Consider the following 144,179-nt stretch of genomic DNA (forward strand, 5'->3'; position numbering starts at 1 on the left):
TAATCACCTAGTTACATTGTGTCATTTGATAGCACACAAAGTGTTACTCCGGTATTCGGGAGTTGCATAATCTCATAGTCAGAGGAATATGTATAAGTCATGAAGAAAGCGATAGCAATAAAACTTAATGATCATTATGCGTAATGGATGGGTCTTGTCCATCACATCATTCTCTAATGATGTGATCCCGTTCATCAAATGACAACGCATGTCTATGGTTAGGAAACTTAACCATCTTTGATTAACGAGCTAGTCAAGTAGAGGCATACTAGGGAAACTCTGTTTTGTCTATGTATTCACACATGTACTAAGTTTCCGGTTAATACAATTCTAGCCTGAATAATAAACATTTATCATGATATAAGGAAATATAAATAACAACTTTATTATTGCCTCTAGGGCATATTTCCTTCAGAAGGGGGTGGAGGGGTATATATAGCCTCCACATAAAATCCAATCGTTACACACATTTGACCCATCTCAGTGAGACCGAATAGCTAAACTTGGCGGGACCAGTTATTTCAAAACATGAACGTTAGGAATCTCAGTGGGACCGACTGGAACAACTCGGTGGGACCGATGTGCAAGGCATAGGGCAAACCTCATCTCAGTGGTGTCGATCGCATCAACTCGGTGAGACCAAAGTGAAGCAATAGGGCAATAGAGAATTGGTCAAGCCATCTCGGCCAGGCCATCCAAAGGGTCGGTCAACCCACTTCAATGTCGCGCAGTAGACGGATTTGGTTTCTTGGGATGCGGCATCCGCACTGAAGCGGCGACACTCGAGAGGTCGCATCCGTCAGCGCCGCCCTACCTTGTCATCGTATCCCTCAGCTTGGTGTTGGATTCCATGGTTGTGACATCATACGTAAGCGCGTTCGAGCCATCAATAATGCTTCTATTGAGCTCTGAAGCCTGCACATGTAAGCATTATGTTAAAGGCCAAGTGTTCACCCAACCGCTCATAGCTCAAAACAAATGCGAACACCACTTACCACTCTGTTCATCAGGGGTGCATACTCCTTGAAATCACCTTCGAGATCTCTGAGTCGACCACGATAAGCTTCATCATCGGAGTCATTCTCCTCCAATTCGGCAATATTGTCTTCCATCCACTTCGGCCTCAGGCGTATACGGTACTTCACACCATCATCATACCACTTCATGTGGTCTTCACGGTAGGCGCCCCATGCTACCTCTTGAGCACTGTGTTGGTTTTCCCTTGAAGAGGAAAGGGTGATGCAGCAAAGTAGCGTAAGTATTTCCCTCAGTTTTTGAGAACCAAGGTATCAATCCAGTAGGAGGCCACGCACGAGTCCCTCGCACCTACACAAACAAATAAATCCTCGCAACCAACGCGATAAGGGGTTGTCAATCCCTACACGGTCACTTACGAGAGTGAGATCTGATAGATATGATAAGATAATATTTTTGGTATTTTTTATGATAAAGATGCAAAGTAAAATAAAAGGCAATAAGAATAACTAAGTGTTGGAAGATTAATATGATAGAAAATAGACCCGGGGGCCATAGGTTTAACTAGTGGCTTCTCTCAAGAGCATAAGTATTTACGGTGGGTGAACAAATTACTGTTGAGCAATTGATAGAATTGAGCATAGTTATGAGAATATCTAGGTATGATCATGTATATAGGCATCACATCCGAGACAAGTAGACCGACTCCTGCCTGCATCTACTACTATTACTCCACACATCGACCGCTATCTAGCATGCATCTAGAGTATTAAGTTCAAGAGAACAAAGTAACGCTTTAAGCAAGATGACATGATGTAGAGGGATAAACTCATGCAATATGATATAAACCCCATCTTGTTATCCTCGATGGCAACAATACAATACGTGCCTTGCTGCCCCTACTGTCACTAGGAAAGGACACCGCAAGATTGAACCCAAATCTAAGCACTTCTCCCATTGCAAGAAAGATCAATCTAGTAGGCCAAACCAAACTGATAATTCAAAGAGACTTGCAAGATAACCAATCATACATAAAAGAATTCAGAGAAGATTCAAATATTGTTCACAGATAAACTTGATCATAAACCCACAATTCATCGCTCTCAACAAACACACCGCAAAAGAAGATTACATCGAATAGATCTCCACAAGAGAGGGGGGAACTTTGTATTGAGATCCAAAAAGAGAGAAGAAGCCATCTAGCTAATAACTATGGACCTGAAGGTCTGAAGTAAACTACTCACACTTCATCGGAGGGGCTATGGTGTTGATGTAGAAGCCCTCCGTTATCGATGCCCCCTCCGGCGGAGCTCCGGAAAAGGCCTCAAGATGGGATCTCGTGGATACAGAAAGTTACGGCGGTGGAATTAGGGTTTTGGCTCTGTATCTGGTAGTTTGGGGGTACATAGGTATATATAGGAGGAAGGAGTACGGCAATGGAGCAACAGGGGGCCCACGAGGGTGGAGGGTGCGCCTAGGGGGGTAGGCGCGCCCCCTACCTCGTGGCCTCCTGGTTGATGTCTTGACGTAGGGTCCAAGTCCTCTGGATCACATTCATTCCGAAAATCACGTTCCCGAAGGTTTCATTCCGTTTGGACTCCGTTTGATATTCCTTTTTTCTACGAAACTCTGAAATAGGCAAAAAAAAACAGCAATTCTGGGTTGGGCCTCCGGTTAATAGGTTAGTCCCAAAAATAATATAAAAGTGTATAATAAAGCCCAATAATGTCCAAAACAGAATATAATATAGCATGGAACAATCAAAAATTATAGATACGTTGGAGACGTATCAAGCATCCCCAAGCTTAATTCCTACTCGTCCTCGAGTAGGTAAATGATAAAAGCAGAATTTTTGATGTGGAATGCTACTTGGCATAATTTCAATGTAATTCTTCTTAATTGTGGTATGAATATTCAGATCCGAAAAATTCAAGATAAAAGTTCAATATTGACATAAAAATAATAATACTTCAAGCATACTATCTAAGAAATTATGTCCTCTCAAAATAACATGGCCAAAGAAAGTTCATCCCTACAAAATCATATAGTTTAGTCATGCTCCATTTTCGTCACACAAGAATGCTCTCATCATGCACAACCCCGATGACAAGCCAAGCAATTGTTTCATACTTTAGTAATCTCAAACTTTTTCAATCTTCACGCAATACATGAGCGTGAGCCATGGATATAGCACTATGGGTGGAATAGAATAGAATGATGGGGGTTATGTGGAGAGGACAAAAAAGGGAGAAAGTCTCACATCAACGAGGCTAATCAATGAGCTATGGAGATGCCCATCAATTGATGTTAATGCAAGGAGTAGGGATTGCCATGCAACGGATGCACTAGAGCTATAAATATATGAAAGCTCAACAAAAGAAACTAAGTGGGTGTGCATCCAACTTGCTTGCTCATGAAGACCTAGGGCATTTGAGGAAGCCCATTGTTGGAATATACAAGCCAAGTTCTATAATGAAAAGTTCCCACTAGTATATGAAAGTGACAAAACAAAAGACTCTCTATCATGAAGATTATGGTGCTACTTTGAAGCACAAGTGTGGTAAAAAGGATAGTAACATTGTCCCTTCTCTCTTTTTCTCTCATTTTTTGGGGGAATTCTCTTTTTTATGGCCTTTCTCTTTTTTTCCTCACTTGGGACAATGCTCTAGAAAATGATGATCATCACACTTCTATTTATTTACAACTCAATGATTACAACTTGATACTGGAACAAAGTATGACTCTATATGAATGCCTCCGGCGGTGTACCAAGAGTGGCATGTATGAAAGGATTATGAATGGTGGCTTTGCAACAAATACTATGTCAACTACATGATCATGCAAGCAATATGACAATGATGAACGTGTCATGATAAATGGAACGGTAGAAAGTTGCATGGAAATATATCTCGGAATGGCTATGGGAATGCCATAATAGGTAGGTATGGTGGCTGTTTTGAGGAAGATATAAGGAGGTTTATGTGTGAAAGAGTGTATCATATCACGGGGTTTGGATGCACCGGCGAAGTTTGCACCAACTCTGAATGTGCGAAAGGGCAATGCACGGTACCGAAGAGGCTAGCAATGATGGAAAGGTGAGAGTGCGTATAATCCATGGACTCAACATTAGTCATAAAGAACTCACATACTTATTGCAAAAATCTACAAGTCATCAAAAACCAAGCACTACGCGCATGCTCCTAGGGGGATAGATTGGTAGGAAAAGACCATCGCTCGTCCCCGACCGCCACTCATAAGGAGGACAATCAAAGAACACCTGATGTTTCAAATTTGTTACATAACTTTTACCATACGTGCATGCTACGAGACTTGCAAACTTCAACACAAGTATTTTTAAAATTCACAACTACTCAACTAGCACAACTTTGATATCACTACCTCCATGTCTCAAAACAATCATCAAGCATCAAACTTCTCTTAGTATTCAACACACTCATAAGAAAGTTTTTACTAGTCTTGAATACCTAGTATATTAGGATTATTTAAGTAAATTACCATGCTATTTAAGACTCCAAAAATAATCTAAGTGAATCATGAGAGAATAATAGTTTCTATAAAACAAAACCACCACCGTGCTCTAAAAGATATAAGTGAAGTACTAGAGCAAAAACTATATAACTCCAAAGATATAAGTGAAGCACATAGAGTATTCTAATAATTTCCGAATCATGTGTATCTCTATAAAAAGGTGTGTACAGCAAGGATGATTGTGGTAAACTGAAAAGCAAAGACTCAAATTATACAAGATGCTCCAAGCAAAACACATATCATGTGGAGAATAAAAATATAGCTCCAAGTAAAGTTACCGGTGGAAGTAGACGAAAGAGGGGATGCCTTCCGGGGCATCCACAAGATTAGGATTTTAGGTGTCCTTAGATTATCTTGGGGTGCCATGGGCATCCCCAAGCTTAGGCTCTTGCCACTCCTTGTTCCATAATCCATCAAATCTTTCACCCAAAACTTGAAAACTTCACAACACAAAACTTAACAGAAAATCTCGTGAGCTCCGTTAGCAAAAGAAAAGAAAACACCACTTCAAGGTACTGTAATGAACTCATTATTTATTTATATTTGTGTTAAACCTACTTTATTCCAACTTCTCTATGGTTTATAAACTATTTCACTAGCCATAGATTCATCAAAATAAGCGAACAACACACGAAAAACAGAATCTGTCAAAAACAGAACAGTCTGTAGTAATATGTAACTAACGCAAGATATGGAGCCCCAAAAATTCTAAAATAAATTTCTGGACAGTAGGAATTTATATATTAATCATCTGCAAAAAGAATTAACTAAATATCACTTTCCAAATAAAAATGGCAGCAATTCTCGTGAGCGCTAAAGTTTCTGTTTTTTACAGCAAGATTAAAAAGACTTTCCCCAAGTCTTCCCAACGGTTCTACTTGGCACAAACACTAATTAAACACAAAAACCACAACCAAAATAGAGGCTAGATAAATTATTTTATTACTAAACAGGTTCAAAAGGCAAGGAATAAAAATAAAATTTGGTTGCCTCCCAACAAGCGCTATCGTTTAACGCCCCTAGCTAGGCATAAAAAGCAAGGATAGATCTAGGTATTGCCATCTTTGGTAGGCAATCCATAAGTGGTTCTAATAATAGATTCATAAGGTAATTTAATTTTCTTTCTAGGGAAGTGTTCCATGGCTTTCCTTAACGGAAATTGGAATCTAATATTCCCTTCCTTCATATCAATAATTGCACCAATCATTCTAAGGAAAGGTCTACCAAGAATAATAGGACATGAAGGATTGCAATCTATGTCAAGAACAATAAAATCTACGGGCACATAATTCCTATTTGCAACAATAAGAACATCATTAATTATTCCCATAGGTTTCTTAATAGTGGAATCCGCAAGGTGCAAGTTAAAAGAGCAATCATCAAAATCACGGAAACCTAGCAAATCACACAAAGTCTTTGGAATCGTCGAAACACTAGCACCCAAATCACACAAAGCATAGCATTCATGATCTTTAATTTTAATTTTAATAGTAGGTTCCCACTCATCATAAAGTTTTCTAGAGATAGAAACTTCCAACTCAAGTTTTTCTTCATAAGATTGCATCAAAGCATCAACGATATGTTTAGTAAAAGCTTTATTTTGACTATAAGCATGAGGAGAATTTAGCATGGATTGCAACAAGGAAATACAATCTATCAAAGAGCAATTATCATAATTAAATTCCTTGAAATCCAAAATAGTGGGTTCATTAATATTTAAAGTTTTGACTTCTTCAATCCCACTTTTACCAATTTTTGCATTAAGATCTAAAAACTCTGAATTTTTGGAACGCCTTATAGTTAAAGGTGGTTCATATTCAGTCCCATAATTATCAAGATTCATATTGCAAAACAAAGATTTAATAGGGGACACATCAATAACTTTTAGATCTTCATCTTTATTTTCATGGAAACTAGAAGAACACGCTTTTATAAAGCAATCTTTCTTAGCACGCATCCTAGCGGTTCTTTCTTTGCACTCATAAATGTAAATTCTCATGGCTTTGAGAGACTCATTGATATCATGCTTAGGTGGAATAGATCTAAGTTTCAAAGAATCAACATCAAGAGTAATTCTATCAACGTTCCTAGCCAACTCATCAATCTTAAGCAATTTTTCTTCAATCAAAGCATTGAAATTCTTTTGCGAAGTAATAAATTATTTAATATTATATTCAAAATAAGAGGGCATATTATTATAATTTCCACAAGAATTGTTGTAGGAATTACCATAATTATTAGAGGAATTACTAGGATACGGCCTAGGATTAAAGTTTCCTCTATATGCGTTGTTACCAAAATTATTCCTACCAACAAAATTCACATCCATAGATTAATTATTATTCTCAATCAAAGTAGACAAAGGCATATCATTAGGATCAGAAGAAACACTTTTATTAGCAAATAATTTCATAAGTTCATCCATCTTTCCACTCAAAACATTAATTTCTTCTATCGCATGCACTTTCTTATTAGTAGATCTTTCAGTGTGCCATTGAGAATAATTAACCATAATATTATCTAGAAGTTTAGTAGCTTCTCCTAAAGTGATTTCCATAAAAGTGCCTCCCACGGCCGAATCTAAAAGATTTCAAGAAGCAAAATTCAGTCCGGCATAAAAAATTTGTATAATCATCCACAAATTCAAACCATGCGTAGGGCAATTACGTATCATTAATTTCATCCTATCCCAAGCTTGTGCAACATGTTCATGATCAAGTTGCTTAAAATTCATAATATCATTTCTAAGAGAGATAATCTTAGCGGGAGGAAAATACTTAGAGATAAAAGCATCTTTGCACTTATTCCAAGAATCAATACTATTTTTAGGCAAATACGAAAACCAAGTTTTAGCATGATCTCTAAGCGAAAAAGGAAATAGCTTCAATTTAACAATATCAATATCCACATCTTTCTTTTTTTGCATATCACACAAATCAACGAAGCTATGTAGATGGGTAGCAGCATCTTCACTAGGAAGGCCGGTGAATTGATCTTTCATGACAAGATTCAACAAAGCGGCATTGATTTCACAAGATTCAGTATCGGTAGGAGGAGCAATCGGAGTGCTAAGGAAATCATTATTGTTGGTATTGGTGAAGTCACACAATTTAGTATCATCTTGAGCCATCGTGACAGGCAAGCAATCCAACACACGAGCAAACAACAGACAGGCAAAAAGAGGCAAATAGAGAAAGAGAGGGAGGATGGAGAGAGAGAGGGCGAATAAAACGACAAGGGTGAAGTGGGGGAGAGGAAAACGAGAGGCAAATGGCAAATAATGTAATGCAGGAGATAAGGGTTTGTGATGGGTACTTCGTGTGTTGACTTTTGCGTAGACCTCCCCGGCAACAGCGCCAGAAATCCTTCTTGCTACCTCTTGAGCACTGCGTTGGTTTTCCCTTGAAGAGGAAAGGGTGATGCAGCAAGGTAGCGTAAGTATTTCCCTCAGTTTTTGAGAACCAAGGTATCAATCCAGTAGGAGGCCACGCACTAGTCCCTCGCACCTACACAAACAAATAAATCCTCGCAACCAACGCGATAAGGGGTTGTCAATCCCTACACGGTCACTTACGAGAGTGAGATCTGATAGATATGATAAGATAATATTTTCGGTATTTTTTATGATAAAGATGCAAAGTAAAATAAAAGGCAATAAAAATAACTAAGTGTTGGAAGATTAATATGATAGAAAATAGACCCGGGGCCATAGGTTTCACTAGTGGCTTCTCTCAAGAGCATAAGTATTTACGGTGGGTGAACAAATTACTGTTGAGCAATTGATAGAATTGAGCATAGTTATGAGAATATCTAGGTATGATCATGTATATAGGCATCACGTCTGAGACAAGTAGACCGACTCCTGCCTGCATCTACTACTATTACTCCACACATCGACCGCTATCCAGCATGCATCTAGAATATTAAGTTCAAGAGAACAGAGTAACGCTTTAAGCAAGATGACATGATGTAGAGGGATAAAATCATGCAATATGGTATAAACCCCATCTTGTTATCCTCGATGGCAACAATACAATATGTGCCTTGCTGCCCCTACTGTCACTAGGAAAGGACACCGCAAGATTGAACCCAAAGCTAAGCACTTCTCCCATTGCAAGAAAGATCAATCTAGTAGGCCAAACCAAATTGGTAATTCAAAGAGACTTGCAAAGATAACCAATCATACATAAAAGAATTCAGAGAAGATTCAAATATTGTTCATAGATAAACTTGATCATAAACCCACAATTCATCGGTCTCAACAAACACACCGCAAAAGAAGATTACATCGAATAGATCTCCACAAGAGAGGGGGAGAAATTTGTATTGAGATCCAAAAAGAGAAAAGAAGTCATCTAGCTAATAACTATGGACCCGAAGGTCTGAAGTAAACTACTCACACTTCATCGGAGGGGCTATGGTGTTGATGTAGAAGCCCTCCGTGATCGATTGTAACATCTCAAAATTCTAAATTTTGGAATGTTATATTAATTAAATAAATTTCATTGGTTGTCTGATTGATTGACTGAAAATGAGTGGAATTTGAAACAAAAAAATTGAATGAGAGGGAATAAAAGGACTTACCCAAATTTTTCTATTTGAAACCCTATTTGATTTTTAGTTTGAATCTTGAAAAAATTCTCTGATAAAAAATAATATGAGAGGAGGAAAATGACACTCCAAAAGATCAGAGACAATGTTGGGATTGAGATTCAAGTTTGAAAAAAAAATGCAAATTATTTGAAACTCAGATTCTATTTTGGAGTTATTTCAAAAACAAATGGTTTTTTGTATTTTATTTGGCCGTCAAAATATGTTCATGTTTTAGGAAATTTTATTCTAAAACTTTTGGTATATAAAATGCCTATATAGAATATTTTATTTTTCTTCTTTTTATTAGTTTTCCTCACTGTTTAAAACTAATAATAAACGTTTTTTAATCCGCCCGGCCAGGCCAGCGAGGCCCAGCCACAGGACGGCCCAGCCTAGCGCTCGCGCTATGGCTAGCGCACGCGCGCACATACGCTCGAGGGGAACTCCTAGGAGCGCCGCCGCCACCTCTCTCTCACGTGCGTCCCTCTCTCCCTTTCCCTGGCGCTGGACCCCACCCGTCATCTTCTCCCGTCGCATGAAATCCCAGCTCGGGCACGGTTGCCATGCCGCACGCGCAAACAACGGAAACCCTATCTATGGCTTGCCCCCTGCCTCAAGAACATGTCCTATAAATACCCAGCCACCTCCTCGTCCCACGCCCCCAAAACCCCACGCCGAAACCACTTCTACCTCATGTGATCTTCGTTTGGATCTCGCCAGAGCCAAGGCGGTTCACCGTAGATCCCGACGTCGGTGAGCAACCCCAAACCACCAAATCTTGTCCAACATATTTCTCTCGTCTTTGCGCATCTCCTTGACATCGTTTCCTCATCCAGGGAGCACCGAAGCGCTCACCGTGGACCTCGCCCGACATTGCCGGAGCACTGAGTTCATGTCGACGCTCCGCTCATGTCCGTCATCCCCGACCTTCACCTTCAGCTAAAAATCGGACCCCCTCGGAGTCCTCCACCCGCTGGACATCGCCGTCTCCGCCGCTGGTCACCGGAGTCGTCGCCCCCGACGACATCCACTTCCCTGCCTACACGAGCTCCTCTCTGTAAGCAACGAGCGCCTCCCTCCATTTTTTTTGAAACGTTAAGTGCAAATAATATTAGATCGGTTTAGTAGATCGGTTTTTCTTGTAGATCGGCTCCTCGGTTTAGATCGAACCGGCTCCCCGGTCTTCTGTTAAATAAACGCACGTGTACGTATTGTTAAGTTTCGCCCGAGCATTTGGTAGCTACAGATCGCACCCCCGTAAGCCCATTAGCGCCCGTTTGTTTTTTCTGTATTTTCGTTTCTGTTTTTAAAACAGAAAAGTTTCAGTTTCGTAAATTCTATACCTCTTAGGTTATTTAGAGTTTTTGATCGATTCTTTTTGCTCTAGTCTGCAAATTTCCTCTAGTTTCTGTATAAAATAATTTCGGCCATGTTTGTAGTTTTAAAAATTGTGTTATTTAAGTTTTAGTCAGATTAGTATTTCTGCTATAAAGTGAGCTAGGATTAAAAAATTTAGTGTTTCTTTTTTTACTGCATTTTTTTGACCTTGCATAGCGGTAGGATTAAATTGGGCATTTATAGATTTTTTATAAAATTAGTTTATCACAAAAACAAGCATGTTTTAGTTTAATTCATTTTGTTTCTATTTTCTGTTGTTTTTATTACTTTAAATATTGTTTCCACCTCTGTTTTATTTTATTTCTGATTATTTTCTATAGTTATAGAGGGTGAACTTTTATTTACAGAATAATATAATGTTTATTTCTTTTTCTTGTTTTGTTTTAATCATAACTAGAGTTTAAAAAAACAGTTTTTAGGTGTTTCTTTTTGCTAGTAAAAGTTTATGAAAAATACCTTCTGTTATTTTAATAAACACTATATTTCCTTTCCGTTAATTTACTTTAGTGTTTTAATTGCTATTAAGTTTTACTTAGGGCAAAACTATATTAGTTGTTTGTAGTAAAGTCTTAGACTTTCCCTAGTAGTTTTCTATGTAGTTTTATTCGAGGGTTCTTTGGAATTTGTTTGAGTTTTATTATTGAGTTTCCTTGTTGTTTTGATTGTTATTTTGAGTGGTAGAATGATTGCTTATGTGAATGCCATATTTATTATTATAGATTTCATCGGAGAGTTGCGTATAGTCTTATCAAGTTTCTGAGAGCGTTATTATTCTTCATCAACTTACCAGGCAAGTTCACTTTGACCATGTTACCCTACATAGTCCCTCCAGTAGTGTTATTGGATCTTGTAGTTGAGTAGAATGCATGAGGTAGGAACCCATCTCCCTGTTACCAAGCCCGGGACGTTATTTATTTTAGTGCTACGCTATAGTAGACGGGGTTGGTATGAGTGCTCGAGAGTGGTGTGAGAATGGAGGAATCTACGTCAATGACGACAAATTCATGATGGCATCGGCAAGGACTGCATCTTCATGACCTCAAGATTTCCAGACCCGAGACAAGAATTCAATACACACTACTGGGTGAAGGACGGTTGATGGGCACCCTGGAGAAACCAGTGGATGGCCGGGATGCATGGAGAAGCGCCATGACATCTTGAAGAAAGCTTCACCTAGACTCAAAGAGACAGAAGAATACTTCATGCCCGGAAGCTTACCTATGCAACCGCAAGTCACTATGGGCTCTGGCTTGGTTGACCCTAGTGGTGACTCTGGCTGGGACGGTGCTAGCAGATGTAGAACTACGATAGGATTGGATGAGCACCGGACAGTGGTCAGGGAACTCTTTGGAAAACCATGTTTCGGTCGTCTTGTTCTCAAACACCCTGAAGTGCGAGAACGTAAAAAGAAGGATCGAATCTTGCGGGTAAAGTGTACAAACCTCTACAGAGGGTTAAAACCTAATAGATTAGATGTGTCCCCGGTTACGGACAATTTGAGCCTCTGGACTTGGATCTATCTCGGAACTCTCAACACCGGACTGATAACTTAATTGTGGGCAAGTTATGATGATTTGGGCTATGAGACATCGGTTGACGGAACCATGTCATGATAGAAAACTCCGTAGTACAGACTCCGGTTAATTCCTTTGATGTAGGGAAAATAAAATCAGCTTTTATGCAAACAAAACTCATATACAAAGCCACAAAGCCATATTGCATATAGTATAGTTTATCATTTGTTTTCTCTTATTGTGATCTTGCTGGTACATTCAATGTACTGACCTACACGGCTGCAACGTATCATGTTGCAGATATTTCTTCAACGAGTAAGAGTTACGATACAGGGTTACGGTCTACACTCAACTTGCCTATGGCGTTGATGGGACTCCACACCCGATTGTTTGTTTCCCTGAGACTTATGAGGTATATATCAGTTTTACGTTATTTATACATGTGATTGCACATTGATATATACATTGATGTACTGTGTGTGCCAGCATACTGATCCAGGGATGGCACAGATACACAGAGGCTTGACCGTCTGATGTCGGGTCGCTACAGATATGGTATCAGAGCACATGTTGACTATAGGACGTGACCCTAGAAACTGGAAAGCCCCTAGGACAGGAAATCTATAAAACTTTATTTTCAAATGAATCCATTACTTCTCATCTTTTTTGATTTTATCAAATATCCTCTCCTACCTCAGATAGTTAGAATATACCCTTTTCCCTTTTGACCACACAGAGGATTAACTGAAGCCGCTCCAAGAAGGACCAGATATCGGACAATCGATGACCATTTCAGAGTAAAGAGCATTTCACCATGCATTAGAAGAGTTGACACTACATCAGTTGAAGACTCCGAAGACTTGAAGAATCTGAAGAATTATTTGACCCTTAGAAGACCAAACCCCTGTTATATACTTACGTTAGATACGGCGATTTGTGAGTTGTCAATTGTTTGATGTTTTTCTGACAGCCACAAAAGAAAAGCCGTTTCTTCAAAACTATTGTTTGTATTGCGTGTATCTCCCTCCACTCTTCTCTCGTATCTCATCCCAAAACCTTTGGATCCAATAGATGGTGAATGAAGAAGGACTAGTATTCTCTGGACCGATGACTCAACGGGAGGTAGAACTATGGATTCAGAATATGGAGGAACACTTCAGGAACAACTTGATTGGAAGCAAGTATGAGGTTCAATACGCTCTTCGGTACTTTACAAAAAGTGTTGCAACCTGGTGGAAAATGCATCAAGCCATACAAGGATGCAGCGGAGCAAGAACTTGGGAGGAATTCAAGAAGACTCTATTAAGATCCCGTCTCATCCGAAAGCACTGGGATAACCCGATGAAGAAACCTTGTGCCTGCAAGATTTGCGGAGAAATAGGACACACCAATGAAGAACACAAGGATGGATGCCCTCACTGTGAAGGAAATCACCCAGCTGAAGAATGCCCAACTGGGAAGGTTACTTGTTTCCTGTGTGAAGGAACTACGCACTACCCTTCTCAATGTCAGATTTATCCCAAGGTACAAGAACTTACCAAGCAGCGGAAGGAAGCCATGAAATAATCCCTCAGGGAAAGTTTATAAGAGCCCGTGATGAAGGAAAGTGTTGAAGACCCTGATGGAGAAAGCCTCAACAGATTTTACTCCAATGCCTGTTATTCATGTGGAGAAGAAGGACATTTTTCATAGTATTGCACCAAGGAAAGAAAAGAGTATCTGGGATACTTCCCGACAGAAGCAGTGGAGTTTGATCCACATGGAATAGAACGTTTGATCAGAACGAAGAAAACCAGGAAGAGAAAACAAAGACACCCTCAGAACAACCCAATTTTTGCAAACAGGGACAAGAGTCATATTACCTGTTTTGAATGTAAGGACGTCGGGCATTATGCCAATAATTGTCTTGAAAGGAAGCAAGGAACTCCAGGAGCAGGCACCATCACCAAGAAGCCTAGAGACATGCCGGAAGTTATTTGTTTTCGTTGCAAGGAAGCATGACATTTTGCTAGGGATTGTTCAAATCATGAGAAAGCTGGAGCTGAGTAGTGGAGATGTTGATATCAGTAATAAGGGTAGTATGGAAAACACTTTTTCATGAGAATGCGGGGTTGAGTTATGTAATAGATTACTCAGAAATTGTAATAATTCATGACTCAATAAAGTTGATATGTCATACGATGAAAGGCTTTAAGGAGTTGTTATGTTTTATCTTGGAAATTAATATTCTGGGTGAACATGGAAGAAAATGAGTTGTGATGCATAAACTGGATGTTGGAAATTGAGTTTGAAGTTTTGTTTGGATGATATGAATGTGTACCCAAGGAGATATGTACCTTATTCTGAGCACCAGTTTTGTTTTACAACTGCAGATGACGACCCTTTATGAGTCTTTCCTTAACGGCCCGGAGACGATCATGACCCTGACAAGTGATCATGATTACCCGAAGATCCTGAAGGACATGAAGAAGCATATTCACCTTGAAGGAGATGCTGTCTACAAAGGCTACCCCTTCATGCAAAAGGGAGTGGAACTTTGGTATGTGGAGGTACACCTCCATCGTATGAAAGGAGTTTGCCCAAAGATGATGGGGCAGTACTATTTCATCTCACGTGTACCACAAGAAATTTTCTTCGACATTGTTCGTGAAGCAGCCATGGAAGCCATACGCCAGATCGGAGAAATACTTGAAGCAAGACTCCGTTATACTCAGGAATACCTAAGAGAAGTGCATGCAGAGATGATGGAGATGAAGCTCAAGGCCACCATGATGAAACAGAAGATTGAATATTTCAAGGAGCATGTCGCATAATTCCAGTGGGACTGAAGGATCCTCAAGGAGGAAAAATGAATAAAGTGGGAAGTAATGCTTGACCATACCAAACCATGTGGATGGCGGCATTTGTAATGAAGTACCTTTTTGGAATTTGGATTTATGAAAAATGGTTAAGGATGTAATAAAAGATTTGGTATGAAAATAATATGATTTATGGATGAACTAGTGCATTTCATTTTAAGTGTGGTAGTACTTCGTAAAGCCACAGGATCAATGAAGAAAGAAAGGTGTTGTTCATGACGGTCCATAGAAAGGAGCCAGACGAAATAAGTTGGAGTTTGATTATGATGGTTACCCCAAGAGTATGACAAAATGAACTATTATTGGATTTAAAGGAGGTGTAATGTTGGAATATGGAACAACTGTAACTCCACGGATGAGTTAACACTATGCAAGTGCTGAAGTGGACCCATAACCCACAGGCCCAGGATTTGACCAAGGCACAAACACAATCTTGTTGAAGGAAGAATTCTGGAAGAATCTGTGATTTGATCAGCAGACGTTACATAGGATGTTACGTAAACCCTGAGATTGTGAAGAATGATAGATGTTTTGTTCAGCTTACAGAAGCAATGGATTTACCCGAACCCAGTTCGAGGACAAGAGAAATTTCTGCAAAGCTTGTGAGGATGCCCGAGTGTTAGAAATACGAGATTCGCTAAACCTTATACAGGGTAATGATCTGGGTGCGGAATGGATTGATCAGCATACCGACTTACTCTTATCATTCACTCTTGATATTTGGAATGGTAACTCTGAGAGACTTACCCATAGTAACGTGACGACGCTCGTTGAAGCCTTGCTTAAGCCTTAAAATGGTATGATGATAAACCCATGTACATGGCAGCTATTGCCAATCGTAGATTATACGGTGAGAATGAAGCCAAGGCCCTTTTTCTGCAGAAACCACTAATGGTAGACCACCATGAGTATTTCGATAGTTGTCTAGAATGGACGCAGACCTATCAGCTAAGAAGATCCGGTCTCGGACGAACCTCATCTTTGACGAAGCGATCCAAGATTTTGAGGAAAACGCTATGCCTATGACAGAAGAGCATTAGTGAAGGAGCTATTGTAAGATATGTGAAGAGATATATATCGTCGGCACTCTAGAGGAAGTACCTGAGTTTATTGGAACCCTAACCTTGCTTTTAAGCATGGTAGCACCCCTGATCTTTCCGACCAAAATATTTGCTAGAAGACCCCCAGCCCCTAACCTTTTCTTGCTAGCCTCTTCGAATCTCGAGGACGAGATTCATTTTAAGTGTGGTAGGTTTGTAACATCCCAAAATTCTAAATTTTGGAATGTTATATTAATTAAATAAATTGTATTCGTTGTTTGATTGATTGACTGAAAATGATTGGAATTTGAAACAAAAAAAATCGAATGAGAGGGAATAAAAGGACTTTCCCAAATTTTTCTATTTGAATCCCTATTTGATTTTTAGTTTGAATCTTGTAAAAATTCTCTGATAAAAAATGATATGAGAGGAGGAAAATGACACTCCAAAAGATCAGAGACAATGTTGGGATTGAGATTCAAATTTGAAAAAAAAATCAAATTATTTGAAACTCAGATTCTATTTTGGAGTTATTTCAAAAACAAATGTTTTTTTGTATTTTATTTGGCCATCAAAATATGTTCATGTTTTAGGAAATTTTATTCTAAAACTTTTGGTATATAAAATGCCTATATAGAATATTTTGTTTTTCTTCTTTTTATTAGTTTTCCTCACTATTTAAAAATAATAATAATCATTTTTTAATCCGCCCGGCTAGGCCAGCGAGGCCCAGCCACAGGACGGCCCAGCCTAGCGCTAGCGCTATGGCTAGCGCACGCGCGCACGTACGCTCGAGGGGAACTCCCAGGAGCGCCGCCACCACCTCTCTCACGTGCGTCCCTCTCTCCCTTTCCCTGGCGTTGGACCCCACCCGTCATCTTCTCCCATCGCACGAAATCCCAGCTCGGGCACGGTTGCCATGCCGCACGCGCAAACGACGGAAACCCTATCTACGGCTTGCCCCCTGCCTCAAGAACATGTCCTATAAATACCCAGCCACCTCCTCATCCCACGCCCCCAAAACCCAACGCCGAAACCACTTCTACCTCACATGATCTTCGTTTGGATCTCGCCGGAGCCGAGACGGTTCACCGTAGTCCCGGCGTCGGTGAGCAACCCCGAACCACCAAATCTTGTCCAACATATTTCTCTCGTCTATGCGCATCTCCTTGACATCGTTTCCTCGTCCAGGGAGCACCGGAGCCTCGCCGTTGACCTCGCCTGACATTGCCGGAGCACTGAGTTCATCTCGACGCTCCGCTCATGTCCGTCATCCCCGACCTTCACCTTCAACTAAAAATCGGACCCCCTCGGAGTTCTCCACCCGCTCGACATCGCCGTCTCCGCCGCCGGTCACCAGAGCCGTCGCCCCCGGCGACATCCACTTCCCTGCCTACACGAGCTCCTCTCTGTAAGCAACGAGCGCCTCCCTCCATTTTTTTGAAACGTTAAGTGCAAATAATATTAGATCAGTTTAGTAGATCGGTTTTTCTTGTAGATCGGTTCCTCGGTTTAGATCGAACCGGCTCCCCTGTCTTCCGTTAAATAAACGCACGTGTACGTATTGTTAAGTTTCGCCCGAGCATTTGGTAGCTACAGATCGCACCCCCGTAGGCCCATTAGCGCCCATTTGTTTTTTTCTGTATTTTCGTTTCTGTTTTTATAATAGAAAAGTTTCAGTTTCGTAAATTCCATACCTCTTAGGTTATTTAGAGTTTTTGATTGATCCTTTTTGCTCTAGTCTGCAAATTTCCTCTAGTTTATGCATAAAATAATTTCGGCCATGTTTGTAGTTTTAAAAATTGTGTTATTTAAGTCTTAGTCAGATTAGTATTTCTGCTATAAAGTGAGCTAGGATTAAAATTTTAGTGTTTCTTTTTTTACTGCTTTGTTTTGACCTTGCCTAGCAGTAGGATTAAATTGGGCATTTATAGATTTTTATAAAATTAGTTTATCACAAAAACAAGCATGTTTTAGTTTAATTCATTTTTTTGCTGTTTTTTGTTGTTTGTATTACTTTAAATATTGTTTCCACCTCGGTTTTATTTTGTTTCTGATTATTTTCTGTAGTTATAGAGGGTGAACTTTTATTTATAGAAAAATATAATGTTTATTTCTTTTTCTTGTTTTGTTTTAATCATAACTAGAGTTTAAAAAATAGTTTTTAGGTCTTTCTTTTTGCTAGTAAAAGTTTATGAAAAATACCTTCTGTTATTTTCATAAACACTATATTTACTTTCCGTTAATTTACTTTAGTGTTTTAATTGCTATTAAGTTTTACTTAGGGCAAAACAATATTAGTTGTTTGTAGTAAAGTCTTAGACTTTCCCTAGTGGTTTTCTATGTAGTTTTATTCGAGGGTTCTTTGGAATTTGTTTGAGTTTTATTATTGAGTTTCCTTATTGTTTTGATTGTTATTTTGAGTGGTAGAATGATTTCTTATGTTGTTGGGGAACGTAGTAATTTCAAAATTTTCCTACGCACACGCAAGATCATGGTGATGCATACCAACGAGAGGGGAGAGTGTTGTCTACGTACCCTCGTAGACCGGAAGCAGCTGCATTAGCACAACGTGGTTGATGTAGTCGTACGTCTTCACGGCCCGACCGATCAAGCACCGAAACTACGGCACTTCTGAGTTCTAGCACACGTTCAACTCGATGACGATCCCCGGGCTCCGATCCAGCAAAGTGTCGGGGAAGAGTTCCGTCAGCACGATGGCATGGTGACGATCTTGATGTTCTACCGTCGCAAGGCTTCGCCTAAGCACCGCTACAATATTATCGAGGATTATGGTGGAGGGGGGCACCGCACACGGCTAAGAGAACGATCACGAAGATCAACTTGTGTGTCTAGAGGTGCCCCCCTACTCCCGTATATAAAGGAGCAAGGGGGAGGCCGGCCGGCCCTTGGGGCGCGCCAAGGAGGCGGGAGTCCTACTCCTACTAGGAAGAGAGAAGGAAAGAGAGGGAGAGGGAGAGGGAAAGAGGGGCCGCGCCCCCCTCCCCTAGTCCAATTCGGACTCCTCATGGGAGGGGGCACGCCACCTCCTGGGCTGCTTCCCTCTCTCTCCCCTCAGGCCCACTAAGGCCCAATACTTCCCCGGGGGGTTCTGGTAACCCTTCCGGCACTCCGGTTTTCTCTCAAATCACCCGAAACACTTCCGGTGTCCGAATATAGCCGTCCAATATATCAATCTTTATGTCTCGACCATTTCGAGACTCCTCGTCATGTCCGTGATCATATCCGGGACTCCGAACAACCTTCGGTACATCAAAATATATAAACTCATAACTAAACTGTCATCGTAAAGTTAAGCGTGCGGACCCTACGGGTTCGAGAACAATGTAGACATGACCGAGACACGTCTCTGGTCAATAACCAATAGCGGAACCTGGATGCTCATATTGGCTCCTACATATTCTACGAAGATCTTTATCGGTCAGACCGCATAACAACATACGTTGTTCCCTTTGTCATCGGTATGTTACTTGCCCGAGATTCGATCGTCGGTATCTCAATACCTAGTTCAATCTCGTTATCGGCAAGTCTCTTTACTCGTTCCGTAATACATCATCTCGCAACTAACTCATTAGTTGCATTGCTTGCAAGGCTTAAGTGATGTGCATTACCGAGAGGGCCCAGAGATACCTCTCCGACAATCGGAGTGACAAATCCTAATCTCGAAATACGCCAACCCAACATGTACCTTTGGAGACACCTGTAGAGCACCTTTATAATCACCCAGTTACGTTGTTCCGTTTGGTAGCACACAAAGTGTTCCTCCGGCAAACGGGAGTTGCATAATCTCATAGTCACAGGAACATGTATAAGTCATGAAGAAAGCAATAGCAACATACTAAACGATCGGGTGCTAAGCTAATGGAATGGGTCATGTCAATCACATCATTCTCCTAATGATGTGATCCCATTTAATCAAATGAAAACACATGTCTATGGTTAGGAAACATAACCATCTTCGATTAACGAGTTAGTCAAGTAGAGGCATACTAGTGACGTTTAGTTTGTCTATGTATTCACACAAGTATTATGTTTCTGGTTAATACAATTCTAGCATGAATAATAAACATTTATCATGATATAAGGAAATAAATAATAACTTTACTATTGCCTCTAGGGTATATTTCCTTCAGTCTCCCACTTGCACTAGAGTCAATAATCTAGATTACACAGTAATGATTCTAACACCCATGGAGCCTTGGTGCTGATCATGTTTTGCTCGTGGAAGAGGCTTAGTCAACGGGTCTGCTACATTCAGATCCGTATGTATCTTGCAAATCTCTATGTCTCCCACCTGGACTAGATCCCGGATGGAATTGAAGCGTCTCTTGATGTGCTTGGTTCTCTTGTGAAATCTGGATTCCTTTGCCAAGGCAATTGCACCAGTATTGTAACAAAACTAGATCGGATATGAACTCCTTCATCCGGACTCCTTCGTTTGGTGCTTCCAAAGCAGTTATGTACTCCGCTTCACATGTAGATCCCGCCACGACGCTTTGTTTAGAACTGCACCAACTGACAGCTCCACCGTTTAATGTAAATACGTATCCGGTCTGCGATTTAGAATCGTCCGGATCAGTGTCAAAGCTTGCATCAACTTAACCATTTACGATGAGCTCTTTGTCACCTCCATATACGAGAAACATATCCTTAGTATTTTTCAGGTATTTCAGGATGTTCTTGACCGCTGTCCAGTGATCCACTCCTGGATTACTTTGGTACCTCCCTGCTAGACTTATAGTAAGACACACATCGGGTCTGGTACACAGCATTGCATACATGATAGAGCCTATGGCTGAAGCATAGGGAACATCTTTCATTTTCTCTCTATCTTCTGCAGTGGTCGGGCATTGAGTCTTACTCAACTTCACACCTTGTAACATAGGCAAGAATCCTTTCTTTGCTTGATCCATTTTGAACTTCTTCAAAACTTTGTCAAGGTATGTGCTTTGTGAAAGTCCAGTTAAGCGTCTTTATCTATCTCTATAGATCTTAATGCCCAATATGTAAGCAGCTTCACCGAGGTCTTTCATTGAAAAACTCTTATTCAAGTATCCCTTTATGCTATCCAGAAATTATATATCATTTCCGATTAGTAATATGTCATCCACATATAATATCAGAAATGCTATAGAGCTCCCACTCACTTTCTTGTAAATACAGGCTTCTCCAAAAGTCTGTACAAAACCAAATGCTTTGATCACACTATCAAAGCGTTTACTCCAACTCCGAGAGGCTTGCACCAGTCCATAAATGGATCGCTGGAGCTTGCACACTTTGTTAGTTCCCTTTGGATCGATAAAACCTTCCAGCTACATCATATACAACTCTTCTTCCAAAAATCCATTCAGGAATGCAGTTTTGACATCCATTTGCCAAATTTCATAATCATAAAATGCGGCAATTGCTAACATGATTCGGACAGACTTAAGCATCGCTACGGGTGAGAAGGTCTCATCGTAGTCAACCCCTTGAACTTGTCGAAAACCTTTTGCGACAAGTCGAGCTTTGTAGACAGTAACATTACCGTCGGTGTCAGTCTTCTTCTTGAAGATCCATTTATTCTAAATTGCTTGCCAATCATTGGGCAAGTCAACCAAAGTCCACACTTTGTTCTCATACATGGATCCCATCTCAGATTTCATGGCTTCAAGCCATTTTGCGAATCTGGGCTCACCATCGCTTCTTCATAGTTCGCAGGTTCATCATGATCTAGTAGCATGACTTCCAGAACAGGATTACCATACCACTCTGGTGCGTATCTTACTCTGGTTGATCTACGAGGTTCAGTAGTAACTTGTTTTGAAGTTTCATGATCATCATCATTAACTTCCTCACTAATTGGTGCAGGTGTCACAGAAACCGGTTTATGTGATGTACTACTTTCCAATAAGGGAGCGGGTACAGTTACCTCATCAAGTTCTACTTTCCTCCCACTCACTTCTTTCGAGAGAAACTCTTTCTCTAGAAAGGATCCATTCTTAGCAACAAATGTCTTGCCTTCGGATCTGTGATAGAAGGTGTACCCAACTGTCTCCTTTGGGTATCCTATGAAGACACATTTCTCCGATCTGGGTTCAAGCTTATCAGGTTGAAGTTTTTTTTCACATAAGCATCGCAGCCCCAAACTTTTAGAAACGACAACTTTGGTTTCTTGCCAAACCACAGTTCATAAGGCGTCGTCTCAACGGATTTTGATGGTGCCCTATTTAACGTGAATGCAACCGTCTCTAAAGCATAACCCCAAAACAATAGCGCTAAATCTATAAGAGACATCATAGATCGTACCATATCAAGTAAAGTACGATTACGACGTTCGGACACACCATTACGTTGTGGTGTTCCGGGTGGCGTGAGTTGCAAAACTATTCCGCATTGTTTCAAATGTAGACCAAACTCATAACTCAAATATTATCCTCCATGATCAGATCGTAGAAACTTTATTTTCTTGTTACAATGATTCTCAACTTCACTCTGAAATTCTTTGAACTTTTCAAATGTTTCAGACTTATGTTTCATTAAGTAGATATACCCATATCTGCTTAAATCATCTGTGAAGGTGAGAAAATAACGATATCCACCACGAGCTTCAACATTCATTGGACCACATACATCTGTATGTATGATTTCCAACAAATCTGTTGCTCTCTCCATAGTACCGGAGAACGGCGTTTTAGTCATCTTGCCCATGAGGCACGATTCGCAAGTACCAAGTGATTCATAATCAAGTGGTTCCAAAAGTCCATCAGTATGGAGTTTCTTCATGCGCTTTACACTGATATGACCTAAACGGCAGTGCCACAAATAAGTCGCACTATCATTATTAACTCTACATCTTTTGGCTTCAACATTATGAATATGTGTATCACTACTATCGAGATTCATCAAAAATAGACCACTCTTCAAGGGTGCATGACCATAAAAGATATTACTCATATAAATAGAACAACCATTATTCTCTGATTTAAATGAATAACAGTCTCGCATCAAACAAGATCCAGATATAATGTTCATGCTTAACGCTGGCACCAAATAACAACTATTTAGGTTTAATACTAATCCCGATGGTAGATGTAGAGGTAGCGTGCCGACTGCGATCACATCAACTTTGGAACAATTTCCCACGCGCATCGTCACCTCGTCCTTCGCCAGTTTAATCCGTAGTCCCTGTTTCAAGTTGCAAATATTAGCAACAGAACCAGTATCAAATACCCAGGTGCTACTGCGAGCTCTAGTAAGGTACACATCAATAACATGTATATCACATATACCTTTGTTCACCTTGCCATCCTTCTTATCCGCCAAATACATGGGGCAGTTCCGCTTCCAGTGACCAGTCTGCTTGCAGCAGAAGCACTCAGTTTCAGGCTTAGGTCCAGACTTGGGTTTCTTCTCCTGAGCAGCAACTTGCTTGTTGTTCTTCTTGAAGTTCCCCTTCTTCTTCCCCTTGCCCTTTTTCTTGAAACTAGTGGTCTTGTTGACCATCAACACTTGATGCTCCTTCTTGATTTCTACCTCCGCAGCTTTTATCATTGCGAAGAGCTCGGGAATTGTTTTATCCATCCCTTGCATATTATAGTTCATCACGAAGCTCTTGTAGCTAGGTGGAAGTGATTGGAGAATTCTGTCAATGACGCAATCATCCAGAAGATTAACTCCCAGTTGAATCAAGTGATTATTATACCCAGACATTTTGAGTATATGCTCACTGACAGAATTGTTCTCCTCCATCTTGCAGCTATAGAACTTATTGGAGACTTCATATCTCTCAATCTGGGCATTTGCTTGAAATATTAACTTCAACTCCTGGAACATCTCATATGCTCCATGACGTTCAAAACGTCGTTGAAGTCCCGGTTCTAAGCCGTAAAGCATGGCACATTGAACTATCGAGTAGTCATCAGCTTTCCTCTGCCAGATGTTCTTAACGTTGTCAGTTGCATCAGCAGCAGGCCTGGCACCCAGCGGTGCTTCCAGGACGTAATTCCTCTGTACAGCAATGAGGATAATCCTCAAGTTACGGACCCAGTCCGTGTAATTGCTACCATCATCTTTCAACTTTGCTTTCTCAAGGAACACATTAAAATTCAACGGAACAACAGCACGGGCCATCTATCTACAATTAAACATAAACAAAAAAGATACTATCAGGTACTAAGTTCATGATAAATTTAAGTTCAATTAATCATATTACTTAAGAACTCCCACTTAGAAAAACATCCCTCTAATCTTCTAAGTGATCACGTGATCCAAATCAACTAAACCATAACCGATCATCACGTGAAATGGAGTAGTTTTCAATGGTGAACATCACTATGTTGATCATATCTACTATATGATTCACGCTCGACCTTTCGGTCTCAGTGTTCCGAGGCCATATCTGCATATGCTAGGCTCGTCCAGTTTAACCTGAGTATTCTGCGTGTGCAAAACTGGCTTGCACCCGTTGTAGATGGACGTAGAGCTTATCACACCCGATCATCACGTGGTGTCTGGGCACGACAAACTTTGGCAACGGTGCATACTCAGGGAGAACGCTTTTATCTTGAAATTTAGTGAGAGATCATCTTATAATGCTACCGTCAATCAAAGCAAGATAAGATGCATAAAAGATAAACATCACATGCAATCAATATAAGTGATATGATATGGCCATCATCATCTTGTGCTTGTGATCCCCATCTCCAAAGCATCGTCATGATCACCATCATCACCGGCGCGACACCTTGATCTCCATCCTAGCATCGTTGTCGTCTCGCCAATCTTATGCTTCTACGACTATCGCTACCGCTTAGTGATAAAGTAAAGCATTACAGGGCGATTGCATTGCATACAATAAAGTGACAACCATATGGCTCCTGCCAGTTGCCGATAACTCGGTTACAAAACATGATCATCTCATACAATAAAATTTAGCATCATGTCTTGACCATATCACATCACAACATGCCCTACAAAAACAAGTTAGACGTCCTCTACTTTGTTTGTTGCAAGTTTTACGTGGCTGCTACGGGCTTAAGCAAGAACCAATCTTACCTACGCATCAAAACCACAACGATAGTTTGTCAAGTTGGTGCTGTTTTAACCTTCGCAAGGACCGGGCGTAGCCACACTCAGTTCAACTAAAGTTGGAGAAACTGACACCCGCCAGCCACCTGTGTGCAAAGCACGTCGGTAGAACCAGTCTCGCGTAAGCGTACGCGTAATGTCGGTCCGGGCCGCTTCATCCAACAATACCGCCGAACCAAAGTATGACATGCTGGTAAGCAGTATGACTTATATCGCCCACAACTCACTTGTGTTCTACTCATGCATATAACATCAACACATAAAACCTAGGTGTCGGTGTCAAAACCGGCGGATCTCGGGTAGTGGGTCCCGAACTGTGCATCTAGGCCGGATGGTAACAGGAGGCAGGGAACACGATGTTTTACCCAGGTTCGGGCCCTCTTAATGGAGGTAAACCCTACATCCTGCTTGATTAATATTGATGATATGGGTAGTACAAGAGTAGATCTACCACGAGATCAAGGAGGCTAAACCCTAGAAGCTAGCCTATGGTATGATTGTTGTATATGGAGTTTATGTCCTACGGACTACAACCCTCCGGTTTATATAGACACCGGATAGGGTTAGGGTTACATAGAGTCAGTTATAATGATAGGAGATCTTGAATATCCGCATGCCAAGCTTGCCTTCCACGCCAAGGAAAGTCCCATCCGGACACGGGACGAAGTCTTCAATCTTGTATCTTCATAGTCCAGGAGTCCGGCTGAAGGTATAGTCCGGTTACCCGAACACCCCCTGATCCAGGACTCCCTCAGTAGCCCCTGAACCAGGCTTCAATGACGACGAGTCCGGCGCGCAAATTGTCTTCGGCATTGCAAGGCAGGTTCCTCCTCCAAGTCCTTCATAGAAGATTGTAAATACCAAGAGTAGTGTCCGGCTCTGCAAAATAAGCTTCCACATATTGCCATAGAGAGAATAATATTAACACAAATCAAATCTGCTGACGTATTCCGCAGTGCGTCATCACACTACAGCCAAGTCCTTTACTCGAATCGTTTTCACTTTTCCACCTCAGCGTGTTTTGCGAGGCAATTTCCTTGGCACGTCTTGTCAAAGCAGAGATCGTGTACCCCCCTTTTATGGGATTCTCATCAATACGGACGTGGGTAACCCAACCACGCCACTTATCACGGCGCTTGGGAGGCAAGCGAGTTTTACTAGGCAGGTGGGGACACACAACCGCATCCGCCCATATAAGGGGACAAGGATCCACCGTTTTACCTACGCCTTCTTCCTCCTTTGCCTATCCATCTCCTGCGCACCCGAGCTCCAGCGCCCAAACCCGCACTTCCCACCTCAACCTTCTCCAGCAATGTCCGGAGCGGGAGGCAAGTGGATGGTCTCCTCCGCCACGGAGGGCCAAGTCAAGAAGCTAAGGAAGGCCAGATACCTGTCCAAGGACATCGCGCACCGGCTTCCCGAAAAGGGGCAGCTTCTCCCCACCCCAAGGCCCCATGAGAGGGTAGTATTTCTCCCCCACTTCCTCCGCGGACTGGGTTTTCCACTCCACCCATTTGTCCGGGGGCTCATGTTCTACTACGGCCTGGATTTCCACGATCTGGCCCCGAACTTCATCCTCAACATCTCGGCGTTTATCATCGTGTGCGAGGCTTTTCTCTGCGTCCGCCCTCATTTCGGCCTCTGGCTCAAGACCTTCAACGTCAAGCCCAAGGTGGTGCACGGCAGCCAGGCGGAGTGCGGAGGCGCCATGGCGGGCAAGATGGCCAACGTCCTATGGTTCGAGGGCTCTTTCGTGGAGACCCTAAAGGGATGGCAATCCGGTTGGTTTTATATCACCGAGCCGCGCGATCCAAAATGGACCGCAGCCCCCGAGTTCCGATCCGGACCCCCCACGCGGCTTATGTCCTGGAAAGAGACGGGCCTGTCGTGGGGTGACGAAAAAGAGGTGACCAGATTGCAAACATGCATCCAGTCCCTGGTGAACAAGCCAGTCCGGCTTGTTAATGTAATCCAGCTTATGCTCGTCCGCCGGATCCTCCCGTGCCAACAACGGGATTTTAATCTGTGGGAGTTCGACCCGGCGCAGCATCAAACCCTCAGCAGGCTCTTCGACATGACGTACGAAGACGCCTGGAAGATGCTATTCAAGGGCGCCGAGGCTCCCGCATCCGCTTCCGAGGACCGCAGATACAGCTCGCAGCGTCACGCTAGCGAGGTAAGCCATCTACACCTTTTACAGGATGTTAAGCTTTTTTCATAGTTTGACTCTATGCGGGATCTAAACTCCCTTACCTTTGACAGGCTTGGCGGGCGATATCCGGACCGATTAACTGTCCGGCTCCGCTGCCCGAAGACCCAGCCCCAGCTCTACTAGTGAAGCTGCTGGTTCCGGCGCCTTATGTGGTGTCGGAGAAGAAGGCCAAGAAGAAGAAGACCACGGGGACTCGAAATTGTGCCCGCAACATGGTGGTGTCGGACTCGTCATCTGACGAGTCCGAGATGCCCTCCTCCCGCGAAAACGAGGAGGAAGAAGAAAACTCTCCCCCCCCCCAGCGGAGGGAGGAGAGAAGAGGAAGGCCGCCCCAATGGGGGAGGCCGAGGGGTCTAGGAAAAGGAAGACCCCTCCGCCGGACTACGCCCCCAACGCCGAAGAGGGCAAAGAGGAGTGGCCAAACAAGGCCAAGCGTCCGGCGAAATCATAAGTTCGGATATCAGAGTAACTCATGATGTTCCTTTGTTGCACAACTTTCCCTAATGTCGAATGTAATTATGCAGTCCACCCCGAGCCGAATTCGACGAATCGTCGGGCGGCTCCCTAGACTCATCGGACGTGAACTCAGTTCCGCCCACTGTCTCCCCCGCACTGCAGACGACGCCGAAGTGGCGTCGCGACAAGCTCCGGGGCAGGAGGAGGTGGTCCCGGAGGAGCCGCAAGGCAACCTCCCGGACTCCATGAGTGAAGGGGATAAGGCTCCCCAGGGCTCTAAGTCCGGCTTTGTGCCGGACACCGCGCCGGAATCAGTGGCGGACCGCGGTAGGCGAACTCCTTCCAAGAGGAGCAAGCCTTCTGAGCCGGCGGCCTCCGTCCAACCGGAGGTGCCGGACAATCTGCTGGAGGTGCTTGACGACGCCTCCATCGACGAGGGGCACCGTACTATTATGAGTACGGTGATCCAGAAGGTTCAGTCCGCCAAGAGCGGACTGACTGAAGCTTGCGCTAGCCTTCTAACAGGCTTCGAGGTAAGTAAAAATATTACCGCATAGACAGTAGCCCCTGATGCTCTGTTTGGCGTTCGGAAAGAAAAGCCGAATAGAGGATCTATTATATTTCGCAGGAGTCTAAAAAAAGAGTCAATATGCGTATGCAGGCTTCGCTGCTATCCACCGCCGCACTGACTGCGGAGGTGGGTGTCCTGAAGCAGGACCTCGAGCGGACCGAGCAAGAGCTCGGCCTTGCCAAGCGGTGGCTCAAGGAGGAAGAAGGTAAGAAATACCTTACAGAAAAAGTTCCTATAAAAAGGCTTGATTGCAAAAAAGAGTAACGGGATTGTACTGCTTATTGTAGGGGCCACGACTGAGGTGGCGACCCTTAAGCAGGCGCTGTCTGAGGCCGAAAAGAAAATGGCCGCGGAGCGCACCGAGCGAGACAGACTTTGGGCTTAGGTCGGCGAGGTGCAGCAAGAGCTTCAGGCTCTCATGAAAAAACATGAGAGTTTGGAGCTGGAGTCGAAGGCGCAAGCATCCGAGCTTGCAACGGCCCTAGAGGCTACCAAGTCTGCCAAGGCCGAAGCCCTAAAGGCCCTCCAAGAGTTGGAGGAGATGAGGAAGATAGCAGCGGGTAAGGCATTCTTTATGCAAAGCAGAAATATAAAAGTGAACTACCTGTTACTTACCCGAATCCGGAGCTCTCCAAGGGCATTCGCAGATCTTCCCCGCAGCGTATCCGACGCTGCCGCATTCTACCAAGCTGAAGAGGGTAGCTCAACGGAGAAGGTGTTCTGGTCTCGGTATTCTGAGGCCGGACACCCTGTGCCCTTGAGCAACCAGCTGAAACAGCTGGTCGAGCTCCACAAGGCGGCCGAGCAGGCCATGAAGGGCTTCATAGTTCGGCTGTGGCCCGGAGAGGCCCTGCCTGGGAGCTATTTCGGGCTGGTGCGGCGGCTGGTGGAGTCCTGTCCGAGGCTCGAGGTCATCAAGCGCTCCGTCTGCATCGAAGGTGCCCGTCGGGCCCTTGCCCGTGCAAAGGTGCACTGGGGTAAGCTGGACGGTGAGAAGCTTGTGAAGGACGGGCCGCCGCCGGGGAAGGAGCATTGCAAGCCCGAGAACTACTACAAGGATGTTCTTGCAGGTGCCCGCCTTGTGGCGGATGAATGTACCAAGGATGTGATTTTTGAATGAATGAACTCGTGTTTATCCTGTGCGCTGAAAACTTGTTCATATGCGCTAAGCAATGCTTATTGAATTTAAAATATTACTTTCTATGCGGCCGTTTATCAAAAATTGAGAGATGGCCAGTCGTCGGCTTCTGCCCCCATGCCACTAGTGCTGGGGTGTTCGGGATAAACCTGAGCGCTCTTTTTCCCATAGTTGGGTCCTTTGAGGGAGGCGCTCAGCACAACGAACCAGGCAATCAGACTATAATGCTTGAACACTCTCACTTAGCCATAGAACTCTATAATTTTAAATTTCGGCGAAGCCCCTAGTTCGGAAGACCGAGTTCGGGGCGCTATCCACGCCTTGGCCGGACAAAGCCAGCTCCTCGCTCGAAGCGGCATAAGCCTTTAGGGACTCGAAAAACCTCTCGAACAGCAACCGGTCTCTCGCCACATCATGACAGTCAGTTTTAGCTTTCTCCACTGAGGTGCTTAACCCAGCTGAACCGGGGCACAATCGCAGTGGTTCTCCTAGTGCTACCTTAGCCGATAGAGCGGAACGTAAGGCACCAAAACATAGGAGCCGGCCAAACCCAACTATTGACCCAAATCATGATTCGGAGCCGATGCATATAGTGCTATAAGTTCGGGGTTCCGCACTTGTGAAAGTGTACGGACTTCTCACACCATTATGAGGGGTACTGAAGCCCCTGGCGTGTTTGCCGTACCATGGTGTACGGGTGCAATCATGTCATTTAATAAACATAAATGTGAAAAGAAGATAATGCAAAAAATAGACAAGAAGCTAAGCATTGTTTATAGAGAGGCTATTTATCAAAGCCGAACGATACAAATAGTGCGGTAAGCAAAAGATATTGGACTATTTAGTATGTCCTGACCAGGGGCAGGCTGCGGAATTGTATTTAAAATAGGTATACCGCTCGTAACAGAGACCACCTGGGAGTTCCATAATGCGGCATGGCTTGTCTGCCTCCCTGGAGCTTGCATCGTTTGTGCGGCAGTCGAATTGCCGAACAGGTCGTCCGAAGTATGGAGTCCTGAAAGTAAGAAAAAATTAAAAAAAAAAAGAATCCGGCAGCCCCTAGTACGTTTTAAGCCATTTTTTGGGCGTGCCGTTATTGTGCCCCTTCCCCTGTGCCCATGGTATTTCAAGGGCGTAGTTACGTACGCGAGGTACTGGTTTTTCTATGTCGCGAGAGCTGGGGTTGGGGCCGCATTGCTACGCTTGCTCAGAGTGTGCCAGGCAGTCCTGCTGTGGGTTACTCCGGGCGCGCTTGGCATTGTCTGGCTTTTTAATGGCCGGACTGGAGAATTGCCTGAGAAGGCTACTTTGTACCTCCGCTGCGAGAGCCGCCGTGTGCTCCTCCGTACGGAGGGAGCGTTCGGTGTTTCCATTGACCGTGATTACTCCTTGAGGTCCTAGCATCTTGAGCTTGAGATATGCGTAGTGCGGCACCGCATTCAACTTTGCGAATGTGGTTCGTCCGAGCAGGGCGTGATAGCCACTGCGAAACGGGACTATATCGAAGATTAACTCTTCGCTTCGGAAATTGTCCGGGGATCCGAAGACCACGTCAAGTGTTACTGAGCCTGTATAGTTGGCTTCTACACCTGGTATAACGCCTTTAAAGGTCATTCTTGTGGGCTTAATCCTTGAGGGATCTATGCCCATTTTCCGCACTGTATCCTGATAAAGCAGGTTCAGGCTACTGCCGCCGTCCATGAGGACTCTTGTGAGATGAAATCCATCGATAATTGGGTCGAGAACCAATGCGGCGAAGCCGCCATGACGGATGCTAGTGGGATGGTCCCTTCGATCAAAAGTGATCGGGCAGGAGGACCATGGGTTGAACTTTGGGGCAACTGGCTCCATCGCGTATACGTCCCGTAGCGCACGCTTCCGCTCCCGCTTGGGAATGTGGGTTGCGTATATCATGTTCACCGTCCGCACTTGTGGGGAAAAGCCCTTCTGTCCATTGTTGTTCGGCGGCTTGGGCTCCTCGTCGTCGTTGTGCAGCCCCTTGTCTCTGTTTTCGGCCCTTAACTTGTCTGCCTGCTTGAACACCCAACAATCCCTGTTAGTGTGATTGGCTAGCCTTTCGGGGGTGCCATGTATCTGGCATAAGTGATCGAGTATTCGGTCCAAACTGGACGGGCCCTGAGTATTCTTTTTGAATGGCTTTTTCCGCTGACCGGATTTATAGCCTTTGAATCCGGCATTGACTGTCGTGTCTTCATTGCTGTCGCTGCTAATGCGGCGTTTTTGCTTATTCCGACGTGTCCTGCCACTTTTGTCCTTGGTATCCTAATTACCAGGGTTCTTTGATAAGTTGTTACTGCGAGCTAGCCAGCTGTCTTCTCCCACGCAAAAGCGGGTCATGAGTGTCGTGAGGGCTGCCATAAATTTTGGCTTTTCCTGTCCCAGGTGTCGGGCAAGCCATTCGTCGCGGATTTTATGCTTGAAGGCTGCTAGGGCCTCTGCGTCCGGACAGTCGACTATCTGGTTTTTCTCTGTTAGGAACCGTGTCCAGAATTGTCTGGCCGATTCCTCTGGCTGCTGAATTATGTGGCTTAAGTCATCGGCATCCGGTGGTCGCGCGTAAGTGCCCTGGAAGTTGTCGAGGAATGCGGCTTCCAGGTCCTCCCAAGAACCGATTGAGTCTGCTAGCAAGCTGTTAAGCCAATGTCGGGCCGGTCCTTTAAGTTTGAGTGGGAGGTATTTGATGGCGTGTAGATCATTGCCGCGTGCCATGTGGATGTGAAGGAGATAATCCTCGATCCATACCGCCGGATCTGTTGTGCCATCGTATGATTCGATGTTTACGGGTTTGAAACCCTCTGGGATTTTATGATCCATTACTTCATTCGTGAAGCATAGCGGGTGTGCGGCGCCTCTGTACTGGGCTATATCATGACGCAGCTCGGAAGAGCTATGTCTATTGTGTTCGGCCCGACCGGATTTGTTGTATCCGGAGTGAAGATCATTGTCACATGCCGTAGGGCACCTGCGTGATCCGTAGATCGATCTTGTTTGTCTTGCCTTATCCTCCAGTATGTCTCGCAGTTCTGGCGTATTTTCCCGTGCTTTAGTTGAGCGGCGTCGAGGCATGGCTTGGGTGGAGGGCCGAGAGGCCTCTCTGTCGCGGCCGCGAGGTGGCCGGTCTGCCATGTCATGCGCTGGTGATGTAGGTGCTTCCTCCTCTGATCGGGGTAGCGGCCTACGCTTTGGCTAACTCTTGGAGGGGCGTTCGAGTTCATACTCTTCGGCCGCAAGGACTTTAGTCCATCTGTCAGCTAGCAAATCTTGGGCAGCTCTAAGTTGTTGCTGCTTTTTCTTGAGGCTGCTTGCCATGGCTAAAAGCCTGCGTTTAAAACGCTCTTGTTCGGCGGGGTCTGATGGTATGACGAATTCGTCGTCATCGGGGCTTGCCTCGTCTTCGGAGGGAGGCGTATAGTTATCATCCTCGACCTCTTGGTCTGCCGCTCTCTCATGAGGGCTGGCTTCTCCATCTTCCTGTGCTGAATCTTGCTGAGGTGGGTGTTCTTCGGCGCTATCCGGGGTAGTATTATCTCCCGTGCCAGAATCACCGTTTTTGCTTTGGCGGGATTTAGAGCGGCGCCGCTGACGCTGGCACTTTGGCTGTTTCTTGGGGGCGTCATCCCCCACTGTTCCATCGCCATCTCCATCTTTTGGAGTATCCACCATATATATGTCATATGACGAGGTGGCCTTCCAGTGCCCTACAGGTGCTGGTTCCTGTTCGTCTCCTACATCGTCGTCCATGCCGTCGATGTCTTCGGAGCCGAAGTCAAGCATGTCGGTTAGATCGTCGACAATGGCTACAAAGTGGGTGGTGGGTGGGCTTTGAATTTCCTCATCGTCCGTATCCCACCCTCGCTGACCGTAGTCTGGCCAGGGCTCTCCTGATAAAGAGAGAGACTTAAGAGAATTCAGGATGTCGCCAAAAGGCGAATGCTGAAAGATGTCTGCGGTGGTGAACTCCATTATCGGCGCCCAATCGGATTTGATTGGCAGGGGCGCGGGGGGTTCGGAGTCCGGGGAGGAGTCCAGATCCTCGGAGTCACGGGTCGTGCAGAGTGCGGGGCTAGCGTTCGGCTCAATCGCTTTTGGGATCGCAGCCCCTGAGGTGACGTCCAACCGCTCATCCTCGATTGGCGCAATAGGCTCCGAGTTAGGGGTCAGAACCGATGCGTGTGCGGCCTCCAGGACACTGTCCGGGGGCAGAGCTAGATCATGCCCCTCGAGATAGTGCGGCGCGCTTGGCCGTGGCTCGAACCCGTCGAATATAAAGTCTCCGCGGATGTCAGCCGTGTAGTTTAAGCTTCCAAACCTGACTTGATGGCCAGGGACGTAGCTTTCGATCTGCTCCAGGTGGCCGAGCTAATTGGCCCGCAGAGCGAAGCCGCCGAAGACGAAGATCTGTCCGGGGAGAAAAGTCTCACCCTGGACCGCATCGTTGTTGATGATCAAAGGAGCCATCGGGCCTAAAGGCGACGACACAGAGGAACTCTCAATGAAAGCACCAATGTCGGTGTCAAAACCGGCGGATCTCGTGTAGTGGGTCCCGAACTGTGCATCTAGGCCGGATGGTAACAGGAGGCAGGGAACACGATGTTTTACCCAGGTTCGGGCCCTCTTGATGGAGGTAAACCCTACGTCCTGCTTGATTAATATTGATGATATGGGTAGTACAAGAGTAGATCTACCACGAGATCAAGGAGGCTAAACCCTAGAAGCTAGCCTATGGTATGATTGTTGTATATGGAGTTTATGTCCTACGGACTACAACCCTCCGGTTTATATAGACACCGGATAGGGTTAGGGTTACATAGAGTCGGTTACAATGGTAGGAGATCTTGAATATCCGCATCGCCAAGCTTGCCTTCCACGCCAAGGAAAGTCCCATCCGGACACGGGACGAAGTCTTCAATCTTGTATCTTCATAGTCCAGGAGTCCGGCTGAAGGTATAGTCCGGTTACCCGAACACCCCCTAATCCAGGACTCCCTTACTAGGCTCGGATGCCACTGTTGGGGAACGTAGTAATTTCAAAATTTTCCTACGCACACGCAAGATCATGTGATGCATAGCAACGAGAAGGGAGAGTGTTGTCTACGTACCCTCGTAGACCGGAAGCGGAAGCGTTAGCACAACGCGGTTGATGTAGTCGTACGTCTTCACGGCCCGACCGATCAAGCACCGAAACTACGGCACCTCCGAGTTCTAGCACACGTTCAGCTCGATGACGATCCCCGGACTCCGATCCAGCAAAGTGTCGGGGAAGAGTTCCGTCAGCACGATGGCGTGGTGACGATCTTGATGTTCTACCGTCGCAGGGCTTCGCCTAAGCACCGCTATAATATTATCAAGGATTATGGTGGAGGGGGGCACCGCACACAGCTAAGAGAACGATCACGAAGATCAACTTGTGTGTCTAGAGGTGCCCCCTGCCCCGTATATAAAGGAGCAAGGGGGGAGGCCGGCCGGCCCTTGGGGCACGCCAAGAAGGGGGGGAATCCTCCTCCTAGTAGGAGTAGGACTCCCCTTTCCTAGTCCAACTAGGAAGAGAGAAGGGGGAAGGAAAGAGAGGCAGAGGGAGAGGGAAAGAGGGGTCGCGCCCCCTCCCCTAGTCCAATTCGGACTCCTCATGGGAGGGGGCGCGCCACCTCCTGGGCTGCTTCCCTCTCTCTCCCCTAAGGCCCACTAAGGCCCAATACTTTCCCGGGGGGTTCCGGTAACCCTTCCGGCACTCCGGTTTTCTCCGAAATCACCCGAAACACTTTCGGTGTCCGAATATAGCCGTCCAATATATCGACCTTTATGTCTCGACCATTTCGAGACTCCTCGTCATGTCCGTGATCATATCCGGGACTCCGAACAACCTTCGGTACATCAAAATATATAAACTCATAATGAAACTGTCATCGTAACGTTAAGCATGCGGACCCTACGGGTTCGAGAACAATGTAGACATGACCGAGACACGTCTCCGGTCAATAACCAATAGCGGAACCTGGATGCTCATATTGGCTCCTACATATTCTACGAAGATCTTTATCGGTCAGATCACATAAGAACATACGTTGTTCCCTTTGTCATCGGTATGTTACTTGCCCGAGATACGATCGTCGGTATCTCAATACCTAGTTCAATCTCGTTATCGACAAGTCTCTTTACTCGTTTCGTAATACATCATCTCGCAACTAACTCATTAGTTGCATTGCTTGCAAGGCTTAAGTGATGTGCATTACCGAGAGGGCCCAGAGATACCTCTCCGACAATCGGAGTGACAAATCCTAATCTCGAAATACGCCAACCCAACATGTACCTTTGGAGACACCTGTAGAGCACCTTTATAATCACCCAGTTACGTTGTGATGTTTGGTAGCACACAAAGTGTTCCTCCGGCAAACGGGAGTTGCATAATCTCATAGTCACAGGAACATGTATAAGTCATGAAGAAAGCAATAGCAACATACTAAACGATCGGGTGCTAAGCTAATGGAATGGGTCATGTCAATCACATCATTCTCCTAATGATGTGATCCCGTTTAATCAAATGACAACACATGTCTATGGTTAGGAAACATAACCATCTTCAATTAACGAGCTAGTCAAGTAGAGGCATACTAGTGATGTTTAGTTTGTCTATGTATTCACACAAGTATTATGTTTCCCGTTAATACAATTCTAGCATGAATAATAAACATTTATCATGATATAAGGAAATAAATAATAACTTTATTATTGCCTCTAGGGCATATTTCCTTCATATGTGAATGCCATGTTTATTATTATAGATTTCATCGGAGAGTTGCGTATAGTCTTATCAAGTTTCTGAGAGCGTTATTATTCTCCATCAACTTACCAGGCAAGTTCACTTTGACCATGTTATTCATACCTATGTTTTATTGCATTTAGTATCACCCTACATAGTCCCTCCAGTAGTGTTATTGGATCTTGTAGTTGAGTAGAATGCATGAGGTAGGAACCCATCTCCCTATTACCAAGCCCGGGACATTATTTATTTTAATGCTACGCTATAGTAGACGGGGTTGGTATGAGTGCTCAAGAGTGGTGTGAGAATGGAGGAATCTACGTCAATGACGACAACTTCATGATGGCATCGGCAAGGACTGCATCTTCATGACCTCAAGATTTCTAGACTCGAGACAAGAATTCAATACACACTACTGGGTGAAGGACGGTTGATGGGCACCCTGGAGAAACCAGTGGATGGCCGGGATGCATGGAGAAGCGCCATGACATCTTGCAGAAAGCTTCACCTAGACTCAAAGAGACGGAAGAATACTTCATGCCCGAAAGCTTACCTGTGCAACCGCAAGTCACTATGGGCTCTGGCTTGGTTGACCCTAGTGGTGACTCTGGCTGGGACGGTGCTAGTAGATGTAGAACTACGGTAGGATTGGATGAGCACCGGACAGTGGTCAGGGAACTCTTTGGAAAACCATGTTTCGGTCGTCTTGTTCTCAAACACCCTAAAGTGCGAGAACGTAAAAAGAAGGATCAAATCTTGCGGGTAAAGTGTACAAACCTCTGCAGAGGGTTAAAACCTAATCGATTAGCCGTGTCCCCGGTTACGGACAATTTGAGCCTCTGGACTTGGATCTATCTCGGAACTCTCAACACCGGACTGATAACTTAATTGTGGGCAACTTATGATGATTTGGGCTATGATACATCGGTTGGCGGAACCATGTCATGATATAAAACTCCGTAGTACAGACTCCGGTTAATTCCTTTGATGTACGGAAAATAAAACCAGCTTTTATGCAAACAAAACTCAGATACAGAGCCACAAAGCCATATTGCATATAGTATAGTTTATCATTTGTTTTCTCTTATTTTGATCTTGCCGGTACATTCAATGTACTGACCTACACGGCTGCAACGTATCATGTTGCAGATATTTCTTCGACGAGTAAGAGTTACGATACAGGGTTACGGTCTACATTCAACTTGCCGATGGCGTTGATGGGACTCCACACCCGATTGTTTGTTTCCCTGAGACTTATGAGGTATATATCAGTTTTACGTTATTTATACATGTGATTGCACTTTGATATATATACATTGATGTATTGTGTGTGCCAGCATACCGATCCAGGGATGGCACAGATACACAGAGGCTTGACCGTCTGAGGTCGGGTCGCTACATCGATGCCCCCTTCGACGGAGCTCCGGAAAAGGCACCAAGATGGGATCTCGTGGATACAGAAAGCTACGGCGGTGGAATTAGGGTTTTGGCTCCGTATCTGGTAGTTTGGGGTACGTAGGTATATATAGGAGGAAGGAGTACGTCGGTGGAGCAATAGGGGGCCCACGAGGGTGGAGGGCGCGCCCAGGGGGTAGGCGCGCCCCCTATCTCGTGGCCTCCTAGTTGATGTCTTGACGTAGGATCCAAGTCCTCTGGATCACGTTTGTTCCGAAAATCACGTTCCCGAAGGTTTCATTCCGTTTGGACTTCGTTTGATATTCTTTTTCTGTGAAACTCTGAAATAGGCAAAAAAACAATTCTGGGCTAGGCCTCCGGTTAATTGGTTAGTCCCAAAAATAATATAAAAGTCTATAATAAAGCCCAATAATGTCCAAAACAGAATATAATATAGCATGGATAATCAAAAATTATAGATACGTTGGAGACGTATCACCCTATTCAACCGCTCTCCTTTCGCGATCTTTGCGATACCTCCTCTCATCCCACTTTTCACGTGATCCTCATGCTCGTGCCCCTAGTTTGCGATCAACTGACAATGTTGCCTACTCTTCCTGCAAGGCATAGAAAGCAGTGAACGTCATGACAACGTCAAACACTAACAAAAACATAGCAAGTAGAGAACAATGTCCTCACCAGTGAAAGTCTAAGCCGCTGGTGTCGGTGGGTTTACCCAGTGGGGTATGTTGGAAGATACCAAACTGTGTGGCCACATGTTGTGGTAGGTGCCACTTGACGGCGTACACACATATCAATGGCACAATGCACGGCCAGGCAAGCCGATCATCCTCGCACATCGAGTTCAGCTCGAACCCCCATTCTCTGTCGTGGTACGGAAACCAATTCACCTATAGAAGAATTGTTAAGAACCATGAGAGTTGATATGAAACGACTGATAAGCCACTTGGTATACCTAGAAATCTGCCAGGTTGTCCAGCTCGTTGGTGAAGATCTTGTACACCATACTGGCCTTGTCCGTGTAGACCTTCACCTTGTCCCAGGCGTACGTGGCGGTCGGGTATCGAGCGCTATCGCCTTCTTCGTCATAATCCGTCCATGCACGCGGGCGGACTCTCTTAGGACGGCCGACCGGCAACCGCTCCCACATCCAAATTGAGAGGGCCCAGAAAAATCCACACACGCGGTATCTTCGGTCCTCTGCGTTCCGTCATCCAGCTACAAACATGAAATGATGATGATGAGATAACACAATCTAAAATAGCATACATAGGTCGAAAACGAGTATTGAGATTTTTATCGTACCGAGTGGTATAAGTAAGCGAGGCCGGCGGACCCCCAGCCGTACCCCGCATCCTAGTCTTCCAAGAAGCCGAGATACATCCATAGGGTGTTATCCCTCGAGCAATCTGGAAAGACGACCTTTGTCAGAAGGTACCACAAATAGGCCCTCGCGTACTGCTCCACGATCCATTCATCGACACCTTGCTGGCATACGGACCGGTTCTCCAAGGGCCACTTGAGTCGCACACCATATGTTCTGTTCCCCTTCATTGGAGGGCAGTCGCCGATGAGGGCGATAACCCTCTCCCGCCAGTTGGGCCTCTCCACTCGCCCAGTGAGAGCATGGCCCTGGATGGGTAGGGCCGTGATCATGCCGAATCCTCAAAGTCACCGTCATCTCACCACTGGTGGGATGGAAACGGCGCGTCTCGGGGCGCCACCGGTCGATCAATGCCGTGAGAGCCGAGTGGACGAGTGTCGACAACTATCTTTTGAACTGAAGAACGAAACCCAACAGCCGTGCTCTCCTGAAGTACGGAGTGTAGCGTTCATCGTACTGCATCTAGACGGCCTTCGTGTGGCCCATCATCCCCAATTGGAGGAGCATGTATCAAAATGTAAATGGAATTGTTAGTAACTTCTTTTCTCATAATAAACAATACAACAACTTGATGATAGACATTACCACTCCGTTCTCCATAAAACGAGCGCGGTAATCGTTGTCGAAAGCATGATCAAGCATCGTGTACTTCACACCGATTTCTGGCACAAGGGGGCCGCCTAAAACAATTGGAAATGATGTCATTTTCAACCAACTAGTATCATTTTGAACAAACATGAAACATATCGAGTCCAAATATAAATGAATCATATTCAACCGACATGAATCATATCATTTTCATCAATTATCACATAATCAACCAACATTCATCAATTATCATATTCAACCAATATAAATGATCAATGCAAATGAATCATATTCAACCGACATGAATCATATCATTTTCATCAATTATCACATATTCAACCAACATTCATCAATTATCATATTCAACCAATATAAATGATCAATGCAAATGAATCATATTCAACCAACATCATTCACTCAACAACGTTCAACCATCACTCATGCACTTGTTTATTCAACACTTATAAAAAATTGCATATGCATAATTCACCGAAATCCATCATATTCAAACATATGTATATGATTCATTCATTCAACAACATTCATCATATGTAGCCAACTACTTACAATCCCTCCAACATCAATCATATGACCATTCTTTCAAAAAAATGAATCTACAACTAACTTGGTGAAGAACTAGGGTTCATATAGGAAGTACATATAATCTCTACAACTAGTTATTAGAGTTCATATTCAACCCTATACATCATCTAGAATCAAGCTAAGCAATCCTAGAATCAACCAAAAGTAAGAAAAATAGGGTTTATTTGCACCAAATAATGCATCGAATCGAAAGCGTTTTGAGTAAAACTAATTGGAGGGATTGAGAGAGCTTACTTTTCTTGTTTCGGAGCCATCTCGATCCGTAAAAATGGTGGCCAAACAAAGAAGATTGGAGGGGGAGTGGAGGGGGAGAGAGGAGTTCCTCTCTGTTCTGGGCGGCGCGGCGGGGCCGAGGGGAGAAGATGCGGCCGGGGTTCGTGGGTGTGCCTCATGCCCCGGCCCCCGTTGGGGTTTATAACTGTTGGGGGCTACCGCCGGGGTCTTCGGCAGTAGGTTTGCATAGCCTACCGCCGCGGGGGCTGGCGGTAGGGTTGACGGCAGGAGACGGTTCCGTTTACTCGGGGCTGACGTGGATAAGTGTGCTACCGCCACACACCTTGGCGGTAGCCTGCTCAACCCTACCGTCATGTTCCTTGGCGGTAGGTAAAAGGGTCAGATCCCGAAATTGTTTCAAATAGGGGCTAGATCCGGCTAAACTAGGGCAAAAGGGTCAAAACATGAAACTTAGCCTCCCTAGGCACTCTTCGGTTGACTCTGTCTGTCCACACTATAAGATCTATAGTGCACTATTAATCACCTACAGTCTTAGACACTTTTGATGTCAGTATGATACTTTGAAAAGTTTATAATAAAGAACACTACATGTTCTATCCAGAAGACACAAACCAAACTATTAACAACAAAGGCATGCTCAAATCCTAAAGTGTGAACCAGCCATTCCACTCAATACTTTGCTACTACCTTCGTACCAACGGCGCACACTCGGACACGGGGTCACAAGTTCTCTGACTATCGCAAGATCACCCCCACCCCCACCCCCACCCCCCCACCCCCCCTCCCCAATCCCGGGACGAGCGTTCATACCCGCTCGCGGGATTGGAGTGAAAAACGGCCACCTATCAAGATTGGGAAGAGGCGTCAATGCGGCCCTAGCATGAGAAACCAGTCACGTCAAGGCGGCCCTAGCGTGAGAAATTTTCTTTCTTTTTTTGTGAAAAAAAGGGTTCCTCATATTTCGCGTAAATAGCAAAAAACATCACTTTTGTGTGGCAACCCTTGGGGGAGAACTACCACAGCCGGAAGACCTAACAAAACGCCACCAGTTTTGTGCTAATTCATCGCAAATATCCCCCACAAAAAAAATAAAAAATTTCATCGCAAATATGACAGCACTAATAAAGACTTTTCAGTCGGTGGCCGGTTGGGTTCAAACTAAACACAATTATGACAACATTGGCCCACCCATCAGAGTTGATGTGGCACAAAAGTCAACCCCATTAAGTTCGTTGTTATGACAGAAGGGGTCCACATGTCAGTCGCTATAAAAAAGCAAACAATCTTTTTTTCAAATCCCTTCTCCATCTCCTGTGTCAAAGCCAAGCGGTGGCCAACGAGCTCGAAAACGGAGGCAATCAAGGGCACTGAGAGCTGGAATTGAAAGAGGAGTCAGCTTCAAAGGGTCCTCGGGAGGCAAGGGGAGAAGAAATCATGGCTGGGGGCTCACTGGAGACAGCGAATTGCTAGCGGCCGAGGTAGCAGCACTCGGCACCGAATCTGTAGAAGAAAAGCTAGAGGGAGGAATCCACGGTCCTCAGTACTTAACTGGAAGTGGTACTAATTTACGATGAATTAGCGTAAAACTGCTACCGTTTTGTTAGGCCTTCCAATTGTGGTAGTTCTCACCGAGGGTTAAAAAAAGCAGTAGTTTTTTGCCATTTACTCCCTGATTTCTGAAATCATCATTACATTGTCCGAACCACCTCACACAGCAACCAACCGAGTTCAGAAAAACAACAGATAGCAGCCGCCAAACCGTAGCCAGCAAGCTCCTGCTAGCTCTCATCTTCTTCTGCACCCACAGGGCGAACAAAACCAACAAAACATCCCCCTCTTCTCTGTCGTGACTGCATTGTACCAACGTGAGTAGTAAAAACACTAGCAGTGAGGGAATTCAGCAACACCGCAACAAGACCAATGCGGAGGCTGCGATCATTCGGTTGACGCCGCAGACGAGTGAGCTTCGTCGAAGACCCAAAAACCTGACATAAGAGCCTGATACACGATAGATGGCAACTGGAGAGTCTCCACCGGGTACTGCTACTGCATGCATCAACAGTCATACCACGGTCCGTCAGACATGTCGTTTTTACTTTCGAACGGAAAACGGTCTTTGCGCAAACGTAGAAACTCCTGCTGACCCATTTCAAGTCTTCAACTGACTTCCCTGCAACACCCAAATAGTCAATTGGCTCTCATGCTCCGAGACCTAGACGTCTTCAAGGACTTCATAGCTTCCCTGAATAGTCCAAGGAGAAGTATCAGATGTTTGCATTGTTATGTCTGGCGCTTGTAATTTAGGTGCCGTTGCAAGACAGTATAAATTGATAATGAATATGACATGCACGCCTCTTTCTAAATACTTTCAGTAAAATACTACTGAAGGGCAGATCACGGAGTTACTATACGTCAGAGTTAGGTTGGTGTATGGCAAGATGGCATTGGCATTGATAACAGTACAAAGTGGCGTTCCGAAATCCTAACAAACACAAAACAGAACGGAGCTATAGCCAATGTCTTCACAAGTTCTCGACAGTCTCATGACAAGGGCACATGCATGTACTTGCAGCATAGGCAAGTGTTCAACATATATTCTCGCAAAAAAAAGTGTTCAACATATAGCTAATACTGTGCTTGAGATGTGCTGAAACACGGCAAGCCAGCCGCCAATGCAAGGTCATCGTCAAAGGCATTAGTGTAACCAAAGAGGCAGATGGGTTTACCGTAATGCAGCCTCGATATCAGTGTCCACTGGGTCCAACTTGAGTCCATCCAAGAACCGTTCACTTGCGCCCTCATAGTCCTGATGATAAAAGACCAGGTGAATGATCATAAACTATTTGCGGCACCAGGAGGAAAAGGCAGCCATATCCTCTATGTAACCTTCAGTAGCATCCGAGCTTCACCCTGCCGGTGACAAGCTTTTGGCCAGTGAGGCCGCATTTTTCTGCATCTATTAGCATCTAGCAAAGCCTTTTTTCCATCACCCAGTTGAAGCCAACAAAGGCTCCTGTCTGAGAACAAGACTGCATCATCAGCATCAAGCACCATTGCCTACGTCACACAAGACAAATAGACAATTGAGCTTACTAAGTTTTTTTTAACAAAAATTGAATTAGTAAACTGAATGCAAAAAACAGTCAGGTATCATGAGACTTACAGATCAAGCAACCCTTGTGAACAATAATTCCAGCATGTAAAATAGCACTTCATACAATTTGACAAAACCTAGACTGAATGTGTGCGCAGGGTCCTAAACCAATAGATTAGGGTTCTGAAGATAGATGGACCTTCCTTATCGACCAGATCCACATCTACCAGCAGCTCCTCGACGAGGTACCTGCACACCCCCAGACTCCCTTTACTGGCCGCAATGTGCAGCGCACTGAAACCTTCAAGCTGCCCGACATCTTCCACCCTCAATTCCTCAATCGCTTCCTTGGGGCGGCCCCTGCCATTGTCCAGTATTATCGTGACCAGCTCTGCAACGGATTGGGCCCCCCAAAATGTTAGCATTCGAGCACCAAAACTGGATCAGGGCCGGAATCTGGGACGGGGGCAGCGTACCCTTGAAGATGGAGAGCTCGTCGTCGGAGGTCGCCTGGAAAACGTAGTTCAGCACCGTCTCATGGTCTGGTTCTGCGGCGGGAGGCGGCGGAGATAGGATCTGGGCTGGGGCTAGGGTTAGGGATGGGCTGTGGGGAGAGGCGCTTACCGTCGAATTGGTCATGGGAGCAAGGCGACGCCATGGCGTCGGTAGAGGAGGACATGGTAGGGTTTGGGGGGTTGGGGAGAGGGGAGAGGGGGTTGGAGTTTTGAATCGGAAAAGAGCAGCGAGGAAGATGAAACCAAAGGAGGCCTACGCGCGAAGGGAGGGAGACGTGTGGTGGACACTGAAAATGAGCGAGCACACAGCACCAACAACAGCATGTTTGGGACTGCTCCGCTCCGTCAAAATTAGACAAGTCGCCTAACTTTTAAATTATCATTTTTGAAACATCCGATAAAGATCCAACGGTGCCTGGCCATTCTTCTTCCTCCAGCTCTTCTTCTTCCCCAGCCCGCACGGACCGGCGGCCGAACCACCCGCGGTCGATCACGCTCCCGCCCAGCCTTACCGCCCCGCCCTCCCCAGAACCTCCTCCCGCCGCCATCCCTCTAGCCCCAACGATGACCGGTTTTTCCTCGGTGAACTTGCACCACCGTCGTGCTGCCGCCCCCATCCCCCATCAACGATAGATGATGTGGTAGCCCTCCAGCAAGCTCCTTCCTTCTCTCCGGCCTCTCTCTGGCGAACTTCTTCGCCCTTCTCAAAATCGACTGGCCCAAGAATGAAAGTCAGTCGACTTACATTTAGCTATTGTGTTAAAAATATTAATAATGAAAACACATAGCACTCTCGCTCACGCAATGCAGTCAACAACTCGTGTGCAATCGCCCATCAACTCTCAAAAAAAATTGAAAGAAAATCCCAACAAAACAATCACCGCAAAAAATAACTCAAATAATTTTCTTCAAGGATACGACTACAGGTCAAATTCTTTATTTTTTAGGTAAGCAATATGTCAAATTCTTTCTTCCACATTTCATAGAGGATATTCATAGAAATTTCAGAATAGTGCAATTCTCATGTATTTTTCCTCATTTGATTTTTCAAAAATTATATTCAAAGGCGTGTGTCTCGTGATGACTTTCCAAGCCGAGCGTTATGAGCTGCGCGATTTTCACGGGGCAAACAAGTTTATCCGGTTAGTCGGGATGAGAGAGAACCCTTATTGTGTAGCATAATGTTTGCTTCTACTGAATAATGTAGGCAATATTTTAAGCCTACGATTACCTAATTGCTTCATCCGATTCATGTTAATTGTTGTTGATTTAGTACAACTTGAGTAGCAAAATTTAAAATAAATTAATGTTACAAGAACAAATTAATAAGGTCTCCTTTGGTCCATGGGGTAGGAATATCATAGGAATAGAAAACTTATAGGGAATGAGGTTGAAAGCACAAGTGCCCCCTGGGTGGTTTTGGTAATTAATGTCAACATATCTTTTGTTGGACTAACACTTTTACCTAGTATGTTTCAGATAAGTTCAACAATGGAGTGGCATGGACTAGAGGATGTGGAGCCCCTTCAAGATGCTAAGAACAAAAGATTGGCTCAAGCTTCAAGATCAAGACTCTACATTTTCTATTTTAGTGATCCAAGATCACATTGAGTCTTCTATAGGAAAAGCCAATACTATCAAGAGGGGATGAGGTGTTGCTTAATGGCTTGCTTGCTCAAAGTGCTTAGTGATATGCTCCAAAACCCTCAACTACCTTCCCACATCCACAAATGACCTAAACCAAAAGTCAAACTCGGCCCCACCGATTCTTTCTATCCGGAGCCACTGAGTTCAGTTAACATAGCCACTGCCAGAAACCCTAATCAGTTCGGTCTCACCGATGGGATCTCGGTCTCTCCGAGATGGTCTTGCAAACTCTCTGTTACCTGTTGCAATATTTTCGGTCCCACCGAGATATGCAATCGGTCCCACCGAGTTTGCTTGGCCAACTCTCTGTTTCGCTTATTACCCAAATTGATCCCACCGAGTTTGAGTAATCGGTCAAACCAAGTTTTGGTTTTACCCTAACCCTACCACATCAGTTCCACCGAGTTGAACTAGTCGGTCCCACTGAAAACCCTAACGGTCACTAGGTTTACTAAATCGGTCCGACCGAGTTTTTCCCTTCGGTCTCACCGAGATTGGTAAATTGAGTGTAACGGTTAGATTTTGTGTGGAGGCTATATATACCCCTCCACCCACTCTTCATTCGTGGAGAGAGCCATCAGAACATACCTACACTTCCAATACACATTTTCTGAGAGAGAACCACCTACACTTGTGTTGAGGTCAAGATATTTCATTCCAACCATATGAATCTTGATCTCTAGCCTTCCCCAAGTTGCTTTCCACTCAAATCTTTTTTCCACCAAATCCAAATCCTGTGAGAGAGAGTTGAGTGTTGGGGAGACTATCATTTGAAGCACAAGAGCAAGGAGTTCATCATCAACACACCATTTGTTACTTCTTGGAGAGTGGTGTTTCCTAGATTGGCTAGGTGTCACTTGGGAGCCTCCAACAAGATTGTGGAGTTGAACCAAGGAGTTTGTAATGGCAAGGAGATCGCCTACTTCATGAAGATCTGCCGCTAGTGAGGCAAGTCCTTCGTGGGCGACGGCCGTGATGGAATAGACAAGGTTGCTTCTTCGTGGACCCTTCGTGGGTGGAGCCCTCCGTGGACTCGCGCAACCGTTACCCTCCGTGGGTTGAAGTCTCCATCAACGTGGATGTACGATAGCACCACCTATCGGAACCATGACAAAAACATCCGTGTCTCCAATTGTGTTTGAATACTCCAAACCCTTCTCTTACATTCTTGCAAGTTGCATGCTTTACTTTCCGCTGCTCATATACTCATTGCATCCTTGCTTGATATGTATTGTGTTTGTTAAAGTTGTGCTTAAACTTCACTTAAACTTAAGAATATTAAAAACTGCAACTTTTGGCACTTAGTGTCTAATCACCCCCCCCCCCTCTAGACACCTCTTCTCGATCCTTTCAATTGGTATCAGAGCATTGGTCTCCATTGCCTTGGTTTAAATACCATTGGAGGAAGATGGATGTGTCTACTTTGGGGAGTCTTAGACATAGAGTGCCTATTCTTGATGGAGAGTATTTTCATGAGTGGAAAAATGAAATGGTTGAGATTTTCAATGAATATCATTTGAACAAGTACATTACTAGCCCTTGTGCACCTCATGTTGATCCTTTGCACCCTACCCTAGATGAAGATATTGACATGATTCGCAATCTTAGAACTGTTAAACTTATCACTAGAGGCTTGCTTAGAAACTTGATTGGATGTTTGCCGACTCTTAAGTGTGCCTACACCATATGGAAATTCCTTGAGGAACTCTTTCCTAATTACTCCTTGAAAGATCTAGATGAAATCCTCCATAAGTCTATTGCTTTGATTAAGATGAGTTCCAATGATCCCAAATTTGGTGACTGCTTATTTGAGCTTACTAATCTTACGAGTGCCAAAGGAGATGTTGGAATCATTAGCAATATCATTTCCAGAGCTATTAGAATTCATAAAGATAACTATAGAAATGATCATTTATCTAATGAATTGCCCTCTCTAGGAATTGATCAATCACAAGATGATGTTGAACATGAATACTCGGATGAGGATGAGGATGATGATGATGATAGTGACTATGATCTCGATGATGCGATGAGACACTTTGGTATTATGGCAAATCTTCGCGGCTACATGGCTGGAGGAAAGGAATGGGTCCTTGATAGTGGATGTACGGATCATATGACCGGAGATAAAGACATGTTCCGTAAGCTTGCTGAAAATGACGGCCCTCGAAAGTATGTCACTTTTGGTGATAATTCAAAGGGTAAGGTGGTTGGCCTTGGTAAGGTGGCCATCTCACATGATAGCTCCATACAAAATGTCATGCTCGTTGAATCTCTTGGCTACAACTTACTTTCAGTATCTAGACTTGCTGATTTCGGTTTCAATGTCCTATTTACTGAAGTAGACCGCCAAGTGTTTCATAGAGATAATCATAAAATGGTCTTTACCGGTATACGTAGAGGAGATCTTTACATTGTTGATTTCACTAAAAAGGCTCAACCTAAAACTTGCTTAATTGCCAAATCTTCTAAAGGCTGGTTGTGGCATAGAAGACTAGGTCATGTTGGTATGCGAAATCTTGATAAGCTTATTAAAGGTGATCATATCCTTGGAATAAAAGATGTCACATTTGACAAGGATAGACTTTGTAGTGCTTGTCAAGCAGGGAAACAAGTTGGAGGAAGTCACCGCGCGAAGAACATCATGACCACAAGAATACCACTCGAGCTACTTCACATGGATCTCTTTTGTCCAAATGCCTACAAGAGTCTCGGTGGTAACTCATTTGGTCTAGTCATAGTTGATGATTTTTCAAGATTTACGTGGGTGTTCTTTCTTGATGACAAATCGCAGGTCCAAAAGATCTTCAAAAACTTCGCTAGGAAGGCCCAAAATCAGTTTGACGTGAAGATCAAGAAGGTTCGGAGTGACAATGGAACGGAGTTCAAGAACGCAAATGTGGACACCTTTCTTGACGAAGAAGGGATTTCACACGAGTTCTCGGCTACGTACACACCTCAACAAAATGGAGTTGTTGAAAGGAAGAACCGGACTCTTATCGAGATGGCAAGAACGATGCTTGATGAGTACAAAACGCCAAAGCACTTTTGGGCGGAAGCGGTTGAGACAGCTTGTCATGCAATAAATCGCTTGTATCTTCACAAGCTACTCGGCAAGACGGCATACGAGCTCCTCATCGGTAACAAACCCCAAGTTGGATACTTTCAAGTATTCGGCTCAAAGTGCTACATTCTTGATAAGCATCGTTGTTCTAAATTTGCTCCTAAATCTCATGAAGGTTTCCTACTTGGTTTTGGCTCAAACTCTCATACTTACCATGTCTACAACAATTTCACCCGAAAGGTTGAAGAGACGGTAGATGTGAAGTTTGATGAATCTAACGGCTCGCAAGTAGAGCAATTGCCAATTGATGTAGGAGACAAAGACCCTTCGGAAGCAATTCAAGACTTGTCCATTGGCAAGATTCGTACAACGGAAGTGAAGGAGAGTACCTCGTCCGTCCAAGTGGAAGCTTCTACCTCACGACAAGGTGAACCAAGAGTTGATACAGAAGCATCCACAAGTGGGACACGCCAAGATGAAGAAAATGAGGGAGCACACCAAGATGAACATCAACAACCTCCTTCTCCACCACGACAAGAGAACGACAACGTCAACAATGAAGAAGGCCAAGAAGAAGAACAAGATGAAGATGATGTTCCACCCCGACCCAAGCAAAAGATTTCACGAGTTCGAGCAAGAATTGCTAAGGATCATCCCGTCGAGCAAATCTACAATGATATCCAAACCGGGAGAATCACTCGCTCTAAAACTCGTTTAGCTAACTTTTGTGAACATTACTCATTCATCTCTAGCATTGAACCTATGAAGGTTGAAGAAGCATTGGAGGATCCGGACTGGATAAATGCTATGCATGAAGAGCTACACAACTTTGAGAGAAATCAAGTGTGGACATTGGTCGAGAAGCCCGACAACAACCACAACATCATTGGTACCAAATGGGTGTTTCGCAACAAGCAAGATGAAGATGGACAAGTGGTTCGCAACAAAGCACGTCTCATCGCCCAAGGGTACACACAAGTTGAAGGTATTGACTATGATGAGACATATGCTCCCGTTGCTAGACTTGAGTCCATTCGCATCTTACTTGCTTATGCTAATCACCATAATATCACCTTGTACCAAAATGGACATTAAGAGTGCTTTTCTAAATGGCAAAATCGAAGAGGAAGTTTATGTTAAGCAACCTCCCGGCTTCGTCAATCCTAAGAAACCTAATCATGTTTACAAACTTCACAAAGCCCTTTATGGTCTTAAACAAGCTCCTAGAGCATGCTATAAATGCTTGATCAAGTTCCTTATTGAAAAAGGCTTTGAAATTGGTAAAATTGATTCTACTCTTTTTACCAAAAGGGTTAATGGAGAACTATTTGTGTGCCAAATTTATGTTGATGATATCATATTTGCTTCAACTAACCCTCATTTTAGTGAGAAGTTTGGAAAGCTAATGTCGGAGAAGTTTGAGATGTCTATGATGAGTGAACTCAAATTCTTTCTCGGTTTGCAAATCAAGCAAACCAAGGAAGGTACCTTTGTCTCTCAAACGAAGTACACCAATGACTTATTCAAGAAGTTCAATATGCAAGAATGCAAAGGTATGACTACACCCATGCCTACAAGTGGACATCTTGATTTGACAAAAGATGGTGAACCGGTTGATCAAAAGGTTTATCGCTCTATGATTGGTTCATTGTTATATCTATGTGCCTCTCGTCCCGATATTATGCTAAGTGTGTGCATGTGCGCACGATATCAAGATGCTCCTAAAGAATGTCATCTTAAGGCTGTGAAAAGGATAGTGAGATACCTGATCCATACACCAAATTTTGGCATTTGGTATCCTAAGAGGTCCTCTTTTGATCTTGTTGGCTACTCCGATTCGGACTATGCCAGAGACAAGGTTGACAGAAAATCCACTTTGGGTACTTGTCAATTCCTTGGTAGATCTCTTGTGTCTTGGTCTTCCAAGAAACAAAACTTGGTATCCTTATCCACTACCCAAGCGAAATACATTGCCGCTGGTTCATGTTGCGCTCAATTACTTTGGATGACCCAAACTCTTAAAGATTATGGGATATATGTGAAACATGATCCATTGCTATGTGACAATGAAAGTGCTATTAAGATTGCTCACAATCCCGTGCAACATTCTCAAACTAAGCATATTGAAGTTCGTCATCATTTCATTCGATATCATGTTGCAAAAGGGGACATTAACCTTAAGCATGTTCGCACCGATAAGCAATTGGCGGATATATTCACTAAACCACTTGATGAGAAAGTGTTTTGCAGGTTGAGAGGTGAATTGAACATCATTGATGCTTCAAACTTGGAGTAGGAACTCCATTTGATACATGCGGGGCATGAGCCTATGACTAATCCTCGATATTTCTCTTATGATGCTATTCATATGTCTTGGATATATTTGTACCTTGCATGTTATCTAACCCGTGTAGGTACTTGGTTGAATCTAAATATATGAGATTGCAACTCACTCACATATTGAGCAATCTCTACATCTCCAAGTCTCTACACAATGGTGGTTGAAGACAAGGAAGCACAAAACCATTCAAACATATCCTTTGGCAAATTCCATGTTGAGTCTCATGATTGTCATTTTGGATACACAAGTGCTCTTCCTTGCAAAGCTAACCCATGTAGGTAGATGAACTCAAACTCCAAGTGGTGCTCCCAACCCTTGATGAACTACATCAACCTTGAGCAACCCACACAAGTTCAACTACATGAACAAGATCAACACCACCACCCAAGGTATGTTATTCCATCTTAGAGAAGCTTTACTCCAAGTCATGAGTCAAAGCAACTCGATAAGATGTGAATACATCAAAAGGCTTAAACGAAAAATGGTAACCCCATTTTGAGCTTAAACGATGAGTATGATCTATGATCAAGTGCTCTCACTTAACTCCTAAGTCAATATACTCTAACATAGGTGACTTTGTCACCGACCATTTCTAGATGAAGTTCTCTAGTGTTTCTCCGTGCTTTTGCATTTGCATATTTGTTTCCCCTTTCAAAAAAACTTCATCTAGAACTTTTAGTTTCTTTTCTTTCCTTTTTGTTCTGCATTTTCTGCATCAAATTCATTGCAAATCTTTCAGTTAATTCCTTACATATCCTTGTGAGATCTTACTTGTCTAGTGAGCTGAGGTGACAAGTGGTTTCGCTCTGATGAACTCGGTCACACCGGTTTGTTCTCTTCGGCCCAACCGAAATCCTTCGGTGCAACCGAAGCACACAACTCGGAGTCACCGATTTCATCACAGGAAAACCAACTTGCCACTTATTCCTGATTTCTGTTTACTCCAGCTCCACTCAATGATTCTTGTCCTCTGCCAGCCTCATATTAGACATGCTGCTTTGCTCTGCGACTCAAGGACCAACCCATTTGTATCACATGTCCAGAAGAGCCCTTCTTGGAAATTGATGTCAAAGGGGGAGAGAGAGATCACATCAAAGCTTAATCCTTCCTATAGGGGGAGAAAGAGAGAGTAATCAGGGGGGGAGAGTTTCTCAACTAGGAGAAAGTAATATCATCAAAGACCCCAGATGTTTGGTGTTCAAGAGGAGAGATGTCACATGTCTTTAAGAGGGGAAAGACATGTTTGGTTGCTTGCTTTAGCTCAAGATCTGTTGTTTCTTTTTTGTTGCTCTGATTTTCTGTTCCCTATCTTCTCCCAATATCCCATGCAGATTCAGGGGGAGCAAGACATCTAAGGGAAGGAAATCTCTGATTTTATTGCATATCTTTACCTTTGGGGGCATGTCTATATCCAATGTGGTACTTAGTACTCACTCTACATGTCATCCCAGTCTTGGTTCTCTTGTGGTTTCTCTTGTTTGCTCTGGTCAGTAGGTGTATCTGTGTTATTTAACCTTGTTTGCGCAGGTTCATCCCATCCTAAGCCAACTCAAGACCACAAGGTAAGTACATGCATCACACTCATGTGAATGAGAAGTTCTTGCTGATGTACATACTGTTTGCAAGAAGGACTCATGAGCATGAAGGTACATTTCTCACATTCACATCATTTGCTCTGATGCATATAGCCAAGATACATGTGACACATTGCTTACTCTGTCATGTTTACACATTCACATGCTCCTATATTCAATATTCACATGATTGCATACATGTAGGGGGAGCCTATGCATGTTACATGTCTTTCCAAAGCTTTACTTGCTATTCTCTATATCCTTATCTAAAGCTTTGATGTATGTTGTCATCAATTACCAAAAAGGGGGAGATTGAAAGCACAAGTGCTCCCTGGGTGGTTTTGGTAATTAATGTCAACATATCTCTTGTTGGACTAACACTTTTACCTAGTATGTTTCAGATAAGTTCAACAATGGAGTGGCATGGACTAGAGGATGTGGAGCCCCTTCAAGATGCTAAGGACAAAGGATTGGCTCAAGCTTCAAGATCAAGACTCTACATTTTCTATTTTAGTGATCCAAGATCACATTGAGTCTATAGGAAAAGCCAATACTATCAAGAGGGGATGAGGTGTTGCTTAATGGCTTGCTTGCTCAAAGTGCTTAGTGATATGCTCCAAAACCCTCAACTACCTTCCCACATCCACATATGACCTAAACCAAAAGTCAAACTCGGCCCCACCGATTCTTTCTATCCGGAGCCACCGAGTTCAGTTAACATAGCCACTGCCAGAAACCCTAATCAGCTCGGTCTCACCGATGGGATCTCGATCTCTCCGAGATGGGCTTGCAAACTCTCTGTTACTTGTTGCAATATTTTCGGTCCCACCGAGATATGCAATCGGTCCCACCGAGTTTGCTTGGCCAACTCTCTGTTTCGCTTATTACCCAAATCGGTCCCACCGAGTTTGAGTAATCGGTCAAACGAGTTTTGGTTTTACCCTAACCCTACCACATCGGTTCCACCGAGTTGAACTAGTCGGTCCCACCGAAAACCCTAACGGTCACTAGGTTTACTAAATTGGTCCGACCGAGTTTTTCCCTTCGGTCTCACCGAGATTGGTAAATTGAGTGTAACGGTTAGATTTTGTGTGGAGGCTATATATACCCCTCCACCCACTCTTCATTCGTGGAGAGAGCCATCAGAACATACCTACACTTCCAATACACATTTTCTGAGAGAGAACCACCTACACTTGTGTTGAGGTCAAGATATTCCATTCCAACCATATGAATCTTGATCTCTAGCCTCCCCCAAGTTGTTTTCCACTCAAATCTTCTTTCTACCAAATCCAAATACCGTGAGAGAGAGTTGAGTGTTGGGGAGACTATCATTTGAAGCACAAGAGCAAGGAGTTCATCATCAACACACCATTTGTTACTTCTTGGAGAGTGGTGTCTCCTAGATTGGCTAGGTGTCACTTGGGAGCCTCCAACAAGATTGTGGAGTTGAACCAAGGAGTTTGTAAGGGCAAGGAGATCGCCTACTTCGTGAAGATCTACCGCTAGTGAGGCAAGTCCTTCGTGGGCGACGGCCGTGATGGAATAGACAAGGTTGCTTCTTCGTGGACCCTTCGTGGGTGGAGCCCTCCGTGGATTGGCGCAACCATTACCCTCCATGGGTTGAAGTCTCCATCAACGTGGATGTACGATAGCATCACCTATCAGAACCACGACAAAAACATCCGTGTCTCCAATTGCGTTTGAATACTCCAAACCATTCCCTTACATTCTTGCAAGTTGCATGCTTTACTTTCCGCTGCTCATATACTCATTGCATGCTTGCTTGATATGCATTGTGTTTGTTAAAGTTGTGCTTAAACTTCACTTAAACTTAAGAATATTAAAAACTGCAACTTTTGGCACTTAGTGTCTAATCACCCCCCCCTCTAGACACCTCTTCTCGATCCTTTCAGAGGTGTCATGTATCTCAAATCTTATGACTAGGAATAAGAAATGAGATGTCCATTGTGAAAGCGCAGGTTAACTCCCAGGGGGGTGAATGGGAGATTTTTAGAAATTCGTCAAACTCAGATGAATTTGACAAAGATCAGAATGAAGAAATTGTAACGTGAGGCGACTAATTCAACACAGTAACAAAAAACATGCATACAAAATACAAAATACATATGGGTGAAGTACATGCAATATACAAGCACAGGAAGATGAACTAAAAAATGAAAAAAAAATGGCATCATAAAAGTCTTTAGTTTAAATTCTTCATAAGATAGATCATAAATTCTTCAGAAGCAGAATAACGTAAAGGTAAGGGTGAGGAATTTGAAACCATGTAGTGTAAGTGCATCTAGTGCCCCTTAGTGATTTTGGTGTATTGAAGACTTATAGGTTAAGGGACTAATGCGTTTGTGAGTGTACACAGGTCTATAAGTCTATGAGGAGTTTGATATTTACAGAGAAAGTCGACCCCTAAAAATGAAGTTCTTCGACTTAAGACTTTGTATTTCTGAAGACTTTCTGAAGCCTTTGAAAGTGAAGAAAATGGTGTGACCTTGAAGACTTAGTATTCATTTGAGGAAGATGAAGCGTGAAGACTTTTCTTTTCATAGTTTCATTTTCTCTTTCTTGAGTCATAGGAAACACCGTACTGTTAAAAGGGGTCGAAGAAATATTAAGGAAAAAATTCCATGTGATGCTCAACTCAAAATCCTACACCTACCAATCCCTTCGAGTGAAGCCATTGGAAATCTCATACAGTCTAGTCATATTCTTCAGTGACAGAGACGAAGTTCTTCTGGTCTCTGAGGAATTTGTTCTGACTGAGGAGTTAGGAATTCGCCAATGCGGATTTCCTACACAGTGAGGAACATGATAGCCCTGAGGATTTTGGTACTCAAAATTCCGACCGTTGTTGTGCTAAGCGCCAGCTGTCCCAAAATTTCTATCCACCTAACAGTCATATCATTGAAGGGCATTTATGTCTTATCATGTCGGGCTGCTCCCTAGGCTATAAATAGCCACCCCCTACAACCACTAGCTGGTTGGCTGCTCCGGGAGAAACTGACACTTGTCATTTGAGAGCAACCCATCCTTCGAGGACTTTGAGCGAAAGTCATCAAGTGAGGAAAAACCCAAACCAAAACCCAAACACCTACAAACCCCAAGTGATTGAGCATCACTGAAGAGATTGATCCTGCGTGGATCCGACGCTTGTTACCTTTGAAGACTATGCTTCTTCCAGATGGTTAGGCGCCATGGTCTAGAGCATCCAAGAGGAATTGTGGATCACCGAGTGACCAAGTTTGTGAAGGTTTGGAAGTCGCCTGAAGACTTACCACGAGTGATTGGGCGAGGTCTGCGTGACCTTAGCTGAAGGAGAATACGGTGAGGATTGGGTGTCCTGAGCTGCGTGTTCAGGACTGGGTGTCCGGGACTGTGTGTCCTCGAGTTTAAATACTCAGCCGCTCCAACCAGACGTACAACTGAGACAGCAGTTCGACCTGGTCTACCAAATCATTGTCTTCACCAAGCTTACTGGTTCTATTTCCTCAACTCCTTCATTTCCTCATAACTGTGTTGTGAGTTTGTTCATATCTGTGCTTGAAGACTTCGACTGAAGACTTTCTCAATTTCCTCAGTTTGTCTTCATCCTGTGTTATCCTGTGCTCACACTACCTGTACTCTGTGCCTGCCTTCATTTCATCATGATGACCATGCTTGTATTCTGTTATGTTTACTTTTGAGTACTTATTCCGCTGCTAGTAGTTCTTCGCTAAGGAATTTTCTCACCGGCAAATTCCTCAGTGAAGAATTTCATAAAAATCGCCTATTCACCCCCCTCTAGTCGATATAACGCACTTTCAATTGGTATTAGAGCAAGGTACTCCCTTGTTCTGTGTGATTTTGGTTTAAGGACTAAGGATATGTTTCTCATATATGGAGGTGACAAAGAGCTCATCGTAAAAGGTTACGTTGATGCAAGCTTTGACACTGATCCGGACGATTCTAAATCGCAAACCGGATACGTGTTTACATTAAACGGTGGAGCTGTCAGTTGGTGCAGTTCTAAACAAAGCGTTGTGGCGGGATCTACATGTGAAGCGGAGTACATAGCTGCTTCGGAAGCAGCAAACGAAGGAGCCTGGATGAAGGAGTTCATATCCAATCTAGATGTCATACCTAGTGCATCGGGTCCAATGAAAATCTTTTGTGACAATACTGGTGCAATTGCCTTGGCAAAGGAATCCAGATTTCACAAGAGAACCAAGCACATCAAGAGACGCTTCAATTCCATCCGGGATCTAGTCCAGGTGGGAGACATAGAGATTTGCAAGATACATACGCATCTGAATATAGCAGACCCGTTGACTAAAGCATGATCAGCACCAAAGCTCCATGGGTGTTAGAATCATTACTGTGTAATCTAGATTATTGACTCTAGTGCAAGTGGGAGACTGAGGGAAATATGCCCTAGAGGCAATAATAATGTTATTATTTTATTTCCTTATATCATGATAAATGTTTATTATTCATGCTAGAATTGTATTATCCGGAAACATAATACTTGTGTGAATACATAGACAAACCAAACGTCACTAGTATGCCTCTACTTGACTAGCTCGTTGATCAAAGATGGTTATGTTTCCTAGCCATAGACATGTGTTGTCATTTGATTAATGGGATCACATCATTAGGAGAATGATGTGATTGACATGACCCATTCCATTAGCTTAGCACCCGATCGTTTAGTATGTTGCTATTGCTTTCTTCATGACTTATACATGTTCCTATGACTATGAGATTATGCAACTCCCGTTTACCGGAGGAACACTTTGTGTGCTACCAAACGTCACAATGTAACTGGGTGATTATAAAGGAGCTCTACAGGTGTCTCCAAAGGTAAATGTTGGGTTGGCGTATTTCAAGATTAGGATTTGTCACTCCGATTGTCGAAGAGGTATCTCTGGGCCCTCTCGGTAATGCACATCACATAAGCCTTGCAAGCATTGCAACTAATGAGTTAGTTGCGAGATGATGTATTACAAAACGATGTAGGTGGCTTGCGGGTGACAGTTTCTCCAACTTTAGTTGAACCGAGTGTGGCTACGCCCGGTCCTTGCGAAGGTTAAAACAGCACCAAGTTGACAAACTATCGTTGTGGTTTTGATGCGTAGGTAAGATTGGTCCTTGCTTAAGCCCGTAGCAGCCACATAAAACTTGCAACAACAAAGTAGACGACGTCTAACTTGTTTTTGCAGGGCATGTTGTGATGTGATATGGTCAAGACATGATGCTAAATTTTATTGTATGAGATGATCATGTTTTGTAACCGAGTTATCGGCAACTGGCAGGAGCCATATGGTTGTCGCTTTATTGTATGCAATGCAATCGCACTGTAATGCTTTACTTTATCACTAAGCGGTAGCGATAGTCGTGGAAGCATAAGATTGGCGAGACGGCAATGATGCTACGATGGAGATCAAGGTGTCGCGCCGGTGACGATGGTGATCACGACGGTGCTTCGAAGATGGAGATCACAAGCACAAGATGATGATGGCCATATCATATCACTTATATTGATTGCATGTGATGTTTATCTTTTATGCATCTTATCTTGCTTTGATTGACGGTAGCATTATAAGATGATCTCTCACTAATTATCAAGAAGTGTTCTCCCTGAGTATGCACCGTTGCGAAAGTTCTTCGTGCTGAGACACCACGTGATGATCGGGTGTGATAGGCTCTACGTTCAAATACAACGGGTGCAAAACAGTTGCACACGCGAAATACTCAGGTTATACTTGACGAGCCAAGCATATACAGATATGGCCTCGGAACACGGAGACCGAAAGGTCGAGCGTGAATCATATAGTAGATATGATCAACATAGTGATGTTCACCAATGAAACTACTCCATCTCACGTGATGATCGGACATGGTTTAGTTGATTTGGATCACGTAATCACTTAGAGGATTAGAGGGATGTCTATCTAAGTGGGAGTTCTTTAAGTAATATGATTAATTGAACCTAAATTTATCATGAAACTTAGTACCTGATAGTATCTTGCTTGTTTATGCTTGATTGTAGATAGATGGCCCGTGTTGTTGTTCCGTTGAATTTTAATGCGTTCCTTGAGAAAGCAAAGTTTAAAGATGATGGTAGCAATTACACAAACTGGGTCCGTAACTTGAGGATTATCCTCATTGCTGCACAGAAGAATTACGTCTTGGAAGCACCGCTGGGTGCCAGGCCTGCTGCTGGAGCAACACCAGATGTTATGAACGTCTGGCAGAGCAAAGCTGATGACTACTCGATAGTTCAGTGTGCCATGCTTTACGGCTTAGAATCGGGACTTCAACGATGTTTTGAACATCATGGAGCATATGAGATGTTCCAGGAGTTGAAGTTAATATTTCAAGCAAATGCCCGGATTGAGAGATATGAAGTCTCCAATAAGTTCTATAGCTGCAAGATGGAGGAGAACAGTTCTGTCAGTGAGCATATACTCAAAATGTCTGGGTATAATAATCACTTGATTCAATTGGGAGTTAATCTTCCAGATGATTGCGTCATTGACAGAATTCTCCAATCGCTGCCACCAAGCTACAAGAGCTTTGTGATGAACTATAATATGCAAGGGATGAATAAGACTATTCCCGAGCTCTTTGCAATGCTGAAAGCTGCGGAGGTAGAAATCAAGAAGGAGCATCAAGTGTTGATGGTCAACAAGACCACTAGTTTCAAGAAAAAGGGCAAAGGGAAGAAGAAGGGGAACTTCAAAAAGAACAGCAAGCAAGTTGCTACTCAAGAGAAGAAACCCAAACCTGGACCTAAGCCTGAAACTGAGTGCTTCTACTGCAAGCAGACTGGTCACTGGAAGCGGAACTGCCCCAAGTATTTGGCGGATAAGAAGGATGGCAAGGTGAACAAAGGTATATGTGATATACATGTTATTGATGTGTACCTTACTAATGCTCGCAGTAGCACTTGGGTATTTGATACTGGTTCTGTTGCTAATATTTGCAACTCGAAACAGGGACTATGGATTAAGCGAAGATTGTCTAAGGACGAGGTGACGATGTGCGTGGGAAATGGTTCCAAAGTCGATGTGATCGCAGTCGGCACGCGACCTCTACATCTACCTTCGGGATTAGTATTAGACCTAAATAATTGTTATTTGGTGCCAGCGTTAAGCATGAACATTATATCTGGATCTTGTTTGATGTGAGACGGTTATTCATTTAAATCTGAGAATAATGGTTGTTCTATTTATATGAGTAATATCTTTTATGGTCATGCACCCTTAAAGAGTGGTCTATTCTTATTAAATCTCGATAGTAGTGACACACATATTCATAGTGTTGAAGCCAAAAGATGCAGAGTTGATAATGATAGTGCAACTTATTTGTGGCACTGCCGTTTAGGTCATATCGGTATAAAGCGCATGAAGAAACTCCATACTGATGGGCTTTTGGAACCACTTGATTATGAATCACTTGGTACTTGCGAACCGTGCCTTATGGGTAAGATGACAAAAACACCGTTCTCCGGTACTATGGAGAGAGCAACAGATTTATTGGAAATCATACATACAGATGTATGTGGTCCGATGAATGTTGAGGCTCGTGGCGGATATCGTTATTTTCTCACCTTCACAGATGACTTAAGCAAATATGGGTATATCTACTTAATGAAACATAAGTCTGAAACGTTTGAAAAGTTCAAAGAATTTCAGAGTGAAGTTGAAAATCATCATAACAAGAAAATAAAATTCCTACGATCTGATCGTGGAGGAGAATATTTGAGTTACGAGTTTGGTGTACATTTGAAACAATGTGGAATAGTTTCACAACTCACGCCACCCGGAACACCACAGCGTAATGGTGTGTCCGAATGTCGTAATCGTACTTTACTAAATATGGTGCGATCTATGATGTCTCTTACTGATTTACGGCTATCGTTTTGGGGATATGCTCTAGAGACGGCCGCATTCATGTTAAATAGGGCACCATCAAAATCCATTGAGATGACGCCTTATGAACTGTGGTTTGGCAAGAAACCAAAGTTGTCGTTTCTAAAAGTTTGGGGCTGCGATGCTTATGTGAAAAAGCTTCAACCTGATAAGCTCAAACCCAAATCGGAGAAATGTGTCTTCATAGGACATCCAAAGGAAACCATTGGATACACCTTCTATCACAGATCCGAAGGCAAGACTTTTGTTGCTAAATTCGGAAACTTTCTGGAGAAGGAGTTTCTCTCGAAAGAAGTGAGTGGGAGGAAAGTAGAACTTGACGAGGTAACTGTACCTGCTCCCTTAATGGAAAGTAGTGCATCACAGAAACCTGTTTCTGTGACACCTACACCAATTGGTGAGGAAGCTAATGATAATGATCATGAAACTTCAGAACAAGATACTACTGAACCTCGTAGATCAACCAGAGTAAGATCCGCGCCAGAGTGGTACGGTAATCCTGTTCTGGAAGTCATGCTACTAGATCATGATGAACCTACGAACTATGAAGAAGCGATGGTGAGCCCAGATTCCGCAAAATGGCTTGAAGCCATGAAATCTGAGATGGGATCCATGTATGAGAACAAAGTATGGACTTTGGTTGACTTGCCCAATGATCGGAAAGCAATTGAGAATAAATGGATCTTCAAGAAGAAGACTGACGCTGACGGTAATATTACTGTCTACAAAGCTCGACTTGTCGCAAAAGGTTTTCGGCAAGTTCAAGGGATTGACTACAATGAGACCTTCTCACCCGTCGCGATGCTTAAGTCTGTCCGAATCATGTTAGCAATTGCCGCATTTTATGATTATGAAATTTGGCAAATGGATGTCAAAACTGCATTCCTGAATGGATTTTTGCAAGAAGAGTTGTATATGATGCAGCCGGAAGGTTTTGTCGATCCAAAGGGAGCTAACAAAGTGTGCAAGCTCCAGTGATCCATTTATGGACTGGTGCAAGCCTCTCGGAGTTGGAATAAACTCTTTGATGGTGTGATCAAAGCATTTGGTTTTTTACAGACTTTTGGAGAAGCTTGTATTTACAAGAAAGTGAGTGGGAGCTCTGTAGCATTTCTGATATTATATGTAGATGACATATTGCTAATCGGAAATGATATAGAATTTCTGGATAGCATAAAAGGATACTTGAATAAGAGTTTTTCAATGAAAGACCTCGGTGAAGCTGCTTACATATTGGGCATTAAGATCTATAGAGATAGATCAAGACGCTTAATTGGACTTTCACAAAGCACATACCTTGACAAAGTTTTGAAGAAGTTCAAAATGGATCAAGCAAAGAAAGGATTCTTGCCTGTGTTACAAGGTGTGAAATTGAGTAAGACTCAATCCCCGACCAATGCAGAAGATAGAGAGAAAATGAAAGATGTTCCCTATGCTTCAGCCATAGGCTCTATCATGTATGCAATGCTGTGTACCAGACCTGATGTGTGTCTTGCTATAAGTCTAGCAGGGAGGTACCAAAGTAATCCAGGAGTGGATCACTGGACAGCGGTCAAGAACATCCTGAAATACCTAAAAAGGACTAAGGATATGTTTCTCATATATGGAGGTGACAAAGAGCTCATCGTAAAAGGTTACGTTGATGCAAGCTTTGACACTGATCCGGACGATTCTAAATCGCAAACCGGATATGTGTTTACATTAAACGGTGGAGCTGTCAGTTGGTGCAGTTCTAAACAAAGCGTTGTGGCGGGATCTACATGTGAAGCGGAGTACATAGCTGCTTCGGAAGCAGCAAACGAAGGAGTCTGGATGAAGGAGTTCATATCCAATCTAGATGTCATACCTAGTGCATCGGGTCCAATGAAAATCTTTTGTGACAATACTGGTGCAATTGCCTTGGCAAAGGAATCCAGATTTCACAAGAGAACCAAGCACATCAAGAGACACTTCAATTCCATCCGGGATCTAGTCCAGGTGGGAGACATAGAGATTTGCAAGATACATACGGATCTGAATATAGCAGACCCGTTGACTAAGCCTCTTCCACGAGCAAAACATGATCAGCACCAAAGCTCCATGGGTGTTAGAATCATTACTGTGTAATCTAGATTATTGACTCTAGTGCAAGTGGGAGACTGAAGGAAATATGCCTAGAGGCAATAATAATGTTATTATTTTATTTCCTTATATCATGATAAATGTTTATTATTCATGCTAGAATTGTATTATCCAGAAACATAATACTTGTGTGAATACATAGACAAACCAAACGTCACTAGTATGCCTCTACTTGACTAGCTCGTTGATCAAAGATGGTTATGTTTCCTAGCCATAGACATGTGTTGTCATTTGATTAATGGGATCACATCATTAGGAGAATGATGTGATTGACATGACCCATTCCATTAGCTTAGCACCCGATCGTTTAGTATATTGCTATTGCTTTCTTCATGACTTATACATGTTCCTATGACTATGAGATTATGCAACTCCCGTTTACCGAAGGAACACTTTGTGTGCTACCAAACATCACAACGTAACTGGGTGATTATAAAGGAGCTCTACAGGTGTCTCCAAAGGTAAATGTTGGGTTGGCGTATTTCGAGATTAGTATTTGTCACTCCGATTGTCGGAGAGGTATCTCTGGGCCCTCTCGGTAATGCACATCACATAAGCCTTGCAAGCATTGCAACTAATGAGTTAGTTGTGAGATGATATATTACAAAATGAGTAAAGAGACTTGCCGTTAACGAGATTGAACTAGGTATTGAGATACCGACTATCGAATCTCGGGCAAGTAACATACCGATGACAAAGGGAACAAAGTATGTTGTTATGCGGTCTGACCGATAAAGATCTTCGTCGAATATGTAGGAGCCAATATGAGCATCCAGGTTCCTCTATTGGTTATTGACCGGAGACGTGTCTCGGTCATGTCTACATTGTTCTCGAACCCGTAGGGTCCGCACGCTTAAGGTTTCGATGACAGTTATATTATGAGTTTATGCTTTTTGATGTACCGAAGTTTGTTCGGAGTCCCGGATGTGATCACGGACATGACGAGGAGTCTCGAAATGGTCGAGACATAAAGATTGATATATTGGAAGCCTATATTTGGATATCGGAAGTGTTCCGGGTGAAATCAGGATTTTACCGGAGTACCGGGAGGTTACCGGAACCCCCCGGGAGGTATATGGGCCTTAGTGGGCTTTAGTGGAAGAGAGGAGAGGTGGCCAGGGCTGGGCCGCGTGCCCCTCCCCCCTAGTCCGAATAGGACAAGGAGAGGGGGCGGCGCCCCCTTCCTTCTCTCTCTCCTCTTTCCCCTTCCTGAATCGTATTCCAACTAGGAAAGGGGGGGAATCCTACTCCCGGTGGGAGTAGGACTCCTCCTGGCGCGCCCTCCTCCTGGCCGGCCGCACCCCCCCCTTGATCCTTTATATATGGGGGCAGGGGGCACCCCTAGACACACAAGTTAATCCACGTGATCATATTCTTAGCCGTGTGCGGTGCCCCCTTCCACCATAATCCTCGATAATATTGTAGCGGTGCTTAGGCGAAGCCCTGCGACGGTAGTATATCAAGATCGTCACCACGCCGTCGTGCTGACGGAACTCTTCCCCGACACTTTGCTGGATCGGAGTCCGGGGATCGTCATCGAGCTGAACGTGTGCTAGAACTCGAAGGTGTCGTAGTTTCGGTGCTTGATCGGTCGGGCCGTGAAGACGTATGACTACATCAACCGCGTTGTGCTAATGCTTCCGCTGTTGGTCTACAAGGGTACGTAGATCACACTCTCCCCTCTCGTTGCTATGCATCACCATGATCTTGCGTGTGCGTAGGAAATTTTTGAAATTACTACGTTCCCCAACAGTCATCTGCTCCAGTCTGTCACAAAATCAGTTCAGGAATATCGTGCATCTCAATCATGCGAAGCTCATCTGGGACCGTCTCTCTGAGGTCTATGAAGGTCATCGAACCTGTCATGATCCTTGGTTTGAGGACTTCAAGGAATCTCTCAAAGCGATGACATTTGAACCAGAATCATCATCTTCTGCATCATGCCTTATGGCAAAAGATGCTGAGGTAACTGAATGCTACCTATCCGAGTCTAGTGATGATGAATCTGGTGATGAATTTGGACCCAGCTATGTCAAACTTGCTTCCCTTGCCACTAAACAACAAAGAGCTTTGGAAAAAGTTCACTATATGCTAAACAAGAGTGATGATATGTTGGGTGAAGAAATGGATCAGTCAAAAGCTTTGGCTGAAAGTCTTCAGAGACTTCATACTAAGTATGACACCCTTCACGATCAACATAACACTCTCTTATCTGATCATGAGAAGCTTTCTTATGAATTTCTTCAAAGAAAGCAAGACCTTGAGAAGCTAAGAGTGAGTTATGAAGATCTTCAGAAGGAGCGCGATTCATTACTTGCTCAACAAATCAGCGCATCTCAGGAAGAATTTGTTCCTCCATGTTTGAAATGCATTGAACGTGAATCTGCTAATTTTTCACCTGAATGTTCAAATGCTGCTAATGTTTCAAATTCTTCAGATGCCTCTGCTATCACTAATTCCTCATCTGAGGACATTGCTAGTATCACTGACGATGCAGGGCTGAAGGAATTGTACATGACTGGCATGTAAAAAAGCCTCAAAGGGCATCAAACTCTTTGTGATGTGCTTAAAAAGCAGATCCTCAACAGGAACCCTAGGATAGAGGGTATTGCCTTTGAGAGGAAACTCAGCGCTGATGGTGCATATTGGAAGCCTGAGCAGTACCCCAAAACTACATGGGTTGCTGCAAAGGGACCTCCAGTTGATCCATCTAACCTATCTGGATATGCATGTGAATCTCCTCATTCTGATGATGAGTCATTTGAATCCAACTACAAACTATTCAAAAATCAGAATGGTGAAGTATTTGCTAGATATGTTGGCACTAACTGCACGAACGGTCCCCCTATGAAGAAAATCTGGGTTCCCAAAAGATGCCTTGAAAATCTTCAGGTGAATGTCATCATGACGCCACCTGTGAAGAATAGGAACCCCAGATCAAATTCTTCATATGGACCAAATTCTTCATATGGATCCAAGTCCTCATACGGACCAAACTCCTCACATGGATCAAATTCCTCAAAAGGATCAAAGTCCTCATATGAACATCATCGTGCTAACCCATCTGTTTCGCAGGGAAGATCTAAGGATTATGGATATGTGCATTATTCTTCAAATTATTATGTCCATAAGTCCTCGAAGAATTTCTCTGCTTACTCGTATGCTTATTCTAACCCCTCTTATATGAAACGAAATGGACTAGCTTCTATGCCATCCTTCTCGTATGGAGCTCGCAGAATGATGAACTCTTTGCCACCCCTTCAGATGTGGGTGGTGAAGAAAAATAACTAATCTCTTCTGCAGGGTCAGGTCTCCAGACGTACGTAATCATCTGAAGAATTTGCTGGAGACCTGAGTATGCCTGATAGGACGCAGGCTAATCATGAAGAAATGAACTTTCATTTCTCACGTCCTCACACTGCTTTATCTGTTCTGTTGCTTGATGAAATTGATCTGATGAATTGATGTCATATTCTTCACTGATGAAGTATATGAGTTTGTAAGCTGCACTAATTCATCTGCAGGATGATCAACCCAAAGCCACTGAGTGGGTCCTCGATAGTGGATGTACAAATCACATGACCGGTGACAAGAATCTATTGATGGATGCTCCATTATCTCCGTCACATCTGAAGCATATCATCTTTGCTGACAAAGGCAAAAGTCAGGTATTGGGTCTAGGTAAGGTTGCGATCACAAAGGATCGACACATGGACAAAGTCATGCTTGTTGAGTCCCTAGGATACAACCTTATGTCTGTCTCAATGCTTTGAGATCTTGATATGGTTGTTGTCTTTGGCAAGTACCGTTGTGTTGTGCTTATGGAAGCTGACAATTCCAAAGTCTTCGAAGGCTTTAGAAGAGGAGACCTGTATATTGTTGATTTCTCTACAGGACCACAACCAGTCGTGTGTCTACTTGCAGAAGCTTCAGAAGGCTGGCTCTGGCATCGACGACTTGGTCATGCAGACATGAGGAATTTGCACACGCTTGCGAAGAAGAAGCATGTCATTGGCATTGAGAAAGTCAAATTCCTCAAGGATCACCTATGTGGAGCCTGTGAAGCTGGGAAGATGATAAAGGCCAAGCATCCAGTGAAGACTATCATGACCACCACTCGCCCATTTGAATTGCTTCACATGGATCTCTTCGGTCCTAATCATTATTCTGCTGTTTCAAATGAAGCATCTCAATATGGCTTTGTTATTGTTGATGATTACTCTCGTTATACATGGGTACACCTTGTTACTTACAAACATGAAGTGCGGGAAGTCTTCAAACGATTTTCCTCGAGGGCTTCAACCAACTTTGGTGTGAAGATCAAGCACATCAAAAGTGACAATGGCACTGAGTTCAAGAATTCTGGTCTCGATGACTATCTTGATGAACTTGGTATTACTCATGAGTTATCTGCTCCTTATACTCCTCAGCAGAACGGCGTCGTGGAGCGCAAGAATAGGACTCTTGCTGAGATGGCTCGCACTATGCTTGATGAATACAAAACGCCTCGGCGTTTCTGGACTGAGGCAATTGATACTGCGTGCCACATCATCAACAGAGTATATCTTCACAAATTCTTCAAGAAGACTGCCTATGAACCCCTCACTGATAAGAAACCCAATGTAAGTTATTTCAAAGTCTTCGGTGCTAAATGTTGGATTAGAGATCCTCATCACAACTCAAAATTTGCACCGAAAGCACATGAAAGTTTTATGCTTGGTTACGGGAAGGACTCGCACACCTACAGAGTCTTCAACAACGTTCTTCACAAGGTTGTTGAAACTGTAGATGTGCGGTTCGATGAAACTAATGGCTCACAAAGAGAGCACCTACCTACTGTGATAGATGAACCAGCACCTGAGGAAACTATCAAGTTCAAGGCTACTAAGGATGTCATTCCCACTAAAGAATCTGCTGAAGAATTCATTCCAGAACATGAAGAACGTCGAGCTAATGCACCTAAAGAAAATACTGAAGAAAATGGTACTGAAGAGAATGCTGATCAAATTCTTCAACGACAACCAGCTCATCCTCGCATTGCAAAAGAAGTGCAAGTTGAAAAGATCATCAATGACATCAAAGCGCCAGGTCCTCTCACACGCTCAAAAGCTTCACATTTATCTAAATTTTGTGGGCACTATTCTTTTGTCTCTATTACAGAGCCCACTAAGGTAGATGAAGCATTTCTGGAGCCTGAGTGGATTCAGGCCATGCAAGAAGAATTACATCAGTTCGAGCTCAACAATGTCTGGGAACTGGTCAAACGTCCAGATCCTCGCAAGCACAATATCATTGGCACAAAGTGGATCTACCACAACAAGCAAGATGAAAACGGCCTTGTGGTGAGGAATAAGGCACGGCTTGTAGCTCAAGGCTACACATAGGTTGAAGGAATTGATTTCGATGAAACTTTTGCACATGTTGCTAGACTTGAGGCTATTCGCATATTACTTGCTTATGCTAACCATCATGATATCACTTTATATCAAATAGATGTGAAAAGTGCATTCCTCAATGGTAAGCTTGAGAAAGAAGTATATGTTGCTCAACCCCCAGGTTTTGAAGATCCAAATAATCCTGACAAAGTCTTCAGACTCAACAAGGCCCTCTATGGTCTCAAGCAGGCCCCACGGGCGTGGTATGATACCTTGAAGGAATTCCTCATGACGAAAGGCTTCAAACCCGGTTCACTCGACCCTACTCTTTTCACTAAATCTTATGATGGTGAATTTTTTGTGTGCCAAATATATGTTTATGATATTATCTTTGGTTGTACTGACCAATGTTATAGTGATGAATTTGCCTATATGATGAGTGAAGAATATCAAATGTCTATGATAGGAGAGTTGAAATTCTTCTTAGGTATTCAAATTCGTCAACAACGCAATGGCATATTCATATCTCAGGAGAAATACCTCAAGGATGTACTGAGGAAATTTGGCATGCAAGATTGCAAAGGAGTCAAAATTCCTATGCCCACAAATGGCCATCTATGCACTGATGAAAATGGTATTGACTTTGATCATAGGGTATACCGCTCCATGATTGGTTCTTTATTGTACCTATGTGCATCTAGGCCAGATATAATGCTTAGTGTTTACATGTGTGCCCGATTTCAAGCTACACCGAAGGAATCACACGATAAGGCTGTGAAGCATATTCTTTGATATCTAGCTCAGACACCAACACTTGGATTATGGTACCCCAAGGGCTCGGTTTTTGATCTCATTGGATATTCTGACTCTGACTATGCTGGTGATCGTGTGGACCGCAAGTCAACATCTGGTACATGTCATTTTCTCGGACGATCTTTGGTCTGTTGGTCCTCGAAAAATAGAATTGTGTATCACTATCTACTGCTGAAGCTGAGTACATTGTCGCTGGTTCTTGCTGTGCTCAATTGCTATGGATGAAGCAAACTCTCAAGGACTACAGCGTCAACATGAAGAATGTGCCTCTCTTCTGTGACAATGAGAGTGCCATCAAGATTGCTCACAACCCAGTTTAGCACTCGAAGACAAAGCACATTCAGATTCGTCATCATTTTCTTCGTGATCATGTGTTGAAGGGCGACATTTCTATTGAACATGTGAAGACTGAAGAACAGCTAGCCGACATCTTCACAAAGCCCTTGGATGAGAAGAGATTTGGCAAGTTGCGGTGTGATCTAAGTATCCTAGAATCTTCGAATATTCTTTGAAAAAGGACACTCATCCTAACACTTATGCAAAATTGATGACTTAGATGTGCAACACATGAAGAAACGTTTTTCTTCAATCAATAAAGAATAACACTCTTAGTGTGAAAAAATTAACGAAAAATTTGATTATCAGAACCCTACGATAATTGTACGCGGTGTCTGAAATCATCATTCTTATACGGTGGGTCACGCCACCACCAAAAAGTTGAAATTCCTCAGTTGTTCATATTCTTCAACTTTGCATTGTCTTCACTATTTCCGTCGTTTTTCTTCATTAAGCTATATATATATATATATGAGTTTATGTCCTCTACAGCATTCACTTATTGCTAATTCTTCAAGTTGGTTTTTCTGCTAAGTGAATGTGATCGGACCCTTCCCCCTCTATGCTATAGTCAACCCAATCTATTCACAAATTCTTCATGTGCGTTCTTTTTGAAACTCGTTCAAAATCTTCACTGTGTCCTTGTCAGCTAAAAAAATTGCGAACGGAACTTTAAAACCTACCTTATCTAAATTTTCGGCTTTGCCTCTCAAACCGTTCCGCATCCCACGATATACTTATCCACTCACCCACGATCTAACACGATCTCCACTTCTCACTACGTGGGTGACACATGTCATGCGAATGAGAAGGGTCAGAGGCACGTTCGTTCAATTTCTTTGGGCGAGCAGTTTTTCACCGTGGCTATAAATACCCCTCTTTCCCTTCCTCACTTCTTTTACTCCACTCGACCTCTCTCCAGCTCGAGCTTCTCAAACCCTAGTGTCGCCGCTACTTCATCGCCGCCGGTGAGGAAGAGCTTCACTGCCTCGACCTCGTCGCCGACGTACTCACGCCGACCGCAGAAATCTTCACTTCGCCGCCGCCGTAGCCGTCTTCCTCCGCTGAGTTAGGGCGTGGAAAATCTACACAGACGAACTTTATCTCTACACCTCACTGTTCGTCATGTTCTTTGTCCAGGGTAATTAAAAGTTACTTTTACTGCCCTTGTTGATTCGACTGATTATCTTCAAAATCTTCAAAGGTGTTTTTCTTCATAGCTTCACACACTAAACACCTCACAAGTCATCTGTTCTTGATTCGTTTCTCTAAGCATCATTTTTCTTCAAGATTCCTCAATTGTGTGGATCTTCGATCTATACAACTCTAGAACCTAAGACAAAGAACGCTTAGTGAAATTCTTCAAGACTCATCTGGTCAAATTCCTCAAACTTGTTCTTTTTGAAAAACCTTATGAGAACGCATATGACCTCTCCAAATTCCTCGCAACTATACTCTGTTCACAGGTACTCATGTCAGCTGCTGAATCACTAGGTTCTCATCAACTTAACTCATTTGCAGCGTTCCTCGAAGAAAAGTTGCATACTTCTTCAAAGAATTCGATTGTTCAAATTCCTCAACTGGAGAAAATGGCTGATGGTAAAAGGCCACAGAAAGGAGGAAAGAAGCCTGAGGTCATGACTGCCTTTGAAATCCCTGAGGACATATACAAAGATTACTGCACTCCTGATGAGGCCAAGTTTGGAAAAGAGGACAAAAATTAGCGCAAGGTGCGCATACAGAGGATAGAAAGGAGATGGGCAAGAGAATGGAGGGAGTACAGGTATGTAACTCCAAAGTACATGAAGAAATTCGGACTCAATCCTCCATGCCCAAGAGCTCCATTGGCACCTGGCCAAATAGCTGATCCCACCAGACTCAAGCGCGGTGAGGACTATCCTGATGAATGGGCCAAGCGCCAAGCCAAGTTGGCTAAGCAAGCTAGAGAAGCAATGAGGAAATTCAATGAAGACTCTGCTGCTGCTGCCTCTGCTGAGGCCTCTGCTGTCAAGCCGAAGAATGCTATGTCAAAGAAGCCTGCGCGCAAGCCAAGTGCTTCACCAACAATGCCCTCAAGGCCAAGCTCATCAGCAATGCCCTCACGGCTAGAATCCTCAAAGCCCTCATGGCCAATTCCTCATGCTGCTCCTGTTCCTCAAAAATCCTCAGCTCCTCCACCAAAGTCTTCGGTAGCTCCGACTCAATCCTCAGCACCTGTGCATCTCGCCTCGTGCCAAAGGACTACAGGCATCTCCATTGCCTCAGGTGTCTCAGCTCGTTCCTCAGCTGCACCAAGTTCCTCAGCTGGCCCCTCACTGCCGAAGACAAAGTCAACTGCTGGACGTGGTCCTTGACCAAGTCCTCAGAAGAAGTAAGTCACTTTCCAAGTGTCGTCTGAAGAAGACGAAGCTGATGATGATGAACTTGCAGAAATCATCAGAGATAGGCAAGTCAGGGCCGCTAGAGCCAAGGGAACAGAGGTGCCACTGCTTTTGGATCCCAAGTTGATCCTCTAATACATTGATGTTTGGCACAAGGATCCCAACACTCCCATGCCTAACTTCAAGCTGACTCCTGGCCAAAGTCACATGCTCACCCACTTCATTCAAGAAGAGAAGTGGAAATTTAAGAAGGCCAGACAGATTAAGAAAGCGCGGTACAAGAAAGAGCGCTATCTGAAGAAAAACGTTGTCTCTATGACAACTGAAGAACTTGTCACTATTCAAGCTGAGATCAAGAAACTCAGTGATGACTTTGACGCATATCGCGCTGATTGGCTTGGAGCCAAGGTTCGTTTGTGAAATTTGCGGATAACTTCACTTCAAATGTTGCTGCCCCAACGCAACAGGAAGTTCCTCAGGCTGAAGCATCCGCTCAGCCGACTGAAGAACATGCCAGCATCATTGATGAAAATTAGGCTGCTGAAGAAAATGTGAGTTCCAGGGCTGATGACTGCATTCCAGCCACTGAAGAAATTGCCAGGGCATCCACTAGTGGTGCGCCTGAAGAAACTGAAGAAATCAGGGCAACTGCATCAGTTGTGCCTGAAGAAAATCAACCAAATTCCTCAGCTGCTCCTGCGCCAACTTCAACTCCAATCCTTCCATCTGCATCAGATGTGAAGAAGACCAAGGCTGCAGAGCGTGCTGCAGTGAAGAAAAGGAAAGCATCAGCTGCTTCAGATTCCTCAGCTCCGAAGAAGATGAAGCCCTTGACAAGTTCATTTGCTAATCCCATTGATGTTGTTCCCATCTCAACCAGGCCATCAAAGGACCTTGTTCCTTTTGGTGAAGAATATGAGATCCCTAGCAGATCTGATGAAGAAAATCATTCTGCTGCTTCGTCAGAGCAGATTGATGAAGAAATTGAAGTGGATGCGATCCCTTCAACACCTGTCATCTCCTCGCCTATGCCTCAGTTTACAGCTGAAGAGGCTGACGTTGAAGAAATGGAAGATGAAGATGTGGACGTTGGCTACTCCACACCCGTAATAAGTGATGAATTCTGGGAAAGTCAGCATCCAAACTCTCCAATGTTCACACCGCTGCAGCAAATACCCCAGTCCCCCGCACAAACTGTTCAAATGGGCTCTGAAGAAACTCACCCCACTTCATCTGTGCATGAGGAAATTCCAGCCACTAGTGCTGAAGAAAATGTTGCTGCTGAACATCTGAAGACGCAGACTGCCACTGAAGAGGAACCAGAAATTCCTCAGCCTGAAGAACCTGCGATTGAGATTCCTGAGGTTGTGATGCAACTCACTGACACTCCTTTGCCCAAGCTAAAGGATCCATTCTCACGCAAGCAAAAGTTCAAGGCTGATGATTTCTTCGGCGAGCACGTATTCTTCGAAGATTACAACCCATATAACTCTGCTCGCATTAGGAAAAGGCGTTTCTGGACTGCTAGTCAAGCCAATTTCTATTCCTCAGTGTTGTTCAACAAGGAGAAAATCTTCTATCATGAGCATATTCCTCACATGGACATGGAATCTCTGCCGTGCTTCACACCAGTCCTCAGTGTTCTTCACGACGCTGGACTGTTAAACTTTTGCTCTGACATCTGCGATTGGAATGAAGAACTGATTCTTCAATTCCATGCAACGCTGCACATCACAGGAGATTCTGAAGATGTGAATTCATGGGTGCTGGACTGGATGTCTGAAAATACTCACTACACTGCACCAGCCTCTGAATTGCTTCGTGCCTTACCACTCAGTCCTCCCCTTGAAGAAGCTCGTTGTATCTACAGTGAACCTGAGCTTACAAATCATTACATGCAAGTGCCGATGAAACCTTTGAAGCCAGGTTAAGCACCAAGAACGAGATTCCTTGTGAAGGAATTGCTTTACGTGCCCAGAACTATCTATTGTATTCTTACGAGGACAATGAGTCCTATCAAAGGCCACGACTCATCTGATGAGGAAATTGTTGGCATCATGAAGAATCTGGTATTCAACATCGTTCATGGCATTCCTGTCAATTATCACGATTTCTTCATGAGGACTCTGGCAAATGTTGCACTGTCTCCGTTTGAGTTGAAGCCTTATGCACCTTGGATTATGAGATTCCTCAGGACAAGGTCTTCACTCAACTACAAAGCTGATTTTCAGAATCACCTCAGCTACTTGCCCCCAATTGAAGTCCTCAAGCAGAACTATTCCTCAGTTGATGGAAAGGGCAAGGCACCAGCTGTAATAGATGAAGGCATTCGTCCATTGGATGGTCAATTTCGCAAAGCTACTTCTTATTCCACCAATGATGACTCTGCCACACATGACTCTGCCAATGCACCCAAGTCAACTCCTCAAGCCACTGCTCCGCGCGTGATGACTGACCGTGAACTTCTGCTTAGTCTTCACCAGAAGGTGGATCGAAATCACAAATGGGTTAAGCGTCAGTTTGGTTCATTTCTTCACAACATGACTGCTACACACAATGCAGTGAAGAAAAACCATTACTACCTCCATCAAGTCTTCGGTCGCACCTGGGCAATCCTGTCACATCTGTATGGTGAAGACGACCTGAAGAAAATGGGTCTCAAGGAAGATTTTGACTGGTCTGCACCTCCATCGAAGAAATTTAAGAAGGTCAAGGTTCCTTCTCTGGTGGCCAGCTCATATTCTTCATCGCGCGACACTGATGAAAATGAAGACTTGGACGACACTGCGGCAGGCCCTACTACAACAAATGACCCCAACAACGCTGGCGCTCCTTCATCAACTTGATATTCTTCAGGGGCGTTAGTCCTCATATTCGAACCTTTTGGTTATTTGATGACAAAGGGGGAGAATTTTGAGTTAGTCTTCAAGCGGGTCTTTCTATATGGGCGTTTTTTTAAAGTTACAACTCTCGTTCTTCCGAGACTCTTATTGGATCGAGTTGTAAACTTAAACCCGATGGTGCTCTGATACTCTTGATGCGTTTCTCTGCATGCTTATTCCTCGTTAATATTATTGCACGCATGCTGAATTACAGCAGTCACCATATTTCATCATGCATTTCAAATTCTTCACTGTTGTATGTCAAATGCGTGTATGAATTACAAGATATAGGGGGAGATCTCCATGATTAAACTCTTCAAGTGTGCATTGCTTCAAAAGCAAATTCCTCACTATGCACATCTTCAGGGGGAGTTCTTCTATATCTTGCAATCAAATTCCTCAATATTAGTATTTACACTTCATATGTTTATCCCCGTTGAAAACTTAACCTATATTGTCATCAATCACCAAAAAGGGGGAGATTGTAAGTGCATCTAGTGCCCCTTAGTGATTTTGGTGTATTGAAGACTTATAGGTTAAGGGACTAATGCGTTTGTGAGTGTACACATGTCTATAAGTCTATGAGGAGTTTGATATTTACAGAGAAAGTCGACCCCTAAAAATGAAGTTCTTCGACTTAAGACTTTGTATTTTTGAAGACTTTCTGAAGACTATGAAAGTGAAGAAAATGGTGTGACCTTGAAGACTTAGTATTCATTTGAGGAACATGAAGCATGAAGACTTTTGTTTTCGTAGTTTCATTTTCTCTTTCTTGAGTCATAGGAAACACCGTACTGTTAAAGGGGGTTGATGAAATACTAAGGAAAAATTTCCATGTGATGCTCAACTCAAAATCCTACACCTACCAATCCCTTCGAGTGAAGCCATTGGAAATCTCATACAGTCCAGTCATATTCTTCAGTGACAGAGACGAAGTTCTTCTGGTCTCTGAGGAATTTGTTCTGACTGAGGAGTTAGGAATTCGCCAGTGCGGATTTCCTACACGGTGAGGAACATGATAGCCCTGAGGATTTTGGTACTCAAAATTCCGACCGTTGCTGTGCTAAGCGCCAGCTATCCCAAAATATCTATCCACCTAACGGTCATATCATTGAAGGGCATTTATGTCTTATCATGTCGGGATGCTCCCTAGGCTATAAATAGCCGCCCCCTACAACCACTAGCTGGTTGGCTGCTCCGAGAGAAACTGACACTTGTCATTTGAGAGCAACCCATCCTCCGAGGACTTTGAGCGAAAATCATCAAGTGAGGAAAAACCCAAACCAAAACCCAAACACCTACAAACCCCAAGTGATTGAGCATCACTGAAGAGATTGATCCTGCGTGGATCCGACGCTTGTTACCTTTGAAGACTGTGCTTCTTCCAGATGGTTAGGCGTCATGGTCTAGAGCATCCAAGAGGAATTGTGGATCGCCGAGTGACCAAGTTTGTGAAGGTTTGGAAGTCGCCTGAAGACTTACCATGAGTGATTGGGCGAGGTCTGTGTGACCTTAGCTCAAGGAGAATACGGTGAGGACTGGGTGTCCTGAGCTGCGTGTTCAGGACTGGGTGTCTGGGACTGTGTGTCCTCGAGTTTAAATACTCAGCCACTCCAACCAGACGTACAATTGAGACAACAGTTGGAACTGGTCTACCAAATCATTGTCTTCACCAAGCTTACTGGTTCTATTTCCTCAACTCCTTCATTTTCTCATAACTGTGTTGTGAGTTTGTTCATATCTGTGCTTGAAGACTTTGACTGAAGACTTTCTCAATTTCCTCAGTTTGTCTTCATCCTATGTTATCCTGTGCTCACGCTACCTGTACTCTGTGACTGCCTTCATTTCATCATGATGACCATGCTTGTATTCTGTTATGTTTACTTTTGAGTACTTATTCCGCTGCTAGTAGTTCTTCGCTAAGGAATTTCCTCACCGGCAAATTCCTCGGTGAAGAATTTCATAAAAATCGCCTATTCACCCCCCCCCCTCTAGTCGATATAACGCACTTTCATGTAGGCTCGGTGAAGAGACAACGATTTGGTAGACCAGTTCCAATTGTTGTATCAACTGTACGTCTGGTTGAGGTGGTTGAGATGAACTCAAAGGACACTTAGTACTCACCGTATTCCTCCTGAGCGAATGTCACTTAGACCTCGCCCAATCACTCGTGGTAATTCTTCAAGGTAGACTTCTGAAATCTTCACAGGCTTATTCACTAGCACACCATAATGACTCTTGGGTGCTCAGAACATGACGCCTAACCGTTTGGAAGAATGACCGTCTTCAAAGGTAACAGGCATCGGACCACACGGATCAATCTCTTTAATGATGCTCAATCACTTTGGCTCTGATTGGGTTTTCCTCACTTATGATTCTCTCAAAGTCGAGAGAGGATGGGTTGCTCTCAAATGACAAGTGTCAATTTCTCTCTAGAGCAGCCAACCAACAAGTGCTTGTGTGGGACGACTATTTATAGCCAGGGGAAACCAACATGAATTGTCATAAATGCTCTTCTCAGACATGACCATTGTCAGGACAAGGATTCACTCGACACCTAGTACACGGCGCATCAATGGTCAGAAAACGAACTATCAATTTTGTCGGGGCACTCAATTTCCTCATGATAGGAAGATCGCACTGGTGAAATCCTAACTCCTCAGCCTGGCCAAATTCATCAGTGACCAGATGAACGTCGTCACTGTCGCTAGCAAATTCGTCAGATGTACCAGAGATTTCCAAAGGCTTCACTTGAAGCGGCTTGTGTATGTACAAGTTTGAGCATCACTTTGGAAATGTGAGCTATGATTCACCTAGACCTCCTTTAACAGTATGGTTTTTCCTATGACTCAAAATAAGAAGAAAAAACTACGAAAACAAAAGTGTTCAAGCTTCAAAGTTTTCACATCAATTTCTTCAAAGACCGTACCATTTTTATCACCAAATTCTTTCGCTTGAAAAAATACATTTTTAGGGGTCGTCTTCCATGGTTTAAACCATATCTTCAGGGACTATAACTCATGTGTACACTCGCAAACACATTAGTTTCTCAACTCATTTGTCTTCAATACTCCAAAACCACTAAAGGGGAACTTGATGCACTTCAACTTTGGTTCACGTCATAGAATTTTTTCCACTGAGTCTATGCTAATGTTTATTTTCTATGAAATATGGAGGATATGAAGAATTCATCTATATGAATAGGATTCTATTCCTAGAACCAAAGCACTCTAAAGGATTTTTTTTCCCCATAGGAATCATATCCTATATAATTCCTACATAATTCCTCCAGATCAAAGGAGGCCTAATATCTAGAAGCATACGGAGATTGTCTGATCTCGTGAACAGTTACATTGCCAACTTGGTGCGGGCTTGATGCGATCGAAATGTGGTACTACAGCTAGCGGTCCTGGGAAGTTTTGTTGCCTATGAATAATACTGGCGCCCTTCGAAGTAGGTTTGCTTGACGATGATGAATCAAAGATTCCACTTCTATCCTTCGTGGTGCACGTTAGAACATTAGTGTTTGCATAGGTTTATCCTTGAACATTACCATCTCATGGAGAGCTATAATGCACGATCAACGAAAAGTTAACTTGAACAATATTGTTGAACTGTACCACCCAAGTTGACCATCAATTCAAAACGAATAAAATTAAGGGAAAGATTAATGGATTTTTTAGCATCAATAAAGTGATGAAATAGCTTACACACACACAATCCTCGATGCAAGACATGCTTATGTTCACACACAAAACCCATCTATATATGCATTACGCGTTGGGTGGCTTGGGCAAACAAGTCGGTGGATCGAGAAAGGTGATGGAAAGGTGTAGGAATATTCCGGGACATGTGTGAGTAAGAAGAGAACAGGAGGATCCAGGAGGTACATATCGACGCCAACACGTTTATGTCAATTGAATGAAACGCGGTGATAGGAAACACAATATATTTGCATTCCCTTACAACATAGAGCATCATGAGAATTTTTATCTTGGAGATGAACATAGATGGTGGTGTTATGGTAATAAGGGAGGAGGACATGGCGGCATTTGAAAGATCAACGATGTGGAATATTGGGAAGGTGATGTCGAGGGAGAATATCTGGTGCTATGGGAGGTCCCATGCTCCAGGACATTCCTAGTCGTCGAATCGTGGTTGCAATGGCCACAGGGACATCTCACACAAATTTGTGACCCCCCCCCCCTCACACACACACGCACATGGAGTCCCTTAATTATGCCCATGCCCAGAATCTCAATATGGCCATTGGTTCCACGATCTAATGGTTAGGAAGCCCCAAAAGCATGGGAGCTCCCGTAGCACCGTCATTTTTCCATGATGTTGACTCGAGGGGTGAATATGCAACTAATGTTTTTCATCAAATTAGTTGATTTTAGAGATGGTGTGAATATAAAATGTTATATGAAATGCAACCTTATGTGCTCTTTTTTCGGGTGAACCTTATGTGTTTTGTTGGTTCAGTAGGCCTTGAAATGCAACCTTTATGTGAAACAACCCATATGGAGAAACACTCTAGTGTATTGAAAAAAAATCACCATATATTTTAATATATATTATCACCGTATATTTTAGAAGAAAAACAATCATGCACACACGAGAAAATGTATTTTTATTGACAAAAGGAAATGGAAGGGAAAAGGAAAATAAAAAAGAGAAGGATATATAAAGAATAAAGAATAAAAAGTGAGATGATGAAGAATAATAAACTACGCAAACCGAAAAGAAAACCGAGTAAAACACACTGAGGCGGAGAAAAAACAGGATAAAGCAAACAACGAAAAATAATAGATAAACATGGGCTGGACATGGTTCCACTGAGCGACGAATAGGGATTACCATTTGCGTTTTCTGACACGTGCGAGCCGGGGATGATGAGCAAGCCATGCCACTAGGGAGGGCCTGCTGGCGAGAATAGCAATGGGCTTTCAGTCTGAGGGAGGTGGGCTTTCCCTGAAAGACGCGATGACGGTCGTTATGCCTTGGTTTTCTATAGGATGCGTTGATCACTTGCTAGATGTTACTTTTATCAATCAAGTCGTTGTAGTATAGTGGTAAGTATTCCCGCCTGTCACGCGGGTGACCCGGGTTCGATCCCCGGCAACGGCGCAATTTTTTCTGTTCTCTGTGTGTATCACGTTTCTGGTTCATCCTTGTAGCTTCTTTTTTTCAGGAAAAAAAATATCCTTGTATCTGTCTCACCAGTACAAAGCATTAGATAGCGCCTCATCGGTAGCTTCTCTTTTTAAGTGTTTCCGCAACTTAGGGCGTGTTCTAATCTCCTCCCGCTCCACGCTTCACAAATTCCTGGAGCGGATTATTGCGACTGCACCACACTCATGTGTACACACATGATTGCTTCTGTAAGTGTTTCCGTAAGTTATCATGAAGGTCACGATTTTTTTTTTTGCTTGTACAGAGATGAATGGTGTCTTTGCAACATATATGCAGATCAAAGATATAAAAGACCAGTTATTGAACTGTCTCCGTCAGCAAAATGAATCGACCTTGCCGTGCACTCTCAAGTGCTCGTACCATTTCATGATGCAAATCCAAGATCGATCCGCAGACTTGTTTATGAGCTATGCAGTACTACTGCAAATATATTACTTACTAAACGTCTAATTGCCGACCCAATAATAACCAATTCCCGATCAACTAAGAAACAAAAGTAGTGCGTATTTGCCTATTTGGTTCTCAGGTCATGTCATTTACTCTGCGCCGCGAGAGCTCTCGCGGAAATCATGCGTACTAGGCAGGCCACAGAGGAGCAAGGGAAATATCTGGTGCACCGGACTAATATTGTGTTTTTAAAATATTTAAAAAATTCTGAAAAAATTTAGCACGCTCATACAACATTAATGTAGGTTGTCACAAAATTTTAAGTCAAAATTCTAAGCATAACTCGAAAAACAAAAATAACAAATTCAACACTGAATAGTACACAACATAACCTGGGCTTTAGATTTGGCCCATTATCACACTGATGTCAAATTTGTCGTTTTTATATCTCAAAAAGCATTTCAAATTTTTATCCAAAATTTTGTGACATCATACATTGATGTTGTGTTAACATGCTAGAATTTTTTTCAGATTTAAAAATATATTCTATGGCATCCGTTGCACCGGTAGCACCACAAGTGCGGGTGCACCGGATACATTCCCCAGAGGAGCAAGATGAACATGAGAAACCATGTGCCACGTCGCGCATGCCCATGGCACCTGCATACCACGGATGCCGCCGTCAGTGCAGGTCTTAATGCCGGCCCCTTGCTAGACTCTTCTCCACAGCATCTGCCAAGCCCTATCATGGTGGTACGAAGCAGCCTAATCCTGCCCCGCGATTCCACTGTCCCCACGCCCCTCGTCTCAGCTCGCCGTCAATGCGCTGCTGCCTGCCATACAATCCGCTTCCGCTAGCCTGCACCCTCGACGCCGTATATCCTGGCCACAATATAAATGGGAGACAATGCTCACTGCCAGAGGACATTAATCTCGACGGCGGTACGCTCGCCAGCACCACTCGTCGTACCAAGTACCAGTACCAATTGCATACTAGTATTATCATGATGCTTTGGCCTGAATCCAAGATCGATCTGCAGACTGTTCGCAGTACAATCTTCGGTACTCCCTGGCAAAATCTCCAGCCATTACTTATTATAGACTGCGTCCACTGTGACGGTAGTACTACAGTAGTACATTGCATCTTACTGTACTACCACTTAATTGGCCTGGTCCGATCGATCCAGCCTCTGCCTGCTGCCGTCTGAAGTTATGGAGGTGCTCAGATGCAGGAGGGGTTCTCCCCTCTCCCGGCCATGCATTGATCTGACGCCATAGATAGTGAATCGCATCGCACGGCCCTGGGCAACATAACTCGGTCGATTCTGCTGCTCTGAACACTGCGCTGGGCGCCTCTCCTTCTTACTTACCATTAGCTCCTCTTTGCTCTTTTCTCATGGTCTACACAGGCTATTAGTTGCTTTGATTTGTCATGTAGCATCGAGGATCCTAGTAGTGATTAGAACAAGTGAACGTGGTGGCAGGGCTGAAGAGTAGGAGTAGGTCTCAAGCCTCCGAAAGCGCTTTGTCCGGAAGAAAAGTCTAAGCACTTGCTTTAACACCACCCTGGACTAATTGATGCTTCCATACCAGTGCAGTATGTGCCCTGCTCCTTTGCCGATGCCACCAGTAGTGCAATGGCGATACCTAACCCTCTCTCATAATGTACTCGATAGCTTCAATTTCAGAGAGAGAGCGGGCAGTGGTATCATCTCGCATTTTATTTGACAACAACAGTCACACGCCTCTAGTACTACACTTTCAGCAAGTATGAAGTATGAACTGATGATGATGCATCGAGGCATGCGCGGTGCTTCTTAGGGTGGTCGCTGGCCGGTGGGACCTAGCCGTCGGCGTTGGATAATGCGGAGAAGATGATGATGATAACATAGAGAACTCTGTTCTCCTCCAGGGGACCATGGGGCATGGGTGGAGTGCATGGGAACAGCAGGAAGCGGCTTAAACTACCACACACTTTGCAGCTAGTAAGATATTAGCGGATCGAGCTGGTGGTGCTTTGTGTTTGTGGGTAGTTAAGTAGAGGAGTAGCAAGAATTATTTGAGTTCCCTAAGATTCCTGCTACGTACTTTAGCTCTTGTTTATTTAACTATCAAGCACTTGGGCAGTTGTGCTTACCACACTCAATCAGTCCCATGCATGCATGCATGCCGTCTCCTAGTTTTCACAAGCATCCTCGGCACTTGAACACGTCACCAAGACTCGCCTTCTCGGTCCTCTTTTGGTTCATGGCATAGAATTATCGTAGGTCACGCTGCAGGTGGGAGTGGGTTTAAGTGGGATTCACTATCCCATCCCACTTAAACCGCTCCAGCGGGAGCCCACTGGACAAGTAAAAATTAACTGGGCTAGCCCTATTAGCCCAGTGGAATCCCACCTTAACCCGATAGGTTAGTTCTCTCGCTGGATAGAGGAGGCGCTGCAGCGCAGGCGCACTGCTGCCGCCACCGCTCGATGGCCGCCGCCGCCGCATCATCTTCTCTTCCGCCTCGCACTCAGCACCTCTCGGCCTCCCCTCCCTCGCAGCTTCTTGCCGTCCCAATCAAGACTCGCCAAACCCCTCGAGCACGGTTGAATGCGATGGTCAGGTCGCCGGCGGCCCCAACCCCAACCCCCAGGTCGCCGGCGGCCCCAAACCCGAACTCCAGCTCGCCGGCGGCCCCAAACCCGACCCCCAGGTCGCAGGCTGCCCCAACCCCGACTCCCAGCTCGCCTGCTGCAGGTAGTCAAACATCCAGATCCTTTTCCCTTCCATTTACCATGTAGGATTCAGATGCTGATGGATTGCTCATGGATTCTAGTGAAAATTTGCAAGATTCCTGTTTCAGTTTCTGTTAAAACTCAAGATTAAGTTGTTGATGGATTGCTCATGGATTTAGATGCTTGCTTTCCTTCCAAGTTCAGAGTCAAGATCTACTGAAATTAATTTTCTTCCCTTCTGTTTCAAGTTGTCATTTCTAACCAAAATTTGCATCTATAGTGTTGTTATTAAATGAACTTGAATCTTACTGTATTTTGTTGGCTACAAATAGTCTGAACCAAGTTAGAATGAATGTCTCTGCATTTTATCCCCCTGGAAAGGCAGATGCATACAAAATGAACTTGCACAAAAGTGAGGAGCAACTTCTACAAATAGTCTGAAACAAGTTAGGTTTAGCATTGTGGTTAGCATAAGTGAGGAGCAATCAGTAGTACAACATGTTCTTCCTTTCTTATTCTGTTGTACCTGTTAATAATGTCTGAACTTAACTAATCATATTTAACTTGGTTGTGAAAATTTCCAAATCTTGAGGAGCACAAGGTTACTAATGAGCTCTTGCGTGCCATAAAAAATGAGAAGGCTAATGACCCGGATCTTGAAGAGCACAAGGGTGCTGGTGAGCTCCTTACGGAACCACCAAAGTGCAAGAAAAGGAAGCGAAGTAGGCAGAGTAGCGGCAAGCTTCATGGGGAACACCAAGAAACGAACAAAGTCGTCATGAAACCGTCGACGTCCAAGAAAAAGAGGAAGGTAAAATTATCACACTACTTTATCATGAAGCTGTTGACGTCTAGGAAATAGACATAACGTCTTTATGTCTATTTTACTGTTTAGCAACACTTATTAGACAACAACAAATTTTTTCTCTCAGGCAAGTGAAGGAATGTGCACTAATACACCGGCACCGTTGTTTGGACCTTTGGCCGTTGACATGGACAAGCAGCCACCACCATTGAAGAAAAAAAGGCTTAATAAGGTGAATTTTGATTGCGAATGATTGTCTCTCAATCAAATTGCCCTTCTCAAGCTTATCTGTCTACCTTTTTCTTGTTTCCTAGAGAGATATTTAATTGCAGCAACTACCAGATTGACTCTTTATCAAGCTTATTGTGTATGATTTTCTTGTTTCCCAGAGAGATGTTGCAACTATACCATCATCCGGATCTTTGTCCATTGACAAGGATAGGCAGCCATCACCTGGATCTTTGCCCGTTGACAAGGATAAGCAGCCATCACCTGGACCTTTGGCCGTTGACAAGGATAAGCAGCCATCACCTGGATCTTTGCCCCTTGACAATAATACACAGCCATCATCTGGATCTTTGGCCGTTGACAAGAATAAGCATCCATCACTATCCAAAAAAGTGGTAAGGTCTCCAGTCCTTAACAATGTCGTAGTTTCATTCTTAGCAAGAAGAGAAAAAAGGCCAAGTCACTAGAGAGCTCTCCAACGTCACAGCCTTCACTGCTAGATCTGTCACCCAAAGTAGCAAATATTGGTTCACGCAGACCACGAAAATTAAAATCAAAAATTTGGAAAGAGGCAAAACCAATCTGTATTGATGGAATGCTTGCACATGGTCGTTGCATTCATTGCGACAAACTCTTCCCTGCCTCAAAAAAGTCAGGTACAAGTCACATCGGTAAACATTTGGTGGTATGTGAAGAGAAAGCTAAAATGGATGGTATGGTTGCCAAGATACGAACTGATAGTGCAATCGATCCAGAGTGGAAGTTTGACCAAGGGCGTGCACGTAGAGAACTGGCAAAGTTGATTGTGCTACATGAATTACCTTTCAATTTTGTTGAATATCCTGGCTTTAGGGTATTGCATGTTAGATGTGCTGCACATGTACTGAATCTTGTGGTGCAAGATGGGCTCGATGCAATGGCGTCAGTTGTTGATAGAATCAGAGATTCAGTGCAGTATGTCAGGAGTTCGCAAGGCAGAATGGAGAAATTCAATGCGATGATTGCGTGGGTGGGACTTGCTTGTAAAAACCATCCTTCGCCAGATGTGCCTACCCGATGGAATTCAACGTACCTAATGCTTGAATCATCATTGCCGTTCAGAGCAGCGTTCGAAGCCTTGAAAGAAACTGACAAAGATTATCAATTTGCTCCTTCAGCTAGTGAATGGGAGATGGCTGAAGCTATTTGCCATCTTTTGGGCGTTTTTTACACAGCCACAAAGAAAATCTCGGGTAGGACATATCCCACCTCTCACCTGTACTTCTATGAGGTATGGAATGTGAAGCAGATAATGGAGAAAGAAGTCACAAGTGAAAATCCTACCATTGTTGCCATGGTGAAAGAGATGGAGGAGAAATGGATGAAATATTTTGAGGAGTCGTTCTTAACAAGTTGTCTGCCAGTGATATTTGATCCGAGGTACAAATATGAATATGTTCACTTCCGACTGACCGCAGCTTTGGGTGGTGGCGCCAGGAAATATCTTACCAAGGTGAATAGTGCGATGAAGATCCTATTTGTTGAATATGCATCTGAATATGAAAACACTTCTGATGAAGGTGATGAGGTTGCAGAGGAGGATGGTTGTTGGAAATATGAGCAATTTACCGAATGATTTTATTAACAGAAATACTAGATAAAGCATGACTAATATAGTACAGATAAAACAAGTCATGTGTTCAAACAGAGAGAAGGTAAAGAGCATCTGCATATATGAACTTGAACTAAACACATCTAGAACAGACACTAGATGAAGTTGCATATATGAAGTAGAACCTAACACGTGTAGGACGGAAAGTAGAGCAAAGAACTGTGTCATGACATCTAACAGAAAGAGTAAGAACATGTACGGGACAGTAGCAGTGGAAGTGCTGGACTTGGGGTCGGTGTCCTCGCCTGCCATGTCGTCGAGGAGATCGTGGACGTCGGGAAGAAGTCGTCGTCGGGGAAGTAGTCGTCGACGACCGGATCGTCTGTGATGAAGCAGCCAATAGTCGCGCTGAGCGCTCCCCAAAAACCTTATCACCCTTCTCCCGTACAGGACTCAAAAGGTGCGGTTTCGGAGGCCTACTGTCCCGACCTGCGGTGCACGCCGCAAGCCGGGATGGGGAAGATCGTAGCAGCAGTGCAGTGCTCAGGAACTTGTGGCGAGAGGAGGAAGAGGTTCTGGTGCGTCTCTCTGGGTGGAGCGACCTCCCTTTTATAGGCGCAAAAGAAGGAGGCGAGAGGGCAGCGGCGGGAGGCGAAACGAAGAGACAGAGGCGAAGCGAACAGCCAGCAGCCGAAGGGCTGCACCGTTCGCATTCAAACTCCACTTTCGCAAAATCTTTTTAGCTTCCGTGTGACCTTTCGTATACCCGTAGTGCGTGGCAAAAATTTAGATATCGGCTCGGCTCATTCCCGCAACCCGCGGCGCGTCATGACGAGGCGTGGCGGGGCGTGGCGTGGCGAGGCGGGCGGCGGAGGAGGAGCGCGCGTGGATATCCCTCTTGTTCTGATGCTCATACAAGTGGGGAAAGAACCTCCCTTATAAGGAGGTGTTGGAAATATGCCCTAGAGGCAATAATAAAATGGTTATTATTATATTTCCTTGTTCATGATAATTGTCTATTGTTCATGCTATAATTGTGTTATCCGGAAATCGTAATACATGTGTGAATACATAGACCACAACACGTCCCTAGTGAGCCTCTAGTTGACTAGCTCGTTGATCAAAAGATAGTCATGGTTTCCTGACTATGGACATTAGATGTCATTGATAACGGGATCACATCATTAGGAGAATGATGTGATGGACAAGACCCAATCCTAAAGCATAGCTTAAAGATCGTGTAGTTCGTTTGCTATAGCTTTTCCAAATGTCAAGTATCATTTCCTTAGACCATGAGATTGTGCAACTCCCAGATGCCGTAGGAGTGCTTTGGGTGTGCCAAACGTCACAACGTAACTGGGTGACAATAAAGGTGCACTACGGGTATCTCTGAAAGTGTCTGTTGGGTTGGCACGAATCGAGACTGGGATTTGTCACTCCGTATGACGGAGAGGTATCTCTGGGCCCACTCGATAATGCACCATCATAATGAGCTCAATGTGACCAAGTGGTTGATCACGGGATCATGCATTACGGTACGAGTAAAGTGACTTGCCGGTAACGAGATTGAATAAGGTATTGGGATACCAACGATCGAGTCTCGGGCAAGTAACGTACCGATTGACAAAGGGAATTGTATACGGGATTGATTGAATCCTCGACATCGTGGTTCATCCGATGAGATCATCGAGGAGAATGTGGGAGCCAACATGGGTATCCAGATCCCGCTGTTGGTTATTGACCGGAGAGTCGTCTCGGTCATGTCTGCGTGTCTCCCGAACCCATAGGGTCTACACACTTAAGGTTCGGTGACGCTAGGGTTGTTGAGATATTAGTATACGGTAACCCGAAAGTTGTTCGGAGTCCCGGATGATATCCCGGACATCACGAGGAGTTCCGGAATGGTCCGGAGGTGAAGATTTATATATAGGATGTCAAGTTTCGGCCATCGGGAAAGTTTCGGGGGTAATCGGTATTGTACCGGGACCACCGGAAGGGTCCCGGGGGTCCACCGGGTGGGGCCACCTATCCCGGAGGGCCCCATGGGCTGAAGTGGGAGGGGAACCAGCCCCTAGTGGGCTGGTGTGCCCCCTTGGGCCTCCCCCTGCGACTAGGGTTGGAAACCCTAGGGGTGGGGGGCGCCCCACTTGTCTTGGGGGGCACTCCACCCCCCTTGGCCGCCGCCCCCTTGGAGATTGCATCTCCTAGGGTCGGCGTCCCCCTAGGGGTCCTATATATAGTGGGGGGAGGGAGGTCAGCCGCACCCTAGCCCCTGGCGCCTCCCTCTCCCTCCCGTGACACTTCTCCCTCTTCCTGAGCTTGGCGAAGCCCTGCCGAGATCGCCGTTGCTTCCACCACCACGCCGTCATGCTGCTGGATCTCCATCAACCTCTCCTTCCCCCTTGCTGGATCAAGTTGGAGGAGACGTCTTCCCAACCGTACGTGTGTTGAACGCGGAGGTGCCGTCCGTTCGGCGCTAGGTCATCGGTGATTTGGATCACGACGAGTACGACTCCATCAACCCCGTTCTCTTGAACGCTTCCGCTTGCGATCTTCAAGGGTATGTATATGCACTCCCCTCTCCCTCGTTTCTAGATGACTCCATAGATTGATCTTGGTGATGCGTAGAAAATTTTAAAATTCTGCTACGTTCCCCAAAAGTGGCATCATGAGCTAGGTCTATGCGTAGTTTCTATGCACGAGTAGAACACAAAGCAGTTGTGGGCGTCGATATTGTCAATTTACTTGCTGTTACTAGTCTTATCTTGATTCGGCGGCATCGTGGGATGAAGCGGCCCGGACCGACCTTACACGTACGCTTACGTGAGACTGGTTCCACCGACTGACATACACTAGTTGCATAAGGCGGCTAGCGGGTGTCTGTCTCTCCCACTTTAGTCGGATCGGATTCGATGAAAAGGGTCCTTATGAAGTGTAAATAGAAATTGGCATATCACGTTGTGGTTTTGGTGTAGGTAAGAAACGTTCTTGCTAGAAACCTATAGCAGCCACGTAAAAACTTGCAACAACAATTAGAGGACGTCTAACTTGTTTTTGCAGCATGTGCCATGTGATGTGATATGGCCAAAAGGATGTGATGAATGATATATGTGATGTATGAGATTGATCATGTTCTTGTAATAGGAATCACGACTTGCATGTCGATGAGTATGACAACCGGCAGGAGCCATAGGAGTTGTCTTAATTTATTTATGACCTGTGTGTCAACATAAACGTCATGTAATTACTTTACTTTATTGCTAAAGCGTTAGCCATAGTAGTAGAAGTAATAGATGACGAGACAACTTCAAGAAGACACGATGATGGAGATCATGGTGTCATTCCGGTGACAACGATGATCATGGAGCCCCGAAGATGGAGATCAAAAGGAGCAAATGATATTGGCCATATCATGTCACTATTTGATTGCATGTGATGTTTATCATGTTTTACATCTTATTTTCTTAGAACGACGGTAGCTTAAATAAGATGATCCCTCGTAATAATTTCAAGAAAGTGTTCCCCCTAACTGTGCACCGTTGCGAAGGTTCGTTGTTTCGAAGCACCATGTGATGATCGGGTGTGATAGATTCTAACGTTCGAATACAACGGGTGTAAGCCATATTTGCACACGCAATACACTTAGGTTGACTTGACGAGCCTAGCATGTACAGACATGGCCTCGGAACACGGAAGACCGAAAGGTCAAGCATGAGTCGTATAGAAGATACGATCAACATGAAGATGTTCACTGATGTTGACTAGTCCGTCTCACGTGATGATCGGACACGGCCTAGTTGACTCGGATCATGTTTCACTTAGATGACTAGAGGGATGTCTATCTGAGTGGGAGTTCATTGAATAATTTGATTAGATGAACTTAATTATCATGAACTTAGTCTAAAATCTTTACACTATGTCTTGTAGATCAAATGGCCCACGCTAATGTTGCCCTCAACTTCAACACGTTCCTAGAGAAAACCAAGCTGAAAGTGATGGCAACAACTATACGGACTGGGTCCGGAACCTGAGGATCATCCTCATAGCTGCCAAGAAAGATTATGTCCTAGAAGCACCGCTAGGTGACGCACCCATCCCAGAGAACCAAGACGTTATGAACGCTTGGCAGTCACGTGCTGATGATTACTCCCTCGTTCAGTGCGGCATGCTTTACAGCTTAGAACCGGGGCTCCAAAAGCGTTTTGAGCAACACGGAGCATATGAGATGTTCGAAGAGCTGAAAATGGTTTTCCAAGCTCATGCCCGGGTCGAGAGATATGAAGTCTCCGACAAGTTCTTCAGTTGTAAGATGGAGGAAAATAGTTCTGTTAGTGAGCACATACTCAAAATGTCTGGGTTGCATAACCGCTTGACTCAGCTAGAAGTTAATCTCCCAGATGACACGGTCATTAACAGAATCCTTCAGTCGCTTCCACCGAGCTACAAGAGCTTTGTGATGAACTTCAATATGCAGGGGATGGAAAAGACCATTCCTGAGGTATATTCAATGCTGAAATCAGCGGAGGTGGAAATCAAAAAGGAACATCAAGTGTTGATGGTGAATAAAACCACTAAGTTCAAGAAAGGCAAGGGTAAAAAGAACTTCAAGAAGGACGACAAGGGAGTTGCCGCGCCCGGTAAGCAAGCTGCCGGGAAGAAGTCAAAGAATGGACCCAAGCCTGAGACTGAGTGTTTTTATTGCAAGGGAAGTGGTCACTGGAAGCGAAACTGCCCCAAATACTTAGCGGACAAGAAGGCCGGCAACACTAAAGGTATATGTGATATACATGTAATTGATGTGTACCTTACCAGTACTCGTAGTAGCTCCTGGGTATTTGATACCGGTGCGGTTGCTCACATTTGTAACTCAAAGCAGGAGCTGCGGAATAAACGGAGATTGGCGAAGGACGAGGTGACGATGCGCGTCGGGAATGGTTCCAAGGTCGATGTGATCGCCGTTGGCACGCTGCCTTTACATTTACCTACGGGATTAGTTTTAAACCTCAATAATTGTTATTTAGTGCCAGCTTTGAGCATGAACATTGTATCAGGATCTCGTTTAATTCGAGATGGCTACTCATTTAAATCCGAGAATAATGGTTGTTCTATTTATATGAGAGATATGTTTTATGGTCATGCTCCGTTGGTGAATGGTTTATTCTTAATGAATCTCGAGCGTAATGTTACACATATTCATAGTGTGAATACCAAAAGATGTAAGGTTGACAATGATAGTCCCACATACTTGTGGCACTGCCGCCTTGGTCACATAGGTGTCAAACGCATGAAGAAGCTCCATGCAGATGGACTTTTAGAGTCTCTTGATTACGAATCATTTGACACGTGCGAACCATGCCTCATGGGTAAAATGACCAAGACTCCGTTCTTAGGAACAATGGAGCGAGCAACCAACTTATTGGAAATCATACATACTGATGTGTGCGGTCCAATGAGTGTTGAGGCTCGCGGTGGCTATCGTTATGTTCTCACCCTCACTGATGACTTGAGTAGATATGGGTATGTCTACTTAATAAAACACAAGTCTGAGACTTTTGAAAAGTTCAAGGAATTTCAGAGTGAGGTTGAGAATCAACGTGACAGAAAAATCAAGTTCTTGCGATCAGATCTTGGGGGAGAATACTTGAGTCACGAATTTGGCACACACTTAAGAAAATGTGGAATAGTTTCAAAACTCACGCCGCCTGGAACACCTCAGCGTAATGGTGTGTCCGAAAGTCGTAATCGCACTCTATTAGATATGGTGCGATCTATGATGTCTCTTACCGATTTACCGCTGTCATTTTGGGGCTATGCTTTAGAGACTGCCGCATTCACTTTCAATAGGGCTCCGTCGAAATCCGTTGAGACGACACCGTATGAATTAGGGTTTGGGAAGAAACCTAAGCTGTCGTTTCTAAAAGTTTGGGGATGCGATGCTTATGTCAAGAAACTTCAACCAGAAAAGCTCGAACCCAAATCGGAAAAATGCGTCTTCATAGGATACCCTAAAGAAACTATTGGGTATACCTTCTACCTCAGATCCAAAGGCAAGATCTTTGTTGCCAAGAATGGGTCCTTTCTAGAGAAAGAGTTTCTCTTGAAAGAAATAAGTGGGAGGAAAGTAGAACTTGATGAAGTATTACCTCTTGAACCGGTAAGTGGCGCAGCTCAAGAAAATGTTCCTGAGGTGCCTGCACCGACTAGAGAGGAAGTTGATGATGATGATCATGAAACTTCAGATCAAGTTGCTACTGAACTTCGTAGGTCCACGAGGACACGTTCCGCACCAGAGTGGTACGGCAACCCTGTCTTGGAAATCATGTTGTTAGACAACGGTGAACCTTCGAACTATGAAGAAGCGATGGCGGGCCCGGATTCCGACAAATGGCTGGAAGCCATGAAATCCAAGATAGGATCCATGTATGAAAACGAAGTATGGACTTTGACTGACTTGCCTGATGATCGGCGAGCCATAGAAAATAAAAGGATCTTTAAGAAGAAGACAGATGCGGATGGTAATGTGACCATCTATAAAGCTCGGCTTGTCGCTAAGGGTTATCGACATGTTCAAGGGGTTGACTATGATGAGACTTTCTCACCCATAGCGAAGCTGAAGTCCGTCCGAATCATGTTAGCAATTGCTGCATTCTATGATTATGAGATATGGCAAATGGACGTCAAAACGGCATTCCTTAATGGTTTCCTTAAGGAAGAATTGTATATGATGCAGCCGGAAGGTTTTGTCGACCCTAAGAATGCTGACAAGGTGTGCAAGCTCCAACGCTCGATTTATGGGCTGGTGCAAGCATCTCGGAGTTGGAACATTCGTTTTGATGAGATGATCAAAGCGTTTGGGTTTACGCAGACTTATGGAGAAGCCTGCATTTACAAGAAAGTGAGTGGGAGCTCTGTAGCATTTCTCATATTGTATGTGGATGACATACTGTTGATGGGAAATGATATAGAATTCTTGGAAAGCATAAAGGCCTACTTGAACAAGTGTTTTTCAATGAAGGACCTTGGAGAAGCTGCTTATATATTAGGCATCAAGATCTATAGAGATAGATCGAGACGCCTCATTGGTCTTTCACAGAGTACGTACCTTGACAAGATATTGAAGAAGTTCAAAATGGATCAGTCAAAGAAGGGGTTCTTTCCTGTATTGCAAGGAACGAGATTGAGCACGGCTCAATGCCCGACCACGGGAGAAGATAGAGAAAAGATGAGTGTCGTCCCCTATGCCTCGGCCATAGGGTCTATCATGTATGCTATGCTGTGTACCAGACCTGATGTAAACCTTGCCATAAGTTTGGTAGGAAGGTACCAAAGTAATCCCGGCATGGAACACTGGACAGCGGTCAAGAATATCCTGAAGTACCTGAAAAGGACTAAGGAAATGTTTCTCGTTTATGGAGGTGACGAAGAGCTCGTCGTAAAGGGTTACGTTGATGCTAGCTTCGACACAGATCTGGATGACTCTAAGTCACAAACCGGATACATGTATGTTTTGAATGATGGGGCAGTAAGCTGGTGAAGTTGCAAGCAAAGCGTTGTGGCGGGATCTACATGTGAAGCGGAGTACATGGCAGCCTCGGAGGCAGCACAAGAAGCAGTCTGGGTGAAGGAGTTCATTACCGACCTAGGAGTCATTCCCAACACGTCGGGTCCGATGACTCTCTTCTGTGACAACACTAGAGCTATTGCCCTTGCCAAGGAGCCCAGGTTTCACAGGAAGACCAGGCATATCAAGGTCGCTTCAACTCCATTCGTGACAGTGTTCAAAATGGAGACATGGATATTTGTAAAGTACATACGGACCTGAATGTGGCAGATCCATTGACTAAACCTCTCCCTAGAGCAAAACATGATCAACACCAGAACTCTATGGGTGTTCGATTCATCACAATGTAACTAGATTATTGACTCTAGTGCAAGTGGGAGACTGTTGGAAATATGCCCTAGAGGCAATAATAAAATGGTTATTATTATATTTCCTTGTTCATGATAATTTTCTATTGTTCATGCTATAATTGTGTTATCCGGAAATCGTAATACATGTGTGAATACATAGACCACAACACATCCCTAGTGAGCCTCTAGTTGACTAGCTCGTTGATCAAAAGATAGTCATGGTTTCCTGACTATGGACATTAGATGTCATTGATAACGGGATCACATCATTAGGAGAATGATGTGATGGACAAGACCCAATCCTAAAGCATAGCTTAAAGATCGTGTAGTTCGTTTGCTATAGCTTTTCCAAATGTCAAGTATCATTTCCTTAGACCATGAGATTGTGCAACTCCCGGATGTCGTAGGAGTGCTTTGGGTGTGCCAAACGTCACAACGTAACTGGGTGACTATAAAGGTGCACTACGGGTATCTCCGAAAGTGTCTGTTGGGTTGGCACAAATCGAGACTGGGATTTGTCATTCCGTATGACGGAGAGGTATCTCTGGGCCCACTCGGTAATGCATCATCATAATGAGCTCAATGTGACCAAGTGGTTGATCATGGGATCATGCATTACGGTACGAGTAAAGTGACTTGCCGGTAACGAGATTGAACGAGGTATTGGGATACCGACGATCGAGTCTCGGGCAAGTAACGTACCGATTGACAAAGGGAATTGTATACGGGATTTATTGAATCCTTGACATCGTGGTTCATCCGATGAGATCATCGAGGAGCATGTGGGAGCCAACATGGGTATGCAGATCCTGCTGTTGGTTATTGACCGGAGAGTCATCTCGGTCATGTCTGCGTGTCTCCCGAACCCGTAGGGTCTACACACTTAAGGTTCGGTGACGCTAGGGTTGTTGAGATATTAGTATACGGTAACCCGAAAGCTGTTCGGAGTCCCGGATGAGATCCCAGACGTCACGAGGAGTTCCGGAATGGTCCGGAGGTGAAGATTTATATATAGGATGTCAAGTTTCGGCCATCGGGAAAGTTTCGGGGGTAATCGGTATTGTACCGGGACCATCGGAAGGGTCCCGGGGGTCCACCGGGTGGGGCCACCTATCCTGGAGGGCCCCATGGGCTGAAGTGGGAGGGGAACCAGCCCCTAGTGGGCTGGTGTGCCCCCTTGGGCCTCCCCCTGCGACTAGGGTTGGAAACCCTAGGGGTGGGGGGCGCCCCACTTGTCTTGGGGGGCACTCCACCCCCCTTGGCCGCCGCCCCCCTTGGAGATTGCATCTCCTAGGGTCGGCGCCCCCCTAGGGGTCCTATATATAGTGGGGGGAGGGAGGGCAGCCGCACCCTAGCCCCTGGCGCCTCCCTCTCCCTCCCGTGACACTTCTCCCTCTCCCTGAGCTTGGCGAAGCCCTGCCGAGATCGCCGTTGCTTCCACCACCACGCCGTCGTGCTGCTGGATCTCCATCAACCTCTCCTTCCCCCTTGCTGGATCAAGTTGGAGGAGAAGTATTCCCAACCGTACGTGTGTTGAACGCGGAGGTGCCGTCCGTTCGGCGCTAGGTCATCGGTGATTTGGATCACGACGAGTACGACTCCATCAACCCCGTTCTCTTGAACGCTTCCGCTTGCGATCTACAAGGGTATGTAGATGCACTCCCCTCTCCCTCGTTGCTAGATGACTCCATAGATTGATCTTGGTGATGCGTAGAAAATTTTAAAATTCTGCTACGTTCCCCAACAGGAGGTCCAACTCCCATTAAACTAGCAATGTGGGACTAAACTTTAGTAGTATCCCTTGCTTTGCACAAATGGGCTAAGTGGGCCTCTAGGATTTATTAGGAATTTCTGAAATAGTTAATGAGCTGCCCCCAATATAGACTAAATTCCAGCAATCCCCCACCAGATCCCAGAGGCACACAGAAATTTGCCTTTGGTTCCAAAACACTGTTTTATATACCGGTACTGCAGTGGAGACTGTTAAGTTGAACTTCCACCTAGAACTCTATGCTACACTAGTAAGCAACTTGAACAGTGGACTGTGCCTTGAACTGCAAGTTTTCTGCGAATCTAGCTTCACATAAAGCCTTGACCGATATGTGGCCACCGTGGGTCTTCTCCGCGGGTGGAGCTTATACGTCATACTCCGAGACCTTTCATGAGTTTACTAGAGAGAACCCTACTCTCATAGATTGCGACGTTTAACAATCAGACTCATATAGGTGTGTTCTTCAAAAGATGTTCTGCAGGATAACATCTCTGCTTTAATGAGCCACTTAGAACACATTAAGATATATCAACCTGCCATGCAGATTAGGAGAGTATTGCATCTTCATGGAGTGGTATTGTGAATAGTAAGGATACTCTCCTCTCAGTTGACCAACAGCTTGTCTTCCACATCTAATTCACGGGATCTCCGATCACAAAGAATAGGTTACCACTGTGAACAACTCATATTGTGGGTCTCATACCCATCTCCCTCGATGCATTATCTATCACATTACGTGATAGACCCTTAGTAAAAGGATCTGCCAGATTTTTAGACATTTGGATATAATCCAATGCAATAACTTCGGAGTTTTTCATTTTCCTGACAGACTTTAACCTTCTCTGAACGTGTCTTGATGACTTCATGTTGTCCTTTGAGCTGCTCACTTTCGTGATCACAGTTTGATTGTCGCGGTTCATAAGGACACCCGGTACAGGTTTCTCAACAACCGGCAAGTCATTCAAGAGCCGACGAAGCCAATCTGCTTCGACCGTAGCTGTATCTAGTGCTGTGAGTTCCGCTTCCATTGTTGACCTCGTTAAGATGGTCTGGTTGCAAGACTTCCAAGAAACAATGCCACCTCCATGAGTGAATACATATCCACTCGTGGCCTTTATCTTATCAGCATCTGAGATCCAGTTTGAGTCACTATACCCTTCAAGCACCTTTGGGTGCCCGGTGTAGTGAATTCCATAATTAGCAGTGCCTTTCAAATAACGCAAAACTCTTTCTAGAGCTTTCCAATGCACATCTCCTGGTTTTGAGACAAACCGACTCAGTTTGCTAACAGCAAAAGAGATGTCAGGTCTTGTAGCACTGGCTAAGTACATAAGCGAGCCAATAATCTGAGAATACTTCAATTGGTCTCTAGCAATTCTTCGATTCTTTCGAAGCAACACACTAGCATCATATGATGTTGGAGAGGGCTTGCATTCACTGTAGCCAAAGCGACTCAAGATCTTTTCCACATAGTGAGATTGAAGCAATGTAATCCCACCATCATCGTCTCTCAATAACTTGATGTTCAGAATGACATCAACCACTCCTAAATCCTTCATCTCAAAACAATGAGATAGGAAATTTTTGACCTCCTTAATAACATTCAGATTTGTTCCAAAAATCAGTATGTCATCAACATACAAGCAAAGGGTAACTCTCTCGCCCTCACCATGGAGATATTACACACATTTGTCAGCTTCATTTACAACAAAGCCTGCAGCTGTTAAAGTTCTTTCAAACTTCTCATGCCACTGTTTGGGTGCTTGCTTGAGTCCATACAAAGACTTCAGCAACTTGCACACTTGTGGCGAGAGGAGGAAGAGGTTCTGGTGCGTCTCTCTGCGTGGCAAAAATGTAGATATCGGCTCGGCTCATTCCCGCAACCCGCGGCGCGGCGCGGCGAGGCGTGGCGTGGCGAGGCGGGCGACGGAGGAGGAGCGCGCGTGGATATCCCTCTTGTTCTCATGCTCATACAAGTGGGGAAAGAACCTCCTTTATAAGGAGGTCCAACTCCCACTAAACTAGCAATGTGGGACTAAACTTTAGTAGTATCCCTTGCTTTGCACAAATGGGCTAAGTGGGCCTCTAAGATTTATTAGGAATTTCTGAAATAGTTAATGGGCTGCCCCCAATATAGACTAAATTCCAGCAATGGTGAGGGCACTCTCGATGACTGGGATAAGCATTTGAGATTGAAAAGATCCCACAACTCAAATGAGCTACAACGATATCTTGAAGAAGACCTGTTTCCTCGCCGACAGAAATTGGATATCTTAAAGTGATGGGAGATTCACTCCCCAAAGTATCCAGTGCTTGCCGCTATAGCAAGGGACATATTGGCAGTGTCTGCGTCTACAGTGCCTGCAGAGGCTGCATTCAGCAATGCCGAAAGGATCATCACTGCTCAAAGAAGTAGTTTGACCCCGAGTACAGTTGAGACGCTGATGTGCCTCGAGGATTGGTTTCGAGCAGCTGGTAATATCTTTTTAATTATTTCCCCGTACTTTATTTAATACCTTCCATGTTGAATGTTTCATTTTGAATGCCTTCAATATTGCAGATCGCCAAAAGGCGGAACCAACAGTTGGAGACCATGGTGGTGAGCAAGACGATGCTGGAACCACCTAAGGTAATTCTGCTAGTTGTACTTTGCACTTTTGGTACATTATTATATACACTATGGGGACTGTATTTTAGTCCTAGTGTTCAACTCTGGTAGTTTCGATATACTACAAATGTGAAAAAATAGCGTCTTTGAGTAGTCTCCCACTGCACGGTTACATGAGACTATCTCCTGAGATTGCGAATTCAGGCAAATTCAGGCGATTGAAGTCTCATCTGAGTATGAGTAGCCTGAATGAGCCAACAAGTGATTCCATTAGTTATAACTTGGTAACTTTTGGGAATGGAAAATTTGTATTGCCACTGATTAGATGTGGTAGAAGGGATTGTGTATGGTTGTCAGATATTTATTTCTGGAGACTTATAGCCAATAGTCCTGGCATTGACACTCTAGAATTTGAGAATTGGACTAGATCTTCCTTAGTATCTGGCCCTGTTTCATTGGCCCTGTATGGTTTTATCGATTTAGATGTGTGCTATTTGGTTCAGATTTTGGTCCTATTGGTCTCGCGACATTTATACTGAACTTGAACGTGTAAAATTTCATTGGCTGGCGTCGGTCACAAAAAATAGTATGCTCGGCCTTGCATTTTCACTTGATAGAATCTGGCACTAATGTGATTCTTATAGCCGAAGGTGCTATACACCTCATTCTAACACCATTTTACTGTGCTGCAAAACTGCAGGTACCACATCTATTCATACCATGCCTGCCGTGCGCTTCATGTAGCTAATAAGTTGAATTCGTCATCAACCTATCCGTTGCTGGAGTTGTTCTTCAAGAATCAGGTCCTCTGTTCAGACTCTGTGGACATTCATCATCAACCTGCCATGCGCTTCATGCATTCGTCATCATTTTAGTGTGCTCGGCCTTGCATTTTCACTTGATCAGTAGTTGTGTGGTCGCGCCGTCGTCGAGACTCTGCAACTTTAATTGTTGTCTTGGTTTGCACTCTTATTATCCTCTCGTAAATCGATTCATCCGTATATGTAACTGAAGGTTTAGTGGATTCGATCGATTCATCCTATATGTAACTGAAGGTTTAGTAGATCTCAAGTGTGATGTTTTCATACTATGCTGCTGCTCAGTTATCTTCATACCATGTTGCAGCTCTATACGAGGTTTATGCAAATGTATTTGTTAGGTGGGGATCCCACTTGTTCCTACCTAATTTATGCTAGAATTGGTGGGATGTCCACTTTTTTAACATCAGACATGGTGGGACGTGGTGGATTGTAGGTGGGACTCCCACATAGAGTCCCACCTGCAGCGTTAATCGTAGGAATGGGAATTTTGTAGGAAATGAGATGACATGTATCTCAAATCCTATGAGTAGGAATAGGAAACGAGATGTCATTTGGTTGACATCAAAGGAATTTTTTCATTGAGTCTAGGCTCATTTTTATTTTCCTATGAAATGTGAAGGATAGGAATCAATCCTATGTATGTATAGGAACCCATTCCTATGAACCAAAGGGCTCTAAAGAAAAAAAATCTTATAAGAATTCTATCTTCTAGAATTCCTATAAAATTCCCAAAGGTAATGTATCAATGTCGTGGAAACCACGGTGTAAAGCAGAGAAAACAAGTGCTTGCCCTCAAGTTTGTCTTGCAACCCAATAACAGTCCAAGAGGAGATCAGCCGAATAAAAGGCGCACACAAACACAAGCCGATCACGATGCCCGAAAAAACCACACGCATGTGCCGTGTTTCCTTCTATAATTGGAATGGTGATGAGATCTGGCGCTCTCGCTCCATGGCAAGTTGGCAACACGGCGCCAGCAAACGTCAACACTGACTCACGTACACGCATAGAACATTTGCCACATTGGGATTAGAACTACGAGACAACGGCGATTAGCCGGACAAGCCAGGCCAACAAGTACGTACGCCACGTGTGTCCTTGGCCATGTTCCCGTGCGACGCAAAGGCCGTGGCGGGTGAAGGAATCATGGCGGCCGGCCTTTGCCACGTCCACCCGGGGGACATAATGATCTTCCACCCGAGTAAAGTGGCGACGACGCACGTCTTCCTGAGGAAAACCTGCCCCCCGGTTGCCACCTTCTCCCAGCGCCAGCGCAACGAGGGATCGCATCCATCTTCTATCTGTGGTAGAGCCGCAGCAGTGGCTCCGCGCTCTCACGAGAAGAGAAGAAGAGCATTTCAGGGTCGGGCTAATTTATTTATTTATTTATTTTGGCGGGAATTTAACCATAAGAGACTCCCACTGACTAATTTCCACGCAACCTACACATCACATCCTCTGCTAAAACTAGATAGGAGGGTGCGCATATTTACTTCGCCCCGGCGAAAAAAAAAACATGATACAAGCGTGCCAAAAAACCAGATCATGACAAATCATGGTTGGGTTCTGACCAGGAGCATCCCAGTGGCTCCTGCAGGGAATAATCCCACGACCTGCGCACACCAAAGGCTGGCACGCTCCGATCGGATAGTTCCACTTCCACGCGAAAGCTAGCTGGCGAGAACGAAATGGGATATCAGCTCCTCCGTCCCAAACGGGGCATCGGTGGCCGGCGACGGTTTCAGTGCGACGCAAAGCACCCTTCATTATCGAACCATATTAGCAACCTCAACAGCCTACTTCAGGCCGATTGGGCGGTGGCGTGCGGACGGAGCGCGCCTCGCCGAGATGATCGATCATGAGATGGCACTTCCGGAAACGAAACAAATCACGGTGGGCCGTGATGCTCCGCGCACGCCTCATCTACGCCCTGACACGACCATCATACTACGATTAATTAATCGAGTACGTACGTACGTACGAACCAAAAGTCAACAAATACGAGGCCTGGATTATAATAACTTGCCCCTAAAATTGGCGAATCATTGATGATAGCCTAGCGTGGAGTGACCAATACACTATGCTTAACTGACATGGAGTAGCCAATACTCAACATCTGCCACTCACATTGCCGAATCATTGATAATCTTGGGGTCAGGACACGGTGGATATACTCCCTCCGTTCAGAAATACTTGTTTTTAAAATGGTTGTATTTAGACTTATTTTAGTTATAGATGCATCCATTTTATTCATTTTTGGGACAAGTATTTCCGGATAGAGGAAGTATTTGTTTAACGCTATGTTTCGCTTGTCTCCATTCGTGGCGGGTTCCACCTCTATCCCTTCCCGATTATCAGGGCAGTGTTTTGCAGAACGGGAGAGGATTTGTTTGAAACGAGGAGAAAGATGCACATTTCGGATATTTGAGTCCTCGTGACAAAGTCAAGACATACGGAATATGAACAACTTTGAATGATTCATTTGAAGGGAAAATATCTTGTGTGGCATCGAAAAAATATTATGGCTTTTTTTGCGTCAATAAATCCAAACAACTAAAATTATAGTTCGACTCACTTGAGAAAAAACAAACAAACCATGTTAGACTGCCACCCAGTTAGGACATAAACTTTGTGATCACCGGCTTCTTCCTTCCTAATACCTTATGCCGTTATGAGCCAATTACTAACACATGAGAAATATAATACTCCCTCCGTCCGGAAATACTTGTCATCAAAATGGATAAAAAAGGGGTGTATCTAGAACTAAAATACATTTAGATACATCCCCTTTTATTCATCTTGATGACAAGTATTTCCGGACGGAGGGAGTAGGACATAGATAAATGAAAGCAATGCATGAAAATACATGAAATGACATTTAAATGTTCAAACAAGAGATATTGAGTTTTTTTTAAAGCAGAGATATTAAGTTATTTGATCCTTATTGAAGAAGAACATAATTTACTACCTTGTGATTTCTTGTAGCTAGTTAAAATAACCCCTCAACGAAGAGACCGGTATATATTATAAAAAATTAGAGGAATGCATAGCCGTTATATGGCACAAAGCTTGTTGAAGCTGTATACACCGAACGGGAATACGAAGTGTATGGAATAAACAATGTCGAGTTATCTATCATATTTCCTAAAATGGAGTCTACCAAAAAAAACAGAGTCTGATCTCGCAAGCAATTATCATGTCCCATTAGGCCTTGTACAATGGGAGGTGCTTAAGGAAGATGCTTAGAGAAATAAACCAGGTTTTCCTTAAACATTGGTGCTTATTTTTACAGGGTAGACGCTGCGTCTACCCTGTAGAAATAGGCACCGGTGCTTCAGGAAAACTCGGTTTATTTTTCTAAGCACCTCCCGTTGTACAAGGCCTTATATGCCCTAAAAAGTCTTACTATGTAATGATAAAACCACATCACCAAGCAATATCCAACTACTCATTTTGTGTATGGAGATGCTATATGACAGGTTGACAGAGGCCTAGGGTTTCTCCTTGAAAAAAAAGGGAAAAATAAAATAAACCCGCTGCTCAGCAGACACCATACACCACAGATTCAGAGGAGGCCCACCGCAAAAAAAAAAAAGATTCAGAGGAGCAATCTTCAGCTGCACTCCTCTCCATGAGACCCATCTCATCACCCATGGCCATGGCCATAAGACCACGGTGAGCTGAGCCAAACCCCTCCCACACTCTCTCCTCCTCCTTCTCCCTCCTCCTATTCCTCCTCCCGACAAGCACAGAACCCGTCTTTTCCTCCCCCCCCCCCCCCCCCCCCCCCCCTCACCTCACTGTGCGGCGTGGCCACTGCCAGTACAATCCGCCCACTCTTTATTCCCCCGGCCGCCCTTGTCTCGTTGCGTGTCCCTTCCTGCGGTTATGGATCAAGAAACCTCACGAGAACCCCGCCGCTTCAGCGTGCGTCGCCGCATTAGCCGGGGCCGGCCCAGCCCTCGCCGGACCGTTTCTCGCGATCACATTGCATGCGCCCTTCTTGATCTTCGACGCGGATTGATTTCATTGCCGTCGCGTCGCCGGCGGCGGGATTCGGGGCGGCGGCATTTTGGCTGGTATTTTCTTCCTCTGTTTCTTGATGAGGTTGGTGTGATTTGATCTTGTGGGTGGCTGAAATGGCTCGCCCCGTTTCTTGGGATTTTGGTTTGGGTAGGTTGAGGAGGAGGAGGGACAATGGTCGGCGGCGGCGCACAGTCGGCCAGCGCCGCGGAGGTCGAGGACATCGAGCTCGGCGAGCGGCGGCGCGCGGACGAGTACGCGGACGACGACGAGGAGGGCAGCCAGTACTTCACGGACGCGGAGGACCGGTCGTGGGCCCTCGCACTCGCGCCACGAGTCCGCCGCCTTCGAGGACTGCATCTCGCGGTGCGCCTCCACCCGCGCCAGCTCCTGCGGCGGCGCCGACAGCGACGCGGACGTCGAGGCCGGCGGCGGGCACTTCAGGAAGTCGTCGTGCGTGTCCGAGTGCTCGCTGGACGACGTCGACCTGGAGGCCGGGCTCGGCGGCGAGAGCGCCAAGAGCAGCAGCCCCGACCCCGAGAAGGCCGAGAAGAACTGCCGCATTTGCCACCTCGGCCTGGAGAGCGCGGCGGCCGAGTCCGGCGCCGGCATCACGCTCGGCTGCTCCTGCAAGGGCGACCTCTCCTACTCCCACAAGCAGTGCGCCGAGACCTGGTTCAAGATCAGAGGCAACAAGTAAGCTCCTGCTCTGTCAGTCTGCTAGCTCAGTAATTCATTCCCCATGGTTACTCTTTCAGTCTGCTAGCTCAGTAATTAACTTGAATAAACTGCCAATTCAGTTCAATTAGTTAATTGGATTAGGCATGACGCTCGAACAGTTGCAGGCACGGTTTTCGTTTCAGGGATTTATGCATTCGGTGCAACAGTAAAGAACTGAATTTTGCTTGGCTTTTCTGAAAGATGGTGCATTTGGGTGGATGAACACATGGTTCAGGAATCTTATGGGGTGGTGTTTTCTTTAGTTCTTTGTTTCTTTATACATTGGTAAAGGTAAAGGGAGGCAGACGATGAGGAAAAGGCAAAGTGCTGGATCGATTAGTAGGGGTATGTATAGGGCTGTAGGAACTAGGAAATGTTGAGATCATTGGAGGGGGATGAAAGTAGGATCTGTTCTTCAGTCTGTCGTTCTCACATAAACTCATCTGTTCCCTCTCCTGAATTGTTGTTCTTGAGTGTTGAGTGTTGACCAAGTTTGTTTCTTAATGGATTGACTTGGTCTGATGCGAATCTGTGAGACATGTGTTTCTGTTTGGTGGTGTAGGTCAGGTGACATTTCCCACTACAAAAGTGTTTGTTCTGATGGAACTGTAGGTGGGTGAGAATCATGATGTTTTGCGCCGAACCTTGGTGATAACAGTTGGAGTATGAGAGGGGGGGGGGGGGGGGGGGGGGGGGGGGGGGGGGGGGGCTATGGTTCTAGAAAAAACATAATAGCTTTTCTTAGCTCAGAGTATTACTGAATCAGTTACATCAAAGTGTAGAAGGCACTCAGCATTACAAACTATTATGGAAAATGAAATTTATCAAATGTCTGGTGATCGTTCGTCATATAATCGGTCCGTATAAAGAAAAAAAATGAACTGTTTGCTTATTTTCCAAAATTTTACTTCGGTGTGACAGCTTCATCATGCGATGTAAAATTATTTATGCAAACTGCTAATAGGCTAATTGGGGTATTTCTCTTTCCCAAACGATGCAGTTTATGCTGTAGGAGTTCTCACTGTAGATTACCTTAAAAAGGACAAGATGTTCCACTAAAATTAGTTAGACCACAACCAAATATTGCAGCTGGCAACAGGAACATTACTAGTGGCTTCTTAATTACATTGGCATTAACAGGAGGAGTTTGAGTAACCCACTGAGGGGCATATTGGCACGTAGTGTACAGCATAGCAGCACATTTCCCCCATACTCGTACAATGTTGCTGTCATTCAAGGAATCATTGCACTCAATGCTTACCGTGTGAAGCTAGCCACGTAACATTTTCATCATTTCAGTTCAGTTTCTAGTGCTGACTTTTTCAATAGAAGTTGGCAATTTTAGATTTCATTGTTTTATGATTGAAATTATATAGTCGTGTGATTGCAACTACATCAAAACTTAGTGGGTTGATTTTTATTCCAATCTTGAGAACTTCAGATCATATAGTGAACTACTCCTCGGTATCAAAATATAAGACATTTTTTGATGCAAAGGGAGTATCAAATAACATTTTATATTTTGATACGGAGGGAGTATTTAGCAACTTTTATGTCGTTCCTGTGTTAAGAGAATAAGAGGACCAGACTCGCTGATGTGTCTATCTGCCTAAGGTTTCTTACGGTTGCTAGCATGCTATTGCACGGTTCAAGCATCATCTACCTAGTACCTTTTGCTGTAACAAAGAACATTTAATGATGACCCTATAGGATTATTTCGTTTTCAAGTGCAAAGATACCTATGTGCAATTTGAATCTGGATGATGAACCTAAAATATTTATCTCCCTTCTCTTTGCCCAGGACCTGTGAGATCTGCAGCTCAACCGCATGCAATGTGGTTGTGTTAGGCGATCCGGAGTTCGTCGAGCAATCAAACGAATCGAACACCACAGCGGCCGGGCATGCATTTCCAAACGAAAGCAGGAGGTTTTGGCAAGGGCACCGGTTCCTCAACTTCCTTCTGGCATGCATGGTCTTCGCCTTCGTCATCTCATGGCTCTTCCACTTCAACGTCCCGGGGTGAGTTTCGCAGCGGACGGTCCCTCAATAAAAAGCTCCAAGGCCGTTACGGCAGCAAACATGTGGGTTAGGTTCAACAAATCTGGAGAAACAGGCTAAAAGGTGAAGTTAAGCTGTGAAGAGGTACACAAATATATGGTCGGCGCGGCGGCCTTAAATTTGCCTTGATCGGTGTTCCGTAGTACGAAAGGAACCCTGATCAGGATCTCCCTCCTGCCCCAAGATTTGAGTGGAGTTGAAGATAAGCGGCGAAGAATTAGAAGATGCGTTGTTGTTCACTTGTTCCGCGATTATTGTTGTCTTGGTTTGAAGAAGAACGGGATTATGTTAGTGTTGCCATTTCCTAGCTTTGGCGTTTTGCCTTGTGAGTTGGTGTGATCTGTGTGCAGTCAGTGCAGATTTCTGTATGCCTACCCTTTGTTCCAGTGTTTATAGTCCTGATAAACAGGATGAGGTGAGGTGAGGTGTCCTTAGGGAAGATAAATGTAGCGCCAGCTCAGTTCCGAACAATGTTGTGGGAAATAATGGTAGAAACTTGCGCGCGTGGAAGATAAAATGTTGTGAAATGCTTGAGCTCACATGCGCGCGTGGAAATGATGGTAGAAACTTGTGTTATTTTTTAGGTGTTTTTGTGAAGAACATTGTTGTTTTGAATTTCAGTTTTACTACTACTATATGTTTAGTTGCTGTATAATGTAAGTGTAGTATGTTAGTTGCAAGTGTTGGACCGATATGGGTGACCCACGCTGCCACAATTCGGTCGGTGTGTAAGAGCAGGCAGAGGCCGTGACCTCTTTGCACTGCACTGAATTGGGTCGGTGTGTGCAGGCATAGGATCTGGTGAGACGACGCTGCAGGACTCAGAGGACCGCGCAATGATAAATTGCACTCATACGTGTAGCAGGGCGTACTTGAAGGTGCTGTGGCAGCACTGTGCCGCGAGCTGGGCCGGGCATAAATGCAAACGGATCGGCGAAAAAAATGGAAGCGCTGTGCGCGATTGCAGCCTGCTCCTGCGGCCGCGCCGGGTGAGGCGAGGGCGGGGAAAGGTGAAAGCCCTACCAACATTTGAGGAAACAGCAGCGTGGTCGCGGCGGGCCCAAGGCACGGGAAGGGAACGAATGACACGCAAACCCAACGGCGGCATGGGCGGCCGGGCTGCTGCGTCTGCGTCCTTCTTTCGCGGCCACACGCTACTGGGGTGGAGCACCACGCCTCCGTCGCCGTGCACGGGCCCCGCGCAAACAGAATGAATGGAACTCATCCAACCGCGCCACGCGACACGCATGGAGCGAGCCCGTCGGGCCGGCGGCGAATCGGCATGAATGCATCGATAGGTGATCATAGAATTAAGCTGGTCGGTCGATATATACATTACACCCACATTCATCGTCAATCTTTTTGGTGGTGTTGTTGAAGGGAAGGCCAAGCCAATGCAATGGAGGGTGGCTCAGCTGAACGACGGGTGGGGCTGCTTCGGTTCGAGCATGCATGCATGCATACAGAAAGGGTCGCCCACAGGATTCTCCTTGGGCGCGCCGAGACAAAACGCCCGCTCATCTCATGTGCCGTTGGGCGTGGCGTCGGAGAGCATGCTCATGTCCTCCTCGGCGTGCCTCCCGTTCATCTGCACCCGCTGCCGCTGAAACAGTCAGAGACAGACGCGCGTCAGCCAAAAGGTGGCAGCAAAATGAGTACAGGCAGCCCGGCGTGCCTCCATGGGTACAAGCTCAGCTCAACGACGGTGCAAGCTTTAAAATTTAAGGGAGTTAACTTTCAAAAAAAAAGGCAGTTCGAATTTAAGATGGATGATCAATCGGGCCGAAAACCCTAGAATGTTCAGTGCTGAGAGCTAATGCCGTACCCGATCAGTCGCATCCCCATGGTTCCCGTTCAACAGCTTATGGAACTCGTCCTTCAGCCTCACGTCTTTCTCATCCTTTGGCCTTCCATCTTTATCTTTGTTGCTCAGCGGAATCAAGGGCGACCCGTTTGTACGGTCCGGCATTTCTGCACAAGACGTCCACAAAGCCTGTTGTTACAAGGTGCCCACAGATAGAAAATCACAACAAATCGTATTCGTGACGGCATGAGAACAGTACCTGGGAGCTTGGTGTCCACGAAGAAGACGACTAGATTAACGGCATACCTGTGAGCAAAGTAACTCTTAGAAGACAGGTAGCAGCAGCAAAATACTCCCTCTGTATACAAATGTAGGACGTTTTTGCAGTTTAAATAAAACGTCCTACATTTGTTTACAGAGGGAGCAGCTGATAGGCCAAATGTAAGCTATCATACCAGGCAACAACAACATCCACGGTGTAGTGCTTGCGAGCGGCAATAATAAGGAGACTTTGAATTATAGCCATCATCCAGGCAAGGAGCTTAATAAACCTGCAATACAAGGTCCACCAGTTCAATTCCAATTCGGGCATGGGATTTACCAGACAGAGATTCGTAAATTTCAAGCCAAGCATGGGCACGACAATAACCTTTTTGAGCCATATTTGTGATATGTTCGAACGAAAACAAGAGTGAAAATCATATGGGATGAAAATATAAGATCACCACACCCAAGATTTACTCCTCGAGGAACTGCAATGAACAATACAAAGCTCTGGATGGTAAGTTAGAGGAACTTTGCACAAAATGTCAAGCCAATGATGAAAAGGAACTTACAATTAATTAGGAGCACTTCAAGCACATTATTGGGTGGTGGAAGAGTGGCCATACTTGAGCCCTAAAAATACAAAGCTATAGATGACTCCATGTATGACTAAACGACAGGTTCTTCCAGGCCGCAATGCTGAGAAAGAGCTGATGCGAAAATTGGCTAAGGTGAAACAAGGGCTACCTCGCGACAGTGATAGTTTGGACCTGGGAGCTGGGTTGAATAAAATGTAACGATCCTTAAAACCTGTGAAGCCTGGAGAAGCAATATTTAGTAACTTATCTGGGCATGCAAAATATTGTATACATACATGGTTAGGGAGGATGCACTCACAACTAAAAAAGCAAGCACCCTGCGCCAGATTAGGATGGTGTAGAAGCGTTTGCTATGATAAATAAAAGGATGAAAGGTCCACTGCATATAAAAGATAATGTCATGATCTTTGTAGTACCCGCCTTGGTTAACACCATCATAGAAAAACAGGGGAAATTCATAATAAAAGCCTAAAATAAGGAAGAACAACAAATGACACAATTAAGTAGGATATTAACCACCTAGTCCTTTTTGGAAAACAATGATATCAAACAACACGTAATGCCTACCTTCTGTTGGAATCATAGATGTCAAACTCAAGAAATAATGACTAATCTGGAGTTTTTCAGGTTATGTGTAATGAACTATTAACTAAACATATGGAAAGAAACGAACGAACACATGGGAATACAGGGATATAAGGTAGGCAGAAGTAGTCAAACCAAGTAGTAGAGTATAAGAATTACCTACCAGAAAAAAGGAGAAGAAGATGAAAACAAATGTGCATTCACTAAGATAATTTTTGTCTTGTCCAAGCTCCTAAAACAAAGCAGCAAAAAAACACTGTAATGAAATTATACCAACTTAATAGACATATTGACATACTCTCAAAAGATAAAAGAAATCCACGTACTGGAAGGGCCATAAATCCCAGGTCCTGGAGCAGTGGTCCAGGCCGATGCAAGTAATGCACTCCTCGAGCAGCCAGCCCATGAATATACTGATTATAAAGAACATTATTGTATGAATTTCCAAGTGATATATTAATCAACTGTCAAGCATAACACAATAGGTGATCCTAGATAACTAAATGAAGAAAACTTTGAAGTGGACAATCAGGAAATGTCCATCACACTAATAAAGGAAAGGATAGTAAATGGACTGTAGGGGAAGAAACAATATTAACGAATGGGAATTGTGTTAGTCCGAGCATGCTCAAAGCAGGTTACTTGATATGATTCTGGTTCTGGCAGACATATGCAGCTTGTGAACACACCAGCAGAACTTGTTGACACTTAAGGAGGGTTCGACGAATGCAATCACAGAGAAGAAGGTAAAGCCCGATGAAACATTCACAACAACAGAGCAGGATTAATTTTCTATGCACAATGCCAGGCGTTTTTTTTACAGGAATATAAATCTAAATTAATTTTGAGAATGACCTAGAGAGGACAACAAGTCGACAAACCAAATATTATCCATGCATATAAGTTATAGACCGATGCAGAACACGACAATTCATCTCTACAACACGACATAAATCACACGACAATGCTGCTCCAGCAGCGACAAACATTTGAACGAGATGCTTACCCGCGCTCATTATACTATTCGACGACCAATTATTCCCGCGATACACACAAGCGACAACAAATTATCAGGGGTGTATCAGATCATAACAATCGTATCAGCGGTTCAAACTAAACAGTAAAAAGGTAAATATTTCCAATGCATATGTCCTTCAAAGGGTGTATGTGTGGGTGCAAAGCAGTTTCCATAGAGAAATTGCCCCTCTATTGCTATGCCGATCAGTAGTAAAACTGCTAGAATGTAGTCTAATCTACAACAGGAAACACTGCTACAAATGCTTAACAACCTGCAAGCCTAAGGGCGTCCCAATTCCAGGAAAAAAACAGGATTAATAATTAGATAATGCAGGAAAGTTACCAAAAGGGGCAAATTTGTTATGACAAGTACCCATATTAACAAGCCATTATTAAATACTGAAACGCGCACCACTAGCCAAAACGAAATTAATAAGTTCACACGCACGACGGACACTGGGATACTGGATCGGGGCGCTCACCTGGAACACAATCCCAGCGAGGAGTAGCGGCCACTTCTCGCGAAGCATCGGCAGCTCGGTCGTCGTCTCCGCGCACACCTTCCTCCATACCTGCACAGCCCCCAAAAAAAGGGATTGTGAATCCTCGCAGCTGCCAAGAAAAGCACACGCGGCGGAGGCGGCGGAAGGCATCGCCGAATCCAGCGGAGAGGAGACCTTGGAAGCCTCCCGAGCTAGGTAGATCGTCATGGCAGTAGACGGCGCACACCCTGCTCCCGCGACGGCTGCTGCAGCTTCTACTGGGCGAGGCGATCACGTCCATGCTCCGATCCGCACATCACGCCTCGGCCTGCCGCGTCCGCGGGAGGGGTCGCCGGTTGAGTGGAGCAGAGAACGGCGCTGGCCAGTGGGGGGACGGGACGGGGCGGGACCAGCAATCTGGCTCCGGTCCTCCGGCAGGGAGGCGGCCGGACGGGGGAGGCTGGAAGGCCGTCGCTCTGGGGATCTCGCGGGCGGCGGAGGCGGGAGGGCGGCGACCGGCGGCGTGAGACCTGGGGGGGCTGGGGGAGTTGGGACTTGGGAGTCGGCAGGGAGTTGAAGAGAGGAGATCAAGGGAAACGAGATAATGATGAGTTTGTGAAATGCGGGAGAGCGAGGGGGTTTATGGGGAAAAGGCGGGCCGGAGGTGGGGGAGGGATGATGGGGGTCGTGGCCTCGTGGAGTTTTCCAACCGCCTTTTGGCACGGTCTAGTTAAAAATGGCGAGGGCACGTGATACTGGCCTGCCGATGGCTTTTCTTTCTCCTTTTCTCCGAGAGAGACCGCCACGGCGACGGGCCTTTCCAGTTTGAAAGTTTCAATGGAGCTTGTTTGCGTAGCTTTACAACTCTTTTAAATCAGTGGGATTAGATACAGGTTTAGTTATTGATTGTCGTTTTCTTCTTCACTAGAAAGAAGGGGGCTTTCACGGGCTTAGGGTTTCCTACCTCCCGCCGATCTACCCCGTCTCCTGTGCCTTAAAGTCCCCGACCCATACAGGTGAGAGAGCACATGCTTTGAAGGTGTGTTCATGAAGGCGAGCCGGTCCGTTTGGCGTCGTCGGAGGGTATGTGAAGGTGTGTCTTCAAAGAATCTCACGGGATTTTGTAATTGTTTGTCTTCAGTGGACCTGCTTGGATCCCATCTGCCTTCATGTGTCTACATGTTGGATTCTTTCGATCTACGCTTCACTTCATCAGCGGCGGTTGTTGTTCTGGTGTGCTGGTTCTTTGAAGCCTTAGCACGATGACTTCCCGACTCTCTATTACAACAAGGTTTTCTCGGCTCCAGTTAGGGAGGGTGATGACAGCGATGCGCCTTCGAATCAAAAGTTGTTCGTGTAAAAAGAATCCAAGTTCTATTTACAGCATATATGACGTAGCAAAAGGTTTGCACGCGTTACTCTCTTGGCGTCTCCCACTTGTCCCCAAAGTAAGGCAGCTAGGGTTTTTGCGTAGGTGTCGCCGTCATCGGTTCTCCTTGCCTCCAGCTGCCTTCTGGCACAACGAGGTGCGGGGAACCCTAGTTTGAGGTGGTGTTTGGGTCACCCTAACTTTTGTTATGGCTCAGTCTAGGTGTCTAGCCGGTGGTGGTAAGGCCATGGTGTTATCCACAACGTGGAATAGGCTCTTCCCGTCATGTCCTCGCCCGGGTGATGATGATCGGTGTCAATGGACAGCGTATGGAGTTTCGGCCAGGGCCAGGTCGTGTGCCTCATTTTTTCTATGTTTATTCTAGGTGGTCTTAGACAAAGTCGTTTGGCGGAGTGGGCGTCAATGAATAGTGTTTTGATCTTCTGATTTTATTCTCATTTTTTTGAGGAACCGACGGGAGCACTGCCTTTTTAATCATAGGAAGGAAGAAAGGTGAACCATGATGTACAAGGAGGCACACATTTTTGGCGGGATTGCGCAGCGAAACCCAATGGAAAAAAAACAGAGACTGACTCAGCCAATGCCCGAAGGGTGCATGGCCCCGGCGAACGCTAACTCCCATTGCTTGATGTCCTTGAAGGCTAGAATAGCCACCTCGTGGTGAGTCATGCGACGTCTTGTGAACACACGTTTGTTCCTCTCTTTCCAAAGGGCCCATGAAAGTGTAGATGAGCATCTCGCTACGTTGTCTCCGCACTTCTCTAGACTAGCCAATTAGCATGATCTCCCACCATCCAGACATAGCACCAGGTTCTGGCAGGAAGTTTGACATTGGTATGCCGTCATTGGTCCAAGAGATCACTTGGTTCTAAACCGCTACGGAGAATGGGCAGTCTTTACACAGGTGGGTTACCCTTTCCGTCTCCTGGAGGCATAGTTGGCATTTCGGGTCATGCGGCCAGCTAGTGGAGCGAGCATGTCCACCATTAGGATTATGCCATGAGAACGAGCCATGCGAAGAATTTGCATTAAGACTCAGCGTGGGTGGTCCTGTGTCGAATCTCGGATGGGAGCCGTGGAATTGTGTCGCGTAGGTCGAGGCTGAAGAGTAGGATCCCTTATTGGTCAGGTTCCAAACATGGAGTCCTCCTGGTTGTGGGAGAGATGAACCTGGCTGATCCAGTCTGAAATGGTAACATATTCGCCTAGCTGTTGTCCCGTATTCAACCTTGACATTGCTTTGATCCAGTTGTCATTTGCTAGCTCGTGTTGCACTATCCTATTCTTTTGAGAGGCGATCTCGAAGAGCTCTGGCGCGAGAATAGCGAGCGGTCCCCTGCCGCTCCAGTTGTCATGCTAAAAGAGTGCTTTAGAACCATTTTCCTAAGGTGATGGTGGTGCAAGCCTGAAAAAGGTTCATGTCGGTTTGGTCACATGGAAGCTCGGCTCCCACCCAAGGTCGCTCTTGGTTCGTCCATTGCAAGCATGGCCAACGTAGACGCAGGGCGTGTCCAAATCTTTCAAGATCCGCAATACCGAGGCTGCCCAAACTCTTCGGCTGACACACCGTATTCCAGTTCACTAACGAGTTGACGATGCACATCCGGCCATCGGCGACGTCGAGCAGTTAGTGAGGTCAGGCCTCCTTGGTTCTATCTGGGCGGACCTGGGATGGTTGTCCAACCACCTTATCGACTTCTTATCTAGGACAACTTCTAGCCCTTAGTACGCCATTCTCAATTTCTTCTGGCTTTGACCGATACTTCGGCTGCTATGTCGAAGCCCTGGCTTCGAGGGTGTTCTGATCCAGAGGCGGTGTCAAGCTTTACTCACTAGGTGCCGCCGTCAAGTGTATGAGGAAGATGACGTCGATATACCCCATGACCAGTGGTAGAGCTACACTTGAAAAGTTGCGCGGGCCAAACTGAAGGGAAGACCAACAAGTTAACTCTCATGACCCATTTTTATCTCATATCCTATTGGGACTATAGTGGGTTGGGTAGGCCGTAGCACGGGTTTGCTGGGCCGTAGCTTTGCCATTGCCCAAAACCTACACTTAATTTTCGGCTTTAGTAATGATTGTCTTGTAAGGGGATCCTAAAAAAAGATTGTCTTATTAGGGTCAGGCAATTTTAATTTTGTCTTTGGCCTCCTCAACAGTTTTTTTGGTGTGATTATGATTTATATTATTTTGAAAAAGGCTTCGAATGGGTTAACCTTTTTTAAACTGGAAAATGTTATTATGCTTCACTTTATGCAAATGAAAATTGAAATCCGTTAGATTTTTTTTGCAACTCTCCGCCCTATGACACTTTATTCAATTAGTGAAGTCATATCTAGCCGCAAAGTGCGTGTCAGGAAGCCATAGATTATATCAAAGTTCATTGCATGAACATCAAAATTTAATGTTTCTTTAGCTAAAATTTATAAGCCACTCCAGTGAAAAAAAAACTTTATAAGCCACTCCATTAGCTTGATGATGAGCGGAAAGAAGCTTGAATCCCTGGAAAGAGCCGATGATCTCTTTCATCTCACAAAATGTGGTAGCCCTCAGAATATCCACCTCAAGAAAAACTCGGTGCAATATATATACCTGTGTCAGAACGGCGAATGAACTATGACATAGAATTTGCGGTCATACGGTTATGTCATCGGAGCCTTTGGTGAGCATGGAAGAGGCCTTTACTCTAGGTAAACAGTCCAATCAACATCGCAAAAAAATAAAGCAGTTCGATCAAATTTGCAGCACCTGATTGCCTACCTGGATTCAATAAAAATGTGCAAACAACATTGCTACAAAAAAATTGTTATTTTCTCGAATGACTTATTTTGACACTCCCTCTGTAAAGAAATATAAGAGCATTTACATCATGGTATATCACAAAAAAAATCACAGAAATTCAGGGCACGACGAGAAGAGAACACAAGCTTTCTTTGTGGAAGACGTCCTTCCCTCTGTTCATCTAGCCCTTGTCGTTCTAAACCGTCCTTGCATAAAATTCATCCTGAACATATCCCAAAATTCATGTGGAAATGTCGTTTCCTCCGTTCAAACTGTCTTTGTCCAGAAGTTCCAACAAAAAATTAGCCGCCCAAACTCACGCGCTATTTGCCTTTGCTCCAAGTGTCGCTTTATGTAATCCGAGTGGGCGCGGCTGCCGCTCGTCGATATTTAGATAATGGAATCCGATCCGTCCGCGTCCACTCCGCGTAACACAAGGATAGAGTACATAAGAAAACAGAGCTCCCGTCAGATCTTTTCAAGACTGAACCGTCCTGATTAAAATGGAGAAAGAAAAATAAAGCTACAGTTTTTTTTAGGGGTGGCTACAGTTTGAGTGACTCAGGATGCAAACCTGTCTGGACGTAGTGGAGGCGGCAGTTAGAGCATCTCCAACAGACGCGCTAAACAGGCGCCGCGCCGTAAATATACCCACTTTAGCGCGCGCGCGACTCGGCGGATGGCTCCAGCGGGCGCGCAATAACCGCGCGCGTGGTATAACCAGTTGGGCGCGCGGCAAAAAGCGGTACCTCACGCGGTGTATTTGCGGCGCCCGCTTTCGCGCGCGGCACACTCGACGCTCGCGCTGCGCTCTTTTTCTCCCCCTCCAAAGCCCCGCGCGCACCGGCGCCGGCGACCCGCATCCATGGACGCACGCGTCGGCATCCCGCTCACCCCGTCCTATAGCCGCGACCCCCCCTCCCCGCCGCCGCCACAAACCCTAGCCCGGGTGGCGTTGGCCTCGCCTCCGCCGGAGCTCCTCCGACCAGCGGCCTCGCGCGCGGCCTCTTCATGCCGTCGCGGATGACCTCGGCGGCGGGTGGCGTCGCGCCGGCGCCGGCCCGAGCCGCCGCCCCCTCCTCCTCAAAGCTCCCCAATGCGGCGCGGCCAAAGAAGGGCAAGACATCGGCGCAGAAAAACAAGGCGGCAGACGGCTCCGGCACCTCCAAGGCGAGGAGGAAGAAGCTTGCGGGGCGTGCGACGGGCGCGGCGGCTGCCGAAGCGCCAGCAAGCTCACTTGTTGAGCCGGCGGCCGGCGCGCACAACATGTTCGACGAAATGCCTCCAATGTAAAAAAATTCTAACTTTTCAATTTTTTTGTTATTTTTTGAATGCATTCGTCACATATAGATAGCTTATTTGCATTGTGCAAAAAAAAATTGTAGTCTCAATGATGATGCATACATGTCAACGATGGGTGTTGGCTCCAACAATTCGCATTGGTCTCAAACCAATGACATGCATTTTGAAGACCATGAGTTCGAGGTGGACGAAGAGGGTGAGGGCATTGTCGACGCACCGAAAGGAAGAGCGGGCAATTTCACCAACGCCGATGACATCTTACTATGCAATACTTGGTTGCAAGTGTCGAGGGATCCATCCGTTGAAGGTGATCAAAATAGAGATGCTTATTGGAACCGGATGAAGGAACACTTTGATGCTCGCAACGTGAGTGGAACTGACCGCTCCAACCGATCACTTAGGTCCCGGTGGGCGACAATCAACTCGGATTGTCAAAGGTGGGCGGCCTGTCAAAAGGCGGTTGACAAGTTGAACCCAAGTGGCACAAATGAGGACGATAGAGTAAGTGCTATTTCATCTTACATGTTGATGCTAACTTGCTTTGTTTTGCTTGTTGTTGGTGCTAACTTGCTTTGTTTTCATGTAGTACAACATTGCACAAAACTTGTTCAAAAAAGAGGAGAGGAAAACCAAGAAGGGGAAGATCAAGAAAGGAAGGGTATTTACTTTGCCTCATTGCTATGAAGTGTTGAAGGATGATGAGAAATGGAAGAAGTGTGAAGATTTGGATGATTTGCATTTGAGCGAAAAACGAAAGCGAACAATTAAGTTGGATGATCATGATGATGATGATGAGGAGGATGATGCATCAAGTGATGACGGCAAGAGAAGTCCCACACCCAACTCGGTTTCATACTCGAAGCCAAAGCGACCGGATGGGTGCAAGCAGACAAAACCGAAAAGAAGAAGAGGAAAGGAGATGATGAGCTCAAAAATGCTATGGAAGCTATTGTGAAGGCAAGAAAAGAAGTCAACGAGGTGAGGAAAATGGCAAGGACCCAAGATGCCGTGGCCGAGGAGAGGAGGGTGGCGGCCGAGGAGAGGAGGGTGGCGGCCGAGGAGAGGAAGGTGGCTTTGGAGAAGAGGAAGGTGAGCAATGAGGAGCAAACTAGGTTGTTGAAATGGGAGAAGCACTTGTTCTTCTTGGACACAACTAATCTCAATGCGGTGCAAAAGGAGTATGTCAATCTTACCCAAGAAGAAGTCTTGATCCAAAAAAGAGCCATGGTTCGTGCAATGGGTGGCGGTGGCCTCGGCGCAATGGGTGGCGGTGGCCTCGGCGCAATGGGTGGCGGTGGCCTCGGCGCCATGGGTGGCGGTGGCCTCGGCGCCATGGGTGGCATGGGTGGCTTCGGAGGTACCGTGGGCGGTTTAGGTGCAATGAGAGGCATGCCTGGCTTTGGAACACCCCCCGACGCTATGGCCACCATGGGAGGCATGAGTTTTGCTTCTCTCATGGGAGGCATGGGTGCACCTCCGGCCGCCATGGGCGGAATGTCTTTCGATGTGCCTCCTCACACACATTCCCATGAAGATGTCGTTGAAAATCTTGCCAACACCGTCGGAGCTTCACATGATGCGGTGCGCGATGAGGAGCGGGAGGAAGATTCATCTTCGGAGGCGGAAAAATCGTCTTCCGAAGATGAGGACGAGGACGAAGACGAGGACGAGGACGAGGAATGATGTGTCTTTCATTTGTGTATTGAACTTGATTTGCATTTTGAACTTGGTTGGATGAACTTGTGGGCATGATTTTAAATTTGTGGACATGAACTTCATCAACTTGTTTGTGTAAAGATTTTATTGTGTTGGAAAATGTTTATCATTTTGTGTTGAAAATGCCATATGCAATGCACCGGCGAGTCACGCACTGCATTTTTACGCGTTGCTGGAACGGCGCGCGCTGTATTTTAACGCGGCTGCTGGTGCCAGCGTTGCGCCGCGTCAAACTAGACGATGTGCGCGTGACATATCTGTTTTTTGCGCGCGGCGCGACCGGCGCCTGTTGGAGATGCTCTTAGTTGGGTCCCAGCCGGGCCATTGTGATGCAGCTGATGATGCTGACCCGAGTGACGGTGCTAGGCCACGCGACTGGCCCGTGCCCGGTGCCCCCACCACGCAATGGCAAATTCTCGGTCGAACTGCGTCCTTGCTGGCGTGTCACGTTCCACTTCATCTGTGATGACTTGTCAGCGCCTGAAGAAGACCGTCTTTGGTGGGCATGACGCGGCGGTTTGGTGGGTCAACTGAAAATGCCAGTCAGCAGCAGCTCGCCATGTGGACGTGGTGTTTGACATGTCAGGGTGGCGGCGGCGGGGCGAAAAGTCTCTGCTCCGACTCGATCTGAAAACTGAAAAGATGGTCAACTTTCATGCCGCGAACTTGCAATAACGAACTTGTGCGGCGTCGTCTTCGTAAGAGTGCCCATATGATTGCCCTCTGAAGTCAAAGTTCAAAAGCTAGTGCCCCTGTTGAAAAATCTCAAGGAAAGAGCTACCCATAGTAGTAGTAGGATCATGCCTAGAACAGGATGTTATACGACGTTGCCTAGAACAAAAGTCTAAAGCAGCAAGCAAGCCGCACTGAATGAACACGCCATTATAAGAAAACGAGATGATATCGTTCATTTGCTGCTTGATGATTTGTTGTGTTTGGATGAAGCATTGGACAGTTACAAAATTAAATCCTATTGCTTTTTCATAAAAAAAGACATTAATCAAAGTCAACCGATGAAGCCCTCTGTCGTGATATGTTGCCTTGCCTCACACAACCCTCAGGCCATCTCCAACAGCATCCTCTAAAACAGACACACTATTTATCCGCGGATTGGTCCGGACCAGTAAACGAACATTGATATAAGAGTCAGTCGTCCAAATCTACCCCTAAATGTCTGTCTTTTTTAAGACCCCTTCCAATGCTCCACCTTATACATGTGCTAAGCCTTCCACGTAGGCAAAAAATCTGATGTGCCAAGTTGTTTAAGAGGAGAGAGATGAGTGTGGTGACCCTAGGAAGAAACAATGCTAAGCGCGTGAACCTAGACAAAACATTTAAAGAAAGGAAACCCATCAATACATGAAGAGTTTTAGTTGCTAAATCATTAAATGAAGCAAGCTTAGCAACCATAAGGCCCTGTTTGGTTCCAAATAAGTCACCAACTTATAAGTCGAAAAGTACAAAAAGTGACTTATTTTGTCAAACGGACCCAACTTATAAGTCACCCCAACTTATAAGTCATAAGTTGCTCCACCCCAACTTAAAACTTATAAGTCACCCCCTTTTGCATGGGTCCCACCACCTTTACATAAAAAAAATAAGGTGGGAAGATGTGCTCTGGTGACTTATAAGTCAGGTGGCAACCAAACAGGCGTGACTTATAAGTCATTGGTTTTAAGTCACCTGACTTGTAAGTCAGGTGACTTATTGACTTGTAAGTCAGGTGACTTATTGAAACCAAACAGGCCCTAAGCTAAGCACCTATGCATTGGGGAGTATAATTGCTAAGCTATTTAATATGCTTAGCACCTCATCTAAGTACCCATGCGTTGGCAGCAGCCTAAGTCCACAACACTTAGAATTATTATAGAAAATATCACAATTCATTCATAAGCGGATAGTACAACAATACTTCAAATCTAAATATACATCCAAGATAACCGGATGTTCAACAAGTTTTTCGAACTCATCGATTTCAAATTCAACGGTACTCAAGTCGGGATCAACATATGTCGTCTCAGCACTACCGCTTGAGCTTCATCCAATAATGTATGAGCATAAATGGCCTGCCCTTGGTCCTGTAATACAACACGATAACACATCCGGGCTATACAACATGATGATTATCAAGTTGCAACATTGTGTGAATCAATGAATTGGCCAACATGTAGAAATACAAGAGCAAAACTTACGTTCTAAATGGTTGACGAGCCCGATGGCCACATTGTCTTCACTCGGTCAATCACACCGCAAAACTTCATGACAGAGTTGCAGATGGTGTACCACCGATGCACTAGCGACTTGACATTGCGATCATCAATCACATGCAAGTTGTCAGGCGTGTCGTGCTTTTGCTCATGAAATGAAGCATGCGTGTTTTGCCAAAAGTTGTCAGGCGTGTCGTGCTTTTGCTCATATATATTGCTTGCGTATAGGGGTTACAAAGATCGAAGGACTGAGCAATAGCTCTGAGTTTCTGTGCCTAATCAACTATTGTGACCCTGACTTATATGGATATTGGGGTCTAGGGTTATATGATCCTAGTCGGTTTGGACGAGTCCTCCTAGACGCCGGTTGCCTTGTTGTATGCTCCAAGTCTCCGGTATCCATCCGTTTGTAGGGCCATGGGCCGTCCTGGTGGCCCAAGGCGGGAACTGACCTAGGGGGTCCTGGCCACTCAGACCGACTTCCGCTATGATTAGGCACACCTGGGCCGTAACACTGTCACTGGTGCTGAGCGAGGTTGCTAACAATGAGTACCTGGCGATGGGGCGACAACATAGTGGCGCTTAGATGATGTGTACGTGCTGGAAGACAGCTCGAGGTACAATGTAGGGATGACAGAGGGAGGTGGCAGTGGTGTGGGCTTGTTCGGAGGTTCTGACAACGACGAACTCTCAAAGAAGGCGGGATCAAGTACAATGGGGACATTAGAGGTGCGACATGTGGTGGCCTGACTGGAGGGGTCAACAATGGTTACAAACAAAAACTTTCCTTCCGTTGAAAAACTAAGCAAATTAAGCTATTGGGACGGGTTTTGGGTGCATGCGATTCAACCCAATCTTGATGGACGGTAGGGAGGAGGGGTTTATTTTGTTCCCACCTTTTTTTTCTTAAAACTTTTGATATGTTCATCAACTGTCATTGCAATACAAAAAACACCAGAAGTAACAAAACTTACACACTGGTCCGTAGACCACCTAGCGACGACTACGATCACTGGGAAGAGCCGAAGGCACGCCATCGTCATTGCCCTCCCTCATCGGAGCCAGAGAATATTGTTGTATTAGACAATCTGAAAGTCATCGTACTAAGACCGAAGGACCAGCGCATCAGAGCAACAATCATTGTTGTTGAAGAGAAGTATAGATCGGAAGTCTCCAACCTATAGACGCACGAACACAAAACTAGATCCACGGAGTTCCACTGAAGACCAACACCGAACGAATCCTATGAGATCCACCCGAGACACACCTCCACACATCCTCTAATGACGTTAGACGCACTGCCAAGACGGACTAAGCGGGGAGAATCTTATTCCATTTTTAGGGAGCCGCTCGTCTTTCTAAGCAGAACATAAACTTTAGTTGACCTAAAAAAACCTCAAAACGGAGCATGAGCCCTCCCACTGTCCCACTTAAGTCTCCTGAAGTCATTTTCTTTTGGTTTTGATCGACTAGAGTTGCTCTAAGCTTGGAAGGAACCAGCAACATTGTTCTTGTGTAGGTAAATAGGTGGAGCAAATTTGCAGAACCTGATGGGCGCTACTTGGATCGAATAAAAATGTGGAAACATGACTGGTACTTGAACGGATATCTTTCATGTTTCTTTTTCCCAAACGATTCATTTTTACACCCCATAAAAAGTTATAGGAATTCAAGGCAAGATGAGAAGAGAACACGAGCCTTCTTTGTGGAACATGGACACGTCCTTCCTTCTGTCCGTGTATGTAGTCCTTGTTGTTCTAGACCGTCCTTGTAGAAAATTCACCCTGAATATCTCCCAAAATTCACGTGGAAATGTCATCTCCCCCGCTCAAACAACGCGCTATTGCCATTGTTCCAAGTGACGCTCCGTGTAAGAATACTTAGAGCAACTCAAATGAGGTGACCCAAATGAACGCTGATTTTGTTGGTTTTTTATTTGTTTGGGTCGTTCGTTCGCCTATCCACATTCGTTTTTTCGTTTGGGTCGGTCGGTGCGCCCAACAAAAGTCAGATCCATTTTATGCATATCCGTGTTGGCATTCGGTCAAACATCTGGTGGGCGAGCTCCCGCGCGACCTCACCCTGCGCCCGCGAGTTTACCTCCGCCGCCTCGCCCGCAAGCTCCCGTCCGCAGCTCGTCGGGCCCGTCGCGCGCGCCCCACCCCCACCGCGCCGCTCGCCGCGTCCGCCCTGCAACTCGGTCACGCCCCTGCGAGGTCGCCTTCGCCGATGCACGTGCTCCGGTCGCGTGCTCGCACCATCGCATGCATGCAAGCAGCCGCCCCCGCCGTAGACATCACACGCAGAGCACGAGCAACTTCACGTCAAGAGGCTTCGTGCACAGCTTGATGCAAGCATTCAATTATTGTCTGACTAGCATCCGACGAGTGTCTGACCTGCATCCGACGAGCTCCCAACCAACAACCGTGCAGCCTCGCCCCGCGCCCTGCCCCGCAGCCCCCGCGCCCCGTCGCATGCGCCTCGCCGGGGCTGCAGCAGCTCTCTCCCCGGCCGCGCACCGCACGCCACCCGCGCTGCGTGCCCCTCCCCGCAGCTTCGGCCCGTGCCGCTCGTGCCCGAGCTCCGCCCGCAGTAGCTCCCGCCCCGGCAGCGCACCGCACGCCACCCGCGCTGTACGCCAGCAGCAGCTCGCGCCTTGCCCACGCCCCGGCGAGGTCGTTGAGAGCATGGGGTCGCGTGTGTTCTCGCTGTGGAGGTGCGCCGCCTGCGCGGCGAGGTCGTCAAGAGCATCCGCTTGGCCCGGCGTTGCCCCGGCTCCGGTGCTTCTCCGGCGCTGCCGCCTTGCTCCCTGCTAGCTCGCGACGGAGGCCGAAGCGGCCGGTGGCGGGGCGCTATGGGGTGGATGGGAGAAAGAGAAAAAGAGAAGAGAGACAGGGTGGGATGGGTGGGTGGCTGACAGATGGGGCAGTGCTCACATGCAGCGGACGGAGGCGGACGAGGAGGCCGCAGAAAGCGTTCGCTTTGTGTTCGCCGCGGACCCAAATGTGTCCCAAATTTGGGATGGAAATTGGTCTAAGCGGACATGAAACGGACAGCAAACGGGCGCTGTATTCATTTAGATCGTCCTGTTGGACCAACTTTTATGTCCGGATGAACTAAACGAATAAAATGAGTCGCTCCATTGAAATTGCTTTTAGATAATGGAATCCGATCCATCCGCGTCCACTCCGCGTAACACAAGGATCCATAAACTTAGAGAAGAAAACAAGAGCTCCCGTCAGATCTTTTCAAGACTGAACCGTCCTGATTAAAATGGAGAAAGAAAAATGAAGCTGCAGTTTGGGTGACGCAAGATGCAAACCTGCCTGGACGTAGTGGAGCTGGCAGTTGGGTGGGTCCCGGCCGGGCTATCCGGGCCATTGTAGGTGCAGCTGATGATGCCGACCCGAGTGACATGACGAGCCCGTGCCCCACCACGCAGTTGCAAAAAATAAATACAACCAAAATACCGTATTCCGCCACATGTGATGCCGTCGTGAACAGTGGGCAGTGGCCTCGATCGAACTGCGTCCTTGCTGGCGTGTCACGTTCCACTTCATCTGTGACTTGTCAGCGCCTGAAGAAGACCGCCTTTGGTGGGCATTGTAAATAGTAAAAGTGATTGTACGAATGATCTGATACTTTTATTGATTGAGAATCACATATTTATACAAGATTTGGGACGCATTATGAAGGCGTCTATACAAAGAGGCGCCTGTACGGACAGATGCGTCCGTACGACGCTTGGACACTAATAACCGCTAACTACGTTTCCTAACGACGATTCGCTAAAGCCGCTTCGTTGATGTCGGTTCTCAACACTCCCCCTTGTACAACGTCTCTTCTTTTGATTCATCTTTGAAAGCTTCTTGTATATTTATCATTCATCTCTTGAGAGTCTCCTCCAAAAACCCTGTGGAAAAAAATATGAGGAGAATGGTATAGATATGTTGCTAAAACTCCTTTAAACCCAGTGGGAAAAATAATAAGGAGAAAATGATGCAACATATAGAGATTATTGTCTCTCGATAACTCATATGAGAAAAACCTTCAAAGAAGGAGAAAATTATTAGTGAGTTAGAGAACAATAAACATGCTTTAGATACTTTCCTTTAAAAACCTTCATAGGAAAAATAGAAAGTATAGAATATAATCTTTATGAAGATATTTGCCTCATTAAAACATCATGAGAAAATTTTCAAAGAAACTCATAATGAAAAGAGTGCAATCAGATGTGCCATGAAAAACTCCTTTAAAACCTAGTAGGAAAAATATAAGGAGAAATATGATATGGCATACATTAACTCTTGTATTTAATTGTCTCGTTAAAAACCTCTTATGAGAAACCTATTGGAAAAACTCATAAAGGAAAAGAGTACAATATTCATTATCTGCTGATAACTAAAAGGATTACATTTTCAGGAAATTTCTCCCCCTGAACTTTGCAAAACTCGAAGTCGTCTCATACCAATTCCATGAATGCATTTCTGGAATGTTGAATTTGGTAAAGACTTTGTGAATAAATCTGCTAGATTATCACATGATTTGGTTTGCAAAATATCAATTTCTCCATCTTTCTGTAATGAATGAGGAAAGAATAATTTAGGAGAAATATGGTTTGTGATATTACTTTTTATATAACCCATTTTCATTTGAGCAATGCAAGCTGCATTATCTTCATAGATAATAGTTGGTGATCCTAATGAACCAACACCACACGAAGTTTGAATGTGGTTAATCATCCTGCGAAGCCACACACATTCCTTTGATGCTTCAAATAATGCAATTATTTCAGAATGATTAGTGGAAGTTGCTACGAGAGTCTGTTTTTGTGACTTCCATGAAAAAGCAGTTCCACCATATAAGAATACGAAACCTGTCTGTGACCTAGCATTGTGAGGATCAGATAAATAGCCAGCGTCAGTATATCCTACCATAGTCATATCTTGGTTTCTCTGATAGAATAAGCCAAGATCTTTTGTGCCATGTAAATATCTAAAGATATTCTTTACTCCTGTCCAATGACGTTTTGTTGGAGCAGTGCTATGTCTAGCTAGTAAATTTACCGCAAATGCAATATCAGGCCTGGTGCAATTTGCAAGGTACATTAGTGCACCAATAGCACTGAGATACGGGAACTCGGGTCCTAATATCTCTTCGTCATCATCCCGAGGTCTAAAAGGATCTTTATTCATATCAAGGGATCTGACAACCATGGGTGTTTTGGTTGGATATGATTTATCCATATTAAATTTCTCCAAAACCTTTTGAATATAAGCAGGTTGGTATACTAAAATTCCTGAGGGAAGATGCTCAAGCTGTATGCCTAAGCAAAATTTGGTCTTTCCCAAATCTTTCATCTCAAATTCCGTCATTAAATGATTGCGTGCTTCTTCTATATCATGTGTACTCCCAATGATATTGAGATCATCAACGTACACTGAGATGATGCAAAATCCATTTGAGGATTTCTTTATAAATACACAAGGGCAATCATCATTATTTGAGTATCCTTTCTGAATAAGAAACTCACTCAGTCGGTTATACCACATTCTACCCGACTGTTTTAAGCCATAGAGTGACTTTTGTAATTTTACACAATATGCGTTGCGATTTGCTTTTGGATTCGGCATTTTAAGTCCTTCAGGGACTTTCATATATATGTCCGATTTGAGTGACCCATATAAGTATGCTGTCACTACATCCATCAACTGCATAGATAAACTCATTTGTACTGCCATAGATATTAAGTATCGAAACGTTATTCCACTCATAACAGGAGAGTATGTATCATCGTAATCGATGCCGGGTCTCTGCGTGAACCCTTGTGCTACAAGCCTCACTTTGTATCTCACCACCTCATTGTTTTCATTCCTTTTCCGAACAAAAACCCATTTTGCTCCCACAGGGAAGACATTATGAGGAGTAGGTATTACTGAGGAAAATACCTCTCTTTTATTGAGCGAGCGCAGTTCTGTCTCTTGCTTCCTTCCATTTAGGCCAATCAGGATGCTTGAGGCACTCCCTGACGGTCTTTGGTTCTGGATCCAGTTGAAGGGTTTCGGCAATTTCGGAGGCAAAATATATGTCGACAATTGTAGTCTCTCTGTTGTATGATTCTCCTGATTCTATATAGTTTATGGAAATTTCTTTTATACCTTCAGACTCTATGTGATTTCCCACAACAATAGAGTCATGGTGTTCTGATGTCCCAGCTATTATATTTGTATGCGCATTTATGCTGGGTTCTAGATGTTGAGCATCTGATTGGTGTCCTTCAACTTGAGGTTGAATTGCATTTACTGGTAGAGGATTTGATTTCCTCTGTTTCCGCGGAGGCTTTTGAGAAGCTATATTCCGGCTAACCAGATTTCTCCCCCTCTTACTCTCATTTGGGGTTTGAGTGGTTTTACTTGGTACCTCCACTCGTTCTGGTGCATTAACAGCGGGAATATGTGATTTAGTGACACCTTTATGATCAGTAAATGCATCTGGCAGGTTATTTGCAATGTGTTGCAAATCTATAATCCTCTGAACTTCAGTTTCAGATTCTTTAGTACGTGGATCTAAGGACTGGATTCCTGTTACATTCCAATCGATTTCCTGGCATTCTTTGTGGTTTGATTCCTCCCCTAATGCCGGGAAATGGTCCTCATCAAAAATAGAATCAGCGTAGCGGGCAGTAAACAGGTCCCCTATAAGAGGTTCAAGATATTTTATAATTGACGGAGAATTATAACCCACATAGATCCCTAGTTTTCTGTGGGCGCCCATGGTTGTACGCTGCGGTGGTGATATCGGTACGTATACTGCGCAACCGAATTTTCGCAGATGGGAAATACTTGGCTGAGTGCCACGTACTATCTGTATCGGGGAGGTTGAATGATATGCAGTTGGTCTGATTTGTATCAGATCGGCGGCGTGTAATACCGCATGTGCCCAACAAGATGCTGGTAAATTACAATTCTGTAATAGTGGTCGAGCAACTAATTTTACTCTTTTGATGAGAGATTCAGCCAAACCATTTTGAGTATGAACATATGGCACAGAATGTTCTAAATGAATGCCCATAGCCATGCAATAGTTATTGAATGCACGTGAAGAAAATTCAGCGGCATTATCCATTCGAATTGTTTTTATCCTATTTTCAGGATGATTTGCTCTTAATTTGATAATTTGAGCAATTATCTTGGCAAAAGCATGACTTCGTGTGGACAATAGACACACATGTGACCATCTAGTAGATGCATCTATGAGTACCATGAAATATCTAAAAGGTCCCGATAGTGGTTGAATTGGACCACATATATCTCCTTGAATGCGTTCAAGAAAATTAAGTGACTCATTTTTTACTTTAAGATAAGATGGTCTTATAATTAATTTCCCAGTTGCACATGCAGTGCACACAAAATCTGATGATTTAGGGAAGTTTTTAGTTGGAAGGCTGTGACCAATAGAATTGTCAATAATTTTTTTCTCATCATCCCTATGCCAGGATGACCTAGGCGGTCATGCCAAGTCTTGAATTTATCAAGGTCTTGAAAAATTATTTTGTACGCAACATGTGGAACGGGTTTTGTATAACTGTAATATAATCCAAATGAAAGCGAGGGGAATTTCTCAAGAATTTGTTTCTCAGACCCAGTACTCTTTGTTAAAAGTAAATATTTAGAATTATTTTCAAAAATTGTTTCCAGATGGAAATTATTTGATCTGAGGTCTTTGAAACTTAGAAGGGTGCGTGTAGATTCAGGATACAAGAGTGCATCCTCAATTACAATTGTAGTACCCATAGGTAGAACGAGTGTGGCTCGTCCTGAACCAATAATCGAGGCATCGCGGCCGGCGATGGTCATAATATTCCCTTTTCTCTTAGTTAGAGTTTGGAAATATTTTATTTCCCTTAATATTGTGTTAGTGGTACAACTGTCCACCAAACATAGTTCTTCTTCCATTGGATTATCTTCCCGTAAAATCTATATAGAGTGAGAGAATATTTAGGATGGAATTTTATTCATTACTCACATATAAATACATACAAAGTATTCATATTACAATTATAAATATAAATATGACATTATGTCTGAATTACATAATATGATTCGTTCGTAGGACTTTATTTTACTTAGAGTTATACAAATTATAACTTCCATTATTACAATAAAATAGCTGATAACATCAAATGAGTGATGTGGAGATTATATGAGATCTCCGTATGCGTCTTGGGTGTATTCCACCATCATGTTGTCGACATCAAGAAGATCTTCATCCTTCTTCCTTGTTTCCTGAGGAGCGCTTTGAGAAGTGCTAGCTTCAAGGTTCTCTTCTTGTTGTAAAGCGTTGAAGTGAGCTTCTGCTTTTCCATGAACTTGTTTGCCTTTCCCGGTGGATTTGAGATATAAATCCGCTAGATGCTTGGGAGTTCCGCATTTGCTAGTACGATGGTTAGTACATCCACACCTTTGACAAATCTCGGATTTGGTGTTTCGGTCATCTTTCTTGAAATGACCTTTACCTTTAGATTGACCAAATGTTTTCTGCTTGTTGTTTCTTTTCCACTTTCCATTGAATTTCTTGAAATTCTTTTTATCTCCCCCATACTTTTTAGTAGACTGAGTGTTAGCATGTGCTTCAGGGAGTGGCATGGAGCCCGTTGGGCGTGTCTGATGATTCTTCATGAGAAGTTCATCATGTTTCTCAGCCTGAAGTAAAGTGTATATGAGCTCAGAATACTTTTTGTATTTTTGTTGACGGTACTGCTGTTGTAGTACTCTCATTGAGGGGTGGAAAGTGCACAAGGTCTTCTCAATAAGGTCTTCTTCGGAAATTGCTTGATTGCAAAACCTTAGTTTTGAGTTAACCTTGTGAACTGCAGAGTTATATGCTGCCACAGATTTGAAATCTTGGAACCTTATGAGGGACCATTCTCTCTGTGCTTCTGGCAGCATAACTGCTCTTAGTTGGTCATATCTCTCCTTGAGAGAGTTCCACAAAACTAATGGATCTTCTTCCATCAAATATTCCGACTTTAAGTCCGGATGGAGATGGTGTCTTAAGAAACTTAAAGCGGTATATTTGGCTGCCGTGGGGATTTCTCCGACGCCTTCAATGGGTGTGATGATGGTGGAACCGAGTTTACGACTTTCAAGGGCTATCTTTGCATCCATAGCCCATGGTAAATAGTTACTACCATCTAGTTGAAGTTCATGAAATTCTCTGTTCATGACGCCAGCCATTTCCTGCATGGTGTTATCATGCATAATTTTAGTTTTACTATAAGAGTAAAATATAAGTACAACAAATGCTTCAAAGAAGCAAAATTTTCAAGTATAGCCGATGCTTTATACTTATATGTGTAGACCTCATTTTATGTATATGGCACTTTGAAGATAGTCACCGTTGTGGTGTAGATCTCGCAGCAATGGAGAACATAATCTGGTTTTGACCAGTAGATGTTCATATATCCATTACCTTGTGCCATACTACATTTTTCAAAAACACTTTGAAGGTAGTCATCTGTCAAATAACTAGATGTAGACCTCACAGTAAGAGTGGATAGTCTGCAATTTGATGCAATAGATCACACAGTTACCTTGTGCTTTGCTTGTATAATAGTCGAGGTAATCACATCAATTCGCATATTTGGGAGAGCACTCGAAGATAGTCATTTTGCCAGAACAAAATAGGCAAAATGTAGATCTTTCAGTAACGAGGATAATCTGCAAAGTGCAGTAGATGCCTCATCTACCTTGTGATCCCGAAATATGAATTGTAAATAAAATTTGCTGTACTTAAGAACTACATATTCTAAAATAAAATACTGAAGCAATCATACAGAATATGTACACATAGTCTGAGACTTTATGTTAGACGATACATAGTCTAAATATTCATACTTATAATACAGTACTGAATATGATAAGTAGAGGTTCTTAATACAATAAATACTACTCTCAAATAGAAAGAACAAGCTGCTATACAATATATACACTATGGCTATTTCCTATTGAAAACGACACAGCGCCAGCAGTCATTTATTGGATTTCTTGGCCTGTAGGCCTGTTTGGTGAGAACGTACGTGACTTGGGCTGGCCCATGCACCGACAGAGAGAAGGATAAGGATAGCACGCATGAGGGTTTCCCACACAGCGCCGCTTCTCCCGTTCCCCACTTCTCTGCTCGATCTGGCACAGCACCTCACCACATCGTCTCTTCCCTGCTCATGGCGTCGTCTTCAAGGGAGGCGGGGTGTGCCCCGCATCTCCGCACGGCCCCTGCCGCTGCTGCATGCCCCGAGGGCGCCGGTGAGGCCGAGGGCCGCCGGCGACCACGCGCCCCGGACGGCTGCGCGGTTTTGCGCCATGGCCGCGGCGAACTTCCGCAGTATCCGACACGCCTTCGGTGGGGGCGTGGGAGGGAGGGGTGGTGTCGCCGGTGATGAAGGAGGCGGCGGCGGCGTCGACGACGAGCCCTGTCCTTCCATCTCCTCTTCTTCTTCCTTGATGGCCATGTTCAGATCGGGGACGGTGGAGTAGGCGTGGACTTCCACTGCTGCCGGCGTCGGAGATGGGAGATCTGGGACAGGACCGTATCCAGGAGGGAAGAAGTGCTCCGGCAGTTCATCCGACAGCGTCGGTGATGGCAGCCGTGGTTGTGCACCCGTACGCGCTGGGCACGGTCCAAACTCGTGCTGCAGGCAGTACGGGGGCAGTGGTGGCGGCGCGAGTTCACAAGGGAACATCTCCTCTTCTCCGAGAAACGGCGCCGATGGCCCTGCAAGCAACCACTCCATCGGAGGGATGGAGAAGACAGTTGGTGTAGTCGCGTGTCCGACGTACTCGTTGGCGACTGCCGGAGCCGAAAGCCCGGCCTGGCGCATTGCAGGTATCTCTCCATTTGCAGCAGTGGCCGTGGCGGAAGGCCCAGCCTGGTGCACATGGTGGTTGCCATGGCGTGCATATCCACGGCGGCGGTTCTGGTGGTGGTTCCCGGCGAAGAAGCGGCGACGTGGGCCGCTCCTTACACCAAGGCCATGACGGCGACGTGCGGCACGGTGGCGAGGAGTGCGGGAAAGGCGACGGCTCTCTCTTTGGATAAAGCGAGCGAAAGCGAAAGCCGCTGATGACAGGTTTCTCCCTGCCATGACCTACCTTTTCTTGTCCTTCCCGGTGATGGCTCTATCTTACTTTTGGCAGAGCAGTGCTGATAACGTGTAAATAGTAAAAGTGATTGTACGAATGATCTGATACTTTTATTGATTGAGAATCACATATTTATACAAAATTTGTGACGCATTGTGAAGGCGTCTATACAAAGAGGCGCCTGTACGGACAGATGCGTCCGTACGACGCTTGGACACTAATAACCGCTAACTACGTTTCCTAATGACGATTCGCTAAAGCCGCTTCGTTGATGTCGGTTCTCAACAGGCATGACGCGGCGGTTGGGTGGGTCAACCCGAAATGCCAGTCAGCAGCTCACCATATGGACGTGGTGTTTGACATGTCAGGTGGCGGCGGCGGCAGGGCGAAAAGTCTCTGCTTCGACTCGATCTGAAAAATGGTCAACTTTCACACTGCGACGAACTTGCAATAACGAACTTGTGCAGCGTTGTCTGTGTAAGAATGCCCGTATGATTGCCCTTTAAAGTCAAAGTTCAAAAGCTAGTAGTACCCCTGTTGAAAAGTCTCAAGAAAAGAGCTACTCATAGTCGTAGTCGTAGTACTAGTATGGAGGATCATGCCTAGAACAAGATGTTATACGACGTTGCTTAGAAAGTGCTGTTGCTAAAGCAGCAAGCAAGCCGCACTGAAATATGACATTATAAGAAAACAAGATGATGTCGCTCATTTGCTGTTTGATGGTTTATTGTGATTGGATGGAGCATTGGACAATTACAAAATTAAATCCTATTGCTTTTTCATAAAAGAAAAGGCATTAATCAAGGTCAAACTTATGAAGCCCTCCGCGTGATCTGTTGCTCTGCCTCACACAGCCCTGAGGCCATCTCCTACACCGTCCTCTAAAACGGACACATTATTTTTGCGGATTTGTCTGGACCATTCCATGAATACTGATATGAAAATCACTCATCCATGCCTATCTCCTACATGTATGCTTGTTTTTAAGTCCGCACCACCCAAAATTATTATAGAAAATATCATAATTCATCCATAAATAATATGCAAACATTCATAGTACAACAATAATTCAAATGTAAATATACATACAAGATAATCAGATGTTCAACAAGTTTTTCGAGCTCATCGATTTCAAATTCAACGATACTCGAGTCAGAATCGACATGTGTCATCTCACACACGATACCCCTCGAGATTCATCCAACAATGTATGAGCATAAATGGCCTGCCCTCGGTCCTATAATACAGCATGGCAACGCGTTCGAGCTACACAATATGATATTATCAAGTTGCAACATTGTGTGAACAATGAATTGGCCAACATGTAGAACAATAAGAACCAGAACTTACGTTCTCAATGGTTGACGAGCCCGATGGCCACATTGTCACAACTCGTTCAATGCACTACAAAACTTCATGACAGAGTTGCACATGGCGCACCACCGATGTGTTAGCGACTTCGAATTGCGTTCATGAATCACGTGCAAGTTGTAGGGTGTGTCATGCTTTTGCTCATGAAATGAAGCAGGCATGTTTTGCCAAAAAGTCGAGCCCTCTTGCCTCATGCCCACAAAGTCTGCAGATATGACCTTCCACACATCGCACAATAATTCATCATCCATCATTGAGTACCCCACCATCGTTTTACCCTAGGAAAAAAAAGATCAATTGCATTTGATCAAACACCCGTCGGGCGTGGTGTCTGCCATGGTCGGCGTCGCCGGGGGGGGGGGGGGGTACCTTGTTGCGGATGGATCCATATGACAACATAGTCCAAGGAAGGAAGGCGCGTGGGTGGGGATTGCGGACGTCCGAGGATGCCTGGGCGGCAAGCGAAGAGGTACAAGCAAGGGGGGGGGGGGCAGGGGCAGAGTGGAAGTGAAGTGGACCGGGAGAGGGATTTGAGTGTGTCGGGGTGTAGAATACTATGTCGCGACGGTCCAGACTCCTGCAACCTCCCCCCCCCCCCCCCCCCCCCGATTGCATCCAATTTATGGAAATTCGAACAATCAAATGCATCCGTGGACCAATGGGGGTACCACGTTGGATGGCAAATTCCTTATGGGGATCAGACTGTTGTGGGTGTTTTGAGGGTCTATGTTGGAGATGCCCTTATTCATCAAACTGGGTCCGCTCTAACAATCTATCAAATGGCACACTCTTCTCACCTAACAAACCTCAACATCGACTTTGTTAATGTCTTTAAAGCATCTCTAGAAGCCACCCAATAAATCTCCCCCTCTAAGTGCCTATAGGTGCTCTCCCAATATTTTTTTGGGTTTCACAGGTGATGTGCTACAGTAGATCCCCAATACAACTTCCCTTATACCCAACCTAACAAATGGACACACCTGTCAGTGCGTCATTTTTTCCTCTCCCTCTCTCTCTCACATGCATCTCTCCCCCCGATAGTGCCAAACAGGGAGCTAGCGAGCTGCTGAATGGCGGTGGCAGCTAACTCCGATGGCGGTAACTGGATGGTGGCCGGCTCAGGAGGCTTCCCTTGCGGCACACCCGCGGGCTGGGGAAGTAACACGAGCCGGACGGTTATGGTGGCTGGACGGTAGGAAGGCGAGTCGGAGTGTTGCGGCGGCAAGCGGCTCTTCAAACCATGCTGCCGCGCACCCCAATGCAGAGGAGCGGTGCGACAATGGTCAGCCGGCGATGGGGCGTGGATATCCGGCAACGCCATGTAGGCAAAGGTGGCGCAACGACAGGTGGTGAACCTTCAGGACATTGGTTCCCGACTTTCCCTCTATGTGAGGGTGTTTATTGGTTATCCACACTTTTTAATAACATTATCATGTTTATAAAACCGTCGAACACTTTTTTAATACAGAGGAATTTAAAAAATGTTTCGAACGCTTTCCGTTACATCATCAATTTTTTAAATGCCTCGAACACTTTTTAAATTACATGAATATTTTCTATACCCACCTTTTCTAACTACATGAATTGTTTTAAAATGGACCAACCACTTTTTTACATGAAAATTTTAAAATGTGCCAAACACTTTTTTCATTTCTATGTTTTTAAACGAAAAGGTTAAACGACGAGTGTTGCATTTTTTGTAATAAATCTGAACGCATCGTATGGCGTTGGACGGGGATCGAGCAGTCGCGATCCTTCGGCTGGTTTTCTGCCATTTCTTCACGACCCCACAATTTATGGCAGTTGGATCCTGCAACCCCGACCTGTTTTGACCGTGCATCCTTATTTTACGCATGCACATCTACTGTGGTGTGATCATGGATACATGACTCCTTATATGATTTTACTATTAGCGGTGCGTTAAAACTGGCACGCCACTTGTAACAGAAGCAAATACCAATGGCACGTGGGGACGGACCACATGTCGCTGATAGCATACACTATCGGCGGTGTGCAGTACTAGCGCATGCCACTAGTGCAGAGCCCAACAGAAGGGTATACTAGTAGTGGTGTTCCATCAACATACACATCGGTAATAGCCCCTCCCCCCCCCCCCCTAAGAGGCGTGTACGACGAGCGTACGCCACCGATAACCTTTGCAATTAAAAACACACGCTAAAGGTACGCCAACTGGCCACATAATATGTAACACCCTGAGAATCTTGCTAGAATAATCCCCCTCTAATGGTGGCCATGTCATCATGATTACTATGCAAATTACCACTTGTCTAAAAATCAAATTCAAATTCAAATTTAAATTGCAAGTGAAATTATTATTTCTTTGAATAGTAAAACTAAAATGTTCACACTATTCTATAAATTCCCCTGATCATTGCCATGATAGAACCAACTTCATTTGACTCGTAGCCTTTTCAAAATAAGCAAATATTTATACAATTCCAATTGACCTCAAACTTTATGTATCGTTCCAAAATATTGTGAAGTATTTAAGTGACAAGTTTCGTGATGAACAAGATTCAAATGGTATTTAAATAAAATGTAAAACATTGGTGAACTAAATAAAACAATAAAAAAGAATAAGCCAGAAAGAAAATGGGAGGCCCAATTGAGGCTAGGAGGCCCAACCCACCTCCCCTCATCTCCCTCCTCGCGCCACAGGGACGGGGGAAGGGCGTGGCGGCCATCCCGCGGCCATAGTCGCCCCCTGCCACATGTGCGGCCATCCCCCGGCCCCCTCTTGGTTAAGAGCAGCCCCCCTCTCACTCTTCCCCCGAAACCCTAGCACCCCAGAACCCCCTTCCTCTCCCTCCCTCCCCCTCTCCGTCTCCCTCTCTTTTTTGCTCGCTGCCATGGCATCGGCGTCATCGGAGCCAAGTGTAGGATCGAAAGTAGGTCTAGAGGGGGGGGGGGTTGGAAGTCAGCCCTTGAGGCTCGGTGGCTTCGAGTGCTCCTCACTCGGAGGGTCCGAAAAAGACCTGTTCAAGTTTTGTGATGTAGCATGAATAGACTTTGAGAAGAGAAAAATCATAGATAGCTAGAGGGAGTACTTAGGCATTCTTGTCCATCCATTTGGCAAATATAAACCAAACAATCAAAAGAACAAATGGATGTCCTCGAATAGAGAAAATTATGCAACCAACATGCTCACACAATAAGATAGCAAATGAAATGTGACAAAGCATGCACATACACTCTAGCATCTATCAAGCAATTGGCGATTGTAAGTGCATCTAGTGCCACCCTTAGTTTGTTTTGGAGTATTGAAGACAAACTTGGTTGAGGGACTAATGTGTTTGTGAGAATTGCAGGATAACACATGTAGTAGTCCCTTATTGATTCGGTTTACCTACAAGAGATGACCCCTAAAAATGTGTGAAGACATTGAAGACAATGGTGGTCTGTGAAGATATTCACTGTGAAGACTATGACATGAGAAGACATTCACATGAAGACTATGGAGTGCGAAGACATAGTTGTTTCGTAGTTTCCTTTTCTTCTTTGTTGAGTCATAGGAACCACCGTACTGTTAAGTGGGGTCCAAGTGAACAAAGTCAGAGTGACTGATGTGATGCTCAACCAAATCCTATGTCTTCGAGCGAAGACAATGAGAACAAATCTTATCCAGAGCTGGATGAGTCAGCCTTACTTGTAGCCCAAGTCAAGCTGCTGTGTGTGTTTGAAATCTGACCATTGGGCACGTGTCAGTTCCTTAGTGACCCAGGGTCATTTCGGATAAATCAGGTCGGGTTGCCTCCTAGCTATAAATAGCCCACCCCCTACACCATAAACTGGTGGCTGCTCAGAGTTAGTGCACGGCTTTTGTCGTTTGAGAGCAACCCACCTCCGAAGCATTTGAGAGAGAGATCCTTGCGAGGATAAAGCCCTAAACACCCAAAGCCAAAGAGTGTTAGGCATCACTGAAGTCTTTCTGTCTGCGTGACCTGAAGACTTGTTACACTTGAGGACTGTGAATCCTCCAGCCGGTTAGGCGTCACGCTCTGAGCATCCAAGAGTCATTGTGGTGAAGGAAATATGCCCTAGAGGCAATAATAAAGTTGTTATTTATATTTCCTTATATCATGATAAGTGTTTATTATTCATGCTAGAATTGTATTAACCGGAAACTTAGTACATGTGTGAATACATAGACAAACAGAGTGTCACTAGTTTGCCTCTACTTGACTAGCTCATTGAATCAATGATGGTTATGTTTCCTAACCATAGACATGAGTTGTCATTTGATTAACGGGATCACATCAATAGAGAATGATGTGATTGACTTGACCCATTCGTTAGCTTAGCACGATGATCGTTTAGTTTGCTGCTATTGCTTTCTCCATAACTTATACATGTTCCTATGACTATAGATCATGCAACTCCCGAATACCGGAGGAACACTTTGTGTGCTACCAAACGTCACAACATAACTGGGTGATTATAAGGGTGCTCTACAGGTGTCTCCGATGGTGTTTGTTGAGTTGGCATAGATCGAGATTAGGATTTGTCACTCCGATTGTCGGAGAGGTATCTCTGGGCCCTCTCGGTAATGTACATCACTATAAGCCTTGTAAGCAATGTAGCTAAAGAGTTAGTTACAGGATGTAGCATTATGGAACGAGTAAAGGGACTTGCTAGTAACGATATTGAACTAGGTATTGAGATACCGACGATCGAATCTCGGGCAAGTAACATACCGATGACAAAGGGAACAACGTATATCGTTATGTGGTTTGACCGATAAAGATCTCTGTAGAATATGTAGGATCTAATATGAACATCCAGGTTCCACTATTAGTTATTGACCGGAAACGTGTCTCATTCATGTCTACATAGTTCTTGAACCCGTAGGGTCCGCACGCTTAACGTTTGGTGATGATCGGTATTATGAGTTTATGTGTTTTGATGTACCGAAGGTAGTTCGGAGTCCCGGATGTGATCAAGTACATGATGATGAGTCTCGAAATGGTCGAGACATAAAGATTGATATATTGGACGACTATATTTGGACACCGGAAGTGTTCCGGGTGATTTCGGAGAAAACCGGAGTACCGGAGGGTTACCGGAACCCCCCGGAGAATTAATGGGATACATGGGCCTCAGTGGAGAGAGATAGGGCCGGCGAGGGCAGGCCGCGCTCCCCCTCCCCCTCTGGTCTGAATTGGACTAGGGAAGGGGGGGCCCCTTTCCTTCTCCCTCTCCTCCTTCCTTTCCCCCTCCTAGTAGGAGCAGGAAAGGGTTGTCCTACTCCTACTAGGAGGAGGACTCCTCCTCTCCTGGCGCGCCCCAAGGGCCGGCCGGCCTCCCCCCTTGCTCCTTTATATACGGGGGCAGGAGGCACCCTAGAACACACAAGTTGATTGTTTCCAGCCGTGTGCGGTGCCCCCTCCACCATAATCCACCTCGGTCATATCGTAGCGGTTGTCGGTGTCAAAACCGGCGGATCTCTGGTAGGGGGTCCCGAACTGTGTGTCTAGGATCGATGGTAACAGGAGACGGGGGACACGATGTTTACCCAGGTTCGGGCCCTCTCTATGGAGGTAATACCCTACTTCCTGCTTGATTGATCTTGATGAATATGAGTATTACAAGAGTTGATCTACCACAAGATCGTAATGGCTAAACCCTAGAAGCCTAGCCTGTATGACTATGGTAATGAATATATCCTTTCCAGACTAACCCCTCCGGTTTATATGGACACCGAGGTGGGGGGGGGGAATCTAGGGTTACATAGAGTCGGTTACATAAGAAGGAATTTTCATAGTTGGTCGCCAAGCTTGCCTTCCATGCCAAGGAGAGTCCAATCCGGACACAGGTACAGTCTTCGGCCTTCATGTCTTCATAGCCCATCCGTCCGGCCCATGGATAACAGGCCTGACGTCAGAGGACCCCTTAGTCCAGGACTCCCTCAGTAGCCCCTGAACCTGGCTTCAATGACAAGGAGTCCGACGCGCAGATTGTCTTCGACATTGCAAGGCGGGTTCCCTTCTATCCAAATTCCTAGTTGATCTTCAGATGTAATGATTGTATCCGGACTTGTATGCACAACCGCAGAGGACATAATATTTCACGAGTTCAATTCACCGACCACTTTTTGGTAATATGACACGACACCGGCCCGGCCACTACTTGCGAACCGTTTTAGCCGGCCCGTCGCCCCACGTCCCAAGACGTGGTCTTATTGGCGCGTCTTATCTAGGCGAAGATCGTGCCTCCCTTTTTAAGGGATTCCTGTCAACCCGGACGTGGGTAACCCAACCGTCGCTTGGGTACAACTCCTTGGAAACAAGCAGGTTTTTTAGGCCCAAGAGGAGACGTTTGATATTCGCAACATTTATATAGGGGTACAAACCCGTCTTTTTCTTCCACGCTTGCCTCTGTCTCAACCCCTGCTACCCCGAGTTCCAACACCTGGGTTTCGGTCGCCACCAGCCCCAATCATGCCCGGATCCAACCGTCAAGGTCGGTGGGTAGCTTCTTCTATTGCGGAGGAAGACATTGCAAAGCTTCGGGCAGCGAGGTACCTGACCGCTGAAATCTATCATCGGCTTCCCGCCGAGGGGCAGGTTATTCCCACCCCCAGATCCGACGAGAGGGTCGTGTTCGTGTCCCACTTCCTCCGTGGGTTGGGGTTTGCACTTAACCCCTTCGTCCGAGGGCTCATGTTCTATTACGGGCTAGACTTTCACGATTTGGCCCCGGACTCTATTCTTCTTATCTCGGCGTTTATCGTCACGTGCGAAGCCTTCCTCCGAACTCCTCCGCACTTCGGCTTGTGGCTCAAGACCTTCGACGTGAAGCCGCAAGTGGTAGAGGGGGAGTAGGCCGAGTGCGGCGGCGCTACAGTGAGCAAGCTTGCTAGCACCGTTTGGCTGAAAGGATCCTTCACCAAATCTTCCAATCTATGGCAGCAGGGGTGGTTCTATATCACCGAGCCCCGAGGCTCCAAGTGGGAAACTGCGCCCGCATTCCGATCCAGCCCCCCAATTCAGCTTGCATCGTGGATTAACAAGGGGCTGGATTGGGGATCAACGAATGATGTGCGAACTCTGCAAAGTCGCATCCGAAGCCTCATTGAGAGGGACATCGACATAGCCAACGTCGTTCAAGTAATGTTAGTTCATCGGACCCTGCCGTGCCAGCGACGGCCTCTCCGCCTATGGGAGTTCAATCTAGAAGGGTCGCAGACTCTTTGCTACCTCTTGAGCACTGTGTTGGTTTTCCCTTGAAGAGGAAAGGGTGATGCAGCAAAGTAGCGTAAGTATTTCCCTCAGTTTTTGAGAACCAAGGTATCAATCTAGTAGGAGGCTACGCGCGAGTCCCTCGCACCTGCACAAAACAAATAAATCCTCGCAACCAACGCGATAAGGGGTTGTCAATCCCTACACGGTCACTTACGAGAGTGAGATCTGATAGATATGATAAGATAATATTTTTGGAATTTTTATGATAAAGATGCAAAGTAAAATAAAAGGAAATGAAAATAACTAAGTGTTGGAAGATTAATATGATAGAAGATAGACCCGGGGGCCATAGGTTTCACTAGTGGCTTCTCTCAAGAGCATAAGTATTTTACGGTGGGTGAACAAATTACTGTTGAGCAATTGACAGAATTGAGCATAGTTATGAGAATATCTAGGTATGATCATGTATATAGGCATCACGTCTGAGACAAGTAGACCGAATCCTCCCTACATCTACTACTATTACTCCACACACCGACCGCTATCCAGCATGCATCTAGAGTATTAAGTTCATAAGAACAGAGTAACGCCTTAAGCAAGATGACATGATGTAGAGGGATAAATTCATGCAATATGATAAAAAAACCATCTTTTTATCCTCGATGGCAACAATACAATACGTGCGTTGCTGCCCCTACTGTCACTGGGAAAGGACACCGCAAGATTGAACCCAAAGCTAAGCACTTCTCCCATTGCAAGAAAGATCAATCTAGTAGGCCAAACCAAACTGATAATTCAAAGAGACTTGCAAACATAACCAATCATACATAAAAGAATTCAGAGAAGATTCAAATATTGTTCATAGATAAACTTGATCATAAACCCACAATTCATCGGTCTCAACAAACACACCACAAAAGAAGATTACATCGAATAGATCTCCACAAGAGAGGGGGAGAACTTTTGTATTGAGATCCAAAAAGAGAGAAGAAGCCATCTAGCTAATAACTATGGACCCGTAGGTCTAAGGTAAACTACTCACACTTCATCGGAAGGGCTATGGTGTTGATGTAGAAGCCCTCCATGATCGATGCACCCTCCGGCGGAGCTCCGGAACTGGCCCCAAGATGGGATCTCATGGATACAGAAAGTTACGGCGGTGGAATTAGGATTTTGGCTCCGTTTTTGATCGTTTGGGGGTACGTAGGTATATATAGAAGGAAGAAGTACGTCGATGGAGCAACAGGGGGCCCACGAGGGTGGAGGGCGCGCCTGGGGGGGGGGGGGTAGGCGCGCCCCCTACCTCGTGGCCTCCCTGTTGGTTGCTTGACATAGGGTCCAGGTCTCCTAGATCTTATTCGTTCCAAAAATCACGTTCCCGAAGGTTTCATTCCATTTGGACTCCGTTTGATATTCTTTTTCTTCGAAACCCTAAAATAGGCAAAAAAACAACAATTCTGGGCTGGGCCTCCAGTTAATAGGTTAGTCCCAAAAATAATATAAAAGTGTATAATAAGGCCCAATAATGTCCAAAACAGTAGATAATATAGCATGGAGCAATAAAAAATTATAGATACGTTGGAGATGTATCAAGCATCCCCAAGCTTAATTCCCGCTCGTCCTCGAGTAGGTAAATGATAAAAACAGAATTTTTGATGTGGAATGCTACTAGGCATAATTTCAATGTAATTCTTATTAATTGTGGCATGAATATTTAGATTCGAAAGATTCAAGATAAGAGTTTAATATTGACATAGGAATAATAATACTTCAAGCATACTAACTAAGCAATTATGTCTTCTCAAAATAACATGGCCAAAGAAAGTTCATCCCTACAAAATCATATAGTTTAGTCATGCTCCATTTTTGTCACACAAGAATGCTCTCATCATGCACAACCCCGATGACAAGCCAAGCAATTGTTTCATACTTTAGTAATCTCAAACTTTATAAACCTTCACGCAATACATGGGCGTGAGCCATGGATATAACACTATGGGTGGAGTAGAGTATAATGATGGGGGTTATGTGGAGAAGACAAAAATGAGAAAGTCTCACATCAACGAGGCTAATCAATGAGCTATGGAGATGTCCATCGATTGATGTTAATGCAAGGAGTAGGGATTGCCATGCAACGGATGCACTAGAGCTATAAATGTATGAAAGCTCAACAAAAGAAACTAGTGGTTGTGCATCCAACTTGCTTGCTCACGAAGACCTAGGGCACTTGAGCAGGCCCATTGTTGGAATATACAAGCCAAGTTCTATAATGAAAAATTCCCACTAGTATATGAAAGTGACAAAATAAGAGACTCTCTATCATGAAGATCATGGTGCTACTTTGAAGCACAAGTGTGGAAAAAAGGATAGTAGCATTGTCCCTTTTCATTTCTCTCTTTTTTGGCCTTTTTTATTTGGCCTTTCTCTCTCTCTCTCTCTTTATTTTGGACAATGCTCTATTAAATGATGATCATCACACTTCTATTTATTTACAACTCAATGATTACAACTCGATACTAGAACAAGGTATGACTCTATATGAATGCCTCCGGTGGTGTACCGGGATATGCAATGAATCAAGTGTGACATGTATGAAAAATTAGGAACGGTGGCTTTGCCACAAATACGATGTCAACTACATGATCATGCAAAGCAATATGACAATGATGAACGTGTCATGATAAACGGGATGGTGGAAAGTTGCATGGCAATATATCTCGGAATGACTATGGAAATGCCATAATAGGTAGGTATGGTGGCTGTTTTGAGGAAGATATAAGGAGGTTTATGTGTGAAAGAGCGTATCATATCATGGGGTTTGGATGCACCGGCGAAGTTTGCACCAACTCTCAATGTGAGAAAGGGCAATGCACGGTACCGAAGAGCCTAGCAATGATGGAAAGGTGAGAGTGTGTATAATCCATGGACTCAACATTAGTCATAAAGAACTCACATACTTATTGCAAAAATCTACAAGTCATCAAAAACCAAGCACTACGCGCATGCTCCTAGGGGGATAGATTGGTAGGAAAAGACCATCGCTCGTCCCCGACCGCCACTCATAAGGAGGACAATCAAAGAACACCTCATGTTTCAAATTTGTTACATAACGTTTACCATACATGCATGCTACGGGACTTGCAAACTTCAACATAAGTATTTCTCAATTTCACAACTACTCAACTAGCACAACTTTAATATCACTACCTCCATATCTCAAAACAATCATCAAGCATCAAACTTCTCTTAGTATTCAAAACACTCATAAGAAAGTTTTTACTAATCTTGAATACCTAGCATATTAGGATTATTTAAGCAAATTACCATGCTATTTAAGACTCTCAAAATAATCTAATTGAAGCATGAGAGATCAATAGTTTCTATAAAACAAATCCACCACCGTGCTCTAAAAGATATAAGTGAAGTACTAGAGCAAAACTATATAACTCAAAAGGTATAAGTGAAGCACATAGAGTATTCTAATAATTTCTGAATCATGTGTGTTTCTATCAAAAGGTGTGTACAGTAAAGATGGTAGTGGTAAACTAAAAAGCAAAGACTCAAATCATACAAGACGCTCCAAGCAAAACACATATCATGTGGTGAATAAAAATATAGCTCCAAGTAAAGTTACTGATGGAAGTAGACGAAAGAGGGGATGCCTTCCGGGGCATCCCCAAGCTTTGGCTTTTTGGTGTCCTTAGATTATCTTGGGGGTGCCATGTGCATCCCCAAGCTTAGGCTCTTGCCACTCCTTGTTCCATAATCCATCAAATCCTTACCCAAAACTTGAAAACTTCACAACACAAAACTTAAGGCAGAAAATCTCGTGAGCTCCGTTAGCGAAAGAAAACAAAAGACCACTTAAAGGTGCTGTAATGAACTCATTATTTATTTATATTGGTGTTAAACCTACTGTATTCCAACTTCTCTATGGTTTATAAACTATTTTACTAGCCATAGATTCATCAAAATAAGCAAACAACACACGAAAAACAGAATCTGTCAAAAACAGAACAGTCTGTAGTAATCTGTAGCTAGCGCAAGATCTGGGACCCCAAAAATTCTAAAATAAATTTATGGACGTGAGGAATTTATCTATTAATCATCTGCAAAAAGAATTAACTAAATATCACTTTCCAAATAAAAATGGAAGCAGTTCTCGTGAGTGCTAAAGTTTCTGTTTTTTACAGCAAGATTAACAAGACTTTCCCCAAGTCTTCCCAACGGTTCTTCCTGGCACAAACACTAATTAAACACAAACAAAACAGAGTATAGATAAATTATTTATTACTGAACAGGGGCAAAAATCAAGGAATAAAAATAAAATTGGGTTGCCTCCCAACAAGCGCTATCGTTTAACGCCCCTAGCTAGGCATAAAAAGCAAGGATAGATCTAGGTATTGCCATCTTTGGTAGGCAATCCATAAGTGGCTCTCATAATAGATTCATAAGGTAATTTAATTTTCTTTCTAGGAAAGTGTTCCATGCCTTTCCTTAATGGAAATTGGAATCTGATATTTCCTTCCTTCATATCAATAATTGCACCAATCGTTCTAAGGAAAGGTTTACCAAGAATAAATAGGACATGAAGGATTGCAATCTATGTCAGGAACAATAAAATCTACGGGCACATATTTCCTATTTGCAACAATAAGAACATCATTAATTCTTCCCATAGGTTTCTTAATAGTGGAATCCGCAAGGTGCAAGTTTAGAGAGCAATCATCAAAATCACGGAAACCTAACAAATCACACAAAGTCTTTGGAATCGTGGAAACACTAGCACCCAAATCACACAAAGCATAGCATTCATGATCCTTAATTTTAATTTTAATAGTAGGTTCCCACTCATCATAAAGTTTTCTAGGGATAGAAACTTCCAACTCAAGTTTTTCTTCATAACATTGCATCAAAGCATCAACGATATGTTTGGTAAAAGCTTTATTTTGGCTATAAGCATGAGGAGAATTTAGCACGGATTGCAACAAGGAAATACAATCTATCA

General features: G+C 44.7%; 6 protein-coding genes, 2 non-coding genes and 1 pseudogene across 8 annotated transcripts; 3 read left to right on the forward strand and 6 right to left on the reverse strand.

The window, feature by feature from the left end:
• Positions 1-38,157: 38,157 nt before the first annotated feature.
• On the reverse strand, positions 38,158-38,737 carry LOC147991784 (serine/threonine-protein phosphatase 7 long form homolog). The gene is made up of 3 exons (XM_087538811.1): positions 38,555-38,737; positions 38,303-38,477; positions 38,158-38,183 (listed from the first exon to the last, which is right to left on the reverse strand). The coding sequence occupies exons 1-3, from the start codon at positions 38,735-38,737 to the stop codon at positions 38,158-38,160; spliced, it is 384 nt and encodes a 127-aa protein (XP_087394937.1).
• A 3,932-nt stretch (positions 38,738-42,669) lies between these two features.
• LOC125535819 (hsp70-Hsp90 organizing protein-like) lies at positions 42,670-44,327 on the reverse strand. Its single transcript, XM_087538812.1, has 6 exons — positions 44,115-44,327; positions 43,967-44,038; positions 43,634-43,881; positions 43,283-43,453; positions 43,123-43,202; positions 42,670-42,878 (listed from the first exon to the last, which is right to left on the reverse strand). The coding sequence occupies exons 1-6, from the start codon at positions 44,167-44,169 to the stop codon at positions 42,815-42,817; spliced, it is 690 nt and encodes a 229-aa protein (XP_087394938.1). The 5' UTR covers positions 44,170-44,327; the 3' UTR covers positions 42,670-42,814.
• Positions 44,328-54,592: 10,265 nt separating this feature from the next.
• On the forward strand, positions 54,593-85,383 carry LOC125529172 (uncharacterized). Its single transcript, XM_087538813.1, has 5 exons — positions 54,593-54,697; positions 82,661-82,794; positions 83,352-83,583; positions 83,705-83,809; positions 83,967-85,383. The coding sequence occupies exons 1-5, from the start codon at positions 54,593-54,595 to the stop codon at positions 84,270-84,272; spliced, it is 882 nt and encodes a 293-aa protein (XP_087394939.1). The 3' UTR covers positions 84,273-85,383.
• On the forward strand, positions 79,529-79,600 carry TRNAD-GUC (transfer RNA aspartic acid (anticodon GUC)). The gene has a single exon. It is a non-coding gene; the product is annotated as a tRNA-Asp (tRNA).
• A 16,684-nt stretch (positions 85,384-102,067) lies between the features above and the next one.
• Positions 102,068-105,848, forward strand: LOC125520375 (uncharacterized). Its single transcript, XR_015604759.1, has 3 exons — positions 102,068-102,182; positions 102,685-103,226; positions 105,052-105,848. It is a non-coding gene; the product is annotated as an uncharacterized LOC125520375 (transcript).
• Positions 105,849-106,592: 744 nt separating this feature from the next.
• On the reverse strand, positions 106,593-110,689 carry LOC125520366 (phosphatidylinositol:ceramide inositolphosphotransferase). The gene is made up of 12 exons (XM_048685275.1): positions 110,256-110,689; positions 110,061-110,150; positions 108,888-108,974; positions 108,725-108,793; positions 108,275-108,355; positions 108,125-108,196; positions 107,950-108,010; positions 107,763-107,865; positions 107,569-107,664; positions 107,373-107,419; positions 107,135-107,280; positions 106,593-106,912 (listed from the first exon to the last, which is right to left on the reverse strand). Exons 1-12 carry the CDS (start codon positions 110,286-110,288, stop codon positions 106,832-106,834), a joined length of 966 nt encoding a protein of 321 aa, XP_048541232.1. The 5' UTR covers positions 110,289-110,689; the 3' UTR covers positions 106,593-106,831.
• Positions 110,690-121,781: 11,092 nt separating this feature from the next.
• On the reverse strand, positions 121,782-122,395 carry LOC147991785 (uncharacterized; annotated as a pseudogene).
• Positions 122,396-127,655: 5,260 nt separating this feature from the next.
• LOC147991786 (uncharacterized) lies at positions 127,656-128,693 on the reverse strand. Its single transcript, XM_087538814.1, has one exon. It carries the CDS (start codon positions 128,691-128,693, stop codon positions 127,656-127,658), a length of 1,038 nt encoding a protein of 345 aa, XP_087394940.1.
• Positions 128,694-129,691: 998 nt separating this feature from the next.
• Positions 129,692-130,600, reverse strand: LOC147991787 (uncharacterized). The gene has a single exon (XM_087538815.1). It carries the CDS (start codon positions 130,598-130,600, stop codon positions 129,692-129,694), a length of 909 nt encoding a protein of 302 aa, XP_087394941.1.
• Positions 130,601-144,179: the final 13,579 nt, after the last annotated feature.

This window comes from Triticum urartu, chromosome 1A (genome assembly GCF_056163025.1).
Source record: "Triticum urartu cultivar PI428250 chromosome 1A, HENAU_Tu73, whole genome shotgun sequence".
NCBI classification, from domain to species: Eukaryota; Viridiplantae; Streptophyta; class Magnoliopsida; order Poales; family Poaceae; genus Triticum; species Triticum urartu.

What these genes read in the sequence shown, in the direction of transcription:
- LOC147991784 (XM_087538811.1), bottom strand. Translation starts at nt 38,737, where the DNA reads ATGTGGGAGCGGTTGCCGGTCGGCCGTCCTAAGAGAGTCCGCCCGCGT. An exon ending in CCAACGAGCTGGACAACCTG is followed by an intron (nt 38,478 to 38,554) that starts GCAGATTTCTAG and finishes ATTCTTCTATAG; the next exon opens with GTGAATTGGTTTCCGTACCA. An exon ending in CTTCCAACATACCCCACTGG is followed by an intron (nt 38,184 to 38,302) that starts GTAAACCCACCG and finishes TATGCCTTGCAG; the next exon opens with GAAGAGTAGGCAACATTGTC.
- LOC125535819 (XM_087538812.1), bottom strand. Translation starts at nt 44,169, where the DNA reads ATGTCCTCCTCTACCGACGCCATGGCGTCGCCTTGCTCCCATGACCAA. An exon ending in GGACCCTGCGCACACATTCA is followed by an intron (nt 43,454 to 43,633) that starts GTCTAGGTTTTG and finishes TGTGTGACGTAG; the next exon opens with GCAATGGTGCTTGATGCTGA. An exon ending in GATATCGAGGCTGCATTACG is followed by an intron (nt 42,879 to 43,122) that starts GTAAACCCATCT and finishes TGTGTTTGTTAG; the next exon opens with GATTTCGGAACGCCACTTTG.
- LOC125529172 (XM_087538813.1), top strand. Translation starts at nt 54,593, where the DNA reads ATGTCCATTGTGAAAGCGCAGGTTAACTCCCAGGGGGGTGAATGGGAG. An exon ending in TCCCAGCTCGCCTGCTGCAG is followed by an intron (nt 82,795 to 83,351) that starts GTAGTCAAACAT and finishes GTTGTGAAAATT; the next exon opens with TCCAAATCTTGAGGAGCACA. An exon ending in AGAAAAAAAGGCTTAATAAG is followed by an intron (nt 83,810 to 83,966) that starts GTGAATTTTGAT and finishes CTTGTTTCCCAG; the next exon opens with AGAGATGTTGCAACTATACC.
- LOC125520366 (XM_048685275.1), bottom strand. Translation starts at nt 110,288, where the DNA reads ATGACGATCTACCTAGCTCGGGAGGCTTCCAAG. An exon ending in GGGTGCTTGCTTTTTTAGTT is followed by an intron (nt 108,197 to 108,274) that starts GTGAGTGCATCC and finishes TTGCTTCTCCAG; the next exon opens with GCTTCACAGGTTTTAAGGAT. An exon ending in CGTGGACACCAAGCTCCCAG is followed by an intron (nt 107,281 to 107,372) that starts GTACTGTTCTCA and finishes CGTCTTGTGCAG; the next exon opens with AAATGCCGGACCGTACAAAC.
- LOC147991786 (XM_087538814.1), bottom strand. Translation starts at nt 128,693, where the DNA reads ATGGCTGGCGTCATGAACAGAGAATTTCATGAACTTCAACTAGATGGT.
- LOC147991787 (XM_087538815.1), bottom strand. Translation starts at nt 130,600, where the DNA reads ATGGCAGGGAGAAACCTGTCATCAGCGGCTTTCGCTTTCGCTCGCTTT.